Source organism: Spinacia oleracea, chromosome 6, assembly GCF_020520425.1.
Source record: "Spinacia oleracea cultivar Varoflay chromosome 6, BTI_SOV_V1, whole genome shotgun sequence".
NCBI lineage: Eukaryota > Viridiplantae > Streptophyta > Magnoliopsida > Caryophyllales > Amaranthaceae > Spinacia > Spinacia oleracea.
Window position 1 is genome coordinate 118581309 of NC_079492.1, and position 144179 is coordinate 118725487.

General features: G+C 36.7%; 6 protein-coding genes and 4 long non-coding RNA genes across 12 annotated transcripts; 6 read left to right on the top strand and 4 right to left on the bottom strand.

Moving 5' to 3' along the window:
* The first annotated feature begins 4509 nt into the window (after positions 1–4509).
* On the top strand, positions 4510–36674 carry LOC110804765 (exocyst complex component SEC3A). Its single transcript, XM_022010368.2, has 25 exons — positions 4510–4801; positions 9696–9766; positions 10104–10184; positions 10350–10417; positions 10518–10620; positions 12030–12181; positions 18278–18395; positions 19670–19774; positions 20519–20620; positions 20693–20830; positions 21527–21655; positions 21738–21818; positions 21895–21969; positions 28814–28987; positions 29070–29226; positions 29328–29392; positions 29506–29676; positions 29844–29923; positions 30641–30722; positions 31952–32049; positions 32134–32242; positions 32392–32460; positions 35984–36049; positions 36152–36241; positions 36357–36674. The coding sequence occupies exons 1-25, from the start codon at positions 4627–4629 to the stop codon at positions 36465–36467; spliced, it is 2670 nt and encodes an 889-aa protein (XP_021866060.1). The 5' UTR covers positions 4510–4626; the 3' UTR covers positions 36468–36674.
* Positions 36675–39775: 3101 nt separating this feature from the next.
* LOC130463446 (uncharacterized) lies at positions 39776–42429 on the top strand. 2 transcript variants are annotated; one of them, XR_008923810.1, is made up of 4 exons: positions 39777–40064; positions 40344–40455; positions 41112–41176; positions 42195–42429. It is a non-coding gene; the product is annotated as an uncharacterized lncRNA (long non-coding RNA). The 2 variants fall into 2 exon arrangements; XR_008923811.1 differs by having other exon boundaries at positions 39776–40455.
* Positions 42430–47293: 4864 nt separating this feature from the next.
* Positions 47294–49979, top strand: LOC130463801 (uncharacterized). Of its 2 annotated transcripts, none has more exons than XR_008923966.1 (4): positions 47294–47580; positions 47695–47971; positions 48628–48692; positions 49711–49979. It is a non-coding gene; the product is annotated as an uncharacterized lncRNA (long non-coding RNA). The 2 variants fall into 2 exon arrangements; XR_008923965.1 differs by having other exon boundaries at positions 47298–47580; positions 47860–47971; positions 49711–49967.
* Positions 49980–54654: 4675 nt separating this feature from the next.
* On the top strand, positions 54655–57489 carry LOC110804758 (uncharacterized). Its single transcript, XR_002537823.2, has 4 exons — positions 54655–55085; positions 55365–55476; positions 56133–56197; positions 57216–57489. It is a non-coding gene; the product is annotated as an uncharacterized lncRNA (long non-coding RNA).
* A 2572-nt stretch (positions 57490–60061) lies between these two features.
* On the top strand, positions 60062–61719 carry LOC110804757 (desmethylxanthohumol 6'-O-methyltransferase). Its single transcript, XM_022010362.2, has 2 exons — positions 60062–60975; positions 61274–61719. The coding sequence occupies exons 1-2, from the start codon at positions 60220–60222 to the stop codon at positions 61565–61567; spliced, it is 1050 nt and encodes a 349-aa protein (XP_021866054.1). The 5' UTR covers positions 60062–60219; the 3' UTR covers positions 61568–61719.
* An 83-nt stretch (positions 61720–61802) lies between these two features.
* Positions 61803–74613, bottom strand: LOC110804756 (replication factor C subunit 3). The gene is made up of 11 exons (XM_022010360.2): positions 74420–74613; positions 74192–74302; positions 73957–73989; positions 72191–72359; positions 69678–69859; positions 67347–67483; positions 67130–67228; positions 65575–65644; positions 65417–65491; positions 63460–63505; positions 61803–62214 (listed from the first exon to the last, which is right to left on the bottom strand). The coding sequence occupies exons 1-11, from the start codon at positions 74501–74503 to the stop codon at positions 62156–62158; spliced, it is 1065 nt and encodes a 354-aa protein (XP_021866052.1). The 5' UTR covers positions 74504–74613; the 3' UTR covers positions 61803–62155.
* Positions 74614–77579: 2966 nt separating this feature from the next.
* Positions 77580–83243, bottom strand: LOC130462452 (non-specific lipid-transfer protein-like). Its single transcript, XM_056830662.1, has 2 exons — positions 82777–83243; positions 77580–78565 (listed from the first exon to the last, which is right to left on the bottom strand). Exons 1-2 carry the CDS (start codon positions 83124–83126, stop codon positions 78556–78558), a joined length of 360 nt encoding a protein of 119 aa, XP_056686640.1. The 5' UTR covers positions 83127–83243; the 3' UTR covers positions 77580–78555.
* Positions 83244–94646: 11403 nt separating this feature from the next.
* LOC130462400 (uncharacterized) lies at positions 94647–107124 on the bottom strand. Its single transcript, XR_008922506.1, has 3 exons — positions 106989–107124; positions 106408–106467; positions 94647–94922 (listed from the first exon to the last, which is right to left on the bottom strand). It is a non-coding gene; the product is annotated as an uncharacterized lncRNA (long non-coding RNA).
* Positions 107125–108941: 1817 nt separating this feature from the next.
* On the top strand, positions 108942–113201 carry LOC110804760 (beta-glucuronosyltransferase GlcAT14A). Its single transcript, XM_022010364.2, has 4 exons — positions 108942–109907; positions 110023–110098; positions 110205–110320; positions 112512–113201. Exons 1-4 carry the CDS (start codon positions 109412–109414, stop codon positions 113027–113029), a joined length of 1206 nt encoding a protein of 401 aa, XP_021866056.1. The 5' UTR covers positions 108942–109411; the 3' UTR covers positions 113030–113201.
* Positions 113202–113876: 675 nt separating this feature from the next.
* Positions 113877–118525, bottom strand: LOC110804759 (multiple C2 domain and transmembrane region protein 14). The gene has a single exon (XM_022010363.2). It carries the CDS (start codon positions 117396–117398, stop codon positions 114135–114137), a length of 3264 nt encoding a protein of 1087 aa, XP_021866055.1. The 5' UTR covers positions 117399–118525; the 3' UTR covers positions 113877–114134.
* Positions 118526–144179: the final 25654 nt, after the last annotated feature.

Sequence of the window (144179 nt, forward strand, 5' to 3'; positions counted from 1 at the left end):
TAAGCCGTGCACACCCACGCAGAAGGTGCTACACTTGTTCGAGCACCTGAACGAGGCGTGATGAAGTACTCCAATGCAAAAAATAATAATGATATCCCAACACCTGGAGAAACGTTCTAATACATGCGGTTAGGCCACACAAGCCTACGTCGCACCATAAGTTCAACCATCCCACGGTACAAGTCTAAAAAAAAAAAAGAGTAAGGCATATTGCACTAATGCGGGCACGACCAAAGAGCATATGTAAAAGAGGCAAAGACTACTTATCGCTCAAATTCAAAATGTAAGCCACACGACTTCTACATCAAGGATTAAAGGTAGCAAAGTATTACCTACCACGAAAGGGATAGCTCGCACCTACACGAGCGGAACCCCAAGGCATCTTTCTCGAAAGAACCTACAAAAATCGTACGCCAAAAGGAAGCATCCCAACATGCATACTTGGGGGCTCCAAGCTACGAAACGACCCTAGCAAAATAAAAAATCTCGAAGTAAATGTTTGAACGATCGAAAGGGCACGATGCTTGAGCCCACTTCATGAACGGGCCTGAACCCTATCAAGCCTCTAAGAAAATTATTCAAAATCAGTCATTGCTTAAAAAAAAAATGATTCAAGCGAACTGATTAATGGACCGCACGCAACGGCCATCCTATGAACGCTCGTTCGCACATACATGTTGTTCTAAGTATCGAACATTCACGAAAAAAGAAAAAATATATACAAGAGCGATCAAAATATTACGCCTCAAGGTATGTTCCTCGGGCCATATAGACTCGCCCAACTATTGCAATAACTGCACGCCTTAAGAGTGACAGTCCCTTTAAATAATCGCCCAAAAACGACAAACACCGTAGTCCACCAATCGGCTACGGTTTCTCGAGAAATAATTGTTATTCACCAATCAACGGTGATCTCAAATGAACGGTTCGTTCCAAAAATAGAATCTCTAGAAGAAAAGAAAAAAAAAAGAAAACGAACGAACAAGAGGCCAACTGTGTCATCAAGAAACCTCGCCAGAAATCATTTTCAGCGCCCAGAGCTGGGCGCCGAAATCTTTAACGCCCAGGCGTGGGCGCCGAAAATGATCCCAGACCCAAAAAAAAGGCCCCTGACTTCTATAGGGCCCTGCCATATCCGTTCGACTCGAAAATTGCCGATTTCTGAAAGTCGCACCTCACGACTTTGTTAAGAGTAGCACACCACTACAAAGGTCGCTCGCACTTACGAGCACAATCCCAAACACGATCAAGGACATTACAGAATGCGTATCCCCAAGGAACCTCTTTGACAAGAAATGACCGTCAAGCACGAGTGCTTGGGGGCTCGAAAGAAAATATATATTATGCAAAGGTAAAACAATATTGCCAGACTACGCTGTACGAAGTCCCGTGTCTGGATGTCTCAAAAGATAAAACCGGTTTACGACCTCAAGACAAAGGTCGTCGTTGATACTTATACATGGTCCCCTAATCAAGGAACCAGGTAGTGGCAAAATTGAGCCGTAAAGACTAGCTCAAAACCATGAAAGATGATGACCACGAGACTATGGTCCGTCTAAGCACGTTGTCAACCCACATTCAGGTTGCAACTAAATCCGAGCATCTCTCGAAAGAATTCTCTCTTACAAGAATGAATAAAAAGAAAAAAAATCTCTAAAGAAATTACAAGAACAAATGAAATAGGGACTTGCCCACCTCAATCGGGCAAGATCGCACAACAAACCACGCGAGTCCCAAATCGAAAAAACGAATTCAGGTTCGCTCACCTCCAGCGAGCGGGGCGTCCACCCTTAGCGGAAAGGGCTCGCCCACCTTCAGCGGGCGGGGTCTGCGTCACTAGCCGCGCAGGTCCTCAGTTTTCGAAAAAAATCTTCAGAACAAAAAAACAGGCTCGCCATCTTCAGCCGGCGGGGTCTAGGTCACAAACCGCGTAGGTCCTTATTTTCAAAACAACACAAACAAATTTCGAAATAGATTCGTCCACTTCTATCGGACGGGGTGTCCACCCTCAGCGGACAGGCTCGCCATCTTTAGCCGGCGGGGTCTGCGCCACTAACCGCGCAGGTCCTTAGTCGCCGTAGCGATAACTTTTTTTCGGTTTTCCCTTTTTCCAAAAATTAAAGGATTGTTTTTCCAAAAAAGAACGATGTGCTGGATTTTTCTTCGTTTTACGTCCCATAAAAACAAGGGGGTTTTCTCGTTTAGCTAACCCTGAAAATGAGAATCTTTAAAAATATTTTTACCTCGTGATTGGGCTTGGCCAGGCCCAATTGCACTTCATAGCTTTGATTTCGAAAACATCTGTAGCTACTTCCAATGACAAAGTGAGGGAGTTTCTACACATCTTTAGATACTTCCAATGACAAAGTGAGGGAGTTTCTATACTACCAGTTGACAAATCCCAATGACACGTGAGAGATATGTCGACACTTCAAGTGATGACCCTTAAGTCAAATGTTATCACTCGGGGGCTCGTGAGACCCTCGCAAAACAAGTCACATACACTATGGCTTGTGTGACGCACTCCGTCCAGTACTTTGACCATCGTCTCATCCCAAGACTCAGTCAAAGTGGGGGCTAACTGTAGATACCTACTTTTGTCCCCATTCCCGAAAGGGAAGGTTCGATGATGAGAACATAAATTTCCACTTGGCAACGCATCTCCTATAAAAATAACGAATCTCAATCGCCCTTTTCATTTCACCCGAACCTGCTATTTATAGAAACATGCTAAAAATAGTAACTGCCGTAACGGGTAGTTGCTAAAAGTGGCAAGACATAAAAGATAGAAACCTGTCAGAATTAGGTGTTGCACTCCAACATAAATCCTAAAAGAGATATAATTTGCAAGAGGAATCCTGTTCCTAGTATAGCTCGAAAATAAAGAGTTACGTATATATTAATTAAAATCCTAACGAACCTAGAGTTCATAACGGGCCCAGACGCATTCCGTGATAAAGTTAATATGCACTAAAAGACTCGGATAAGTCTCAAAGACTCCGTATTCCAAGAATCCAAATCTGACAAGGAAATACGGCCCAGACCCTATTTTCAACGCCTGGCTCTGGGCGCTGAAATTACCTGGGTACGTGTTCTCTCCTAATTCTTCTTGGATTAGTGCTCTAAAATTCTATCTTTCCACGAACTCTTCTCTATAAATACAGCCCCAAATTCGACGTGAACACACAATTCATATTCTGAGTATTGACTCCAACCCCTAAGCCTAAGCCTCACGCTGCGAAATTGATCCCGCGTTCTGTCGCAATCGATCCAAAAATCGAACAGAACGTATCCCTTGTAGCTGAAGAAGTAAGCCCGGAAACTTTAGATTCGTTAAATAAAAGGAGAAATAGCAAAGCCAAAGTGGTTAGTTTTCTGAGAACCATGACGCACCTCTCAAGGGTGCGTCGTAATGTGTCCCTTCGCCTGATTTAATCGCTTTCATCACCCTTTTATAAAACTGTTAAACTATTAAATCTGATTGTTCTATCACGCCTAATAAAGATAATATCTTGGACAATTGAACTATCATGCTAGGTCCTCCAAATCAATCTAAACCAGATAATCACGATCGATCTAGTATTATGTGTTGCATATTGCTAAAATCAATTCAGATTAGTTTAATAGTTAACGCATGTCCCTTCAATTATTTATGCTGAACTAGTAAGGATATCCTGCCTCTGGAGTTATCGAAGAGCGAGTACTCCTCTCGGTAGTTACAGTCCCTCGAACCCTCAATCTCTACCCTGCGGGTGTACGTTGAGCGATCCCCACACCAGGGATCACAAGGGAACCTATGGCCGTCGTGGTCAAACATAATTGCACTCCCTTTATGTCACGACTATATTACTAGTCAATTGGGTGTAAACTCACAGGAAATCCAATTACACTTGATTTGACAAAAAGAAACGTCACGCCCACGAGGGACGAGGTCACGCATTAGCCTCGTGCTTTTTCGACCCCCTCACATTTATCTTATGTTTTTTTTACGCATAACACATTTGGTTCACCGCATCTTAGCTCCGACTACATCCGGATCCGACTCGGGTTACACACCTTGTTTATGGTGGGTGAGTCTTTCAACAAGAGTTTCTGCATATGGTGAATCTCAAACACGAGAATTCTCTTAAGTGACATCAAACTGCTTACCATTTGAGTCAACTCTACGCTGGACTATTTTTGCCTTATGAACTATTTGGTATTAATTTTTCGAATTGGTATGCGACTTTTAATTTTTTGTGTAACAAAATTACATTAACCTTTAGACCCCAATCTATAAATACTCGATCAAACACACCTATCTCTAAAATCAAAATAGGATTAGAATCAATTTCAACTCGTTGTATTTGCATACATCAAAATAGTCCGTTATTATAAAAAATGAAAATGGTAAACTTTTAAAAAGACAGTTATTACCGGTTACAAACTTACAATTACCTTGACAATGCTTGCACGTGTTGAAAAATCAAAGCTAGAAAAGCGTACATAAAAATTTGATGATTTTGATTCACACTCCACCGTGAAACTGTAAACATTGTTGGTAATTTCAAACGTGTTAAAACAAAAATAAACATCTGAGGAGAGAGAAAGTCTTTTGAGCTGGAAGGAACTTGAACAACATCAACAATGGCGAAATCCAGCGCCGACGATGGTGAGCTACGCCGAGCATGTGAATCCGCCATTGAAGGCACCAAGCAGAAGGTCATCATGTCGATCCGTGTCGCTAAGAGTCGTGGTGTTTGGGGCAAATCCGGCAAATTAGGCCGTCAAATGGCCAAACCTAGGGTTCTTGCCATTTCCAGTTAGGTTCTTCTTTCATTCTCAATTTCGCATTTGATCTCTGATTTACAATTCTACTATGTTATATTTTTTTAAAAATATTCTTAAATTATCATACTGCGTTGTGATGATCTTGTATAATTCGGGTTTATGTTCTTAGTAGTTGATTTGTAAGGAACAGGACTTGTAATTTGTGGTTGGTGAATGATTAGATTTCTATTTTTTCCCTATCCGATGCCACTCTCAAACTCCTGCAACTACTAATTCTGGGTATTCTAGATGGTTGAGAAATGGCTCAATTAGGAGGAACAAGTCTGATATAATGTACTTTGTGAGGATTACTGTTGGCGGATTGTGCTTCATTGTATTACTTATCTGGGCTGGTATTGCAATGCTGGGGCTTATAATAGTTGTGCTGTTAGATTATGAATTTTAAGTTGGTTTACACTTGAGCTAAGGAGTCAGGAGTGTAAGGATGTTCTATTTAAGTTTACGGTTGATTGGCTGGCCATCCATGTCAAGGTAGTGTGAGCAACGTTGGGTAAGGCCAAGCTCCGGATAAGACTGTTTTCAATTATTGTTGCTTATATGGTGAATAGGGACCGGGATGCTGAATGAATAAGTCTGACGAGAAAAGGTGCTTGGGGTATTTGGAATTGAATCAAGGATATGTCTTGTAGACCTGAACAAACTTAGTAGCTCTCTCTCAGAGAGGAAGGGATAATAACATCTTAGTGGTCAAGACTAGACCTACATCCAGCAATATTTTGCTTTTTTATCCTTTTTTATATTATTGATACTGAAGTAAGACCTTGGTAGTTGTAAGCGTTGAGGATTTAATCTGATGTACGGAGGGTAAACTTTCTGTTATAGACTTGTAGTCGATCAAATAATCTTGGAAAATTACATACTGGGCGTGAAGGATGGGAGGAAGAGTCTCATGTTTCAATCTATTGGGGCCAGTGCTTTTGAGATCCCGTGGAAAATGCTTTTTTATGCCTTGGGTATCTTCCAAAGCTCGCATTTATTCTTGGATTTTGCTTTTTAATATATGTTTTTTAAACATGAATTCTGCTTTCCTACTGTTGCAAATAGATGATTCTTAGCATTGGTATCCTAAGGTGAGGGTACTACATTTAGGGGATGCTTACTTCCATCTTTTTTACATTCTGAAGTTAATTGAAACCCTCTAATTGGGTAAACAACTAAGCCTTGGCCATCAAGTCAATGCTACTCATGAAAGATTACGTGAAACGAGAACTAGATTTCTTGAAATAACTGTGGGCTTAAGGAGGGTGGATTTTTTGGTGATGATTAATGGATGTCTCAATTGTTTTTAGAATTGTATATTTTAAAAGCATCTTCTCCTTGGACTTGTGTGTGTTAAGTTCTTTCTCCTTTTTTCAGAATTTTTATTTTCTTATCTGGGGGAAGTGTTTGGAAGATGGCTTAGTTGAGATCTACTAATCTACTATCGACCACTATAACAGATTTGTCTTCTTATTGTGTTGGATATACAGAGACTCAATATCTTGTAATTTAAGCGCGAAGAAGAAGAAGAGCCTAGTGTCGCTTAGAATCCAACGCTCGGACTTTAGGTAACAATACCCTCCAAAAACTAATCTTGAACCTTGGCGTGGGCAAGCCCTACCCCAAAAACCATTGCTTTCTTTCTTTCCAATTGCCCACTTAATTGCTACTGAATCTGTCTTCAACACTTCAGCAAGCCAACCTTTCGCCATCCTTCTTTTCTGTGCCACAAGACCATCTTTTAGGGAACAAAGTTTCACCCAATTCTTCCCAAACAAGGCTAGTGATATGATGCGTATTTGGATGATCCATCTTTAACTTTTTACAATTTTATCATGGTCTCATGTTATATGGGGACAAAATGTATAACTAATGGTCAAAGTCGTTCATTATTAGTTCCTTGTTTCTCTTGATATTTGTTTTACACTGTGTTCGTATCTTGCGAGGAATTCATCAAGCAAGCAGCTCAGTTTCATTAATGGGTTTTATTTGATTCTTTTGAGGGAATTCATGTGGGCTGTGCTACATTTTTGAAGATGTTTGGGTGATTTTTCCTTTGCTTAATTAACATCAGCGCACGCAACAGCTATAATGTGGATATTGATGTTGTCCTTGATGAGAAGGCGATCAGCAGCATCTCCAGCTGATACTTCTTCCGTTCCCACGTTGAATATATTTTGCGTGTGTTAGTTCATCAGTTGTTTGAATGAAGTCAGCAGCTTTTAGATAATTGCTAGCTGTTAGAACATTATTGTTGTTTGTTCAAACAAAATGAAATTGAACTGTTTCGGTGGCTTTAGAAGTTTGTGTGCTAATGGTTGTACCTGTAATAGATTAATAGGAATCATTACAGTCATGTAAGTTCTGTTTTGTTTAGGATTTGTTTTCTTGTAAGCTTAAGCTTACTCGGGATTTGTTGAGCATTCCTTGGGTTTTAGGTTTTACATGTAAGTTTAGGATTAGAAGTTTATTTTAGATTTTGATTTTAGTTAGAGGTAAATGGTGCAACTTATTTGTTTAGATCTGTTGTTTTGTTGACATTAGATTGTTGAAATCGAACACCAAGGTTCTAGATCGAAGCCACATCGGTCGAAGTTACTTATATATAGGCCTGGTTATCGGGCGGGGCGGGTCAGGGTCGGTGCGGGTCAAAAGAGGGTCGGGTATTGAAAGGGTCATTTTTAGAGGGTCGATAATGGGCGGGTCAAAAGCGAGTCGCGGGTCAATAGCGGGTCATTATTGGGCGGGTCAATAAACGAGCAATGAAAAATGAAAAACAAAAGAGCCATGTGCAAGTACAAGTAAATACGAAGCTATGCATGTAATTTTTTGTATCATTACTATTTTTATTTTCAAAATAATTGTAGTATAAGTTTGACCCTATAATGACCCTGTCCAATAAAGGCCCTGTCCAATAAGAGCCCTGCCCAATAAAAGCCCTATTAACTTGACCCTAACCCTATATCCATTGGACTACCCTGTCCAATAACCAGGTCTACTTATATATATTTAGATCTGATAGTGGATAGAAAAATAAGTGGATGAGAGGGGGACGAAGATTTATATATTGGAGGAGGAAAATACGAAAATGATGGCAGCCACCTTGAAGTTGATGGTGGTTGTGATAAAATCATCAACAAAGGAATGGAAATCCTTTCCCCTTAACCTACCAAACATTGGTAATGGAAGGGTTTCTCATTTCATTTCTTTTTTTTTCCTCTCCCTTTCTTACTTCCTCTCCTTTCCTTGTGATTGAATTCTCGGACACCAATAAATGCTATTGGGTGCTCGGAGATGGTCAAAGCAGTTGGATAAAAGAATCAGTATTACCTAATAATGTTACTTGTGCTTTTGCTATGCTAACTTAAATACCCTCACCACCGCTTAGACAGAGGTAGTTCCGGCGATTGGTTGCAACCACTTTTAGAGCTGGGAAGTCTGGCCCAGTTTCCTCTAGGACTGTCGCAGTATCACCAACCATCTGGGAACGAATGATGATGTTGGAAGCACCTTCTACCTTTTTTTGGCTGGATTTTTTGGGTTTCCTTCGTCAACCGATCCAGTTGTGTCATCTCTGATATGACTCCTCCACCTTGCTTGTTATCAGAATTTGCAATATGTAAGCTTAAGCTGCACACTTTCTTGATCCACTAAATTGCTAGCTGGAGATTTATTGAACTGGAAACTTATGTCATGCATTAAAGGGCACACCCTGGCTCTAGATGATAGGTGTCAGGCGCCTTTTTTTTTGGGGTCTATGTGAGGCGCTTTCAATGTGGTGCAAAAAGGATCCGTATCGCCTCAGGACCCACAGAGCGCCTTGAGACTTTTTATTCATTACGTATGATGCACAAGTACGCTCAGGATCCAGCGTTTGGGTGTTGCCAAAACATTTCACTGTGGGATTGTGTACAGAGCTGTTGGATGACTTAAATATGGAGTGTAGAGCAGTTGAGGTTACACAAGGTTTTATTTTGCTGTGGTGTGAAGTTAGTGCTGAATGCTGGTTGTGATTGGAAATATTGCGAATTGGTTTTGTGCCGATTTTGATTTTCCTTCGTGATGGTTGAAGCAAGCGGGCAGTTAGTCTTCTGCTCTATCTTTTCTCTGTTATCTGCCTCTCTGTCTGTCTATCTCTGTCTATCTTCGAAATCTCTGTTATGGGCAGGCAGCTAGTATCAGAAGAGAAAACGCTAAGAGTGAAGAGTATGTCTGTAAAAGAAAGATAAAGGCAGAGTGACTTATCTGGTTGGCACGTAGGCTGTGGCATGTGGTTACTCAGGTTAATGGGTTCTAATTTCTAAGTTAAGTGGGCGGTTTCAAGGAATTTTTTTCCTAGCCGTTCTTCAAATGATGTAAAGCTTGATTAGCATGGCCCTTTTCACCTCCAGTTTATTTCTTTTGGTGAACTCCTTGTTTGTTAATGTTGTATTCCTGTATTTTTCTCTCATTTTTCTTCTTTCGATTAATTTCCTTTACCCTTCAACATAGTCTATTGATGTTTCTGTCCTATCTTCTTGCATTCTTTTCACTAAGGAAATTTACATGGATGTGAGATCCAAATATATTCATCTTCTTACAAAGGTTTTGAATGGGTGTGAGGATACTCATGAAGTTTGATAGGAGTAATTTGTTAAGCATCACGCCATCACATTCTAATAAGTAGATACTTGGTGTCTTATTATATATTAATAAAGTTTGTAGTTCTGTGGTTGATGATGCAATTCTCAGCCATGCAATTCTTCATTGCTTAAGATAATGCATCAGTTGTTTCCATTGTTCTCATTCAATCACGGTGTTCCTTTCTCTCCTCGGGATCTGATTTTTTTTTTATAGATATATCTGCATGATGTAGCTTTAGTTTTGACGACTCACACTTAATGCAGTAAAACAGAAGGGCCAGCGGACGAAAGCTTTCCTGCGTGTCTTAAAATATTCTAATGGGGGTATTCTTGAGGTAATTTTTCCATTTCAATGCAACCTTTCTTGTAGTTGCCCTATTGTACAGTCACTCAAAAGGCATTTTATCAGGCATCTCGAGATTTGCCTGGACTGATGCAGAAATTTATTTAATCAGTGCTTGAACACTCAAAATTATGAGCAAAACCAGGACTCCTTAAGAATTTGAGAAATACTAACTACTCCTATTGAGAGTAATTTATCCAAATTAATGTAATTGATGTTTTCTAAGGTTTGAACGGTTCGCTTATGCTCTAGGATATTTTAAGCTTTTCAAATTGGTTTATCAGGTTTGTTCTGGACTAACTTGTTTTTATTGTTTCATTATTTTGAAGCCAGCAAAAATATACAAGTTAAAACACCTTTCAAAGGTGGAGGTTAACTCGAATGATCCCAGTGGATGTACTTTTACTTTGGTACGACCTACTCTCTCATTTAACTCATGGGGAAATTATCTGGTTTCGGGGTTTTGTGACTTCACTTGCTTTGTGTTAAGAAGAGAAAGAAGAAAAGAAAGGAAATTGATAATGTTCGTCTGGTCTATGCCTTGTTGACAATCTCTTGACTTTCTATTCTTGCAGGGGTTTGACAACCTGAGGAACCAAACAGTTGCTCCTCCACAGTGGACCATGCGGAATACCGATGATAGGTATCAGCTATGGATTACCATTTTCTATTATTGTTTTTAATTAAGAGTTAAAAACAGTACTCAGTACAATCCCATCTCATGCTTCTGTTTACTTTGTCAGGAATCGTCTTTTACTTTGTATATTAAATGTCTGCAAGGACATGCTTGGTCGTCTTCCAAAAGTTGTTGGAATAGATGTTGTTGAAATGGCTCTTTGGGCAAAGGTATGGATATATTTATAACTGTATTTATAGATATCACCCTTTTGGTACTAGCAGTGTTTTTCTCCCTACTGATTTTACGGAATATGGTTGCTTCTTGGTTAACATTCAGTATTTCTCTCGAAATATTCCCTTTCCAGTGGGTTAGTTTTTATTATGATTATTTGAGTTTGTTTTTGACATGTTTGGAATAATTCTTTGAATAAAGATGTGTAAAATGTAAAATCTGTGATATGATTTTTTGGGGGACTTTTCTTTCAAATCTTTAAAGTATTTGCATTCTCCCTTTGATTATCCTCCTTTGGATTAGTGGTAATGATATGCTAAAATAATTTTCCAAAAGAAAGAGAAACTTAATGGTGGTCAGAGAGTTATCCAATTATTTTAAGAACTTAAAAGACAAGTAGTTTCCATCGCACTAGATATTTTATAAAGATAATCCAAATATCCTGCGCAGAAAAATGATCTGCAAATAAGGCCAAGAAGACGGCTGTATTCCAGTGAGCCATTTGTTTTACAGTCCTACTTTAAAAAATGCGTCAGTTCCACTCTAAGTGTTAATACCCTTTGAACAGAAATTCGATAATGATAAATTTTTACGTTGGTTGCTTATGGCTGCATAACCTATTATAGGAAACTTGCAAATTTCAAGTGCTTTGAAGTTAAAGGAAGACAGACCCACTCCACCCCCTTGTTTCAAAAACCTTGGGCCAAAAGGTGATATAGCAAGCCGATGATACCACTTTAAGTAAGGCACTCATTGTGACAAAGAGCTTAATATGGACTTGAATGACCATATCTATTTCTTTAGACGATCTAATTCTCGAGCCATTGTGAAGGCAAGTCCTTGTCAGAATCAAGTTAGCATCACATTTGTCCTCCTGATACCCCATGCAAAACTATACTAAATGGATCTATTTGACCCCTCTTCACCCTTTGTTTGAAGTAGAAGCCATAAAGGGCAGAGAGAAGAGGTATAAGAGCATTGTGAACTTCTTTTGCTTAGTGAAGAGCTTGTTAGAGTTTTCGGCTTTAAGGTGGGATGGTTAGTTATCTGACCTAATAAAACATCTAATCAAGTAATCATAGCATTTGCTATGTAGCTTTTTATGTTGTTTTATAAAGTATGTGGAGTTCCTGAGGTTAGAGTTACAAACTATTTTATGGCAAATCTCATCATATATTTTTTTCCCACCGTTACTTGCCTGGTAGAGTTGGAGTAAGGGAAGGATGAAGAGAGAAAGGCTATCCCAGTATTTTGTTTCTCCTTTGATTTCCAGGCTTCTCAAAAACGTGAATCTATCCTCTTAATAGACATCCCAGCATCAGTTATTCTATCAAATTTCCCTTAATGTTTGATTTGATTGTAGGCGCTCCTTGATGTAGTTGTTTACATTTTCTTGCTGCTACAGGAAAACACTACCACCTCCACCACGTCCAATCAGGTGAATTCTGAAGACGGGCCTGTTCCTACTACAATGGCTGAAAAGGACTTGAAGGTTACTGTGGAGAAGGATCTTGTATCCCAGGCAGAAGAAGAGGATATGGAAGCTCTTCTCGGCACGTATGCATTCTTACGTTTGCTATTTTTGGATGCCTTTTCACATTTTGAATTTGTGTTTTTATGCGTTTGGACATTACTGTGCCCTTATTTAGGTCTTACTAGTTTAGTAAATCTTTCAACAATTATTATTGAAATACAAGAATATGAATGACCGAGAAAATGTAATGTTACATTACCTTCTCTAATGGAGGCTTTTGTTTATAGACCCATGTAATACAAAAAATGTCAAAGTCATGGTTAAGGTAAACATGAAGTAATGAACAATAGAAAATATGTTGAGATCACGGTAATGGATGCCATGGAAGCTGGATCTTGTTGGTTACAGTGGCTATCATGGTATGAATGGAGTAATCCATAAATTATCATGCTGTAGAACATTATATTATTTGAAAATTTGACATTATTAGTCCCAACTATTTGGCAGTCTTCTATAAAATGTCCCAACTTTTGATTTAACTCATGGCGGTCCCAACTTTTAGGGGTATCATCGGAAAACAGTCTTCACCCATAATTAATCTACTCAACCGGTTAATATAGCTACATGTTGGCGGGGAAGGTGAACGGAGAATGAAACAAGGGTGGCATGGCTGTGTTTTGGTGGCTGTGATACCGATTGTGAAATTTGATTATGCATGAGGACCGTTTTGAGATGATACCCCTAAAAGTTAGGACTGCCATGAGTTAATTAAACAAAAGTTGGACCTTTTAAAGCAAAACGCCTAGTTGGTGTCAGTTTTTTCTATTTATTTTTATTATACATGAAAGAATATGGTACTTTATCTTGCTAGTTGGTGAGAAAATAGAGGTTATAAAATCTAAATAGTTGTAGTGATTAAAATAACGGTTTTTTCATGAAATGCCCCTGAGGTTTCACAAAATGCACCAAATACACCCGCGCGTTTCAAAATACATAATATACCCCTATTTCTTAAAAAAATGCACCAAATGCCCTTGAATATCTTTAATGACTAACGGCCGTTAACTCCGTTAGTATTAACCTCTAATTGCCTCTAATTAACTCTAGCTAACAAATACAATTGAATTTGAAGCCCAAAATTGAAGAACAATAAATCTGAAAATTCAAGAACAAAACCCAAAAAATTGAAGAAGAGAATATGAAAATTTGAGAGTTTAATACCTAAAATCGAAAATCTAAACTACAAATTGGAATTCTAGTGGCTCTAATCTCTCTCTAATTTACCCAAATTCTGCCGTTTTTCGCCCTTTGTTGTTGTTGTTGCTGCTATTATATACTCACGAAGAACCCAGCTGCAAAATCTAAAATAGGAAAACCAACAAAAATCAAAATCTGAAAAACATAAAACAATTCCTGCTGCGCTATTCTCTATCTCCTCTAATCGCAGCTGCTCCCTCGAACCAAAAAGAAGAACATAAATGCTGAAGAACAAATTCTAAAACGAAGTTCTAATTTGTATTGGGCGAGGTAGAATAACAGCTAGGAAAGAGAATAGCGCAGGGTAGTTAGAATTAGATTAGAGAATCAGAAACAATTCGTAGATTAGAATGAATTTCGTCTTCAAATTTTAATTTCTTTTTCGATTTTGTTTTCTTATTTTCGTTCTTGGGGTTGAGTTCTTCTGCAGAAAGAGATATATAGCAGCAGTAGCAGCAAATAGGAGAGTAGAATAGCAGCGATTGGAATCGAGGGCAGCCAAATCAATGTCTGTCAACTTGACTTTCCATTCACGAGAGCAGCAAGCACAAATACAACCACCACCACCAATGGAGGTCCAATCACCCATCAACACCACCTCCGCTTTCAACACTGTCTCTCCTCTTCCGCCGCCCTCAAAGCCAGAAACCACCCCTCCGCCCTTAAAGCCTGAAACCACCCCTCAGCCGCCAGATCCTAAGAAATCCGCTCCTAAACCTCCCGATTTCGTCACCCTCCCAAGCTACTCAAGTAACCAACATATATCATGAAGTACATATCTACATGAGTTAGCAATTGATGTTTGGTGAAGATGGTTTGAAGAAGGATATATTGTGGTTGGGTTCACCATTTTGATACCCAGAAAAAGGCGTGAGATTGAGAGGATAGAGGAGAGTGAGAGGAGAGAGGGGAGTTAGAGTTAATTAAGGTTCATTAGGTGTTAATTAGGATTAATTAGACTAATCGGTATTTAATTATGGTTAAATTAGGATTAGTTAGATTAATTAAGAGTTAATGTTAACGGAGTTAGACTTCCGTTAATTCTAGGGGCATTTGGTGCAAATAAGTTTAAATAGGGGTATATTATGTATTTTGAAACGCGCGGGTGTATTTGATGCATTTTGTGAAACCTCAGGGGCATTTCATGAAAAAACCGTTAAAATAATGAGTTAAACTCCTCCTAAATAGTTAAATAGTTAATTTCAATGGTAGAATATGTGTAATGACTTTAATAATAGGTCACAATTGTTCAACCGCTTTAGGGGTAACATAATGGTCTATGACAGATGTCATGGTGTGATTTGAAAAGCTTGTTACAAAATGGCTAATCATTGAACACGAATTGAAATCCGTCTACAAAAAAACTTTGACGGGACCGAAGACCAAAGGGTCTAGATTCAATTCTATGTAGTGTAATATAAATGTGGAGCATGCATAAAATTGTCATTGAAGTATAAGAGGTTGTCATTATTGTTGAGAACCCATTTTCCAGTTGTATGACATATTTAATTTGAGGAGACTCTTCCGTCTTGGTTATATGATGTTGTGTCGTATTGCTTGTAACTTATAAGCCACATGGTAGCTTGAGAGCATTGTATTTTTGTCTTTTCCCCTTCTTTTCTACATGGAAGGCATTACTTTGATGTCATTTGATGTATATTTCCTTCATTGCATATAAGAACTACCTTGTCGAGGTATCAATTCAAATTGTATGAAAAATCTCCTATAGTAAGATCTAAGATGGCAAAGTCATACTCTTTTGCCTTGGAGGTTTGGATTTATGATACCAAGACTTTTTGGAAGTGTTAAAAACATTAGAATACTTGGTTATATATATCAGTTTGTGGATCGCGGAAGTATCTGCATCGATTAAGATTTTGGATATTTGCCTAGGTAAATTGAAAAGTCGGGGTTGTAGAACCTTGTAGGTGTAGACCTAGCAGGGTTACGAGGGGAAGGCTGTAACCGAAAAAGGCCTGGTTCCGCACACATAAGACAGGCAAAAGGTATGGGACACGACCTGTTCGCCAAGTTCTGGAAGGTCTACTTCAGATGACATACATGCCGTGAACGAATAATCGATTTGAACGAGAAGTACGAAGGATATTTGGTTATTGGAGGCCTCACCCGATCTCTGAGGTCGGATTTCAGTAGCATTGCAGGAAGACCAAGGTATCGATTCCTTTAACTCTGGTTTCTCAAGATGGTATGCCCAACGCTCGTGGCCGAGTCGAAGAATAGGCCCTCACTTCACTCCTCTGTCTAAGTATCAGTGCTATTCCTCAAGCGTTGTGGGAGGCGTTGTTAGCCTGTTTGAATTAAGACGAAGCAGTCTCCTAATCGCTGGAGATCGTGTGCTGAGCTATTTCCCGTCTGTCTATACCTGGCATATCTTGATAAAACCAAACAAAAACATCGATAAAAGGGTAGCACAATGTTTGATGTAATTTTTTTCAAGGAGATGAAGTAACTTATTAGAGATTTGGAGAAATGGAGTTGGATCGAAGAGAGAATTTCAAATACCCCGCTCTCCTACTCTTTAAAAGAGGAAAGAGAGCTGAGCACTAGAAAGAACTTGCTTTTTTTTTTATAGGGGCACGCTCCTAAGCCACCAAAGATGCTCTCTTCAAAGAAAAAGTGTAAGTTTTTTTAAGGGCGTATGAAGAAGCCTTTCTGGCATGAAATAAGAATATGGCACAAGAGTATTAATTATTCCTACTCTTAGACTCTCACACGAAATGTTACTTCCTCCGATCTTTTTTAGTTGACACATTTTTTTATCACGTTTGCCAATGCACAATTTCAACCATTTTAACGGTTTTTCATGAAATGCCCCTGAGGTTTTGCGTAATGCGCCAAATATCACTAAGTTTTCAAAATATACCAAATACCCTAATTTTTCAGAAATTCACCAAATGTCCTTAATGGCTAACGACGTCAACTCCGTTAGCCATTATCCACTATCCCTCTAATTGAAATAACAATTCTTAATTAAACCATTAATTTCCCATTAACCCTTCTCCTTCCTCCCATATCCCCTCTTCCACCGGTTCACCACCGGCCAACCACCACCTTTTAGCCATCACTGCCCAGACCACCCCTACGGGTCTCTGTTGCCGCCAACACCACTATCCAGCCCATCTCTCTCCTCCTCTCCTTTGCAACTTGCTTCTCTCTCTTTCTCGCCCAAACCACTCCCCCATAGCTGACGCTCAACCACCACAACAAGCCCATATTTTCGAGAACATTTTATTGAATTTGAGGGAAAATTCGAATGATATTGGTTCAAATTTGGTCATGAATTCGATAAGTTGTTATGTAATTCCAAACAAATTAAACTTGTTTGGAACTTTAGCATACAAAATCAAAATTCAAATTAAATTGGGTGATGATTTTTAGGGTTTATGTTCTTGATCGAAAAAAACAGGTGTTTGAATTAAGCATGAATCCGAGTATTTCATAATCGAATTTAGTCATTAATTTCACTAAAACAATAATCAGATCGGAGGGGAAAGTGAAACCAAATCGGGAGAAGAGAAAATTGAAAGAGGAGTGCTGGAGCAGATTGAGGGGGGAAAGGGGGGGGGGGGGGGGGGGGGGGAGACAGAGGGGTGGAGGTGGGCCGGCGGCAGATAAGGGTGCAGACGGTGCTTCGACGGTGGAGAGGGTAGAGTAGGTGGGTGGGTAGGTAGGTCGGCAGCGGGCTCAGGCGAGGTAGGTGATAATTTTTCATAAATGTAAGTCACAAAAGATAGTCAAAATAGAGTATGTGAATAGTGTCAATGTGTCATGACTTGGTTTGTACTTTGCTTGTGTTTGCTCCTTCTCGATTTTACTCTTTAGTATCTCCTTCATTCTTTGTGTGTCTTGTTGATGATAAGTTTGAGACTAGATTTTTATTCTCTTCAGAGGAATATATGATGCTATATTGGGGAAAGAACACCAATGGAGAATGCAGTATGAACGAGAGAAAAAGCTAGGGGAGGCTTGGAGTGAATGGGATTCGATACCCTATTTGTCTCTAGCCGTAAACGGTGGATATTAGACGCTATGCTGATTGACACTTGCAGTGTTGTAGCTAACACTTTGAGTGTTCTGTCTGGGAAGTTCGTTTAAGGAATCAACAGGGTCCTGCACAAGCGTTGGAGCATGTAATTTAAGTAAATACAAAGCAAAAAGAGGGGTTCTTGGCATGCTGGATGAATACTCTAGAATGAGAGGGGTTCTTTTTGGAATGTCGACACTGTGGGTGCATCTCTGTAGTCAGCTCGTGTTGTAAGGTATAGGAGTATGTAATAAGCGCAACCCTCGTGTTTAGTGTGAATGTTGAGTTTGGAATCCTGAACATACTGCTGGTAATAAGCCCTCAGCCTGTTATCCAACCAAGCCTTACTACTTACCAACACGACCCTTTTGGTAATTTGGTCCAGGACTTCCTCAGCACGAATGCTTCCATCCAATTTTTCTGGAATTGCTTCAATTCTCTTATATTTGCGATCTATAGTCATGTCATGTAATCCAATAAATAACTACTGCCTCGCTTCTTAAGTAAGCTGGACTTCGTTTCTTGGCCAATCCAGGTGCTAATTTAGGATTCAGTTAGAGTCGAGTCTTTCTTCCAGTGAAAGTTTTGCTTTCCCGATTTTCCTGTATTTGGCTTATATCAGTTTAGTATACCGGGATCTCTTGTTGCCCGGATGTCTATGTAAACTTAATTATCTGGATAGGCTGTTGAGAATAGATAGCTTCTGTAAATCTCTTTTAATTTTTCGGAGTAAGTTTTGTTTGATTTGCTTCTCAGTTGTTATGAGTTACGACAGTGTAGATTCTACCTATATGTTGCTGGAAATGTTGCTTGTTCAAGTTGCTTCTCTATGTATTCCGCTCACATAGTATGACCCTGATTGTTTTGTTAAATGCAGCTATGTCATGGGTATTGGAGAAGCAGAAGCTTTTTCCGAAAGGTTGAAGCGGGAACTTCAGGCTTTGGAAGCAGCAAATGTTCATGCTATATTGGAAACAGAACCCTTGGTGGAACAGGTAAACGGCTTTTAACATCGTTTATATCTCTAAAATTGTGTGCACTGTGTGCTACACCTTTGACAATAGAGTTGATTTTCCCTTCGATTTTATTGTGAGCCTCATTATTTTTTTTTCTCAATGTTCGAGCACTTGAACTTTTGATTCCACTCACTATATGCAACAAATGATAAGGTTATGCTCCCATACAGGTTGCAGTATGAAAAATCCTCCGGAACCGTTAGCTATTAAGAATGTGCAAATGTTTCCCGCTGAAAATGTTTATCCTAGTTTCTTCTTTGGAGTAGAGAAAGACTATATTAACTCGAGAGAATATAAGTGAGGACTTTGTATCTGACCTTTCAAATTCGCAACAGATGATGGAAAATTGTAAAGCTAGAAATACAGAACTTTGCAATGCTGCTGAATTCTCTACTGAGAATATATGGAGTAAATATTTATAGCTTCAGCCAAGCATTGATGAGGAACTCACTGTATTTCATATTAGGACAGCGCTTGTTTGATGTTAATTTTTAAGGACTTATCATTCTGTATGTCACATATTACAGTGCTTTTGTAAAGCCAGCCATGTTTGAGGATGAACTCAGCTTTGTCGTAACATCTCAAACTCTATAGATCAAAGTTGCTATAAAACAGTCAATGAAGAAAGTCATGCTCATCTCATAGAGGGCATCGTTCTTGAATACTGATAGTTTTTGTTTGTAAGAGTTGGGATAACAATAAGATTGAAAACTTTCACCTCAAGGAGAAATTTTGCGTTCCACATGACGGTGTAAAAGGAGTAGGATAGCAGTTTCAAAAGAAGACACACAAACCATTTAATAATAGTTCATATTGCTTTAATTGTCGGCATGTGGGTGCTATTGCGGGAGAGGAATGATAGGATTTTTCTTGGCTGGGAATTCTCTTTGGTTACTTTATGGGAGCAAGTGGTGTGTTTTTCTGTAACTTATCTCTGACGTAATGCGGTATTAGGGTTCTTGTTTTTGTTGGTGGACTTCTAGCTCCCCTATACTTTTTCCCTGTCAAATAAAATATGTTTTCTTACACTAAAATTATGGCTTTAAGGTGTCTGCCCCACTTTTTTGATGACAAATAAACATAATTGATGAGTAATATAGGACTCGGAAGATTTCGGATCTTGTTGGTGACAACTGATTGAACCATTGCTATTACAATTTTAGATGTTCCAGGAATTCGGCCCTTGATTAATATGATTAATTTGAAAGACCCTATCACTTACATTGCTAAGCTAGTAACGTGTTTAAATGCAGGTACTAAGGGGGCTTGATAATGCCTTGAACTGTGTGGACGATATGGATGAGTGGCTGGGGATATTCAATGTGAAATTGAGACACATGAGAGAAGACATCGAGTCGGTAAGTGGGGTTGACTTTTAAGGATTTTTCATTTCTGTATATTAGTTGATTCATCTAGCTGAATAGCGATTGCAATTACTTAGTATTTTCTACTTGTTTTCTGATGCATTCATTTTCGGAAAAAATGGCTTGTATTGATTTTTGGGAAAATTATTCGTAATAACTCTATGGCACTTTCAATTTGGTGACCTAGAAAAAATAAGAATTTTGTTGGTCACAAAAATAACCACCGACAATTGATTTATGATTATGTAACTTTTAAAGTGAAAAAAGTAAAATAAATTGAACATGTAATTTCAAAAATGAAAGAAAGGTATTTATCAAGTAAAGAAAGGTATTTATCAAGTAAAGAAAGGATCTTTTGTTTTTGAAAATTAAACCCCTTGTGAGTTGTAACCAGTCCACCACCAGACCATCTCCACCTTCATCCCTCTCACCTGAACTGATCACCCCATCAACCAGCCAACATGCCCAACACACTAACCACAGTAACCTAAACAGCATCGCTTCTATCCATAATTGGCTTTGAGAGACCTTCTTAATAATTGCAATAATAAGGCCGTGCTGATACGAACTGGGCAAGACATCTGTAATTTTTGTTAGGCCCGGGAAAGTTCTTGTGCTGTTGAATTTATGAAATACTACTATTGGTAAAATATAATGCATGCAGATCTGTCAGTGGTTCTAGCTGGTCACTTGTTTCCTTTTCTTCTCAAAACCTCTTCCCTTGTTTATTATTTTCAGATAGAAACCCGCAATAACAAGTTGGAGATGCAATCTGTAAACAACAAATCGTTGATTGAGGAACTTGACAAGCTTCTTGAGCGATTACGTGTTCCCTCTGAGGTATGCTACCCCCCTCTTATCTCTGCTTGCCTGATTCTTTTAAATCTAAATTGACGACTTTCCTGCATCTAGTATGCAACTTGTCTTGCAGGAGGTTCCTTTGATGAATCAAACATGATTAAAAACATAGAAGCATGTGAGTGGCTTAGTGGTGCTCTACGTGGCTTGGAAGTCCCAAATCTGGATACCACTTTTGGAAACATGCGAGCAGTATGTTCCAAAAATCTTGATTTCTTGTTTTTACTTTAAAGAAGCAGTTTTTTTTAATCTACTTCAAAGCAGTATATTGGACTCGCATTAAGTGGCTTGTGGGTACTTAAATAGTTAAATTTATGTGATTATTCTATAACAGCATATGCTGTGTCATCAAGGGTGAACGTTTTATTTAAGAGCCTAATGCATGCTTAGCAAGTAAATGAACTTACACATTTCGTATGTAAGTAAAGTAACAAGTTCAATTAGGTTATATTTTCAACTGAAAGTTTTTCAGACAACATAATAATTGTACAAATTGCAGAATTGTAGGATAAGTTACAAAAAGTGTGGTCAAAATGACATTGACTAAGCATTGACAATCAATAAAATTGTGATAAATTTTTCCCTTTTTGATCCCCTCCAACTCCGATCATCATAAATTTTCTGCTGTAGAGTTTGAGTGTAATTCTCCATAAACTTCAAATTTAGCTCTCTCTTCTGGTGTGATTTTGAGTAAAGTGATATTCTTGGTTCATTTTTAGCATCTGGCAGAAAATTCGCGAGGATCATCCGTTTTCAAATTTGCAGAGAGTCTGGTTTATATTATTAGAAAATTTCTCCTGAATTCTTATAGTTTTATGAGTCTTGCTTGTCCTTGTAAAATTGTATTTGATTACATCAATGTCTCTCTTTTTCTTAAAATATTTATAGGTTAGAGAGAAAAAAGCAGAAGTTGAAAAGCTCAAAAGTACATTTGTTCGTAGAGCATCTGAGTTTTTGAGGAACTACTTTGCAAGCTTGGTGGACTTCATGATAAGCGACAAGAGTTATTTTTCGCAGGTATCGGATCAACATTTTGCTGTACTCATTCGGAAGTATTATGACTCTGGTTGAGGTTTCATCATTGTGTGTCATTGAGCAGCGTGGACAGTTAAAACGACCAGATCATGCTGATCTTCGGTACAAATGCAGGACATATGCTCGCCTTCTGCAACATTTGAAGGTTTTAACACTGCAAACTGTTCCCATATATGCTTGTTTCACTTGTTTAATCTCATCCCTTTCTTTTGATGTTCCAGAGCCTTGATAAGAATTGCCTCGGTCCGTTGAGGAAAGCCTACTGTAGCTCTCTGAATTTGCTTCTACGTAGAGAGGTGAGAAGACTAGATAAACCTGAATTTTAGACCTACTGATTGCTAACTTCATAATTTACGGACAAATAAGTTAATGCCTTTAAATAAGGTACAATAACATGACTTTAGGAAAGGACTTTGGTATGTTCATACACTGTAAGATACTGAGACATTAACTGCTACACACACATTTCATGTATTCTCTAGGGGGGCTACAGAAGAATTGGGCTAATCTGTAAATTTAATAGAGTTTCTTTCTGAGGACACCTTGTCTTCTTTCTGTATTACCCTTTCTAAGTTTGATAGTTATTATACTCCCTCCGTTCCTAAATGTTCTTCCCGTTTCTATTTCGGACGTTCCTAAATGTTCTTCCCAGTTGGAATCTATACTATTTTTTGACATACTTTTTTTTCCTAAAATACCCTTATATCCCCTTCTATTTACCAAATTACCTAAAGATTCTACCCAAATTCCCACCTAAATTTCACAACCCCTATTATTTAATTCTTTTCCCTTCCCCATATACCCACTCTCTCACCTCCTTTATCACCCATCTTTATCACTCTTCTCTCTTCATTTCTCATTTATGAATTGTTTAATAAAATATCTACCTTATCTCTTATTTCTTTATTGTTTTTTCCCTCCTTCATTTATTCCAATCACTTACACCCAATCATTACTCTTACACCCAATCATTACACAAATACCCAAACAAACCAAGATTCTATTTTTCTTAATTCCCTCCCCGATTCCAACCGGGAAGAACTTAAAGGGACAGAGGGAGTACCTTTTAAGTTAGAATAATATATTTTCTTATAAAAAATTTATATAATATAATGTACCTCATTTGGAAACTTTTAATTTGGAAACTATAAAGTTTTTGAGACATATTCTGCTTACTGTTAGAATAATTGAGAAGTTCAGTTGATTGCTATTTTGCAATGTACCTGCGATTTCCACACAACCAGCAAAATAGCAAACCAAGAACACAGCAATTTTGGGAGAGAAAGATTGTTGCTTTAGGATTACTTGAAGACAGAAAGTTACAAGGGCAATAGCTTTAGGCTATTAATCTCTTAATTCGGTGACTTTAGGTCACAACTCTCATTCACTTACTACAATTCACAATCCTCTCTCTCTCTTTCTTTCTCCTATTTATGCTACTCAGAAATAGGCTGCAAGTACAAGCATTTAATTAAAAGTTGCTTTGTCAGGCCCCAACGGCTCCTGCCTCTCCTTTCCTTGTGGTGTTGTTGAAGTTGCTTGTCCCTCCCTTCCCGCGTCTGCTGTACACCAGAATAGATGTGTCAGGTGGTTTGGTGAGGTGGTCCATTACAACACCCCGCCCCAAAAGAACCACCTTGTCCTCAAGGTGGAAGGCTGGGAATCTATCTGAAATCAGCGCAGCCTCCTCCCAGGTGGCCTCAAACGGTGGCAGACCCTTCCACTTGATCAGAACTTCAGTCACACCCCCTGCTCCTTTGTTAGTACGCATGTCAAGCAGCTGCTTGGGCTCCCCAATGAGCTCCAGCTCTGAGTTCAGTTGTTCTGGGATCGTTGGTGAAGACGTTTGCAGACCAATTGCCTTCTTAAGTTGTGATACATGGAAGATCGGGTGCACCTTACAAGTTGGTGGAAGTTTTAGTTTGTAAGCTACTTCCCCAATTTTCTGTAGGATTGTATAAGGCCCATAGAAACGAGCGGCTAGCTTCTCAAACGGCCGTTTAGCTAAGGAACGCTGCCTGTAGGGTTGCAGTTTCAGGAATACTTTCTCACCTACTGTAAATGTCTCTTCTCTCCTTTTAGTATCCGCATACCTCTTCATTACTTGTTGTGCCTTCAAGAGATTTACCTTCAATTCATCGAGCACACAGTCCCTCTCTTGCAACATCTCTTCCAGACTATCTACGGGTGTCTGTCCCAACCCAACGTGTAGCAATTTGGGAGGGTCTCGCCCATAAATCACCTTGAATGGAGTCATACCAGTAGACATATGAGGTGAAGTGTTATATGAATATTCGGCCCATGGAAGCCACATGGCCCACGTCTTGGGTTTCTCCCCCACAAAGCACCTCAAATACGTCTCTAGGCCCTTGTTAACATTTTCAGATTGCCCATCCGTTTGGGGATGGTAGGATGTGCTTCGCTTTAGGTTCGTGCCGTGTAGCCTAAAAAGTTCCTTCCAAAAGATGCTAAGGAAGATGCGATCCCTATCCGAGACTATGGATGAGGGAAAACCATGTAGCCTGACAATCTCCTTAATGAACGCTGTGGCCACCGTTAAGGCAGTGAAAGAGTGTTTCAAGCCTATGAAATGCGCAAACTTGGATAAACGGTCCACCACCACTAAGATTGTGTCTACTCCTTTGGACAAGGGCAGCCCCTCTACGAAGTCCATAGAGATGTCCTCCCATATGGCCACGGGTATTGGCAATGGTTGGAGTAATCCCGAAGGGTGCTGCTGGGAATGCTTGTTACGTTGGCAAGTGGCACACTCTCTCACATAGCTGGCCACACTCTTACGCATCCCTTGCCAAAACCACTCCGCTGCAAGTCTCAAGTAGGTCTTTACTTCACCTGCATGCCCTCCCGTTGGCGAGTCATGATACTCCCTTAGGAGAACCGGAATAAAGGCGGATGACTTTGCCAGTACCAACCTCCCTTTATAGAGAAGTTTGCCTCCGTTTAAACTGAAGCCTGTTACTTTCTTGCCACCCTCTAACTCTTCCTTGAACCTCTGCAGTCCCTTATCCCTCCGTATCTCCTCCTCTAATTCACCCCACTCAATATTCTGTGAAGAAATCAGCGCCCCCAACTCTATCAATCCGAACTCACACTCGCCCACCTCCTTCCGAGATAATGCATCAGCAACTCGGTTTGCCGAACCGGGTTTGTATTGTATCTCAAAGTCGAACCCGATCAATTTACGTACCCACCTTTGATAGTCTGCCCCCACCTCTCGTTGTTGAGTTATGTGGCGCAAACTTTGCTGATCGGTACGCACTACAAACCTTCTCCCTAACAAGTAATGCCTCCATTTTTGCACGGCTAAACAGATTGCCATGAGTTCCTTCTCGTAAATGGACTTGTCCCTGGCTCTTGGCCCAAGAATACGACTATAGTAGGCGATGGGCCGACTATCCTACATCATCACTGCCCCTAGCCCATGGCCCGAGGCATCCGTCTCGATCACGAACATTTTCTGGAAGTTAGGCATTGCAAGAATAGGTGCTTCTGTCATAGCCCGTTTGAGTGCTTCAAAAGAGCGAGTTGCTTCCTCTGTCCACCCAAAGCAGTCCTTCCTGAGTTGGTCCGTGAGTGGCTGGGCAATGTGCGCATACCCCGCAATGAATTTTCGGTAGTAGCCCGTCAGCCCAAGAAACCCCCTCAACTCTCTCAAATTTCGCGGAAGGCTCCACTCTTTCATTGCTTTGATTTTATCCTGATCAACGGCTACACCAGAACTGGAAATTACATGGCCCAAATAAGCTATTTCCGTTCTCCCAAAGTCACATTTCTTGTAATTCGCAAACAATTGATTCTGCTCTAAAACAGTCAGTACAATCTTCATATGCTCCCAGTGCTCTTCTTCACATGAACTGTATACAAGTATGTCATCAAAGAAAACTAATACAAATTTGCGTAAATAGGAACGGAATACCTCATTCATGAGTGATTGAAAGGTGGCCGGGGCGTTTGTCAACCCAAACGGCATCACGAGAAATTCGTAATGGCCCTCATGGGTTCGGAAGGCAGTTTTGTGCGTGTCCTCCGGCCGAACAAGGATCTGGTGATAGCCTGCCTTAAGGTCAAGTTTCGAAAATATGCGTGCCCCATACAACTCATCCAGTAGCTCATCAATCACCGGTATTGGGTATTTATCCGGGACGGTTTCTTTGTTCAATGCCCTGTAATCAACACAAAATCTCCAACTCCCATCCTTCTTTTTCACCAATAATACAGGGCTCGAATAAGGGCTTGTGGATGGTCTGATGATTCCCGCCTCCATCATTTCCCCAATTAACTTCTCTATTTCGTCCTTCTGGATTTGGGGGTAGCGATAAGGTCTTACACTTACCGGATTACTATCTTCTTTCATGGTGATTGAATGTTCATGCCCTCTCGGAGGAGGCAACCCCTTTGGTGGCTCAAAAACTCCCCTGAACAGCCTTAACAATTTGCACAAGAAAGGGGGGCACACGGTGTCACTATTCTCTGCCTTGTTCTCCAAGTGGTTGAACTCCACCAAGATTCCTCCTCCTTCCCTCCGCAGTACCTTTATCATGGCCTTAAGTGAAATTCGGGAACGGGCCAAGGAAGGGTCTCCTTGTAGTGTTACTGTTTTCCCTTGCAATTGGTACCTCATGACCTGTGTTTTCCAATTAGTCACCACTGACCCAAGTTTTTCAAGCCACTAGACTCCTAGTATCATTGCCCAACTCCAGTGGAAGAAAGTCTTCCTCAATCTCTGCTCCCCCCTGGAGTTTCAACCTCACCCCTTGACACTCTCCGGTACCGCGCACCGCTTCTCCGTTACCCAACGATACTCCGAACCCCACTGATCCCGTTACTGGAATTTCGAGTTTCTTAACTGCTTGAAGGGAGATGAAGTTATGGGTTGCCCCGGGTCGACCATGACCACCACTTCCCCTCCTCCAATTTGCCCAATCAACTTGAGCGTTTTCGGGTTTGTAAGCCCGACAATCGAATTGATGGATAGTGTCGTGGGCATCTCTTCTCCTTCTTGAGACTCCAACACCAACAACTCGCCATTACCCTCCTCCTCCGTTGCGTCTTCTTCATCCACCAACAGGACACTAAGCTCCCTCTTCTTGCACTGATGGCCTACTCCCCAACGCTCATCGCACCGGAAACACAAGCCCTTGGCTCTCTTTTCCTGCAATTCCCGTTCTGTGAGTCTTTTTGTTTCTCCGGCGAACCTCGAGGTGGACATGGTGGATTTGGTAGGTGTTTGGCTGTTTGAGGCGTAAGAGGTGGTGGGTGTGGTGTTTTGCGATTTGTAGGAGTTACTTTTGGCTAAAGGGTTATAGTGATTTGGAGTCAAGGTAGGAACTTGGGTTGGGTTTGTTTGGTTACTGTAAGTGGTTTGGGTATGGGTATGGGTAGGTTGTATTGGGCTTTTACTGAAGTAGGAAAATCCCCCACTCCTACTTGGGCCGAATCCTCCTCTCTTCAGGCCTTGCACCCGATTTCTCTCTTCGATCCGTATTGCAAGATCCATGGTCCGATCCAGATCTTCCGGGTCTAAAAGTCTGATTTCTGCCTTAATTTCATCTTTTAGCCCATTTATGAATTGGCCCATCATGATACTTTCCGGCACATCGTCCAAGGGTGACGCCAAATCGATAAATAGTTTCTGGTACTCGGCCACAGTGGTGGTCTGGTGAACGGCGAGCCATTGCTCGTGGAGGGTACCGGAATTTGTCGGTCGGAATCGGGCCAACACCCTAGTTTTCAGTTCTGCCCAGGTACTCATGGGTCGACGCCGCAGCTCAAACGTGTACCACCTCAAAGCGTCGTTTTCCATGGCAACCACCGCTGCCTCCATCTTCTCTTTCTCTGATAAGCCATAGAAATCAAAATACTTCTCACTTCTCAAGATCCACCCATCTGGATCTTTCCCTTCAAATAACGGCATATCCAACTTCCTATATTTCCAATGTCCTCCGCCTCCTCCACCCTCGTCATACCTCCTACCCTGCGGCCGATATCGGTGGTTCTCCGAATAAGCTTCATCCTCCGGGTGGCGAACTGGGGAATTGGGTCTGTTGGCTAACAACTCCATTTCATTCTGGAAATCCTCCTGACTCTTTTTCATCAACTCCAGTTGCGAGACCTGCTCCTCCCGGAACCGATCTATCCTCCCCTCGAGACTGGCGGTTGCCGCACTAATGGCCTCCTGGTTTCGCTGAGTATCCTCGTCGCACTTGGTTTGGAAATTCTCGGCTATGGTTCGCTGAAAGGTAGCCATCCCCTCTGTCAACAGGCGTTGGATGTTACTTTCAAGCCCCTCTATCCTTCGCGTCACCTCAGTTAGCCCAGTTTCCATCCCATCCATCCTCTGCGAGTTAGACAACACCATGGCTGCTGCTTTTCCTTCCCGGACTCGTCTGCTCTGATACCAAGTGCAATGTACCTGCGATTTCCACACAACCAGCAAAATAGCAAACCAAGAACACAGCAATTTTGGGAGAGAAAGATTGTTGCTTTAGGATTACTTGAAGACAGAAAGTTACAAGGGCAATAGCTTTAGGCTATTAATCTCTTAATTCAGTGACTTTAGGTCACAACTCTCATTCACTTACTACAATTCACAATCCTCTCTCTCTCTTTCTTTCTCCTATTTATGCTACTCAGAAATAGGCTGCAAGTACAAGCATTTAATTAAAAGTTGCTTTGTCAGGCCCCAACGGCTCCTGCCTCTCCTTTCCTTGTGGTGTTGTTGAAGTTGCTTGTCCCTCCCTTCCTGCGTCTGCTGTACACCAGAATAGATGTGTCAGGTAGTTTGGTGAGGTGGTCCATTACATATTTACTTCTCCTAACCTTCGGCAGCAACTTGCCTTTTTGCCTGACCAATGGCTCACCTTTTCCCACTGTTAAAGTTGATTAACTTCCCTGGCTGTGGTATTTTGTTTTCATAGTTCCACTTTTAGCAGACATCCGTTTGAAAAAGAAAAAAAGGAACTGAAAAAGGGAGTATTGCTACACTAGATTCCTCGAGTTATTTGGACTAAGGTCTACTTACAGGAACAATTACTATATTTATTGACACAATGTGAGACTAAAAGTTCTTTTTTCTTCTATCTCATTTACTGTTTGTATGTTTCTGTTCTTTCTATGCAGGCTCGTGAGTTTGCAAATGAGCTTCGAGCCAGCACTAAAGCTTCAAGAAATCCAACTGTTTGGTTGGATGCTTCTGCTGGTGCTGGTCAAACTGTGAGCAATGCAGACACTTCAGCAGTTTCTGATGCTTACGCCAAAATGCTAACTATATTTGTTCCGCTCCTTGTTGACGAGGTTATGATCAGCAAATTTTAGCTCTAGGTTCTTTCTAGTATGTAACATGCTGTTGTCTTACTGGAACCCTTTTGAATCTCAGAGTTCCTTTTTTGCTCACTTCATGTGCTTTGAAGTTCCTGCTCTCAATCCACCGGGAAGTGTTCCCAATGGTAACAAATCTGCATCAACTGTGGATGATGCCGATGATGATGATGATCTTGGGATTATGGATATTGATGATAATGATGGGAAAACAGGTATATTTCATCTTTTAGTGCGACATATTCATCTTAATGTCTAATGCATTTGCCCCTAGCACGCGGATACTCAACTTATTGATATTATGTATTATGCCTAGGTAAAAATTCTGTTGAGTTGGCAGCATTAAATGAATGTCTTCAAGAGTTGCTTGACGGGATTCAGGTAAATTCTTTTCTATTATCTATCGTGAATGTCCTTTTGCAATGTCTAGATTATAAAATAATCCCTTATACATTCATCTGCGTCGATTGTTTTGTGTTGTGATTAAATCTCAGGAAGACTTCTATGCTGTTGTGGATTGGGCCTACAAGATTGACCCCTTGCGATGCATATCAATGCATGGGATTACAGAACGCTATCTTTCCGGACAGAAAGCTGATGCAGCTGGATTTGTGCGTCTCTTGCTTGGTGATCTTGAATCTAGGATCTCTATGCAGTTTAGCAGAGTAAGTTCCAGCCTTTAACCAGTACCAACTAATAGTAATTTGGACTGTTGGAGGTCAATTATGATTTTATTATGATACTGTTGTAATTTGTTGGTGAAGCTGACATGCACCAACCAGTATTATTTTGATTGTTGGATGTTAGATATGATATTATGTTTCTCTTGCAGTTTGTTGATGAAGCTTGTCACCAGATTGAGAGAAATGAGAGAAACGTCCGACAGATGGGTGTCCTGTCATACATCCCAAGGTAAGAATTACTTTTACATCTTATAAAACAGGAACCTCTCTTTAGTCTTTCGCCCCTTTAGAAGGCAAGGTATTTCTTGAGCAGGGCCTATGTTAGAGGAGGCAGCAGTCTTCAGGAATAGTTAGTTCATGATGTAGGCTTGCCTGGCTAGAAATTTCTCACTGAGCAAGTGAGCAAGTTAGCAACTGCTCGAATAATTTGTTTTATAAAAGGATAGTGGCGACCATGAAAAAAAAAGCATGTGAGAGATGATAGTTTGTTTAATTATTTGATTGAGGACTAGGGGCGACATAAAAAGGGAGAAAAAAACATAAAATATGGTAGTAACTTACCATAAAAGGAAGTGATGCATTTTATTAGGGGCGACATAAAGTAGCAAGTGATGTATATAAAAAGGGACGGAGGGAGTAGTATACAATATTAAAGGCTATGTTGACTAGAAGCAACTTCTATTTGTCGATGCATTGAGTTTGCAAGAATGCAACATGTATGATTTCCTTGCCTGCACCCCTTTTCTTTTCTTGATTTTGCTTGGATATACTCCGTACTTAATAAGTAATATTACCTTTCCTAATTAAGAGCAATAAAAGGTAAGAGTAAAAATGAAGGAAGCAAATAACAGTCACTGAAAGATCTGAAACAATTCAATGCAACTTTTTCTCTTGAAGATATTTGAATTATTCATGATGAAGTTATTTAAGTATGGTTTGTGCGTAGATTCGCTACACTTGCAACCCGTATGGAGCAGTATATTCAGGGACAATCCAGGGATTTAGTTGACCAGGCATACACAAAATTTGTGAGTATCCAGCTTATTATGCTTAAAGAAGTATTTGTCATACTGTAATATTGATTTGCATTTATATTATGTCCGCCGTAATTATTTTCAGCAATGGGATTTATCTGGCATTCTGAGTGCTAATGTATGTTTTGGTTTCAAAAAATATTATATGGATCCATGTTCTAAACTTCTTAAGTATTACTTACCTGTAATCATGATACAAACATTGTGATTTAACATAACTACCTTTGTTATCTTTACTGTCTGGTTCTAGCTTAACATACTAATTGTACCTGGTTCTACCTTTGATTATCTTTACTGACTGGTTCTAGCTTAAAGTACTAATTGTACAGTTGTACTGGGAATTGAGAATGTGGTGTTTGAGTGACCTCTCTGATTGATATTAACAGATGAAAAAGAATCACAGTAAAAGATGGACATGCTGTTCTCCAATCAACATCTAAATTACACGCTAACCCAATTTCTTTGAATCTCCCCAGTTGATTAACATAAGGTATTGTGTTCCATAACAAGTCAAGATAGGTTGTGAAAAGACATGGAAGTTTTGCTTCAACCGCACACACCGCATAATTTCCATTAAAACATTGTTCCACAATTTCTCCTTTTCCTTACCAAACACCATAATGTAAATCTGCAGCCATCCAAAATATGGAATGGGTAAACACAAGATACATCATGAAAGCAAACAAACTCCTCCAAAGGTAACTTGTCACCTTGCTATGAAGAAAAACATGTGAATACTCACTTTCAACTTGGAAGAGCATATACGTATCAGGATTCAGGAGAAATAACCCACCCGGCCTTTTATTTAGAGACATGTCACAAGTATAAATCCTACTGAAAACCAAGTTTTGCATGAAATCTCTCTCATTTAGAAGAATCTTTCAGTTACAAATAAAGTTCATTGTCGGAAAAGCTGGAAACTGACGTCAAGCAACAAAGAAATGTATTCCTAGAAAAAAGATGTGATACACTTTCCAATTTTTGATGTTAGTTATGTAAAAGTATGACTGCCACAGGACGTGGGACAAAAAGACTTCTGGCTTAAATTTTTTGGAAACGGGAAGGTCTTAACTTTACAATACCGCAAAAAAACATATAATTTCTGTTGTCAGAGTGATGCAATTAATGAGCGGGTCTACTTCTGGGTCCTCATCTTTCGAAGTTATGTTTCTTTTTTAAGATAATGTATACTAAAATATTTATGCTGCTTAATTTGTTGACAGGTTAGCATTATGTTTGTGACTTTGGAGAAAATTGCCCAGACAGACCCAAAATATGCGGATGTTTTTCTTTTGGAGAACTATGCTGCATTCCAGAATAGGTACTAATTTCAGCTTCGTAATTTCACCAACTTTCTGTTAGTATTTTTTATTCAACAACCTAATTTTTTGGCAATTAATTGCAGTTTATATGATCTTGCAAATGTTGTGCCAACTCTGGCAAAGTTCTACCATCAGGCAAGCGAAGCATATGAGCAAGCATGCACACGCCATATAAGCATGATCATATATTACGTGAGTAAAATAAATTGTCATGGAACTTTTTGTCTTAGTGTTTATAATTCATCTTTGTGCAGGACCTCATGTACGTGGTCCCTTGCTAGTAGTATTAGTGGTAGGTTTTACAAAGTTTAATCCAGAATTCTTTGGACATCTATTGGCAGCAATTTGAACGACTTTTCCAATTCGCTAGAAGGATTGAGGACCTCATGTTCACCATAACCCCAGAAGAAGTAAGTATCTGATGCATGCATAATTCATATCACTTGCAATTCTCAGCTACTTGGCATTTTTTAGTGGTGGCTTTGGAAGTTATGGTTTGAATGTGAATCTCAGTGTTATACACTATTTCTGTCGACCTCTACCATGAATTTCTGTTCTTTTTTTTTTTTTTTTGACTCATTAGCGAAAAGGAATTTATGTGAATTGAAGTGTTAGAAACTCATATCATGGTATATGCAAATAGGAAATAGTTATCGATTAAATAGTTCTAAAATCAAACAATTCTATCTTTATGGATTCTGTGTTTCCTGTCAAACAAATCTGAAATGGGTTTTTATTCCACAAAATATCAGTATTAGTTTTTTCATAGCCTCTCTCGAGTCTCTCATGTGTTCGCACATGGCAGGTTAGCTACGGAGAGGGGGTGGTCTATAATCTATATTTATGGAGCATAACCCTGAATTCCAACCTACTAGTTTGTCCTGTTGATTAGTGAGGCAGAGGTCGACTGCTGATTGCAAACAACTAAGTAGATCCAATTTTAGTAACACATTTGAATTAGTCTATTATAATTGAGAATTGATTAATCTAAGAATTTACAAGGAAGTTCATCCTTCTTAATGTTGTGCATTTAAGGAGCATATTTTATTTTATTTTTTTATAAGAAGAATAGTATTATTAAAATTAATTGCTTAAAGTGATACTAAAAATAGTGACTATTAAGGCAAATTTGTTAAAAAGGACCTTTTATAATCCAAATTTTGGGAGAAAGGACCTTATATAATTTTTTTTGTGAAATCACACCTTAATGTAAATTTTTTTGCGAGAAAGGACCTTATATAATTTTTTTTTGTGAAATCACACCTTAATGTAATTATTTTTTGCGAAAGACAACCACAAGTAAATTTTTGGCATTGACTGAGCTTTTTCGGCCATTGACTTGCACGTGACAAGCACGTGTGACTTTATTTTGCTAATCATACTCAATTTTCCTCCAAAATTCTAAGCTTTAAAACCTAAAGTTGAAAAAAAAATCGAAATAAAATCAAGTTTGAAAATTCAAGACTCGGGAAAATCAATGTCTTTAGCCAACGTAAGCCACACGTGCTGCTCACGTGCAAGTCAATGGTCGGAAAAGCTCAGTTAATGCTGGAAACTTCCCTTAGGTCCTTTCTCGCAAAAAAAATTACTTTAAGGTGTGTTTTCACAAAAAAAATTATATAAGGTCATTTCTCGCAAAATTTGAGTTATAAAAGGTCCTTTTTGGCAAATTTGCCGACTATTAATGTGCATTGATGGAGAATATAAAGATAATGACTATTATCGAGTGTAGTAGAGAGGCTTATGTTGAGATGAATGTGTGGGAACACCTTGAGAGACAAAATTAGGATTATAGATGTTCGAAGGAAAGTTGTCAGGGTTACGAATATTGAGGATAACGTAAGCCAGAATCGGCTACGGGCATTTGAGATGTCGATCATAGGTAGGAGTCTAACACTTTTATTGGGTTAGGTAAGGAAATTTCAAAGAGACGCAAGGAAAGCCTAAAAGCGCATTGAGACGCACCCAAGGCTCACAACACCCCTTTTTACACAACTTTTTATAAATATTTTTTATTGATGTCTCACTTCAATGTGGCGCTACTTATGCCTGCGCCTACTGGGCTCTGGGTTCCCTAACACCTAAATGTGCCTTGAGCTTTTTAAACATTGATCTAATCAACTTCTTATGCTTCACGGAGACTTGCTGGTCTGCTGCACCTGGTCCTGGACCATATGGTCCCACAAAGTCTGTCTCTTTTGAAATAAAATGATAATACTCTTCAAAAAAAAAGGAGAATAGTTTGAGAGGACCTATTGTCCTTCCATAAGAAACCCAAAGTAACTGCAGACCCGTTGAAGAAACCTTTCTTTTACCTTAACCTGCATGCGTGCATGGTTAAGATCAGAATTGTTCTTTGTCTAACCGCCATACAATTTCTTCTTGCTAGTCAAAAAAGGCACTGGGTTTAGTTGTTTCTTTGTTGCATCAGATTCTCAGCCCTCTTTTGTCTGAAAGCACAATCATTTGTCTTCTCTTTGCCAAAAGTTACTGTATCAAATTGAGCACCCTCTGATTCCTTGAGTCTAATTTTTCGAAAGAATCAACTCTGATTCTTGGAAAAGATGTTTACCTTGCAAGTAGCATGTTGGCTGTAGGATTTTTTAGGACATGAGACTCCAGCCCCGTAATTTTGCTTCATTGTGAGTCATTCTCAACTCTAAAGAATAAGTGAATGACCATGCTAGTTCTGTACATGCGCTTAGAGAGCATCATGAATTTTCGAGCATGAATCCACTTTTCTCTACGTGCATCAACGTGTTCCTTACATTACTTAAGGGGAAAAAGACCCTGTGTATTGAGGCCGTTTAGGGCTCTCTTTATTCACGAGGCATGAGAGGTCACTTCTAAGCAAATGGGCAGTTAAGCCAGTTCTTTGTGGCCTCCTTTAACCTCTCATTTATGGAGCTCTTAGTCCAATGGATCTCCTGCAGCACTGTTGTTAGGCTACCCAACCATTACCCAATTTACAAGGAATTAAAAAGTTGCAGCCAATGTACATCTCAGAGATGACTGTTACTCTAGGAAAGGCCTCTTGAAGCTAGATCTGACCACCTCCCAAGAGGCTTCCTTTTTTCTTGCTTTTTTTTCTCTTTCCTTCTCATTCTTAGATCTCTTCCATTGTTTGGGCGTATGAGATAAAAGTAAAACAAATTCCCATTCCCTGGATGGCGCTAGTGTAACCATGATGCAAAGGATTCTGATTTAGGCCTTCCCCTTGATGAACATAAAACCCTCATGTCAAAGTTCTTCGAAAATAGATAGAAAGATACGCCTTTGTTCTGTATCAATGCACTTTTAGAGGAATCCTAAATTTAAGAAATCTTCGAAGGAGGGGAAAGGAAGGCGGAGACAATATGTGAGAAAGACTAGTGACTCTTTTAGCACAGTTGAAAAGCAGACACAAGACAATTGACTAATGGAGAAAGGCCTCTTTAAAGTTGGGAGCCTACACTGTTTCTTTTCTTTCTCTGCTTGTCCATTTATTTTTGTATGTTATACAGTTGGTGCATTCGTCGCTGACTTGGTGGTTTTAAATAGCTATTCTGCAGAGAAAAACCACATCCATCTGAACTTCCCCGATCCTTTCACCCAAAAGCAAACCTCTTCCCCCCTAGTGGTGGTGTTGGTCTATAATTAAATTAGTATTTTGCATGGTTACTTCTTCAGATTTTGTAGATACTTTGTAATAGTAGTTTTCCTCTGATTCTCACAAAAATGCCCTATTTGTTTTGGAAATTCAAGTGTCCATTAGACTTTTTGGAGTACAGCATGATCCTTTTTCCCAGTTACTCTATTGCTGTTAATTTAAATAATTTGTATATCAACATTCAGAAACTACATTTTTGTGGCACTGTTGAAAGAAAAGAGAATGAAAGAAAATCGATGCAGAGAAGTTAATCCCTGATTTTGATATATCTGTCCACTTTTCAGATTCCGTTCCAGCTTGGTTTGTCAAAAATGGATCTCCGGAAAGTGTTGAAATCTAGCTTGTCTGGGGTAAGTCATAATAAGAAATTGTTGGTAGCTACAGTTACTCCTCTGAATATCCTGCATGACTGACTAATGACTATCATTCATTTTGGTTTTATTTCGCTTCAGGTTGACAAATCCATCCAAGCAATGTCCAAAAAATTGCAGAAAAACTTGACATCAGAGGAGTTATTACCCTCATTGTGGGATAAATGCAAGGTGAGCCAGTGATCTACTTCTTAGTTCTTATCTTCCATTTTTCTTTCATCGTCGACATTTTGTATATGGTACATACATGCAAAGAAAACTGATGGAAAGCGTTTACATTTGACAGAAAGAGTTTCTGGACAAGTATGAGAGCTTTGCACAACTTGTTGCCAAGGTTTACCCCAGTGAGAACATCCCCTCTGTAGCTGAAATGAGAGATCTTTTGGCATCCTTGTAAGAGAATCTTTGTTTTTTTTTTGTTAAGAGTAAGAGAATCTTTGTATAGAAACAAATAAATCTGCTTAGTATTTTTGTGTTATGTAGTAAATAGCTGCTGCCGTAAAATGATTTGTCGTAGTGTTATTCTTTGTAGTTTGTGAAATATTTCTGAGGGGACTGACAGAGAAATAAGATTTGCGATTTATTATAGCTTTTTTAAAAGATATTTATGTGATGTTGGTAAATAATAATGAAGTGTAATTGTGCCACGTAAGGAATTTTAAGTGATAAAAATATAACAATAAGTTTGGGATATAGTTTGATGTAACATTTTTCTAACATGATGGAAATATTTACGGAATATTCTTTCTAACAAAAATGAAAAAATTTACGGAATTGATTTTTCTAACATGAATGAAAATTTTATGGGATTAATTTTTCTAACATGATGGAAATATTTACGGAATATTCTTTCTAACAAAAATGAAAAAATTTACGGAATTGATTTTTCTAACATGAATGAAAATTTTATGGAATTAATTTTTCTAACAGACGTAGTAAATGGAAATGTTTATGGAATTGATTTTTCTAAGGATATATGTCTACGTCAAAGCAATTTTTGTGAGTAAACTATACTGGAGGTCCCTAAACTTTGGCAAAAGGAGCAGTTAAGTCCCTCAAGTTTCAAAAGGAGCATTTTATTCCCTCAAAATGGATGGAATCAGCTACTTTTGTTAACACCATTTCATTTTCTGTTAAGTTCAATAAAATAATAATAAAACCGCTTTAAAGAAAAGGAAAATTAATTTACACGTGTATAAATAAATGAAAACAGCTGATTTTAATTATGACTTAGCTTTTTCAACTTACTTAGTTTTTTCATATGGCTTTTTCTCCATTTACACGTTTCACCCTTTATATTCCCCTTTTCTAGGTTTTTCCACAACACTTCCTAATCAAATCGAATTTAGTGAGTAACCCAAGCAAATTTACTCCAAAATTTCAGCAATTATCGCCATAAACTTCAGCTAATTGTTGTTCTTCCACAACTCTAAAGTTTCAAATTCTCTTCTCCCAGATGTCTGCTACTACCACTAGTTCTTCTTCTACCTTTTTTCTCTCTCTTTCTCTCTCATCTTTTATTTTATTATGGATTCTCTTCAATCTGCTTCTCTTTCTTAATTTCTGGATTTCTCCAACAATTCCATTGTAATTTCACATTTGTCATTGCCCTCAATGCTTAAGCCTAAAAAACGGAGACAAGGCAAACCCACAATAGAAATAAATTTGCAAAATTAAACAGATTATATTGAAGGGTGTGATGCCAACACTCAGAGGCTCATTATCTTTTTCTCCTACCAATCTATGATACCAAATGTGATAGCAAGTATTAGCTCCTTATATACAGCCCATAAGGGTGTTGCATTATCCTAAAATTAAGTACGACATATTGACATGGTGGAGATGCAAATCCTTACGGCCTTACAAAGCTCCCAAAACACACCTTAGTTGTAAAGTATCACATTTTACACTAACTCTAAGACAAATTGACACTCATTAGACTGTAGAAAAACGGAAGTACCTAATATTGCCTCATTAGTCGTAGGCTCGTTAGATTTCATGTATGAGTTGCTGACTTGCTGATTAAACATGAGATTGAAGATGATGATGATGCATGGAGTTTATGGGTTTGAGCTCGGATGAATTTTACCGGAAATGTAAGTTACTTGGGTGTGCACACAAGGTGTTTGATAAATTGTCTCTGAGAAATGTTGTTGATTAACCTATGCTTGTTGGGTGTGTTAATTTGGGGGATTTGATTAGTAGGAAGCGTTGATCCTTTGTTTTATTTTATTAAGTGTTGAATAATTTGGGTACAAATGGCCTTGTTAAATACTTTGAACTGCTAGTTTTTTGTAAAAAGCTAACTTAAAAGGGTTTCCCTTTATTTAATTATTGTTAATATGTAAAAGTAACTGTTATTTTGTCCTTTTCTGCCCTTTATATTAATTTGCCTTTATTTTTAATTCATTTAACAGACGTTAGTAACAGAAGTCAAAAAGCAGCGGTTTCCATCCATTTTGAGGGACCTAAATGCTCCTTTTGAAACTTGAGGGACCTAACTGCTCCTTTTGGCAAAGTTTAGGGATCTCCAGACCTATTTACTCCAATTTTTGTTGATCCGCTGCCAAATTATTGTACTTACTGTATGTGACTTAAATTCAATCAGGTGACTCATGTCATTTAAATTCAATCATGTCTCTATCTTGTACAGAGTAATAACTCCCTTAGTACATCCCAAGCCACCAATTTAGATTTTTTGTATGATAAACAAATACTCCCTTCGGCCCGGAATACTCGCAACTGTTTGACTAGACATGCTTGCCATTGCACAACTTTGACCATCAATATCTTCAATTATATATTATAAAAACTTATAAAATATTAATATTTTAAAAATATATATTAAGATGAAGCCAACAATATATTATATGCCAACACTTATTTTCACATACTAAAAATAAAATAGGGTCAAAGTGAATTATATGAATAGTGCAAAAAGTCAAACCGTTGCGAGTATTCCAGGACGGAGGGAGTAAATAATAGACTTGTCATAAGGTTGGGTTAAACCTAGTTTATGAGGATATTGTTAATCTTTCCATGTCTTTCGATATATTTTCTATTTCTCATGTTAAGAGGGCAGGTAATACCTTAGCACACTGCACGCCAAGGTGAGCCTCTAGAGGTTGTGATGAATATGTATGTATTATTTCCCTCAAAGTCTAACAACTTTGGCGGAAATTGATGTATTTATATACACCTGCTCGTCTTTCCTCAAAAAAATTAAAAAAAGGTCGGGTTAAACTCCTGAAATCGAAATCGAACCTGAAAATCTAAAACACTGAACAGAAATACTGAAATACGGGTTATCGAACTGAAATAATAAGGTTGGAGTCAATTTTTTTGATATGTAAAAAACTCGAACTAAAAATGCGAGGAATCGAATTGAAATACAGGTAACAGAGCCGACCGATAATTTAACTGCCAGAGTAATTGAGTAATTTCGGGTTTAGAAATAATCATATTCTCAAGATGCATAGTATTTGAGATTTTGAGGGAGCAACATGTGTAATCCCCCGTAATTTTATACATTTCATTTATATATTTTAACGTATATTTAATATATTTAAATAAGAATTTACGAATTTTGGAAATAAATAATATAATTAACGTATATTTATTTATTACATTTTAATATTTTCAACGATTTACGAAATTGAATATGATTTTAGAATTTTAAGTTAAAACGAATTCAAATTACGAAATTCCGTTCGATTGAAATTAGGAAGCAATCCTAACCATTTTGGATTCAACAAACTAAATCTTAATCCTAGCCCAAGTAGTAAAGCCCAAGTTAAATAAACTACCAAGTAAACCCATAACCCTCTCCTTGTTTTTACTTCACGTAAAACTCAAATCCCAAACCCTCCTTATTCCTCCTCCTTCACGTGAAACCAACCTCCTCCCTCTCCTCCTTGCAGCCCCCTCTCCGCCTGCGTCAACCACCATCAACAGCCGCCGCCGCGACCACCCTTCCACCTGCACGCCGCCGTCGGTAACTCTCCTCTCCCCTCTGTTTCTTCTTCGATCTCCCTTTCCGTTTATCACTCCTCCTCTCCCCTTAATTGTGGCTTTCGTTTTTCGCACAACCACCACCGAGGACCACCAGCATTCGTCACTACGCCCAGCCACGCACCACCGTGTGCGGCTCTGCCACCAGCCGTCCTCCGTCGATACCTCTTCCTCTTCCCTTTCGTTTTCTTTTGTTCCCTTTCGTTCCCCTTTCCCTTGTTGTTTATTCATCCTCCTCACTCGTGTTATGTTGTTGCGGCAGCCACCACCGCGCGCACCACCGCCCCATTGCCGCGCGCACCACCGCCCCATTGCCGCCGCGCCGCCGCGCCGCTGAACCACCTCCGGCCAGCCTTCTTTCCTTCTCTCTTTTGGTTATTTCTTAAACCCTAAGTAATTAAATGTTTTAATTATATTTTATCAATTTAATTTATGTTTTGATTGAATAAATTTATGGTTTTTATGATTTAATTACTAATTTTTAGATTATATGTTGTCGAAATTAATTTAATTATTTTCAGATTTGTTAATTACGTTTAAATTAGGGTTTTAATGAAGTTTTATTAACTTAATTCATGTTTCGTGAATATAAATTATAAGTTTTTATGATTAAGTTAGATTTTCAGATTTTACATTATGCCTAATTGATAATTTAATTTTCAGATTACATAGTTGAATTGAAATAAGGAATTTAATTATTAAAGCATGGATTTTTAAGGTTTTAATGTTCTAAAATCATAATAGAATGATTATACATTATTAAAGCTATTATTTTTATGATCTTAAGAATGTTAATTATGTTTTGGAATAGTTGAAATTAGTTATGTTTCTGAAAATTTAAAGTACGATGTTTGCAAAGAGTTTTCAACGAATTTCAATCACTAATTTAATAATTATGATGATAGGAAATCAAAGGTTTAAGTTTTGATATTGGGAAATGTTCTAAATATGTTTAGGATGCATTTAGAATGCTTTGTTATGGTTTCCAATGATTAGGAATTGATTTAGGTACGTTTCTTGATTGTTTTAGGCGGAGAATTCTTTGTGGGCGACTTTTGAAAGTGTTAAAGTGGCCTATCAGTTTGTTTACACAAGGTACGTACATACCTGTGTGCTTGGAACGTGTGCTAATTGTTGAAACCATGTTGAATCTTGTTGTTGAACTTGGTTATGTTGATATTGTTGTTGAACTTGGTGATGTTGATATTATGGACGAACTGGGTTATATTGAATGTGCATGTTTAATACTGTTGGACAAACTTATTGAACTTATTTTGCACTATAAGAATTGTAACATGTTAGTATGCATGTTTGATACAAACATGTTGGTTGGGAACACTAGATTATTCTATATGATTGGGTTGGATCAATTGGTTGTTGTTCCCTTTCTATCTTTTCACTACTTTATAAGGGCGGAGGACCTTGTTTAGTAAGTTGAAACTTTATGCCCATATACAGGGTTGCTCATGGTTAAAGGAAAGGTTGGTTAAGTTGGAATGAGTCTTGATTGATGCTTTTATGATCACTTACTTAATTCCAAGATAAAAACAGTTGTGAACAAATGTGAATTGTCTGTCTTATGTAATGGTTGAGTCATAACGGAATCTCAATTTGTAAGTCATGTAAAGTGAAACTGAATAGCAATAGCTTTAGACTGTGCACGTCTGAAGTGACGGACAAACAGGAGTTGGGGTTCATGGTGGTAGCCCATGGCCTTTTCTGGGACCGGATTGATCACCGTGTCCTATTTTTATTTAAACGTTCCTCGATATCGCAGGTCACTGAGGTTACGGAGTCGCGCCCGTACCTCGTCTTCCTTAGTGAAGACTTCTGGATGGTCAACTCGGTCCATTATCTATTTCAACTAAAATAATATTATGGTTATTAAGCCTAGCTTAGTCTAGTCAAGTATAATCGTCAATTTATTATGTTTTGTCTGTCTTTCCTTATATTTATTAGTATCATGTTAGGGTTGTTGGTTTGATAGTATCATGCTAGGATTGTTGTTGTTTTAGTATGTAGTACTCAGCTTTGCTGATTACGTGCTTTGTTTGTGTGTGTTGATCATGGCTATGCCTTATTGATCCTGTGATGACCCATCTTTGGTGAGCAGTCTCTAAGGACCAATAAGCGTTGCCCATCTACAGGTTTGAAGATGATGCATCATTGGGATCGGGATTAGAGAGCTTGTAGTTCTATTCGTTTAATTAAGTGATTTAATTTGTTAACTTGGATTTGAAATTTGTCGTACTATTCGTATTTCCTTAATTCAGTTAATTGGTTTGGACCTAATATGTAATAGATTATTTATGAACCTAAAAGTTAGTTTTATGTTTTCCGCTGCAAAATTCTGAATAAGCCGTAACGTTTTCACACGGGCGATAATGCCTTGATAATTCTCTATGTTTTATATTAAAAGGTTATTTTAGAAAAGAGAGAATAGTCGGGGTGTTACAAAGTGGTATCAGAGCTAAGGTTTTATTTTAATAAATTTCTAGGCGCCTAACCATCTAGTTATTCAAAATAAATTTCTTAAAAATCGAGTTTCTACGGATTATAGTGTTCAAAAATTGGTACTTTTTTTTTTGGGGGGCCGATTTCCTTTTATCTTGTTTGAAAGTATACGATATTCCTTATTTACGTTCGAAATCAAATTATTTTTCCAAGTTAAAGTGATACTTTCGACATTTTTATTTTTCTTATTATTTATTATTCAAACAAATAAATAAAAATAATATGAATACAATTTTTTTTTTTTTAAAAAGGAGTTCAATTTTTTTTTTAGTTGGTTTAAAAGTTAGAATTCGTTAGTTAGGAAATATAAAATCTTTTTCGAATTAATAACTTTATTTTCGAATTTATTCGCTACGCATTTCCTTAATTCATTTTACTTTATTTATTTTATATTTTTATTTATGTTATTATTCTATGTTATAATTTTCTTATATTATCGTTCTTTTACTTCGTCATTTAAATTATTTCAATGATTTAGTTTATGAGAGATGGGTAGTATAAGAAGGGCATATAAGATAGAATTATATGTGCATTAGTAGCTAGTCAACGCTAGCATTAGAAATTGATTGTCATGTACGTGCGTGTGCTAATTGTTTAAGTGTTACATTTACATGTGCATAAAGAATTGTTTGATTCCACCAAACTTATTGATCATTGAACCTTGTTTATGTTTTGGCTGGAAAATCGTTAGTGAGACCTTGAATTGTCTATTTCAGGAATAAAATGTTTCTTTCCAAGTATACCAACATAGGATCCTTCGAGAAACTTGATATAGAAACCCCTGATATTTACGTGAAGAAAATTGTGTTTGGATGTGAATATTATGCTAAAGTTCATGGGCAACCTATCTTAATGAGAAAGGATATCATAGCAGCCACTATCATTAATTGCTTACCTAACAAATTTCCATACCTAGAACTCAAGGAAAAGTTTAAAGACATGCATTCTGATAATGGAACTCCAAACTTGACTAAGTATGGGACTTGGGATGGTAGATGGAAATATGATTCAGAAATTCTGACCACCATTATTGAGGCGGCAGAAAGTGGGTTTAGAGACGGTAAAATCGTAGGGAGTCATGTTGGAGATGCCGTTACAGAAGAACCTATGGGAATAAGTGTAAATAATGACCTAGAAGAAAATGATGTAGCTGTGGAGAATGAGAATGTAGGTGTTGAGGCAGAGAATCCTAACCTAGTGGCCCATGAGCCAACCATTGAATTTCTAGTGATTCAGATGCATAGCTCGAAAGTGAACAGGAGGTGGCAAGTGAGCCTAATCAAGATAAAGATATGGAAGAAGATGAAGACCCTGGAGAAGAGTTTGATGATTTTGAGATCTAAATTTCACTCCGCAAGTTTCAGGAGCAATGGATAGGCAAGAGGCCACAAATATTTTGAAGTGATAAATAGTTAATTAGCTCTTTTATGTTTTAAAGAATAAGTAGCGAAGCTACAACAGTTTAAAGTTAAAGTTTATTGAAGTTTGAAATGTTCTTTATTATTTTCAAGGATGTAATAAACCTTTATAGAGTTAGCAATAGAAGTTAAAGTATTCATTTCCAGTTTGAGAATTCCATTATTCGCCAACAATAGTTTATGTTTGTGTCATAGAACTTTTATGTTAATTTGAGGACAAGTGCGTTATTATGGTTTAGAAATTGTTATTAACATTCTTTTGAGGAATAGAGTTAGATTATTGATAATCCAAATGATCATGAGTTTATTTTGGGCACCCGAATGGGAATATTATTACTTATTTGTTGTGATTGAACTTCCATTCATTGGTTTTCAAATTGTATGTCCTTGATGGGGATATTTTCTTGAATGAGTGACGATGATTGCTCTATTATTGGTGTACATTCTTGAATAAGTGTTTGTTGATGCGATTTCTATGATCAAATCTAAATTTCTTTCGTAGAGGGGACATATGAGTTATTTTAGGTCGCACACTAGAATGTCAAGCAATAGTGAGTTAGTTGCTACTATTCGCCTTTTGGCGGGAAGACTGGCTGAAGAGAGAACTGAGCGTCCTGATTCTACTGGGGACATGTTTGAGAGACTAACCAAAGTTAAGCCACCATACTTTAAGAAGCAAGCTGATCCTACCTTTTTAGAGAACTGGGTTAGAGAGTTTGAGAAACTGTTTGGGGATGTGAACTGTCTTGAGAACAGGAGAGTGGGTCAAGTTGTACTGTACTTGGAAGATGAGGCTGATTTGTGGTGGAGAGAAAATGGGGTTAGACTTAGCGCTGTTGAGAGATTCAATTGGGCTTCGTTGTTACTGCCTTAAGGATACTCCTTTAATGAGAAAGCAAAAGGCACAATAATTGATAAACCTCGTGATGGGATTGGCTAAATTTGTACAAGGCTAAGATAGACGTACTGTGAAATTCAGAAAGTAAATTTAAGGAACCATATTGGAAGATTGACCTCGTATAGATGTTTTGAGAAGTCCAAAAACCTTTAGTTTTTTCTGTAATGCAAGTGAGGACTTGATGAATAAGGAGTGTGAACTATTTTTCTGCAGTGTGTTAGAAGTGGGTAAAGAAGTTGGAGTGGAAATCAAGGATGTTGCCATTGTGAGTGGATTCATTGATGTGTTTCCGAGTGAAATTGCAAGTATGTTACCTGTTGGAGCCTTTGAGTTCACTATAAACTTAGTTCCTGGAACGACACCTATAACTAAAGCACCATATAGAATGACACCTCTCAAAATGAGCAAATTAAGACACAATTGCAAGAGTTGTTTTGTTAAGGGGCATATTAGGCCTAGTGCATCACCGTGGGGAGATCCTGTGTTGTTTGTTAAGGAGAAAGATAAGAGTATGGAATTATGCATCGATTTTAGGGAGCTAAACACCATCAAGAACAAGTACCCTTTGCCTAGGATAGATGACATATTGGATCAATTGAATTAGGCGAGTGTGTTCTCGAAGACTGAGTTGTGTTTGAAGTATCACCAATTAAGGATAGCTGATAAGGGCCTAAGACCTCATTAGGACTCGTTATTGTCATTATGGGTTTAGAATAATGTCTTTTGGGTTAAGCAATGCACCTGCCATAATTATGGATTTGATGAATAAGATTTTCCACGAATTCCGAATTAAGTTCGTTATTATATTGATGATATCCTGATTTATCCAAGGAATGAGAAAGAGCATGACAAACACTTGAGGATTGTTTTGGAGACTCTTAGAAAGAATCTAGTGTTATGTGAATGAAGTATACAAATCTTGAAGTCACGTGTGTATAAGTGACACCGACGGAAAAGTGAAGACTAAATTGATTAAAAACTACGTTACTTAAGGGAATAAAATTAAGAGAAGATTCGAGTGGTCCAGGATCGTTAGAAATCATTTGTTGTCTTGAAAAGATGGGAAATATACGAATTGGTGAAAGAGCTAAGAGTTAATCCCAAGAGTTATACATCCATGAAAGACGTGATGAGGTTCGGTAAAAAAAAAAAAAAAAAAAAAAAGTGAGCAGAAAGCGTTTCTGTAGATCCTACTAAGATTCAAGTTGTGACTGAGTGACCTACTCCAAAGAACGTGTCCGATATTTGAAGTTCTCTAAGCCTAGACGACTATTATAGGAAGTTGTGAAAGACTTTTCGAAGAAAGCAAAACCAATGACCAACTTGTTGAAAAAAGAATTGAAATTCAAGTGAAGTGAGAAATGTGAAAAAGCTTTCTAGGTTTTAAAGGAGCGTGTAACCTTCGCACCTGTTGTCGCATCAATTGAAACCTTATAAGGCTAATTACCCTACCCATGACCTAAAGCTAACTGCTATTGTGTTATCTGTGAATATTTGGAGACATTACCTTTATAGGGAAACATGTAAGATCCTTGCCGAGCACAAAAGTTTGAAATTTTGGCAGTAAGGTCCAGTTGAATCTTGGGGACGACATTGAAAATGAGTATTGCTTTCCACCCTGCAACCGATGGTCAGCCTGAGAGGACTAAGCAAACCATGGAAGATATGTTGAGAGCCTGTGCTATTGACTTTAAAGGGCAGTTGCTAAACCATCTAGATTTGATTGAATTTTCGCGCAACAATAGTTACCATGCGAGAATTAAGATTACACCTTTTAAGGCGTTGTATGGAAAGAATTGTAGGAGTCCTACTTGCTGGAATGATTTTAGGGGAAATATTGTATTGGGGATAGAATTCCCTGAAATGAGTTACGGGGGCGTAACTCGTTTTCTTTAAGAGGGGTAGAATGCGATAGAAATTCGCGCTTTTTACCTATTTTTATAGCAATTTTATGCATTTTACGCTCATTTTTAGCAACTTATACATGTTGATGCAAAGTAAATAGATTCTCCGCATAAGAAAAAGGTGTTCATGAATAACACAAGCAACTTTAAGTTGGCAAAAGAGTGCACAAGAGTGGCACAAAGTACTTCTACAATAAGAATAAGTTGAAAAGTTTGGAAAGATATGTGAATTTTCGTGTCAAGTTTCGGGACGAAACTTCTTTTAAGAGGGGTAGATTGTAATCCCCCGTAATTTTATACATTTCATTTATATATTTTAACGTATATTTAATATATTTAAATAAGAATTTACGAATTTTGGAAATAAATAATATAATTAACGTATATTTATTTATTACATTTTAATATTTTCAACGATTTACGAAATTGAAAATGATTTTAGAATTTTAAGTTAAAACGAATTCGAATTATGAAATTCCGTTCGATTGAAATTAGGAAGCAATCCTAACCATTTTGGATTCAACAAACTAAATCTTAATCCTAGCCCAAGTAGTAAAGCCCAAGTTAAATAAACTACCAAGTAAACCCATAACCCTCTCCTTGTTTTTACTTCACGTAAAACTCAAATCCCAAACCCTCCTTATTCCTCCTCCTTCACGTGAAACCAACCTCCTCCCTCTCCTCCTTGCAGCCCCCTCTCCGCCTGCGTCAACCACCATCAACAGCCGCCGCCGCGACCACCCTTCCACCTGCACGCCGCCGTCGGTAACTCTCCTCTCCCCTCTGTTTCTTCTTCGATCTCCCTTTCCGTTTATCACTCCTCCTCTCCCCTTAATTGTGGCTTTCATTTTTCGCACAACCACCACCGAGGACCACCAGCATTCGTCACTACGCCCAGCCACGCACCACCGTGTGCGGCTCTGCCACCAGCCGTCCTCCGTCGATACCTCTTCCTCTTCCCTTTCGTTTTCTTTTGTTCCCTTTCGTTCCCCTTTCCCTTGTTGTTTATTCATCCTCCTCACTCGTGTTATGTTGTTGCGGCAGCCACCACCGCGCGCACCACCGCCCCATTGCCGCGCGCACCACCGCCCCATTGCCGCCGCGCCGCCGCGCCGCTGAACCACCTCCGGCCAGCCTTCTTTCCTTCTCTCTTTTGGTTATTTCTTAAACCCTAAGTAATTAAATGTTTTAATTATATTTTATCAATTTAATTTATGTTTTGATTGAATAAATTTATGGTTTTTATGATTTAATTACTAATTTTTAGATTATATGTTGTCGAAATTAATTTAATTATTTTCAGATTTGTTAATTACGTTTAAATTAGGGTTTTAATGAAGTTTTATTAACTTAATTCATGTTTCGTGAATATAAATTATAAGTTTTTATGATTAAGTTAGATTTTCAGATTTTACATTATGCTTAATTGATAATTTAATTTTCAGATTACATAGTTGAATTGAAATAAGGAATTTAATTATTAAAGCATGGATTTTTAAGGTTTTAATGTTCTAAAATCATAATAGAATGATTATACATTATTAAAGCTATTATTTTTATGATCTTAAGAATGTTAATTATGTTTTGGAATAGTTGAAATTAGTTATGTTTCTGAAAATTTAAAGTACGATGTTTGCAAAGAGTTTTCAACGAATTTCAATCACTAATTTAATAATTATGATGATAGGAAATCAAAGGTTTAAGTTTTGATATTGGGAAATGTTCTAAATATGTTTAGGATGCATTTAGAATGCTTTGTTATGGTTTCCAATGATTAGGAATTGATTTAGGTACGTTTCTTGATTGTTTTAGGCGGAGAATTCTTTGTGGGCGACTTTTGAAAGTGTTAAAGTGGCCTATCAGTTTGTTTACACAAGGTACGTACATACCTGTGTGCTTGGAACGTGTGCTAATTGTTGAAACCATGTTGAATGTTGTTGTTGAACTTGGTTATGTTGATATTGTTGTTGAACTTGGTGATGTTGATATTATGGACGAACTGGGTTATATTGAATGTGCATGTTTAATACTGTTGGACAAACTTATTGAACTTATTTTGCACTATAAGAACTGTAACATGTTAGTATGGATGTTTGATACAAACATGTTGGTTGGGAACACTAGATTATTCTATATGATTGGGTTGGATCAATTGGTTGTTGTTCCCTTTCTATCTTTTCACTACTTTATAAGGGCGGAGGACCTTGTTTAGTAAGTTGAAACTTTATGCCCATATACAGGGTTGCTCATGGTTAAAGGAAAGGTTGGTTAAGTTGGAATGAGTCTTGATTGATGCTTTTATGATCACTTACTTAATTCCAAGATAAAAACAGTTGTGAACAAATGTGAATTGTCTGTCTTATGTAATGGTTGAGTCATAACGGAATCTCAATTTGTAAGTCATGTAAAGTGAAACTGAATAGCAATAGCTTTAGACTGTGCACGTCTGAAGTGACGGACAAACAGGAGTTGGGGTTCATGGTGGTAGCCCATGGCCTTTTCTGGGACCGGATTGATCACCGTGTCCTATTTTTATTTAAACGTTCCTCGATATCGCAGGTCACTGAGGTTACGGAGTCGCGCCCGTACCTCGTCTTCCTTAGTGAAGACTTCTGGATGGTCAACTCGGTCCATTGTCTATTTCAACTAAAATAATATTATGGTTATTAAGCCTAGCTTAGTCTAGTCAAGTATAATCGTCAATTTATTATGTTTTGTCTGTCTTTCCTTATATTTATTAGTATCATGTTAGGGTTGTTGGTTTGATAGTATCATGCTAGGATTGTTGTTGTTTTAGTATGTAGTACTCAGCTTTGCTGATTACGTGCTTTGTTTGTGTGTGTTGATCATGGCTATGCCTTATTGATCCTGTGATGACCCATCTTTGGTGAGCAGTCTCTAAGGACCAATAAGCGTTGCCCATCTACAGGTTTGAAGATGATGCATCATTGGGATCGGGATTAGAGAGCTTGTAGTTCTATTCGTTTAATTAAGTGATTTAATTTGTTAACTTGGATTTGAAATTTGTCGTACTATTCGTATTTCCTTAATTCAGTTAATTGGTTTGGACCTAATATGTAATAGATTATTTATGAACCTAAAAGTTAGTTTTATGTTTTCCGCTGCAAAATTCTGAATAAGCCGTAACGTTTTCACACGGGCGATAATGCCTTGATAATTCTCTATGTTTTATATTAAAAGGTTATTTTAGAAAAGAGAGAATTGTCGGGGTGTTACAAAGTGGTATCAGAGCTAAGGTTTTATTTTAATAAATTTCTAGGCGCCTAACCATCTAGTTATTCAAAATAAATTTCTTAAAAATCGAGTTTCTACGGATTATAGTGTTCAAAAATTGGTACTTTTTTTTTTGGGGGGCCGATTTCCTTTTATCTTGTTTGAAAGTATACGATATTCCTTATTTACGTTCGAAATCAAATTATTTTTCCAAGTTAAAGTGATACTTTCGACATTTTTATTTTTCTTATTATTTATTATTCAAACAAATAAATAAAAATAATATGAATACAATTTTTTTTTTTTTTTAAAAGGAGTTCAATTTTTTTTTTTAGTTGGTTTAAAAGTTAGAATTCGTTAGTTAGGAAATATAAAATCTTTTTCGAATTAATAACTTTATTTTCGAATTTATTCGCTACGCATTTCCTTAATTCATTTTACTTTATTTATTTTATATTTTTATTTATGTTATTATTCTATGTTATAATTTTCTTATATTATCGTTCTTTTACTTCGTCATTTAAATTATTTCAATGATTTAGTTTATGAGAGATGGGTAGTATAAGAAGGGCATATAAGATAGAATTATATGTGCATAGTAGCTAGTCAACGCTAGCATTAGAAATTGATTGTCATGTACGTGCGTGTGCTAATTGTTTAAGTGTTACATTTACATGTGCATAAAGAATTGTTTGATTCCACCAAACTTATTGATCATTGAACCTTGTTTATGTTTTGGCTGGAAAATCGTTAGTGAGACCTTGAATTGTCTATTTCAGGAATAAAATGTTTCTTTCCAAGTATACCAACATAGGATCCTTCGAGAAACTTGATATAGAAACCCCTGATATTTACGTGAAGAAAATTGTGTTTGGATGTGAATATTATGCTAAAGTTCATGGGCAACCTATCTTAATGAGAAAGGATATCATAGCAGCCACTATCATTAATTGCTTACCTAACAAATTTCCATACCTAGAACTCAAGGAAAAGTTTAAAGACATGCATTCTGATAATGGAACTCCAAACTTGACTAAGTATGGGACTTGGGATGGTAGATGGAAATATGATTCAGAAATTCTGACCACCATTATTGAGGCGGCAGAAAGTGGGTTTAGAGACGGTAAAATCGTAGGGAGTCATGTTGGAGATGCCGTTACAGAAGAACCTATGGGAATAAGTGTAAATAATGACCTAGAAGAAAATGATGTAGCTGTGGAGAATGAGAATGTAGGTGTTGAGGCAGAGAATCCTAACCTAGTGGCCCATGAGCCAACCATTGAATTTCTAGTGATTCAGATTCATAGCTCGAAAGTGAACAGGAGGTGGCAAGTGAGCCTAATCAAGATAAAGATATGGAAGAAGATGAAGACCCTGGAGAAGAGTTTGATGATTTTGAGATCTAAATTTCACTCCGCAAGTTTCAGGAGCAATGGATAGGCAAGAGGCCACAAATATTTTGAAGTCATAAATAGTTAATTAGCTCTTTTATGTTTTAAAGAATAAGTAGCGAAGCTACAACAGTTTAAAGTTAAAGTTTATTGAAGTTTGAAATGTTCTTTATTATTTTCAAGGATGTAATAAACCTTTATAGAGTTAGCAATAGAAGTTAAAGTATTCATTTCCAGTTTGAGAATTCCATTATTCGCCAACAATAGTTTATGTTTGTGTCATAGAACTTTTATGTTAATTTGAGGACAAGTGCGTTATTATGGTTTAGAAATTGTTATTAACATTCTTTTGAGGAATAGAGTTAGATTATTGATAATCCAAATGATCATGAGTTTATTTTGGGCACCCGAATGGGAATATTATTACTTATTTGTTGTGATTGAACTTCCATTCATTGGTTTTCAAATTGTATGTCCTTGATGGAGATATTTTCTTGAATGAGTGACGATGATTGCTCTATTATTGGTGTACATTCTTGAATAAGTGTTTGTTGATGCGATTTCTATGATCAAATCTAAATTTCTTTCGTAGAGGGGACATATGAGTTATTTTAGGTCGCACACTAGAATGTCAAGCAATAGTGAGTTAGTTGCTACTATTCGCCTTTTGGCGGGAAGACTGGCTGAAGAGAGAACTGAGCGTCCTGATTCTACTGGGGACATGTTTGAGAGACTAACCAAAGTTAAGCCACCATACTTTAAGAAGCAAGCTGATCCTACCTTTTTAGAGAACTGGGTTAGAGAGTTTGAGAAACTGTTTGGGGATGTGAACTGTCTTGAGAACAGGAGAGTGGGTCAAGTTGTACTGTACTTGGAAGATGAGGCTGATTTGTGGTGGAGAGAAAATGGGGTTAGACTTAGCGCTATTGAGAGATTCAATTGGGCTTCGTTGTTACTGCCTTAAGGATACTCCTTTAATGAGAAAGCAAAAGGCACAATAATTGATAAACCTCGTGATGGGATTGGCTAAATTTGTACAAGGCTAAGATAGACGTACTGTGAAATTCAGAAAGTAAATTTAAGGAACCATATTGGAAGATTGACCTCGTATAGATGTTTTGAGAAGTCCAAAAACCTTTAGTTTTTTCTGTAATGCAAGTGAGGACTTGATGAATAAGGAGTGTGAACTATTTTTCTGCAGTGTGTTAGAAGTGGGTAAAGAAGTTGGAGTGGAAATCAAGGATGTTGCCATTGTGAGTGGATTCATTGATGTGTTTCCGAGTGAAATTGCAAGTATGTTACCTGTTGGAGCCTTTGAGTTCACTATAAACTTAGTTCCTGGAACGACACCTATAACTAAAGCACCATATAGAATGACACCTCTCAAAATGAGCAAATTAAGACAGAATTGCAAGAGTTGTTTTGTTAAGGGGCATATTAGGCCTAGTGCATCACCGTGGGGAGATCCTGTGTTGTTTGTTAAGGAGAAAGATAAGAGTATGGAATTATGCATCGATTTTAGGGAGCTAAACACCATCAAGAACAAGTACCCTTTGCCTAGGATAGATGACATATTGGATCAATTGAATTAGGCGAGTGTGTTCTCGAAGACTGAGTTGTGTTTGAAGTATCACCAATTAAGGATAGCTGTTAAGGGCCTAAGACCTCATTAGGACTCGTTATTGTCATTATGGGTTTAGAATAATGTCTTTTGGGTTAAGCAATGCACCTGCCATAATTATGGATTTGATGAATAAGATTTTCCACGAATTCCGAATTAAGTTCGTTATTATATTGATGATATCCTGATTTATCCAAGGAATGAGAAAGAGCATGACAAACACTTGAGGATTGTTTTGGAGACTCTTAGAAAGAATCTAGTGTTATGTGAATGAAGTATACAAATCTTGAAGTCACGTGTGTATAAGTGACACCGACGGAAAAGTGAAGACTAAATTGATTAAAAACTACGTTACTTAAGGGAATAAAATTAAGAGAAGATTCGAGTGGTCCAGGATCGTTAGAAATCATTTGTTGTCTTGAAAAGATGGGAAATATACGAATTGGTGAAAGAGCTAAGAGTTAATCCCAAGAGTTATACATCCATGAAAGACGTGATGAGGTTCGGTAAAAAAAAAAAGTGAGCAGAAAGCGTTTCTGTAGATCCTACTAAGATTCAAGTTGTGACTGAGTGACCTACTCCAAAGAACGTGTCCGATATTTGAAGTTCTCTAAGCCTAGACGACTATTATAGGAAGTTGTGAAAGACTTTTCGAAGAAAGCAAAACCAATGACCAACTTGTTGAAAAAAGAATCGAAATTCAAGTGAAGTGAGAAATGTGAAAAAGCTTTCTAGGTTTTAAAGGAGCGTGTAACCTTCGCACCTGTTGTCGCATCAATTGAAACCTTATAAGGCTAATTACCCTACCCATGACCTAAAGCTAACTGCTATTGTGTTATCTGTGAATATTTGGAGACATTACCTTTATAGGGAAACATGTAAGATCCTTGCCGAGCACAAAAGTTTGAAATTTTGGCAGTAAGGTCCAGTTGAATCTTGGGGACGACATTGAAAATGAGTATTGCTTTCCACCCTGCAATCGATGGTCAGCCTGAGAGGACTAACCAAACCATGGAAGATATGTTGAGAGCCTGTGCTATTGACTTTAAAGGGCAGTTGCTAAACCATCTAGATTTGATTGAATTTTCGCGCAACAATAGTTACCATGCGAGAATTAAGATTACACCTTTTAAGGCGTTGTATGGAAAGAATTGTAGGAGTCCTACTTGCTGGAATGATTTTAGGGGAAATATTGTATTGGGGATAGAATTCCCTGAAATGAGTTACGGGGGCGTAACTCGTTTTCTTTAAGAGGGGTAGAATGCGATAGAAATTCGCGCTTTTTACCTATTTTTATAGCAATTTTATGCATTTTACGCTCATTTTTAGCAACTTATACATGTTGATGCAAAGTAAATAGATTCTCCGCATAAGAAAAAGGTGTTCATGAATAACACAAGCAACTTTAAGTTGGCAAAAGAGTACACAAGAGTGGCACAAAGTACTTCTACAATAAGAATAAGTTGAAAAGTTTGGAAAGATATGTGAATTTTCGTGTCAAGTTTCGGGACGAAACTTCTTTTAAGAGGGGTAGATTGTAATCCCCCGTAATTTTATACATTTCATTTATATATTTTAACGTATATTTAATATATTTAAATAAGAATTTACGAATTTTGGAAATAAATAATATAATTAACGTATATTTATTTATTACATTTTAATATTTTCAACGATTTACGAAATTGAAAATGATTTTAGAATTTTAAGTTAAAACGAATTCGAATTACGAAATTCCGTTCGATTGAAATTAGGAAGCAATCCTAACCATTTTGGATTCAACAAACTAAATCTTAATCCTAGCCCAAGTAGTAAAGCCCAAGTTAAATAAACTACCAAGTAAACCCATAACCCTCTCCTTGTTTTTACTTCACGTAAAACTCAAATCCCAAACCCTCCTTATTCCTCCTCCTTCACGTGAAACCAACCTCCTCCCTCTCCTCCTTGCAGCCCCCTCTCCGCCTGCGTCAACCACCATCAACAGCCGCCGCCGCGACCACCCTTCCACCTGCACGCCGCCGTCGGTAACTCTCCTCTCCCCTCTGTTTCTTCTTCGATCTCCCTTTCCGTTTATCACTCCTCCTCTCCCCTTAATTGTGGCTTTCGTTTTTCGCACAACCACCACCGAGGACCACCAACATTCGTCACTACGCCCAGCCACGCACCATCGTGTGCGGCTCTGCCACCAGCCGTCCTCCGTCGATACCTCTTCCTCTTCCCTTTCGTTTTCTTTTGTTCCCTTTCGTTCCCCTTTCCCTTGTTGTTTATTCATCCTCCTCACTCGTGTTATGTTGTTGCGGCAGCCACCACCGCGCGCACCACCGCCCCATTGCCGCGCGCACCACCGCCCCATTGCCGCCGCGCCGCCGCGCCGCTGAACCACCTCCGGCCAGCCTTCTTTCCTTCTCTCTTTTGGTTATTTCTTAAACCCTAAGTAATTAAATGTTTTAATTATATTTTATCAATTTAATTTATGTTTTGATTGAATAAATTTATGGTTTTTATGATTTAATTACTAATTTTTAGATTATATGTTGTCGAAATTAATTTAATTATTTTCAGATTTGTTAATTACGTTTAAATTAGGGTTTTAATGAAGTTTTATTAACTTAATTCATGTTTCGTGAATATAAATTATAAGTTTTTATGATTAAGTTAGATTTTCAGATTTTACATTATGCTTAATTGATAATTTAATTTTCAGATTACATAGTTGAATTGAAATAAGGAATTTAATTATTAAAGCATGGATTTTTAAGGTTTTAATGTTCTAAAATCATAATAGAATGATTATACATTATTAAAGCTATTATTTTTATGATCTTAAGAATGTTAATTATGTTTTGGAATAGTTGAAATTAGTTATGTTTCTGAAAATTTAAAGTACGATGTTTGCAAAGAGTTTTCAACGAATTTCAATCACTAATTTAATAATTATGATGATAGGAAATCAAAGGTTTAAGTTTTGATATTGGGAAATGTTCTAAATATGTTTAGGATGCATTTAGAATGCTTTGTTATGGTTTCCAATGATTAGGAATTGATTTAGGTACGTTTCTTGATTGTTTTAGGCGGAGAATTCTTTGTGGGCGACTTTTGAAAGTGTTAAAGTGGCCTATCAGTTTGTTTACACAAGGTACGTACATACCTGTGTGCTTGGAACGTGTGCTAATTGTTGAAACCATGTTGAATCTTGTTGTTGAACTTGGTTATGTTGATATTGTTGTTGAACTTGGTGATGTTGATATTATGGACGAACTGGGTTATATTGAATGTGCATGTTTAATACTGTTGGACAAACTTATTGAACTTATTTTGCACTATAAGAACTGTAACATGTTAGTATGGATGTTTGATACAAACATGTTGGTTGGGAACACTAGATTATTCTATATGATTGGGTTGGATCAATTGGTTGTTGTTCCCTTTCTATCTTTTCACTACTTTATAAGGGCGGAGGACCTTGTTTAGTAAGTTGAAACTTTATGCCCATATACAGGGTTGCTCATGGTTAAAGGAAAGGTTGGTTAAGTTGGAATGAGTCTTGATTGATGCTTTTATGATCACTTACTTAATTCCAAGATAAAAACAGTTGTGAACAAATGTGAATTGTCTGTCTTATGTAATGGTTGAGTCATAACGGAATCTCAATTTGTAAGTCATGTAAAGTGAAACTGAATAGCAATAGCTTTAGATTGTGCACGTCTGAAGTGACGGACAAACAGGAGTTGGGGTTCATGGTGGTAGCCCATGGCCTTTTCTGGGACCGGATTGATCACCGTGTCCTATTTTTATTTAAACGTTCCTCGATATCGCAGGTCACTGAGGTTACGGAGTCGCGCCCGTACCTCGTCTTCCTTAGTGAAGACTTCTGGATGGTCAACTCGGTCCATTGTCTATTTCAACTAAAATAATATTATGGTTATTAAGCCTAGCTTAGTCTAGTCAAGTATAATCGTCAATTTATTATGTTTTGTCTGTCTTTCCTTATATTTATTAGTATCATGTTAGGGTTGTTGGTTTGATAGTATCATGCTAGGATTGTTGTTGTTTTAGTATGTAGTACTCAGCTTTGCTGATTACGTGCTTTGTTTGTGTGTGTTGATCATGGCTATGCCTTATTGATCCTGTGATGACCCATCTTTGGTGAGCAGTCTCTAAGGACCAATAAGCGTTGCCCATCTACAGGTTTGAAGATGATGCATCATTGGGATCGGGATTAGAGAGCTTGTAGTTCTATTCGTTTAATTAAGTGATTTAATTTGTTAACTTGGATTTGAAATTTGTCGTACTATTCGTATTTCCTTAATTCAGTTAATTGGTTTGGACCTAATATGTAATAGATTATTTATGAACCTAAAAGTTAGTTTTATGTTTTCCGCTGCAAAATTCTGAATAAGCCGTAACGTTTTCACACGGGCGATAATGCCTTGATAATTCTCTATGTTTTATATTAAAAGGTTATTTTAGAAAAGAGAGAATTGTCGGGGTGTTACAATATGAGCTGAAAATATGGTTTATATACTCGTGTGCACAATTGTTTTCAAATGAACATATCGCTCGTGCACAAAGAACAAATTGTAAATGTAAATGAACAAATAGTTCAAATTCCAAAGAACATATAATATAATGTTCCAATTGTACGTGTGCATTGAAATCCTTCTCCATATTCATTAGATCCTGAATAAATATTCACCGAGGTGCACGACAAGCACCGTGCACCCGGTATATAATCCAAATTGTCGCACAAAAGTCATAAAAACACCATCCGGTGTATTTAAGAATTTGTAATAAAAGTTTCATACCATATTTTTGTACTTAAGGGAAGGAGAAGGGTTGTGAGCCTTCGCGGTTTCTTGGTGCACATCTATATTATTAAAGTAAAGTGTTGGGTAATGAGAGCCTTCAAAACCCCAACTCTCAACCCATAACTATTCCACGTCATCACCATTAATTCCCTAAATTACGTTTATTCACATAGAAAACCTTTATACTATAAGTTTATTATACATGAAGTCAACTACACATAAAAAGAAAATAAAACTATTGACAAAAAAAGTAGTAAATTCTTTAGCCACTAAATGGGATAAAAATACAAATAAAATAATAATAAATAAATAAATAATAACTTGTGCTAATCAAAGGCAATTAAAATTTCTTTTCAATATTCAAAGCATGTTTCCATTTCGCATCCTATTAAGATCGAAATGTTGACATGATTCTAGATGAAAATACAAATGTTTATGACGTAATTCTAATATTCTTAATCGAAGTCATTAAATACAACATTATTGTTAATCTTGAGTTTCTTAGAATTAAACTGCAAGTTCGGTGTAACAAAAGAGGTACTCCGTATTATGGTTATCATTAAAGTCTAATAAAAACAATTATAATTGTGCTTTGTTTTGAAAAACAATCTACAAAAAAGTTTTTTTAAAAAAATATCAAATATTCAATACAATATTCCATTCACATGTATCACTAAGACCTAATTGGTGTTCAGTTTGAATTCTGGCCTTATCCAATCAAATATGTACTAAAAATCAATTAAAAACATTAAACATTTTCAATACTCATGGTCCTTTTGTGACTTTTTACTTTTCAGGCAGGATGGTGGGTGGGTGATTTCGTGGTGGATGGGAAATTTTAAAGAGTAGTTTTCATGGGCTTTTAAGGGGGGTGTTTCTTGGGTTGTGGTTGAGATTTGACAATTTTCATCCATGCTGGTGAGATTTTGATTGCATTTAGATTGGTTGATTGATTTTCGTCGGTGGTGGGGAAAATTTTTGGTAGTTGAGTGTGTCAGTGCAAGTGTTTAGGGATAGAGGATCATAAAGATATGTGTGTGGTTCTGCTGGCTAGGGTGGGTTTGTCGAGCGATGGTGCGTTAGTATAAAAGGTCAAGGTGTTGGTTATTGACGATTAAGGTGGCCTTGAAGTAGAGGGGGAAAAGGGAAAGTGGTTGGTGGTACAAGGTGCGAATGGCTATGGAAATTAAATTAATTGAATTGAAAAACCTATGGGGTGGAGAATCGTGTAGACAACTTTCAGGGAAAGAAGAGGTAAAAGGGAATGATAGATTTGAGTTAACAAAACAAAGAGGCCACGGGTGGGTCGATTCTCCTACCATTTCCTGAAGGCCTCAAACCGAATGCCCCCTTAGTATAAGTAATCAATCAAAATATAGTTATATTCACATCTTAAACAATAAAATGACACGTAAATATATGTAAATATATGGTCAATTAGTAATAAGAAAATATTTCTTTTTAAAAAATAAACTATCATCAATATAATCATCCCTATAAGTATATTTTTAAACTAGCTAAAATACAGTTAATCAATTTTGAAATGAAGAACCTAGTGAAGTCAATTACCAATGACCATATAATACGTTACTTTATTAGAATATGACATGTTGTCTTAGGTATCTACCAACGTTTTTAATTATCTAACACCGTTAAAAACTTTATTTATCATATCCGATTCACTCTTTTCTTAGCTTCCTAATTTTATAGAAATCCCGTGCACTAGCACGGGCACAAGCTAGTTTAACGTTAAAGCGAACTAGTCTGCATCTTCTTTCTCGCAATTTGTTATATTTGTGTGCAGCTTCCTCTTGTTGGTTGAGATTTGTAATTAATTGACCACTTTTTATTTTCTAACTAAAAAATTACGTTAATATCGATCAATAAGAGAAATTGACACACAAATGATACGTAAATAGATACGGAGTAAGATTTTAATCCAAAAAGAACCCTGAACAACAAAATAGAAAAGCTCTGCTTCTGTAATTAAAGTGTGATGCAACTTGCTAGCTAGTGGAGATCTGATTTGCTACCCCATTCTTAACAGTAATTAACAAGACAATGTTTCCCCTTTTTAAAAACACAAGTGATTGAAGTTTTGCTAGGTTTCCTGTCATCTATGTTATTCAGACTCTTCATTTCACCTTAAATACTTATGTCATGAGTAAAGTCACTCGAACGCTTCATTTTGGGACAAAACTATGAAATTTTGTCACATACAATTATATAAATATCTACTGTATGTTTGAAAAGTCCATTTCAATTTCCCCTATAAATAAATTCCTGCATACATGTTTATAATCAATCCAGAACAACTTAAAGTCCTAAACAAAGAATAACTACAAAAATAATGGGCAATGTTACTGAGAATGCTGAGCTCCTGCAAGGCCTATCTGAAGTATACAAACATGTATTTGCCTTCACAGAAAGCCTTGTTCTAAGATCTGCAGTTGAACTCCGAATTGCAGATATCATACACTCCAATGGCCAACCAATGAGCCTATCCCAAATCGCCTCGAAAATAGACTCATCTCCCTCCATTAATATCACAAACCTTGAACGTATCATGCGAATGCTAGTCCGAAAGAAAATCTTCAGTTCATCAGCCGAACCCACGGCCCTGTATGGTCTAACCAGTACCTCAAAGTGGCTTATACATGACCAGGAATTAAGCCTTGCTCCTGTTCTCCTCACCTTCACCCACCCTACAATGACAACTGCTTGGTACCAAATTAGCCCTTCGATAAAGGAGAATGGAACCGCTTTTGAGATGGCTCATGGTGAATCCTTTTGGGATATGGCATCTAGTAATCCTGAATTCAATAAATTGTTTAATGATGGCATGGCTTCTGGGACTAAACCTGTGCTAGATAGTATCATTGAAGGGTATAAGGATGGATTTAGTAAGTTGGAAGGTACTCTTGTTGATGTTGGGGGTGCCCTTGGTAAGGTAGTGTCCAAGATTGTTGAGGTTTACCCTCATATTAAGGGTATTAACTTTGATAAGCCTAATGCTTTTGCAAATGCTCCTCAATACCCTGGTGTCATCCATGTTGGTGGTGACATGTTTAAGGAGGTACCTTCTGCAGATAATGTTTTCATCAAGGTACTTTCTGCGTTTTATTTGTCAGGTCTTGCTTTTTTCACCTGATCTGGTCCGAATTTTTCTAATTTTTGTTGTCGTCTAGTCTGGTGTAGTCTGAGTCTAATCCGGTCTAGCCTGAGTCTGATCTGGTCCGATATAGTCTGGTATGATATGAATGTTTTCTGTGATTGCTTTTTATTTTTTCTGGTTTGGTCTAATCTAATAGGAAGTAAGCAATAAGGTGAAGAGAACAGTCAACATTTAATACTCTGTATGATATATGCTCTGCTAAATTTCTACTTAATCTTATGCAATGCAGTCTGTTCTAATTGATTGGCCGGATGAGGAATGCATAACGATCCTAAAGAAGTGTAGAAAAGCAGTTGCTGAGAAGAAAGGAAAGGTGATTATTGCTGAAATTATTCTTCATCCAGATCGATATGAGATGTTCGATGATGTAGCCATTTCACTTGATCTTTTGATGATGACAAATTTCAATGGTGGCAAAGCGAGGACTGAGAATGAATGGATGGAATTGTTGAAGAAAGTAGGCTTCACTGACATCAACATCATCCCACTTCCAAGTATAATGTCCATCATAGTCTGCGTCTAATCAGGATTTTACCAAGATTAGAAATTGTCTGTCACATTTTCGAGATTGAGCAACCAATTATGTAATAAAATAACAAATAAGAAATCCCTGATATACTGTTATGTACTCTACAATGCCGTCTTTGTTGGAATAAATCAAGTGTTTTTGTTGCATTTAGGCATGGATTCAATTTAGAGTTTTCTACAAACATAACATTTTTACAAGAATTCAGTGGTATTTAGATAATTTTCACATGTTTTTGGTAGCCGATGAATAAGCCTTCATTTAAACAGTGCCAATGCGTTTAACAAAGATATGAAATTTGCAAACGGCTGCCATGTTTCATATGATCCGCAGACCAAACTACCGCCAAAATATGCTACAAATATACATTATCATCTAATTTGTTGCATTAATAGGAGCACACTATTCTTTTTCCTTTTCTCACAAAACAGCCGCAATAACAGGGTGAGAAACAGGAAAATAGAAGGTTTACAGTCTTCATAGGAGGGCGATTTCAGACCAGTAGGCGGGCAAAAACTTCAGCTAGCTGTCGCAATTTGTTGCATACATAGGAGCACAGATAACCAGAGAAACCCAGTTTGGGCTTCACCCAAAAGTTGCAATAAGGAAACCCTTGTAAATGCTCATAAACTTGGCCACAAACGCTGCACATTTTCAAGAGGAAAATCAGATCAAAACTGTAATTCCAAGACATAAAAAGTTAATAGTTTTTACTACCTCCAGGTAACAACATATTCATATTTCAGGGAAGTTATTGTTGGAAGTTATTCATGGAGGAGAATTTCAGTAAAGTTCTGATAGCATACATAACTTCCACAGAACCTACAGCAAGGTCTTGTTTGGTTCACTTTTGGTATAGGGAATGAGTTGAAGATGACATCTTATATCATCAGTTTCATTTAAATTTACGAGACAACCAAAAGGACATGGTTTCATTCACGGTTAGTGCTGCTGATAATGGTTCTTGAAAGTCTTATTGTCACGGATCGGGGAATCGAGGTCATTGTAGTGTACAAGGACACAACAGAGAGGATACTTTTGAGGACAACGACACACTTCTTCCATTCTTTGCTGCCATCATAAAGAGAATGTGATATCTATATCGGGCTCATTGATAATCAATATTGGAGGGGGGATCCAGAAGTCTAGACCAGAACATTGGAAATTAAATATGACCAAAAGGGTTAAATCTTAGTTTCTACTGTGCGTGTGTCTTTGTTTGGGGGGCTTTGGTGAGTGAAGGATGCAATGGAGACATATAGTTAATGACCGTCAAGTAAGTTGCTCAGTAAAGAGGCAGGAGTCTGATTGTGAGAAGAGGGGGATCTGCAGCATTGATCAGGAAGGGGACATCATAGAGAAGAAGAGGCGCTTCCGCACTGATCAGGAGGGGTGAAAAAGCAGTTATTAGGGTGATAGGAAGTATGGGTTGTTTGATGGTCTACAAGGGAGGCATAAGACCATAAGCTCGTCCAGTAAGTTGAGTGGTGGTATTCGTAGTTCAGAGGAGGGACTCAAACTTGAAGTAACAGCTTCCATTTGTTTTCCTTTTTGCTTTTAAGTTTTAATTGCTGGAATGTGGAGTCGATATCAAACAGGAGGGAGAGTTATAGGACCAAATTTCATCCCGCATTTTTATATTACCAAACCAGAAATTCAACCAAACAGCCCACAAAAGTTACATAAACTCTTGGCAACATTCATGATTCCTTCACACTATCTCTCTTAGAGTCTTAGTGCCTTAACTCCCAAGCAAACAATAAGTGTAAAAATTAATGTGTAGTACTGTAGATAGTAAAGGGGTTTATTATTTTCTAGAAAGAAACAAAATTAAAGGAATGAATAGGTAACTAAAATCAAATATAGTGTCGATCTAAATTATACCATACCTTCAAGATGGAATATGGCTTTCTGCCCAAGACGCATCCGGTGCTCCTGCAGAAAAGGAAAATATGTGCTCTTCAGAACGATAAAAAAGAAAGAGGAACTCTTGAGGATGGAAAGTAAACAAGGTTAGAACACGGTTCTAAGTGTTCAAACCATGTTAAGACCTTGAGTCTCAAATTCATCCAGACTAACATCGTATCATGCATGTTCAACATAAAGTTTAACAAGTAGGAAATTACATGCAATAGCTCTCATCACATTTCTGGTGAACACCTAGGTTCTTGCCTAAGGTAGAAGAGATACAAGGAACAGGGCACTTAACAGAAACTTTTGACTCATTAGAGATGAAATAAGCACCACTCACATTTGATCAATGAGATCCGATCCACTTACAAACCGAACTTCCTCTTTCTCATTGATTCAGGTTTCATTAGCTTCATCAAGATACATCACATGCATGCCCAATACACAATCCAAATGCCTCACAACAATGTGCAACACAAGTATCGAAAATGAAAAAGGAAATCAACATTCAAAATATCAGAAGCATATCGTCAGCAAGGTTGCCTATTAAAATGGACTTCAGATTTTGAAGTTCATGGCCACAGAAAGTGCTTCCCCGCTTATAATTTAGTTTCATGTTGATTGTTAGTGGCTTCTGAATTTGATGACGCCAATGACCTATTCATCTAATTCTTTATTTCAGATAAGATGGAACTTTATTGGAAGTGACAAGTGAAGAAAATCAGCCAGAGGACAAGATGTCCTCAAAGTAGACACCTACCAAAGAAAAAACCAAATCATCACCTATATATAAAACCATTCTCAGACCATCGACTCATACTTAACAGTGACCTTCAAAATTTCTAAACCTCTATTCGAATTTATTTTCCCTAGAGTAACCTCGGGCTGCAGATCTTGACTTACTCCTCGTAGAAGGAACACAGCACAGATTCAAGTTCCAACATATTTGATGTCTTAAACATCAGTCCCTTTGCTTCCAAGTGATACACTGTTAAAACCAACCCAAGGGGAGAAGCTAAATATTTTAACCTTTGTGAGGCTGTTTACTGTTCTAAATAGACATGATTTTTCACTAAGATCACCTGCTTTTTGATCAACATCAAAGCCCACATCTGGCATTTGAATAGAACCTAGTCTATCCTCATTGGTTAATTAGACATCTAGCAATCAACCAGTTGGGACAGTCTAAGCTTCCCCAAGAGTAGGCCATCTTCATCAAAACACTCATACAGAGAGCAATCTTCCCTTTCATGGCTAGAATCAGACAGCAATTATCACTTCCATTACTGTAATCAGAACCTTGAGCATTCCAATCTTTATTATCAATAAAGACTTTCCTGAACTTCATACATGTCCAGACTTATGCAAACGACCCTTTCGCGTGCATTTCTTTTAAAGAACCAACACAGAATCGCAGCTTCCAGGCAAAGCATTCGATTTGAAGTTTTCCACTGACCACCCCACTATCCTCACCATTAATACAATTCCACTACGTTCACCTGAGTAACTGACTTGTTCAGGCCACATGTTTGATGAGATAAGTGAGGCACTATTATAAACAACTCAAGGGGACAGGGCACGTCAGATATTATAGGTTGTAAATCTGAGAGGATGGAGCTTTGTGATCTTGTGAACTCAAGAAAAAGGTCTTGGGAATGCTCAAATATTTTTGTCAATAACCATAGGACAGACGACACGACGTTTCACTTAAACATTGTGAATAATTAACATTTTGATGAGAGGTGTCATGCATAAAAGGGAATATACCTAAATAGTTTTGTTAATAACCATAGGCCTTGGGAATATGCCACGTGAAAAACAAAAATAAGTTGCCATATAAACAGGTATCTAAATGCAGATATCACATCAGAAAAATATTATACCAGGCAATTAACGGAAAAGACACAAATCAGTACATGAAGTGCCGAAACTTACATAATAGGCAGCCCAATGGCAAACTTCATGCTTCAATTCTGCATCTAGTTTCTTCAGTAACTCAGAAAGAAGCCTCTGAAATTCATTGAACGGGAGAAGGAAATGTCACGGTCAAGGGGAGGAAGGATAATAACAGTGAAGATTTCACAATCGCCTACCTTCAGTACAATTTCTGGAGGTATACAGTTAACGAGTAGCTCATAGAACTTCCCTCGAACTTGGAAGAGCCTGCAAGATAAAATAATAGAATAATGATTCACACAACATGATGTGTAATTCCAAACAAATTGCAGTAACATAATGGTTTAAGTACAGAAAGAAAGAAGCAAGACGGAATACAACAGATTCCTCACAGGCGGATCACTGAGTTGAGGAAAAATACATTAACCCCTGCACTGTTTCCAAAAAACAAAAACAAAAAACCCAAGTTTTCCCAGTCCAACAAAAGGGGTTGCAGATAATTCTAATGAGATTTATTTTTACTCATTCTGCCGGATTTCATGAACAAAGTATGTATTCAACCAGATAGATGTGTGTATTTCCGACAAGGCCACAAGATTCGGTATTTTCTGGTTTGAGATTGTTATGGTCTCGATCAAAATGGCTCATTGAAACGACCCAACGCTTCTTCCTTGTAATAAAGTACCTTAGAGTTGTTGCAATCTTATATCAATAATCAATTAGAAATAACCTATCTGCTATCATGGGGTAAGGCTGAATCACTGGTCTCCACTTACCCTGCATGGGTTAAAGCCTCTTTGCTATAGACATTGGGATAATGTTGGCATTGATAATTTAAGTTTACAGTATACTAAAGAAGAATTGATGGTACATCATATGAGCACAACAAAGAACACAATAGCCATTAACCAAAGACTATACACTGCTCCATACTAACCACTTTCCACTGCTCTACCCATGACGACGCAGCCCAGCCTGGGTAAAACACACGATATAGATTGAACCCAGGTAGAACAAAATGGACTGTATATTCTACTAAAATCCTGGCTCCACCATATGCATAGCTTACTTTCAGCCGCTCAATAAAGAACACACATTTAGCAGATACAAATGAGGACATAATCCAAAAAACTAATCCTTAAATTTCTTTTGTTATTCTTCCGCCTGATGATTTAGTATATTACAAGGGTAATTGGCCATGAATTTAAATAGAAGTCATCAATCACGTAACATCTGTTTCGTAACGAAATTTCAATTTACTGTCCCTCCCCGTCAAAAATCCATTCTGTAATATGTGTGTTAAATTCACAATAGGACATCATTCACTTATTCATTTGGAAATTCTCCTTAGTGAAGGACGCTTGTACTCCATTGCTCCAATAGTATTTTCTTCAGTTACATATTACTCTGTCCTATATAAGTGTACATGTGAGTGTGTTTTTGCGTGTATGGGTGTGTGTAAGACCGACGTCTTCACTTTTTACCAATCACAGATTTTAAAATTCAAAAAAATGAATAAGGTGGCTCAGCCATACTTACAAAACTACTACAATAGCCAATTATTCAGTATACGTTGCAATGTATACCAATATCTCATCCTTAGTAGTAAGTTAGTAACTACATTGATTTAAGCCAAACTCCAGCAGCAGGCCACATAGTTCTGTCACATAAAATTGATAAAGGGAGCTAATACCATGTTTACATGGAATATCTACAGAGCCAAAACATTAAATAGTGTTCTCGATGAATAACCTTTTAGGGCTCTGCTCCTTCATGATATCAGATGCTATCTCAGTGACATATTCCTCCCAGTCCATAGGGGGTATAGCCTGGGTATTCGTAAAGGGATACCTATAACCATATAAAAGAAATTAATTAGGGAAGAAAATAATATGGCAAGGAACTGATTTAATTACTCAAGTGAATTGCAGTGTGCCACCAAAAGTCCAAAAGTGTTGCGGTACTTAACTGTTGGACACGGCAAGCCTCAAATAGTAGTATTGCTCTTCTTAGGCTCCTATTGGATTTCACAGCCACACGAGCAGAAAACCCAGGAGGGAGTTGCAAGTTCTCTTTCTTCCCAATAAATTCCAGTACCTTGACAATCTGTACAAATATTTTGTCCAAATGTCAAAAGAAAACTAGATATGTGAAATCCAGTGTTACCTAATTCTCTAATCACCCCACGAACCCGCGAACCGAAAAGGCGAATTATAACATGAAAGTGGAACTTTGTTTCCCTAGCTTAGCAAACTATGAAGCAAATTGCGACCCCGTACCCAATTTCATACTAGCGAATCGGTAATTATGGTTAAATCACATGCATTGTTTCACATGTCAATATCTAAAACTTATCCTTCGTATAACTAATGTAATGTCAATAGCAATAAACTTCAGTTTGAAACGACAAAAAGCCAAGGATTGCATCCCTCTTTTCCCTATCAAATATACCCTTCTGGCTGAGCGAAACAAGTTTTTTCCATGAACACTTGATGCAATTGTGAGTATTTGTGAGCACAAAACAACATGACAATAAAAAATCAAAACAGTAAGAGTAATTTCACTTTCATAAGCAATGAGGATCCTCATTCTAAGCCACACTTGTATTTTAGGATAGATAGCATTTATCTCTTTCCAAATACCCTTTTTTCGTTTAATTCCTTTCTGTAAGGGTCTGAGTGTCTGACATCTAAGTGACAAAAGATTGTTGAAAGGATTGATCCTAATTTTAAGCTATACGTTCAAACTTAAAAGGCTTCTATATCTGCTATATCACAAGCAGAACAAATATGATAAAGTTACAACAGCTATCAAATGTGACTTTTGGATACATAAGATAAGATGAAAGGTAGGGTCAGTAAGACCCCCCCCCCCCCTCTCATCCCTGCCAATAAGCTGCTCCTTTAGTTAGATGGAGAGGTAGAAAACAACCTATTTATAAATAACAATTTTTTTTGTATATTAACAGCCAACAGAGAATACAAAGAAAGGAAAGGGTCTTCAGAACCCCAAACGTCCTTTTAATTTCCCCTACAGCATAACTGTTAAAGTCCCTGCTGCACTAGCTCAGAGATACTAAATAAGTAATTATATCCCACAATCAGTCACTAGTTAGAACGATTCCCGAAAAAATTGCATTTTATTCTACACACAAACACCACAGAATCTCCAAGCATTTTGCCACAAGAAGTAGAAAATGGTCAGTACCAGATAACACAACAATGTCTTCACGAGTTCACGGTCACGACATGAAGTGATCAACTTCTAGACGAGGATTAACAAGATTATTGGAATTCATAGAAATGGAAACCTTAAGACATTGCAATAAACAAGTGACAAATCCCCAAGGATTTAATACTAGAGTGTCCTATTGTCGACATAACAGGGAGACACTATGATTTGTACGCCCAAGCATCAAACAAACGCTTTCACAAATAATTAACTTGCCTTCCATTCTTGAGATTTTTTCTCCCCATTGTGGTTTTATACTTTGTCCCCATATTACGTCAGATTTTCCTTTTTGGGATGTTCCAAAAAACTTTAAAGCTTCTATTTTTAGCAAACTTTATAATAAAGGTGTTTTTCCTTTTCTCTATCCCAACACTTTCTGCTACATTCTTTCTTTCCCTCCAATCAGATTTTTTGATCAAGTTCAACAGCGTTTTTATAGTTTCCATGCCAAACCAGAGTGCAAAATTTGTTTAGGACTGGAGAGAGTAGATAGATACTTTAAAGAACAAAAAAATAATGTAAAAGTTTGGTCTACATGACACATCTCACATCCAAATTACTCATACGCTATCATTTTTAGAATTGGAGGAAAAAGATAAGTGGACAAGGTAGAGGGCAAAGATTCCTCTGAGAGAACAGAACATGGCTTATAAGTGCTTGCCACAGTCAAGTTAGATGAAGCACATGATACAATACTTTAAAATTACTACCAACAACCCGCCCTATAACAAGTCGCTTATACTCGTAATACATTACTCATATCCCACCAAGACACAAAAGAGAATTTGAGCTCACACATTTTGTCATTGGCCAACCACCCAAAAATGTCGCAAATCATTTCAAGGTGAAACTTATCCCATTGGAAATACCAAGATCAAATACGTAAAGTTGGTCTACATAGTCCTAGTGCAGTGACAACACAACCCACCCACCCTGAAATACATGTTTAAGGTGCAATGCATATGTCCTGATTATATATATTTGAAGCAGATAGCTTTCATTACTGATTAACAATTTTCCCCAACTAATGGAAAAAGGATAATATACATAAAGCAAAACAAAATGCTACCTCGTCGTTATTGGGTGCATTTACTCGCACATTGAGACAGCGAGATCGAACTGCTTCAGTAACCTTTGAAGAGCTGTTGCAGCACAGAATGAGCCGACAGGATGAGCTATACTTCTCCATAGTTCTTCGCAATGAATGCTGAGCTTCTTTGGAGAGTTTATCAACTTCATTAAGCACAAGGACTACAATTTCAAAAAAAAAAAAAAAAGATAAAGGAAGTGGTTCAAAAGCCATTCAGAGTTTCAAGGAAGATCCAACATCAGGTAACAACTAATCCTCAATTTGTTTTCAATATCAATGAAAACATGTTACCTCTGGGACAAAATCAAATAACACAAGAATGCAAAATACAAAGACAATCATAATGCTAACCAATGAGCCAAAAGTAAGACACATCTCCTTGTTTTTTGTGATGAGAAAAACAATAGAAATCAAGATCATAAAATGTTATCACATCAGAAAATATACATGGATCAACCAGCAGCCTAAACTTATTCATACCTTTCCCCGTTCCTGGGGAAGGGAAGGAATCAAAGTTTATAAAAGATAGAATGAGAAAATCACCCATTACCAATGCAACCGCAACAAACAAGGAAAAGAAATAATATCCCTTCTTCACTGAACAATGGTGTCCAATATATTGAAAGACATATCTAACAGTTGTATTCAATTATAAATCAAAATATTAGAAGACTTCAAATTTTATTCAATTTATCTATAAATTAATTAGTTTGCGAAATAAACACATATATTCACAATTCGGAATACAAAGAAACAATAATCTTCAAACCATGATCATAAACATAATTACGCTTAACATGTAACTAGTTAGACAAATTACAGATTTGTTGATGAAGGCACCACAAAAATGATTGTAAATAATAACAAAAACATTAAATATCTCTTAATAAAAATTCCCAAAATTCAAGTAGCTATATATATCACTGTTGAGTTAAGAGTTTAATAATGTTTTTTCGAGAAAAACATTTTCAGAGGAAAAGTGAAACCAGCAATATAAGCCATTTGAATAAAATAGTCCAGTACTTTTGCAACTTTACAAGGCACTCTCACATGCTCTTTAGAATTTGTTTGACTAAATAACTTTGAACTTTAATTTTTTCCTTGTTGAACAATTTTTGTAAATGAGATATCTCATAAAGTTTCACATTCTAATAAAAACTAACACTGTCAGATAATGTCTAAATCCAATGATTAAAAAAAGTTAAAAGATATCCGAAACAATACACTTAATTGTTAATCAGGGAACAATTGGATTTGTATCGAAATACTTAGATAATGCCAAAAGATTTTCTTTGGTGCCATGAAATTGTTTCGATGAAACAAGGCATTAAAAAACATTATTCTAACACAAAGGTTGATTACATATTAATCCAAGTTTACCAACTGGAAAAAAAAAATACAAAATCAAAAGTACGAAAGGAGATTGTGAATTACATAATTGTGTGTATAAGTTAAAATTCCCATAGAATAAGTATACAAATACAACAACAACAACAACAACAACAACAACAAAGCCTTGGTCCCAAAAGAATAAGTTACAAATAAAGATAAAAAATTCCCTACACAAGCTCTTTCATGTTCAAACCATGAATCTTAGAATTTTCACTTTCTTATTACTGAAAATTATAAAGCTCACTCACAATTACCTGAACCAACAGTGTACAAAAATCAATTTTTCCAACTAATAAAAACATAGTTCCTCTGTTTCCTTAAAATTGCAACGCTTCTAATTGGGATGTTTATAAATAATTGCAACACGTACCTAGTTGATAAACTTATTTGGGTGCAAGTAGATGAATAAAAAAAAGCAATGTGCTTGCTTGCTATATAATCACATGTGTCAATTCTCAACTTACAAGGTCCAAATTCCAAAATCTAACTTGAGTTTCTGCAGAATAAAATCCTAAACACAAGTATCACGCGCTGGATTGTTTTTGGTCCAAGTAGCAGTCAGATCAAGTTTCTACCAGAACTTAATAAACAAAAATGACTCGGATTGATTTGTCCGTGAGCACAGCAGTTCAGAGAGCTATGAGTAGCTGATGCGTGTTTAAGGGTCGTATGAGTCGTATCCCTTCAGTAATCATAATAAGTCAGCTACCAAGGATTTATTATCCTTATGATCAGAGCATAAGCTTACAGAAAGGAGACTGCAATCTACTGGCAAAATGGAGGAGGGGAGAGGGGGGCATGATCCAGATGACACGCTCAATCAAAAAATCCTTTGTCAAAGAAGTAATGTATGGAGAATACTCAGAAGCCTCAACTCAAGGCACAGGTTGGGAAGTGCACAGTACCCTATGAATAGCTATGGACAACTCAAACATAGAAACATTCCGTACTAGAATTTTTCTTCTCTTTACAGGAAACATTAGCACGAGATACGTCTTTTTCCATCAGAAATTCAGAACAATAAGCCAGCTTCAAGTGGTTGGTAAACACATACATATGGGCATACAATCAACAGAGAGAATAATAGGAAAGCTTCTCACCCTTGAAACCTCGCTTTCCTTTAGTATCGATTGGCCGATTCCTAGCCATCTCCTTAATTATCTCTTGAACAATATATCTATCCTGAAATCCTGCATCACTTGGATTCAGCTCCACGTGATGTGTGCTAGATAGGGTAGTCAGTTCGATTTCAATTGTTCTAGTCCCAGCCTGCATGATATAGATGAAAGAGTTAAAGATGAAATCAAAATAGACGTGATCCTTTGAAGTAAAAGACAACGCCTTCTGGCTACTGATTCTCTAGCTCAAAGTGGAAGAAGAATGGAGAGAGATACATAAAGGCCATTAAATATCCATTTGACGGCTCATATAATTCCAGTAAGAAATAAGACTAGTTACTATTATCTTCCAAACTTTTGCCCATAAAACAGATTTCACCACCATCAAAAACGGAGTGACTTATCCAAATAATGTTGGCTGGGTAAAAATAAATTGTCAGTGTTAATTTTTTTTGTTCTTTACAATTTTGAAATGGCACATGTTCTTTACAAATTTGAATACAGATATTCAAAATCATTCATCCACTGATAAGTTTACTTATAAAAACTAGCATTGGTAGGGAGTTAGGGACCTAAAAAGCTTGTTCCTAGCTCTGCGCTAACGTATTTCGTGCTAACTACTTGTCTGCTAAAAGAGTCAAAGGGCGGTCAAGCAAGATCCTTGATGCAGTCCACCATCATCATTATTCATCATTATCATTACCTCATTGCCTTAAAGAGGCTCCCGCAACTCCGCAAGAACCAGGGTAAGGGGGGGTCCAAGTGTCCAACGTACGCAACCTTACCCCTGCAATTGCAAAGAGGTTGTTTCCATCCAATTGACCCAAAAGCGAAGGGTTAAAAATGAGGCATAAAAACAATCTAAAGCATAGGAAAAAAAAAATGAGGCTGCGGTTATGTTCGTACTTCACCGTAACTGTAGCATATTTGCAATGTCACAAAGACATCATCTCACAGGTTTCATATCATACAGCGCAGCAATTGTGCCGTGAATTACCCAATTGAAAATTTTTCACACATCATCATAATTCAAGAAACTTAAGACATTTGTTTAGATTATAATTTTTAACCCTTCTCTAATTATTTCTGAAGGAGTCAGAGGTTTAAAACATTTATATTGGCTAGTGAAGTTCCTGTATATGTAAATTTGGATATCACTATATGCTAATGGCTTTAACAACGAATTATTACTGATGCAGTAACAAAACAGTCTATAAAGAGGTCACAATTTGATTATAGAGCCTACGCGATGAATAAATCCTTTACACAAGAACCTTGATCTCATTCAATATTCAGAAATCTTGTAAATATGGAAATATTTATTCAGCCTGAAGTCTATTGTTTCAGGAAAATGCCACCAACACCATACGCAAACTCAAATCCAAAATTGTAAAGCATAAATTTCCGTATGTTTTTTCCTTTACAATCAAAAGAAAAGCCATACCAGAAAAAACCAAAATGGAGATGGGCAGTGGGCAAGGTATTTTCGTCCCTAATCTTCCTCCCTTTCCTTCCATTACACTCCCCCTTCCCTCAAATTCAAATAATCATATACTTTGTATCAGTCACGTGCCAACACTGACCTGAACCAGAAAATATGGTTCTAATGATTGAGGTTTGTGAATTTTTATATAACAATCTACATTTTAATCAACAATATAGCTTCTAATACTAACGCAATGGCATCACAAAACATACAATATACTTCACATGAATTGAAACAGTGAGTGAAACATAGAAAAACTTACATCAACCTTCCATCCCTTGTTCTCCACCCTAACCTGGAAAAAAAACAAGGAAAATCTCAAAACAAAACCAAAATCCTCAGTTAAAGTTCATCATCCCCGTAAACAAGAAAAACTGAAATCATAAAACAGTCATGTCGGACACTTAGAGTCTATGTGACATAGTAACATAGATAGCAGCTAATTAACTCCGTGACAATTAAATGCACCAAAAAAACCAATGAAGAAAAAGAAATACCTTTTCAGCACTAGGTCCAAACATCTCCCTAAGAAGGGCCATAATTAGGGTTTTCTTGCCGGAACCAGGAGGTCCATAAAACAGCAAATGTGGACAATCTTGCTCAGTTACCTGAAAAATTAGCAAATTAAATTGACAAAATAACAGTAATTAAAGATCTTTTGCGATTAATGGGCTAAAATCGGACAGCAAAAACAAAGAAATTGGAAATAGGGAGTGAATAGTTACCAGTTTTTTAAGATTTTCGGCAATTTCTTCGTGAACTAAAACCTTGTCTAGGTTTTTGGGACGGTATTTGTCTACCCACAACATCGTGAAACCGATGAACACGAAGAAGATGGACGGCGGGAACAAGGAGAAGAGAGAGAGAATGGCGGGAAACGGGAAAGCAGTGGCGAGTCTGATAATAGACCAGAGTGACCAGGAGGATGGTTAAACACTTAAACGTTAAGAGGATTTGACCAATGGGCCACAACCCACGGGTCACTTTACTACCAACATAGAATACGTCGGTATTAATCCTAACACTTATAAAGCTTCATACTTTGATTATTATTCACCTAATAGTGCATTTACGTGCATGCCCCTCATTTCCTTCTTTGTTTTATTTTGTCTTATTCTTAACAATAGAGCATTTACGGTTTCACCCTTCCATTGCTATACAAAATGTATTGTTTTCTTTGGGTATAATTTCCTATATATTGTACTTTCGAACTATCAATTAAAACGCATATGGTTTCTATTTCCTGTTACATGTAAATCCAACATCTAACTTTAACATATCATTTCTAGCATTTACCATAAATTGTAAGTTCCTAGCTTTTAAGTAACATTTTTACAAAAATAATTTTGTATACCCTGGGTGATCGTGCGCGCTAGCGCACGATCCAACAACTAGTAAGACAAATGACTCGTGTTGTTACTATGTGCTCCCTTTGTGTATTTATTTAAGGGATACACTTGTCTTTTCCGGCCATATTTATTTAAGAGAGACACTTGTCATTTTTAGTAACTTATCAACCTCACCATCTAATTAAATAATCTATCAAATATATCATATGTCCCACCACCCTATTAAACAAATGATTTCATAACTACACACTATTTCCCAACCCCTAAAATGACATGGTCCCCACTTGTTTTACTTATTAAAATATATACTCAACCACATTTGTTTTATTACTTTATTTCATTCAATTCTTCTTCGTAATTAATACCCGTACCCGGCCAAGTGAATCTCTTAAATAAATACGGAGGGAGTAGCAATGTAATTCGTATTAGTATACCAATAATCACACATAGTCATCGTAACAATACCAAATTACTTGTAAAGGGCACCAATAAAAGTCATTTGTGTTCATTTTGACACAAGCCACTTGAGACTTGGAGTTCATCGAGTCACTAGACCAGATATTGCTCATGTAATCGTGTATTCCGTACTAGCTCGAGGTTTTTTCTTAATTTTGATGATTACTCCCTTCGTATCTTAAAACATTTTATGTTTCCTAATCGAGATTCAAAAAAAACTTTATCTATTTCTATTTTAAGCTATAAACTTTTTTCACTATTTGTGTTAAAAGAACAATAAAAATATGAAATGTGATAGCTTTTTCTTAAGCACACTTGCTTTTTCCCACCCATTATCCCCACATTTACTTATTTTGTACTTTTTCTTTAAAAAACTATTAAATATTATACATTTTCAATATAAGTACACAACAATTATTATTTTTCTTACACACATGTAATTCCTTAAACCATTTGTTTTTCATTAAATAAGAAACAGAGTAATATTTTTTAAATAAGCGGATTGTGATAATTTGAGTTGTAGCTTATTTACACCTGGCATAATTGAAAATAATTTGAGAAAGGGGAAATTAAAATCAATTACCATCAATTATGCCTTGTGATTTACTGATTTATAGTATTCACAAATTATAATTACTGATAAGAAAAAAGCCATAGTAATTATTGGTAGCAGCACCAGGGGTGTGCAAAAGCATTCGATCCGTTTAACCCGATCTGATTCGATCTGATATTTAGGATTAGATATCCGAAAAACATTAATGTAAAATGGAACAATTTTCGTACAAAACGGCTAAAACCAAAATTTATTCTCATGTTGTGAGTTTAAAAACTAAGTCCTGTGGTAACTTCCACTAAAGACCGAGTACAAACTTCATTTTCTTTTTAGTCTCAGTGGAGAACCGCTAACACCAATATAGGTTTTATATGTAGAACCGCTAACGGTAATACCAATATAGGTTTTATATGTAGAACCGCTAACGGTAATACCAATTTCGTTGAATTCTTATATGCGTGAATTAGAGAAAAAGGAGGGAGATTAGATGGTAGCTAATGGTGGGAATAGAAATCCACTTTAGTGTGGTGTAGAATAGGAGCGGGTATTGCAGGATAGAGTTTGGCCTTGCTACAAAGTCGAAGTTGACTTCTCTTGAACCATAATGCAATCAAATAGACATTTTAAACTCGTGTGTCGTGCCCCAAAACTTTGAATATGCACACAAAATACCCACGTAAAAATAAAAAAAGACGTGAGGATATTGAGAATTATAAATGAAAAGATAGAAGGTGGATAAAAGGAAGTTAAAAAGACAAGTCGAAACTAAACTAATTAAAATATAAATTTATTAAAATAAAGAAAATAAATAAGGAATAATTACTTTTAATAATCCAACCTTTAAGCGATTTTCCAAAATTAATCCAACCTTTCGATTATTATTTAATAATCCAACCTTTATACCCCATCTACTTTAGATGCACCCCTTTGACTTGGAACCGCCTTAAACGGTCATCCTTCACCAACTAATTTCAACAACCTACGTCTTCTTCATTTCATTCAATTTTCAACATTTTCATTGACGGCCCAATTCATTCTACAAGGTGGAATGAAATTGTTGATACTATATTGCACATTGAACATCCAGCTCAGTGTAAACTTATTAGGGGTAGTAGAAATAGGGTGTTTGGATTGGGGATATTTGCTTGTGTTTTTCTAGTAAATTTCAATGGAAGTAGTATTAGGATAAATGGGTTTTCTAGAAAAGTGACGATATTATGTGAATGGGGAATTTAATTTAGTGATGAGATTGATGATGATGATGAAAGCCGGTATTCTTTCTATTTTAATTGCTTTTTTTTAGAAGAGTCACCTGAAACCGCCCCATATGCCTCCTCCCAAAAACATAAAACATTGAAGACCATTTTGGCGGATCAGATTAGTGACAATTGAGTACAAATCATACGCTTAAAATTGGCAATCTCAAGTACCACCAACTTTAGGGTCACCCCACCACTCCGCCACCGCCGTTAACACCAATCCCAATTTACAGATTATAACAACGGATTTACAGACTGTTGGCGGGTGAGATTGGAGGAGAACTAAGTAGATTTCAGCTCAAAAATTTGATCGATTGATTTATTTGAGATTATGTTTAAGATTATAACAACAGATTTTTTTTAAAGAGGGTATATTTTTAATTTTTTGATGGCTGGATCTTTATTCAAAGATGAAGGCCAAAATTATAAGGAAAATTTGGCAGGTGTAAAAGGGTGGGTTTCGTGGTGGAGAAGAGGGGTTTGGAGGAGAGAGAGTGAGAGCGATAGTGGGTTAGGGAGGGATGAGGGCGACGGTGGTGGTGAGTAGGTGAGGTGAAGGAAGGTGGTGGAAAGATGGAGGAAGGCCGTGATTTGTAGTGGTATTGGTTGAGAGAGATAGTGGGGATGAGGGCTAAGTTTTTCATTAGTTCAGAGAACTAATTTACAAAGGCAGGAATGAAGGAGGACGAACAAGGAAGGAAGAGAAAAAAAACATATTTTTTAAAAATAAAATTATAGCCAATTGTTGTATAACACGTGTGCATGTTACCTGTTGTATGGGTTGATGACTGGTTGGGTGTAACGAAAGTTAATGGGATACAAAGGTTAGATTATTAAATAATAATCGAAAGGTTGGATTAATTTTGGAAAATCGCTTAAAGGTTGGATTATTAAAAGTAATTATTCCAATAAATAAATTACAAAACTAAGACCTAAAAAACTAACGAAACCACTAATATGCTAATTAAACTTAAAAATTAGGAGTGTAAAAGGAAGAAATAAAGGGAAAATTGATTAAAAAAATATATATAATAATAATATAAGAAAGTAATCTATAAAAGTACCTAAAAACTACCCCTAGAAATGACATAAATCTCACTCATCAATCGTTTTTCCTTTTCTCCTCTTTTATGTTTTGAAAACAATAAGAGTTTCAAAGTATGATTAATTTAATTGACTTTTTAGATTTACTAGCTGATTGACTGGGCCCACTTCTATTAGCTCCTTGCTACAACATTCGCGATTTACTGCATGCTGCGAAACAAAAACAATTCAAATAAATGTCAGTGCAATTTATTTATCCAGTAACGGTTCAATACCGGTGCATAAAACATGTTTTGATATACACCATCACACCAAACATGAAACATGTTAAGTTAGATATCCAATTTTATTTGAGTCAGATTTAGATGTTACATGTTCCTATTTAGTATTAGTTTGGATACATGTTCATAAAAGGCCTACCGTGACAAATATAAGTGTAAATTCCCCCCCTTACAAATATGGGGTTGTGAAGAAGGATACCATTATTCAGGATAAAATTTGTAAATTCTAGTTGTATTAGATTTTGTAACACGATTAGGTCTATTTCTTGTAACACCTACGTACTCCGTATATGATCGATTAACATAATACACTTCAATCTAGAGCTAGAGTTTATTGGAGTATATAACATAGTATAGAACATTAGCTTGTAATTAGTTTGTTACTTAGTATAAATACTCTAGATTTGTACTATCTCAATTAGTAACACAATTAATAAAAATGTAGTCTCTGGTTTCCTCTCTCAAAAGCCACGAGCTCTCAAGCTCAATAATGGCGTAGCACTTATCTCCTTCCTCTATTCTTCTTCTTTCCTCCTTCACTCACAAATTCAACATGGTATCAGAGCGGGAACGATCCCGGCTCTTCAATTCCGCATTAAACTTCTGTTCGAATCAAATTACCAATTCGTCAAAATTTCCCCAAATTTTCTGCTTCGAAATTTTTGCTCGAATTGGGTCAAAATTCAACGAATTAGGGTTTTAATTCGCCCTAATATCTTCTAAATTCGCACACAAATCTTCTCTAGAACCTTGAATTAAACAATTTTTTGATTCTTGAGTTTTCCCCAAATTCTAGGGTTCTTGAAATTTTTTGAAATATTTGCAAGAATCTGATATTGTTGGTAGATTCTTGAAGCAATTTGTGATTCTACGTTCTTCGGTGTTTTTAATCGCAAGATTGACCGGACTTTTTGATCGGAGGTTTGATCTGTGATCGATTTGGTTGCAATTTCTGACCGTGCTCTTCCGTCGTCGTCTTCTTCGACGCCTGCTTCTGATACTTCAAGTTTTGCTGTTCTTCAATTCCGAAACTCAAATTAATGACGGGGACTGTTCTTCTGTCGTCTGCCTGCTTCTTATTCTGCTACTTCAAGGTTTGATTTACCCAAATTATTCTCCGATTTATGAGTTTTCGATTTGTGAGTTGATAGCTTTGGGTTGACTTTTGGTCGTTTCTGATTGGTGTTGACTCGGATGATCTTGAGTCAGTGAATTTGGCTAGTTCTTGATAATCCTGTGCAATGTAGATAATATCACAGTGTCGTTAATGGAGTATTTTTCTTGCGTTTGTTTTGATTGCTGTGTGTGTTGACTGATTTCTGGGATTTTCGACCTGTTCTTGCTCTTACTCCTGTGATTGAGGACAATATTGTTCTGTATGATGATGTATGTGGGGGGTTTTTCGCTCTTGTCTGATTGCTTCTGGGAGATGGAGTATCTTAATTCTGTTAAGACTTATGGGACTTGGGCTACTGTTGCAAAGCGATTTGATGATCTTGCTGAGTTCTATTCTTGGTGTAAGGGTGTAGAGTTTGCTGCTACGCCTTCTGATGAGAGTATTAGTGAGATGTTTTAAGGGCAATGGAGGAGTTTGTCAAAGAAAAGGCGAATAAATTGAGGAGGGATAAGAAGAGTATTGTTGGATGATGCTGCAGGTTGCTTGTTAATGTAAACCCTGCTGAAGTTGGGGATATTGTTGTGCGAAGTCAGCTTGTGTACGAAGGTTTAGTTTCATAAACGAAGATGCTGCCGCAGTTATACTCAAGCTTATGCAGGAACAGAAGTTCTGCAAAGCATACTTTTGCTGTGTAGTGGGGTAAATAAAGGAGGAGGATACTTTTCTCCGAAATGGTTGTTCTTATGCAGGACTGATCCTGCAGATAATGAAGGTTGATTGTTGATTGTTGGCATGCTTTGTTGCCATTTTTTGGGTTTTCTTTTTCTTTTGAATGTTGGCACGATTCAACATTTTTTTTTTCCCAGCAACAGATCTGGAGAATCAGTACCTGTATAATCAGGTCAATTTTGTTAATTTTTCCCAGCAACAGATCTGGAGAATCAAAACCTGTAAAATCAGGTCAATTTTGAGACCCAAAGAGGTCAGTTTTGAGACCCAAAGAGGTCAGTTTTCATTGATCCATTGTGATCATTCTTTTGATGAGACCCATTGAGGCTCATTTTCTTCAAGGCAATATTGGACGTTGCAGTTTGATATAAGCTCATCAATGTATGTGTGATTGGTTGATGATCAATGGAGTATTTTGGACAGCAGGAAGCTGATTCATGGTGGTTGGTTCAACCACATCATTCTGATTGGTAGTTCCATTTGTATGAAGTATTCTGGTGGTGTTCTCATCAGTCAGTTGCTGGTCATGGTAAGGAAACAACCATGGATTCACATGACAATTTTCAGATGCTAAGTGTTGAAGAAACACAAAGGTTAGCAGTGTTCAGAACTTCAGGGAGCTCATTTCTTCAAAACAATATTGGACACTGCAGTTTGGTCTGAGTAGTTGGTACAACAGCAGTAGCCAACATCTATGCTTGTTCATGAGGACTTCTTGGTGCAAAGTTAATGAAAGAGTCTGTTTTGAAGCTTTCAAACTGAAGATGTTTACACCATCTCCAGTTTGAGGGGGGGTATTGGAGTATATAACATAGTATAGAACATTAGCTTGTAATTAGTTTGTTACTTAGTATAAATACTCTAGATTTGTACTATCTCAATTAGTAACACAATTAATAAAAATGTAGTCTCTGGTTTCCTCTCTCAAAAGCCACGAGCTCTCAAGCTCAATAATGGCGTAGCACTTATCTCCTTCCTCTATTCTTCTTCTTTCCTCCTTCACTCACAAATTCAACAGAGTTCACCCAATCTAGCACAACATGCATTCTAATCTACGGAGTTTACACAATCTAACACATTTATTTTCACACAACATTTTAAAATTATGAAGTTTGGTCTTTACAGGCAAATCTCTATTGTACTCCGTATAAGTTAACCGTACTCTTGATGACTGGATGTCCCCTTTTAAAAGTTTCAATCATACCCTTCTGTATCAAATTTGTTTAAATGTAAAAACAAAATTCACGAGACATGCAGATTAATTACAGCCTAACCCACTGGCCCAACCTGTTCCGAAAAATAGGTATTTGGGTAGCCTCAATTCAAGTATGTACTTTTAAACCAAAGCCCAAGCCCGACCCGAAAAAGTCATTTCGACCCAAAGTCCCGCACCAAAATTATGGATTTGGGATGAGTTTTTGTGTTAAAACGCAACCCGAATTTTAATCACCTCTAAAAATCACCCATCATTGGAAGTTTTTTACGAAAATGATAAAGGTCGCAATTTAAGCCGTGTCACAATGATGACATGGCATGCTTATGTGTGATGATTTGACATTGGAAAAAAATATTTAATTTATATAACTTATTATGCATGTTTCAAAAAAAAGGTAGAAAAGTCTTAATATTCTAATATGTTTCCTTCTTTGTATCGACTACCTTATTTACATATTTTCATATTAAAAATATTGGTTTTGGATCCTCTAGAGTTCTAAAATAATCTAGAAGGTAGAGTTTGAACAATATCATATTCCATCCGTCCTAGATTAATTTTTATACTTTTCTTTTTCGTCCGTCCCAGATTAGTTGTTACACTTCTAAATTAGGAATGACCCCGCAGTTATTATATTGTCTCTCTCCTCCCACTAATTTTTTTTGTCCCCACACCCTATCTCATTCAATTAAAAAAATACCCCACTAACTCCTACCACATCTACTTTTTCAATAAAATAATAATTGATAATCAAACAACCACTTATCACCTAAAACTTTGTGCAAAGGTAAGTGTAATAACTAATCTGGGACGGAGGGAGTAGTAAAAATATTATGATGACACATAGCCTACGTGGCGTCTATACGTACCAATTAAACCCAGACACGTAAGATTGCGACAACATTTACTTGCGGCCTTTGTCGTCACCCAAAATACATTCATTTATCTGGGAAGTTACCATCTTTTCATTTTTTCATACAAAATGTCACGCATGCATAAACACGTACAATTCCATAGTATGAAAATAAATAAAGAATTTAGGCGAAGTGATCGAACGAGGGAAAATAGATAAACAACATACGTGCTGCAGCTAAGGGCGAAGGGAATACTAACACCACACTTTCCAGGTAAAGAAAACGCCTTCCCATAATTAATCCCTGACAAAGACTTAGCAAGATCTACAATGCAGCTACACGCAGTTCTCCGATCAGCAAGTGGGGCGGCTCTAATGAACCTAACTCCGTTACAGCAGGCGGCTGCCGGGGCGGGGCCACCCTTAAGGAAGCTAATACAAGGGGTCAGTTTGCTTGTAACAACGCCGCAAGTTATGGCGGCCTCAGCTTGTTGTGGTGGTGTAGTTAGCACCATGCACAACAACAATAACGTGGTTGTGCAAGCTAACTTGATCACAACTGCAGCTGAGCTAGCCATAAATTGTTGTTATGTTAGTTAGTTTCTTAAATTTTGGGGTTGGAGAATTTATTAATGTTAGATTTTATTTTTTGCACTTTTTGGTTGATGGTTTTGGGGGGATTTTTGGGGTGAGTGTTATTTATAGAGGATTTTCCTGAATGTCAAAAGAAAAAAAAAGTTATTTATAGAGGATTTTAAGGAGGGGTGGAAGTTGAATTTGTGGCTCATGATTAATTGAATTGGATTTGGATGATTATTTAGTAGATATTTGTTGGAAAGTAGCACATCATGTAATTGTTAAAATGCGTAAATTTTGCCTTGTGATCTTATTATTGTTGGATTATAAGCAACTTTTAGTATATTTCCTTTTTATATGGGGATGTAAAAATGAAAAAGTTAAATAAATATCTTATTATTGTTGGATTATAAGTAACTTTTAGGATTTTTTAACTAGTTAAAAACACGTGTGTTGCACGTGTCGGCTAAGTAACTATAATTTTTAAATTAAACTCAATTGGTTAGAGCTTCCATCCCGGTTCCATGTCATCTTGGGATCGATTCTCATCCCTGCCCTTGTGGCTCATTCACACCCAAAAAAAATGGTAATTTAACATAAAATTGTTGTTTACATTGACAAAGAGTATTATTCCTATTTGCAAGTCAAATATGTACATGTTCTTGGCCAAATACACGGAAAAGTAGTGTTTGGACAAACATTTTGCTAAAAAGATAACACATTAGATGAAAAAGTTTACAAGAATTCCTCTAACAAATTAAATAGGAGTACGTACTCAACTCTTGATCATTTTAATATATGTTCACACCTGAAACACAATTCCAAAAAATAAAATTATGTAAAGTTGACCATCTTGTAAGAGCAAAACGTTGGGTTGATATTAACCAGTGTTGGGGTGTTAAAATGGGCTCACCATTTTAACTTAAAAGCCAATAAAACCCACTCAAGCCAAATATCACTTACAAGGCCTCAAAGGCCCAACAAGGCACTATATATACCCCTCAAAGGGCAAGGTAAAAGGGGTCATTCTCTAACCCTAGAGAAGCCACCCTACTCTCTCTCTCCCCTAAACACCTCATTTTATACATCAATTGTACTGACTTGAGCGTCGGAGGCTCCCCCTCGGGGACCCCCCCCTTGGCCCGGAGTTCATCTTGCAGGCACCGTACGTGACCGGAACTCAAGATATCAAGGACGCTCCTTCCATCGTTTCAACCCCGGAACAATTTGGCGCCGTCTGTGGGGACAGAATACAAAACCCACGAAGATCCACTCTTCCATGGCCACTGTGTTCAACCACACAAAAAAAATCCACTTCTCATAACCACCGAGTTCAACCACAAAAATGGCCGGAAATCTGAAATAACCGACCAAAAGCTACTGCCTGTGAACAGATCGGGTTATCAAATTAGATAGTGGTGGAAAGCTTATTTGGGGTTTACATAAACAAATAATAAGCAGCAAAAGAGCATCAATAAGCAGAGTAGATGCATGCGTGGGCTACCTATCACCTACCATTCTACTTGTGTTCTACAATTCAATAATCTTTGCAATTAGATGCAGAGGCAAGGCCCACAAAAATAGAATGAGCCATAACTCTTAATGCTAAGAGCTCATTAATTTGCTGGCCCGCAACAAATTCTCATCTTGGATTATTGTAAGGGAGCATTAAATCTTGAAGCAGGAACATCGAGTACTACTACAACTCAGAAACTCAAAAGCTGGGCAAAAGGAAAAAGTCACCAACTACGTTGAGACATACCTTCGAACCAGATCGAGTTCGTGAGAAAGAGCAGACTTCTCGTAGTTAAATTGACTACTCCAGCAACATCTCCAACCTCGGAGCCGAAGATACCAACTCCGAGCCAAAATCCGAGCATGGTGTCAAGCTGACTAAAGTTTCCCGAAGTTCAGTCATGACTCTCGAAGCTAAGTCTCCAAAGTCCAAGCTAAGTCTCTCCATAAATTAATGTGATATTTATGAAATCATCGTACTTTCTTTTATCATGACTAATTTAGTTTGATAGAAAACTGGTACATGTATATTATTTGTCATTGATACGCTGTTGTTTGGCAGACCTCATAGTTGAGTTCATAATAATCAACTTGGTCGTGAAAGCTACTACAAAATAAACTTCATGACTACAACTTTAGTTGACGCCCACAAGGTGTTTGACAAAATACCTCAAAGACTAGCCAAAGGTACCCCGAGGTGACCTCCCGAAGAGCTTCCCGAGGTCCAAACTCAGTACCGAGGTCAATGCCGAGCATAGCTTCCGAGGTTAACTCACACGAGGCAAGTACTCAGGGATCCGAAGTTGACCCGCCGAGGTTAACTCATCCGAAAGTGGAGCCACGGTCCGAGCCCTCGCCCCCGAGGCTAAACTCAGTACCTGAAAGTTACTGCCATGGTCAGCAGTGTTAGGTTATGATACATATGACATTACATAGATCATGCGGAAACAACCATTAACCCAGGACAACATATTATTTACACATAATCATATAGCATAATTTAGATGCATACTCTTTGTTGCGTGCCCTCCCTAGCTGCGCCCGAACCGAACAAGAACAAGTCTTTAGGACTCCAAGTGTCGTCCCTCCGTAGATAGTCCACAGCACGTCCGGATCCGCCTTAAGATTGACCAACTAGAATCGCCCTTAAGGTACTAGAAAATTTCGGCACTTTATGAGCAAGATGTGTGTTTTAATTTTCTCTCAAAAAACTCACTTTTGAATACTTTGAAACTCGTTATAAATTGTGAGCCCTAGCCTCATATTTATAGGGGTATGGAAAGGGAATCGAAATCCTATTCAGATACAAATTAATTAAACCTAGAATCCTACAAGAACTCTAATTTAATTAATTTATCAAATAGAATTAGGAATTTAATCATTAACCGAACTCTGCATGTTTTAGGAAACGTGCACGAACACAAACACTTGCACACACACGCACGGCTGCCACGATGGGCCCCATGCGTGCGCGCGAGCAGCAGCCCACGCAGCGCCCGCGCGCGCTGCGCGCTGCGCGTGCTGCGCGCGTTGTGCGCGCTGCGCAGCCTGCTGGGCCTGGCGTGGCTGTTTGTGCGGCGCGCTTGGCTTGCTGGGCGATGGCCTGGCTTCGTGCTGGGCCTCGTCCGGCAGGCCTCGTCCGATGCTTATTCGTACGATGCGCTTCCGATTAAATTTTCCGATTCCGGAATTCATTTCCGATACGAACAATATTTAATATTTCCGATTCCGGAATTAATTTCCGTTTCGAACAAATATTTAATATTTCCGTTTCCGGAATTATTTTCCGATTCCGGTAATATTTCCGATTCTGACAATATTTCCGTTTCCGGCAATATTTCCGATTCTGGCAATATTTCCATTTCCGATAATATTTTCCGATACGTACCATGTTTCCGTTTCCGGCAACATCTACGACTTGGATAATATTTATATTTCCGATACGATCCATATTTCCGTTTCCGGCAATATCATCGTTTCCGGAGTATTCATTTCTTGCCTGTGACGATCTTAGCTCCCACTGAAACCAAGATCCGTCGGTTCCGAATATTCATAGATGGAGTATTTAATGCCATTAAATACTTGATCCGTTTACGTACTATTTGTGTGACCCTACGGGTTCAGTCAAGAGTAAGCTGTGGATTAATATCATTAATTCCACTTGAACTGAAGCGGCCTCTAGCTAGGCATTCAGCTCACTTGATCTCACTGAATTATTAACTTGTTAATTAATACTGAACCGCATTTATTAGACTTAACATAGAATGCATACTTGGACCAAGGGCATTATTTCCTTCAAGCAGCTCCCTAGCTCAGCACCAAAACTCAGTTCAGACAGTTCCGAAGCTCATTTGCTAGGGATGACCGAGCAGCAAGCTAACTCAATATTTGTGGACAATATTGAAAAGAAACTCAGCTCACAAATGAGGAAATGATCATTACTGCAATCGAGAAACTCAAAATCAAGGCAAAGTCCCAAAGCCCAGAATCGAGTTTGCTGCCAAACTCAATGCCGGAGGGAAGTGCCGAGCACAACAGCTCCAAGCCGAGCTTTGTGCCGAAGCTCCGAGCCAAGTTCAGTGCTCAGAGATTCATGTCACCAACATCGGAGCCGAAAGCAGAGTTGCCGAAAGCAGGGTTATCTCCAACATCAGAGTTGAATGTGGTATCAAGCCATAGCTCGTCTCCCGAAGTTCGACCCGAGGACCTAACTAAGTAGCTCCCGAAGCTCATCGGTGGAGCTCAAGACCGAGCATAGCCACCTCCCAAGGTTCTTGCCGAAGAAGCTAGTGAAGAGCAGAGCCGAAGCTCATAGCTGAAACTCATGGCCGAAGCTCATAGCTGAAACAGCAACATCAATCATCTTTACCAAGCTTAGTAATATGAATTTGAGATTCTGAGTTGGATTCTCGTTCTTATGCCATATGAACTAAGTTGATTTCCCTTTATTTGAGAAACAAGTTGCTCTTTATTTGAGAGACAAGTTGGCTCCTCTTTGCTTTACTATGGTTGCGTGGGCCCGTAGAAAGAAGGGTCTCAAAACAAATTCGGCCAGAAGCTCATGGGTTGGCATACGACGTGTCCAAATGCTTTCACATGGCCACATTATCAAACACCTGCATCGGGTATACAAAATGGACCGAGCAGAGCACAAGCTCAACTAATTCCAGGACCCCGGATGCTTTGTCCTAGTCCTCGAAACTCAAACATCCAGTTAATATAACCCACCTTGCAGTCAGCCCAAAGCTAAGTCCTCCATTTATTTAAATTTTGTACTTCATATTTTGTCAGCATATATAATTTATTTGACTTGATAAATTTGGTAAAATGCTAATATTCTTGGAAACTTAATTTGACAGACATTGTCTAACAATAAGTCATTTTGCAAGAGCATACACCTCAAATTGTTCATCATGTTCAAAACGAATTATAAATTCATGTTTGACAAACATAAATACATCAAATAATGAAGATCAAAATTGTGTAGCAAGTCTCCGAACAAGTCTACGGATTTGAAAGAAGACTAAAAAGCCGCTCCGAGATTACAACTCGAACCGATGTTACAATCCGAGCCGATTTTAGAAGCACGTTCTTAAACAGATCTCCGGATTTGAAGAACGAGGTTAAAAATCGCTCCGAGATTACAACTCGAATCGATGTTACAATCCGAGCCGAGGCAAAAAGCCGCTCCGAGATTACAACTCGAACCGATGTTACAATCCGAGCCGAGGTAAAAAGCCGCTCCGAGATTACAACTCGAACCGATGTTACAATCCGAGCCGATTTTAGAAGCACGTTCTTAAACAGATCTCCGGATTTGAAGAACGAGGTTAAAAATCGCTCCGAGATTACAACTCGAATCGATGTTACAATCCGAGCCGAGGTAAAAGGCCGCTCCGAGATTACAACTCGAACCGATGTTACAATCCGAGCCGATTTTAGAAGCACGTTCTTAAACAGATCTCCGGATTTGAAGAACGAGGTTAAAAATCGCTCCGAGATTACAACTCGAATCGATGTTACAATCCGAGCCGAAGGTAAAATCCGAAGGATAAAACCGAGCCGAAGATAAAATCCGAAGGATAAAACCGAGCCGAAGGTAAAATCCGGAGGTAAAAATCCGAAGGATAAAACCGAGCCGAAGGTAAAAATCCGAAGGTAAAATCCGAGCCGAGATTACAACTCGAACCGATGTTACAATCCGAGCCGAGGTTAAGATTCCGAGCTGAAATTGACTTTTACTTGGAAGTGATCAAAATCAAAACCCAACCCATTTTTTAAATAGAATTGGGTCTGGGGGGCATTTGTTGGGGTGTTAAAATGGGCTCACCATTTTAACCCAAAAGCCAATAAAACCCACTCAAGCCCAATATCACTTACAAGGCCTCAAAGGCCCAACAAGGCACTATATATACCCCTCAAAGGGCAAGGTAAAAGGGGTCATTCTCTAACCCTAGAGAAGCCACCCTACTCTCTCTCTCCCAAAAACACCTCATTTTATACATCAATTGTACTGACTTGAGCGTCGGAGGCTCCGCCTCGGGGACCCCCCCTTGGCCCGGAGTTCATCTTGCAGGCACCGTACGTGACCGGAACTCAAGATATCAAGGACGCTCCTTCCATCGTTTCAACCCCGGAACAACCAGTAAAAACATGCGTACGTATAAATGAGTAATAATACTTATTTACATGGATTATAAACACTGCTACGATCTTGATACTCATCACTCTACGGGTAATTGAACAAAATATATATATGTATACGATACAAAATATCGATGCATGTACATTACAATTTTAATAATTTTAATCATAAAAGCAATTTTTTTTAATAAACCATGTATATTACGATTTTAGATCTATCGGATTCACATGGTTGATGGTTCAACTAACAACAAACTGCATCAGGTTTATTATCCCCCTATTGTCCTCTGGCTTAACCAAAAGAAGATTTGTGATCTCCTCTCTTTTTTTACTCACTAATAAAAAATAATGAATTTTTTTCCTAAAGTGATAGTACTACATGTTCAAAGCTATTGTAACATACTTTTATAACTCCAACAGAAGTTTCCAGCAGATCCCTATATGCATTATCATGCTTCTCAAGTTCTCATATTCGTTATTATTTGGTTGATTATGTAAATAATTTAGTGTAATCGTAGATATTTTTCTATGATATTCACAAAATAATATATACGATTATAGATTATTTACATAAGCTATCATTATTATCACTAATCGATCTACTTTTAGGTAATTAATCCAATTATTAATTCCTGTTTTCATACTTTCATTATTCAAATTGCAATTATAATTAGGCAAATTTGTCAAAAACTACCTTATAAAATATGATTTTTGCGAAAAACTACCTTATAAAAAAAATGTTGTAATAAACTACCTTATAAAAATGTTATGTTGTTAGATACTACCTTTGGCTAGATTATGAGCATTAATTCAAAATTACGACGTTAATTTTACTAGGTGCATATTACGCGACATCTAACGGGAAAGACGTAATTAAATGGCACGTGACATATATATGGTAAAGTCAATCCCGGAATTTCGATGAAACGTTCGTAATTCGGGAAAATGTAGTTTCTTACAACATAAATTTTTTATAAGGTAGTTAATTGCAACATTTTTTTTATAAGGTAGTTTTTTACAAATAATTAAATTTATAAGGTAGTTTTGGACAAATTTGCCTTATAATTACAATTACTAATATTTATTATCAACATGAACGTAACTTCTTTTACTCTCTTTTGCTTGTTGAATCATGTAATATGCCAGTTGCAGTGGCAAATAAGAATTACTGAACCTTCTTCATATCCAAAAAGTCAAGTGAAATTTAATAAAAAGAGAAGAGTCAAATAAATTAGTAAGACTATATATCTTGCTATAGTATTTCTCGATTCAATTAATCGCCCAAAAATTGATAGAATCTAACTATTCAATCAGAAAATGCACACTACGCCTACAATATTGATCAATACAATTAAATTGGAAAGAATCAGGAAAAATACAAGCATGCATGTATGTATTTATATGAACAAATTGAAGACCATTTATAATCTAATAATAGTATGGATCATCGAAAAAACCAGAGAATAGGAGTTAACAATAAACCCGACTTTTGGATTTTTGTAAAAGAAGCGTATAAATCGAAACCCGCAAATCAGACACCAAAGGAAGTAGGGAATAAACCTGCAAACATCATTTTCCATGTAAAATGAAACAAAATTACATAAGAATTCAATTGAATTGAGAAAAATGGAATAAAATAATAGAAAATTGTATTAAGTTGAATTGGGGAATTATGTGCGATTGGGATTTCATCAAGAGAAAAAAAAAAAACTGATATCTGAATTTGCAGCAATGAATCCTCTTTTTTTTTAAGGATAAACGAATTAGAGCCTGAGAAGGAAGAATGAAGTGGATAGTCTCAAGAAGCCCAACAGTCAATATTAAGGAAATCTGGCACGTGTCAAAGGACCATACATGCAAAATATAATAAAACAACAATATTGTTTTTGGCTTGTAAAAAGGAGCTACCGGCATGGTATAAAAGGAACAAAAATTACGCAAACATCAGGGATGAAGGGGCTTTTTTATACTTCATAGGATAGGATATGTTATTAATTACATTGATCAAATTAAATTGTTTTCATGCATAAAATTTAGATTTATTAAAAATAAGGTTTATGCATGTTTTAAGACCTGAAAATATAGGGTTTTAATAATTCATGCATGTTCTAACTTAGGGTTTTTGCATGGTTATTAATTAGGGGAAAATTAGAAAATTTCATATTTATTAAGGAGGTTATAAAGTTACAATAGTTGATGTAAAATTATGTTAAGCAAATTGTAATTATGTTTTACTATTTGCAATAGGAGGAAGCTTTGATTAAGTGACCTATTGGGTAAAGTGACACCTATGAGAACGTACTCAAGGTACGTACATGTTAGATAAGTGTTTATGTATATAGTATCATGCATAAAAAGTTACTTAATCTTGTAGTATCATGCCATAGGCTTGATGTGGTGATTACTTGATTTTAAGGAGAAGTATTGTGATTCATGTTTTAATATGTCACATCTAATAGTGCATGTTTGCATCATTTCATTATGCAAACACGTGGTTTGAATTACTTAATTTGTTAATTCATGATAAGTTAAAGAAGGATTTATTTACATGTAGTGTTATTTAATACTTAATGTAAAAAGAATAATTGACTCCTCATGTGATCTTCAGTTGAGATAGAAGTTGAATGCCAATAGGCATAAAGCTAGAAATAGTCAACTTGCTCATAATCAGGTTGTACTAACTAGGCAAGGAACTTAAGTGGCAACCTAGATCTTTTTCCACTAAGAAAAAGAGAAAGATTAAAAAGGAAAAATTTGTTGTATGCTTGTTATAAATTGAGTCATTAAGTTAAGTAAGAAATATAATAAGCAATAAAAATCATGGAACATATTAACATATATATATATATATATATATATATATATATATATATATATATATATATATATATATATCCTTACTTATATTAAAAAGCCGAAACACTACCATTTTCTTACATCGGCTTCTCCTTTGCGTAATTTTTTATAACCTACTTTACCCCTTATATTTGTTGTTTATTACGGTCATGCCAACGCACGTATCCTTTGCTAGTATATATATATATATATATATATATATATGTATATATTTTACTATTGGAATATAAATTCCTTGAATGGATTCAGCAATGAACGAGGTTTCTTGTCTACTGGTGTCCGTAGGGGAATAGTATGGGAGCTATCCAATTATGAGATATCTATGTCACGTATCCGTGACAGAATTAAGGCGTATTAGTAACTAGCTTGAATAAATGGTACAACGTCATGAAACACAACGGAAGACATGAGTTGCTATCATGTACTTCCCCCATATTTTCAATACTCTAGGTATATATATAAACGGGGTATATATACTCTAGCAATGAACGGGGTTTATTGTTTGTTTGGTCACGATATATTCCTTATTGACCGTATGACGACCCATATTTTACACTTTATAATTATCATGAGTAGTCAAAAAGTGTCATAAAGGAAGAAACATGCATTGCAGGTTGGCATTCACCATTTAGGTTGGGGTGATAGGTGTTAATTCAATGCTTCGAATTTCTTTTAATTCAACTTGAATTATTTAAATGGTTTTTAATAATTTGATTTGCATGTTTTTTTAGGCCTTAATGGTTCTAAATTGTAGGATTTTATTTAAAAGTTGACTTTTCAAAGTTAGTTATTATAGTTAGTTTCACTGCAAAATTATGATACAAGCCTTAATGATTATCATGGTGGCGGTAATACTTTAGTAATTCCCTTAATTTATTCAAGAAAATAGTTTTGTAAAAGTGAGAATTATTAGGGTGTTAAAATATGTTTTTCCTTAAGTATAAATCATCAAAGATAAAAGAAGTAGAGTATGCGAATAGAAAAAAAAAATGTTGCAAATATAAGGGAACAGAGGAAGTAGTTGGTCAATTTTACTAGGGAAAAAATTGGAAGGAAAGAGATAGGTGTGTCGTGTCAAAGGAAATCTGTCTCTTGTGTATGCACCCTGGGATTTTTAGTGAGGGGTTCAAAACAATCATTTGGTTTACACATATACCCAGTAACACCGCTACGTAAATTAGTTGTTTAAGATAACGATTTTAGTTTAATGCTACAAAAAGAATAAAATTACCTAATCCTATATATATGGACAATAGTTTTTCTTGGAAGTTAAGATTGATTATAATGTACAAATGTAAATTATTTTTGAAGAATTGTAGATTCATGATCGTTCACAAAAGAAAGAGATAAAAGGATAGACAACAATAGTAAATACCAAATGTGTTTAAGGGTGAGTTTTCGAGAAAATGTCTCATCCGTCAATATAATTGGGTCAGCAAGCCAAACAATTGAAGTGAGGTTCAATCTTGATTGAAAGGGTGGACGAGCGTAGCAGGAAGAATCGTAATCTATCTGATATTTTTTCGCACTGATTTGGAAAGGGTAAGCCTAATAAGATTTTTTTTTTCTAAACTTGAATTCCCCCTTTTAACGTAACACTGGTTTGGGCCCAATAAGCGAAGGGAATGAGCTCGATTGCTGAAGACATTCATCAAATTAGATCGAATTAATGAAGTATACCATCAGTAGCAACGTTAATTGTTCTCAAATCGTATGTGTATGGATATTTGGTGTATGAACACACCAAAAAAACATGTAAAATAGTACCATATAAGGAAATGAAATGATTAATCAACTTCCTAATAAAGAAAATGATGCAATAAAAAAAATGGAGGAAGTACATACTTATTTTCAACAACAAAAATGATCTTATATTAAAAAAAAACACGGTTGAAAAAATTAATTTACAGTAACAATTATTGTTTGTAATATTTAATATTTTTTATTAAACTTTTGTATAAAAAATATATTAAACAGGTAAGTGGATAGACGAATGGTTAACGAATATAGTGGAGTACTACCCGAATTTGATTTGATTCATCACCACTTCCTAGACATTTAATAGGAACTTTTGTCTATTTACAAATAGCGAATGAATCGGAGACATGGATATCAATTGTCCTCTTAGACTATGTTATTTTCACTTTATTCTAATTACTTATTCTTTTTAAAATTCAAACCAATCTAAACTAGACCAAATTAAATCAGATTATGCATTTTACTTAGGAAATTTTGTAAATATTAAGTAAACCCTTTTGGCCGTCCTCTTTTATTAAGTCGACATTTTGATTATTTTTTAACACGTCAACTTTGTAATAGTATTAATTTGTATTACGTTCTTTTACCGGTGACTGGGTAAGTCTGTAACACCCTAATAATTCCTTGAATTTTATAAAACCTTTTTCTAACTTAAAACAAAGGAATTACCAAGATATTACCGCCACCGTGATAACGGCTAAGGCTATTTACCAGAATTACGCAGCGGAATTAACTAACTTTCAAAACATATTAAATAGTGAATGATCATTTAACAAACTGGAACCATCAAGGCCCAAACCAAAGTAGTAAATAGTTCAAAATAGTGATAATAGTAGTAATAGTAGTCATGACTATAAATCAGAAATAGAGTTTATAAATGCGAAAGATGAAATAGTCTCTTATCACTATTCCCATGATAACTTCTCCCGCAAGTCATCTCTACCAACCTGCTTATTGAAATCTACTCCCCAACAATTCAAGTGCAATGATGGATCATCATAGGGTCATTAAGGCGAAGGCCATGACTGAAAGACATGAATCACAAAGTCAGCAAAAGCTGAGTACGAACAAGCTAGAATAACATTCTATCCTAACATGCTTCACTCAAACAACAAAGATAATCCACATGCAAAAGCCATTCAAGTAAACCAATTAACCAAAAAGACATATTCAAGAATTGACACGACTCTTAACTCATTGATTAATAAGAATTAGCTTCGAACGGTTAAAATATAATAACAAAACCCACTGAGGGAAACAAGACCACTGAGGGAAACTGAGGGTGTTGGGAGCCCACCAAACACCAAATAATATAGAGTCGGGCTTTCTACCGACAGTCGGACCATACCGACGGAATTCCTGCGTGTTTAATAAGCGAATAACCAAAAGAATGAAACAACGTCTTGTATCATTCAAGGAGTACGAGTTTCTCCGACACGACTCCCCCCCATTGTCCATACTCAAGGTATACACGTTCCAAGAGTTTTGAAGCTCATTCGGGTTGCACTTTACGTTATTTAGTATGTTATGTTCAAGACTCAACCCAAAGACATAACTCACAAGTAATTCAACAATTACACACATGAATACTTAAACAATGACACTTCATTTTAATCCTTTAGGACTTGTGACCAAACATAGGACTCAAGTGAATTTATGTTAGGTTATGATACATATGACATTTACATAAATCATGCGGAAACAACCATTAACCCAGGAAACATATTATTTACACATAATCATTTAGCATAGTTTAGATGCATACTCTTTGTTGCGTGCCTTCCCTAGCTGCGCCCGAACCGAACAAGAACAAGTCTTTTAGGACTCCAAGTGTCGTCCCTCCGTAGAAAGTCCACAGCACGTCCGGATCCGCCTTAAGATTGACCAACTAGAATCGCCCTTAAGGTACTAGAAAATTTCGGCACTTTTGAGCAAGATGTGTGTTTTAATTTTCTCTCAAAAAACTCACTTTTGAATACTTTGAAACTTGTATATAAATTATGACCCCTAGGCCTTTATTTATAGAGTTATGGAAAAGGAATCGTAATCCTAGTAGGATGCGAATTAATTGGAATTAGAATTCTACATGAATTCTACTTAATCAATTTATCCAATAGGAATAGACATTTAATCATACACTGACTCTTGCAGATTCAGGAATCTCGTATGAGCTCAAACTCACACACACACGGCAGCCACAAGGGCTGCCCACGCATGCGAGCAGCAACCCACGCAGCGCGGCCCACGCATGCGCGGCCTTGTGCGCGCTGGGCTGTGGCGTGCGTGCTTGCTGGGCGATGGCCTGGCTTCGTGCTGGGCCTTCGTCCGGCAGGCCTCGTCCGATGCTAATTCGTACGATACGCTTCCGATTAAATTTCCATTTCCGGAATCTATTTCCGATACGAACAATATTTAATATTTCCGATTCCGGAATTAATTTCCGTTTCGAACAAATATTTAATATTTCCGTTTCCGGAATTATTTTCCGATTCCGGCAATATTTCCGATTCTGACAATATTTCCGTTTCCGGCAATATTTCCGATTCTGGTAATATTTCCATTTCCAATAATATTTTCCGATACGTACCATGTTTCCGTTTCCGGCAACATCTACGACTTGGATAATATTCATATTTCCGATACGATCCATATTTCCGTTTCCGGCAATATCATCGTTTCCGGAGTATTCATTTCTTGCCTGTGACGATCTTAGCTCCCACTGAAACCAAGATCCGTCGGTTCCGAATATTCATAGATGGAGTATTTAATGCCATTAAATACTTGATCCGTTTACGTACTATTTGTGTGACCCTACGGGTTCAGTCAAGAGTAAGCTGTGGATTAATATCATTAATTCCACTTGAACTGAAGCGGCCTCTAGCTAGGCATTCAGCTCACTTGATCTCACTGAATTATTAACTTGTTAATTAATACTGAACCGCATTTATTAGACTTAACATAGAATGCATACTTGGACCAAGGGCATTATTTCCTTCAGTCTCCCACTTGTCCTTAGGGACAAGTGTGCATTTCCTAATTCCTTTGTCGCTCGATGCTTACTCTTGAACATAAGGTAAGAGTTGTCATCCTTATTATGTCCAGAGGTGTTCCTCGGTTTCAGAGTTCAACTGATCAAATAAACAGATAATCATAGCCTATGATTCATCCGAGCACGGCCATGCATTTCACAGTTTCTAGCTCTCCGAGTGGCCTTGTACAACTTTTAAGCATCTCATCCCGATTTATGGGAGGACAATCCCAATCTTGCGATCTTGAGATTAGACTTCGTTTGATAGGTGATTACCTGAGCGTTGCCTTTATAGCCTCCTTTTACGGTGCGACGGTTGGTCAACGTCAAAGCAACCAGTTCTCAAACAAGTAATCTCAAATCACTCAGGTATTGAGGATTTAGTGTCTAATAATTTAATGAAATTTACTTATGACAGACTTTCATCTCTTACAGTAAAGTTTCATAGGTCTTGTCCGATACTAGTCTTCCCAAAGTAAGTATCTATGCAAATGATTATGACATTGCCATGTCCACATAGTTCAAGAAACAGAACTACTAGTCATCTTGCATTCTAGTCGTCTAACGTTTTCTATGCGTCCAATTTTATAGAAAACTCCGACTAGGGACCATTTTCAACTTTTGACATTCAAGTTCACTTGATAGACATTTCTTAGTCACAGGACTGGTCCTGACAGTCTATCTTGAATATATTGTCAAATTGAAGGGACTCATCATTTAATACTAAACCAAGATTAAATGGAATATGAAAACACATTTCATATATGATAAATGTTCAACCCCAATGTTTTACAACCATGGGCCTCAAACCCATCTTCTAAAACAATTCATGGAATTCAAAGCTATGCTTGATTTTCAGTGCTACAACGTGAGTGTTGCTTCTCACTTGTTGCATAGGTTTAGTTATCATGCTTTGCCAATCTTAATATCCTTTTCATCGAATGTTCTTCGAGATATGATGATAAGATCTTTTCGAGTTTGTTTATTATGTGATCTAGTCTTTCTTACTTCGATGGTGGTTTTACTCATTTTGCAATGAAGAACCATCAAGTTAGCAGACGTTTTTCTTGCTTCAAGAGTGGTTCTACGCATTTTTCAATGAAGAATCATCAAGCCAGCAGATAGGTGATCTACCCAAGTTCAGTGAAGAACTTTAAACAACCCTGTTTTATTGCTTCTTAGGCAATAATTACTTTTACTTCAACTTTATAGGTTGCTAGTGATGCTTTGTTTGGAATTACTTATCCAAGCAGTTCACAGATATGTGGAATACTCTCAACTATATCTTAGAACATAGAAATCATTATTTTAATTTCCCACGCAACAACTCATGGTCTCCAACCCATGTTGCCATTTCAAAACACGATGCTCTATAGCTCGTCCTTGTCAATGGTTAACTCCAAAGGGTCTTGCTTGATCCTTTGCCAGTGTTTATGCGTGTAGCATCAATATTTAGCATATCTTTATTTCCTTGAATCAAGAACTATTCCTATGTACCTTTTTCAAGTACCATAAGTATTCTTGATCTCATTCTAGTTGATCTTCACTTAGATCAATAGAGACTGGTATATGTTCGTCATGCCTAAAGTCATACGATACGTTTTTGGCGATCCTCATATTATATCATACATGATAAATTCTTTTGCAGAATAATTCCCAATTGAATTCTATTCATGTAACTTTAGCTTATCTAGTTTCAGTAGATACTAAATTCAGCTAAATTCTTTGACATATAATATAGGTTAAGAATCTCATTTAGACTCTTTGATGTTTAACTTAGTAAATGCTTATACATAGTTAAAACATCCTTTACTTAGATTTATTCACATGGGTCGAACATCTCCAATGGAGACTTTCGTGTTTGATTTAGTAAATGCCATTACTTAATCCAAAACAATATCATAAGATCTTTGTAAATAGATCTTAATACCCAGTATGTACTAAGTTTCGCCATGGTCCATCATTGATGAATAATTTCAAATCTAAGTCATTAGCATTTGAATGTTATTTCACAATAGAGAGATATGTGTGTAATACACATAGGACCAATTAAGTTTTAAGTACTCCCACTAAACTTCTTATGTATCTATAAGAATCATGTATATTTTATGAAACTAAAATACTTATTAGCTTCACTAAAATACAGTTCTAATTCCCAATTGCTTGCTTAAATCTGGATTTAGATTTCATAAGCTAGCTTTCCTTTTCAAGCATTTATTTGGATCCACAAATCCTATGACATACCATGTACATAGTTTATTCCAACATTTGATTGAGGAATACGTTTTGTCATCCAATTGCCATATGTACCAATATGCAATCATTGCTTGAATTATAGACTTAAGCATTACGATTTTGCATGAGGTTTCAACACAATCCATGCCATGAATTTGCTTGTAACCTTTAGCAACTAATCTAGCTTTGTGTGTGAACACAATTCCATGTTTGATGGTTTTTATCCTTAAAACAACCTTGCAACCAATAGGTGTGAAACTATTCTTGCAAATCAACAAAATTTCAATTTTGTCATCAAAACATTGAGTATGTTTTATGGCCTCTAACCATTTAAAACATTTGAGTCTATATATGGCCTCTAACCATTTTAGGGAATCTGGGTTTCGTCATAGCTTTCTTACAAGTCACAAACTCATTAATCTACATGATAATAGTTTGACTGCAAGTTGTAGGTTTCTTCACTATTTTAATAGAAGAATCTCATAGTTTCATTGACCTGATCTCTATGTTTCTTTACTATTTAATATAAGAATCTCATAGTTTCAGTGACTTGAATTCTATGCCTACTTGGGTATAGAACATCAAACATTAGAATATCAATAGCCACTTAAAGTCCTTTGAATATTCTGTTCTCCTTGAAGCACTTGTAAAGTCTTCTAAGAGATGTCTATTCTTTAAAGCCACTTGTAAAGTCCTTACAGAATAAGTTCGGATTTTCTGAAGCACTTCGAAAAGCCTCCGGAATGTCCGTTTATGTTTGTTGTTCGCCTCGAAAACTTTCGAGGTCTATTTTCTCCCACTTGTCATTTTGGAAACGAATCTCCAAAAGGACATTATTTCGAGCAAACAAACATTATGTTCTCAAAAATTCGTGGTAGAAACAATACCCTTGTGTCTCATTTGAATAAATCACAATGAAACATATATCTAGACTTGGGCCTTAGTTTGTTGAATAACAAACACTAAGCTCCCACTGAGTTTAGCAACTCTTTAGATATATATATAATTGAAAAGATATCCTGAAATTACTTTTCAATAGCTTTGACGAATTTGGTTTAGTTTGGTGGTAGTTGAGCATTTTGTTTTAGAAATTATAGGAAAAGTCTTTATGATTCATCATTGATCGAATCAAGTACTAATTGACTTCGATCATTCCAACGTAGATATGCCATATCTTATGGAGCTAGATTGTGAAATTACAACACACAATCATTGATGATCATATTTGGTCTCAAGTAATCATCAACATGATCTAACCTAGATCTTTATGATTTCTTGCCGAGTGGATTTTATACTTCTGAATCTTTGAACTAGCCAAACAGATTCAACTTATATCACTTTTGAGTAAATAAACCTATATTCACTCAAATCCATGTGAAATAATAAAGTCATAAAACCTTTCTTTAGCTTTGAACTCTATCGTCTAGGCGTTCTAACAATAGTTCATATTCTTTGTTACTTTCAACAAGTAAGACTAGCTTGTCTTAAGTTGATCTAGAAATCAACCAACTTTCAAAAGTCCATCAAAATAGAGCTTATGAATGTTAACTTGTTGATATGGTCTAAGCAACAATGCCAAAGATTTGTGGAACTCAAATCAAGGGGTTGATTTGAACCTAGTAAAGTTCTTTAAAGAGTTGTTTGTTTTAATCAAGCATATTGACTCAACCAGTAATTGACCATTTCATTCAAATAAACAAACAAACAAGCATTGTTTTTGTTCTTCTGAATGTGAGTTTTTCTGTGTTTGAAGCAGAAATTTAGGTATGCTGATTATGGAACAAAATAGCCATTAAGTTCCAGCCTTTGAAAGGACTTAAAACAAACTAGATGACCCTACAACTAATGTAGCATTGCCATGCTTCATTTCCCACTTGTAGGTCATTAGTGTATCCTAGCTTCCATTGTTTGAGTTATTACCGAAGTAAGAACCTCAAGCGGTATATGATACCAAGGAAGTTTGATTGCTAGGTCACTTCTCTTTAAACATTAACTTTTAGGTAGAAACGGAATCGTAAATTCCTTTCATTTGTTCCTGGTTTTCCTATTTCTTGTACCCTTTCTTATAGTCTTAAGAATTGAATTCTTTAGTGTTGACTTTTATACTTTGTTAGACATGTCCAATGTCACCAACAAGGTTCTTTACATTTAATTTATGTTGAATATTAAGTTTCAACTAGATGATCTTACCAGAAGCTTCTAAAGTTCTCTAAGTATCGATCTATTCGAATGTCTAGGGACTAGACTCATTCGAGAATTAAATGGACAAAGATATTAGGTTGTTAACCATTGGTAAAGCTGAGCGTTTAAGCTCAATGCTTTATGATCTCAAAATTACGTTGTATTTTGAATTCACAAGCACCAATCGGTTTGCCATTCGACTTTGATACTCGAAAACAACCATAAAAGTCGATATAAGAAACGTACATTTTAAATTGCTCACTTTCTCTCATTTCCGTGAATCGTTCTTGGATTCACTACCAATCGAGGAAATTTACTGTTACCTTTCTAAAAGGATTTATTGCAGTGCAAGATATTTAATTATAAACAATAATTAAAACATACATTGAAGCATGCAAAGTCTAAACATTTATCATGAATAATAACTTGAAATTAAAGCAACCATGCAATTCAAACAAGTTATTAGCATTTTATTCGAATTATGTGTTCCGGCAGGTGTGAATAAAATGATTCCAAGATCCTAAAATCATTGAAGAACTAAGCACAGTTTGTCGACTTAATCCTAGAACATCTTAGGTAAGCAAAAGCCTTTTGCTAATAGTCTAGAAACTATTCTTGGTTGATAGGTACGTCTAAGAACTTATTAGGTAAACCTATCGAATTTGCCACGACATAAAAGGACTCCTTACTTATATCGTTGAGTTTCACCAAAACTAACATGTACTCACAATTATTTGTGTACCTTGCCCCTTTAGGACCAATAAGTAACACCTCGCTGAGCGAAAACTATTACTAGATTGATGTAAAGGATATCCAAGCAAGTGTATATTTTGGCATGGCACCTTTTAACTCAATTTTTAAGTTTGGAACTTAAGGCTCTTACTATGTTGGTTAGATTTTAAGTGAACTAAAATCCTTAATCATGCAACATAATCAAGCTTTTGATCTCATGCATTTTAAGACATATTTAAAGCAATAAATAACTTAAAACATGCATAAGATATTTGTGATCTAGTATGGCCCGACTTCATCTTGAAGCTTTGACTTCAAAGTCCGTCTTGAAAATCTCCGTGGGAGGCACCATTTTCTTCAAATAGGATAAGCTATAACTAATTACAACTATTTGATGGTTCGCAGACCATATTTGAATTGAAAAATAACTTTGGTACTTTAGACCAATTACATTCAAATTAATGGTACGCAGACCATATTTTCTATCCTATTTGGGCCATACTAGTCACTTCATAACCTGCAAAACAGTACATATACAATATATACCATTCACCCATTCATTATCATGAATGGCCCACATAGCTGGTTAGTAAAACACATTATGCATCACGTAAACATTTGCAGCAATTAATCAAGGTCACCAATAATCTACCAATTATTCAGTCCTTATTAATTCTAATCGAGTTGTTTTAACCTTAAGGATTTGTAGACCTAATCAAGAGTTTATGACTAAAAGCACTCCCACTCAAACCAATAAATTCATATGCTTTACTAATTTTAAACATAAAATTGTATTTCTAGTCTAACCGGAAACATACAAATTTAATTAAAATTTAAAGCTCATATAAATTTATAATTGAATCCAAAAATTTAATTTTAATTTCAGTCACATTTAAATTAATTTATGATTTTAATTTTAGTAAAATAATTAGAATAAATGCCATTTATTATAATTATAATATTCAAAATTAAAATCCAAGAAATTAATTCAAATTATTAATTTTAAAATCAATTAAAATTACGTGAACTGAAATTTTCAAATTAAACATTCAAAAACGATCTAATCGAAACGCAAACATCCTATGCGTTGCACGCCCATGGGCTGTACGCACACAGCCATTGCTGGCCATGTGCGCGCAGCCCATGCGCTCGTTGCATAGCTGCTGCTGTCCCATACGCAAGCCTCCGCACAGCGCCCACCGCACGCGAGCTATCGCTCGCAGCGCGCGCGCGTTACCGCGCTCGCTGGTGCGCGAGATCGCTCGCTGGTGCGCGCGAGCCATCGCTCGCTGGGGCGCTGCATCGCTCGCTGGTGCGCGCGAGCCATCGCTCGCTGGCGCGCGAGATCGCTCGCTGGTGCGCGACATCGCTCGCTGGGCGGGCGACGTCGCGCGCTGTGCGCGCGAGTGATGCTGTGCGCAGCGCTCGTGGCACGCGAGCTTGCGCTCGCTGCGCACGAGGTTGCGCGCTGTTGTGCGAGGCAGCGCGCGCTGTGGCGCAGCTCGCTTGCTGCCCACACGCGACTGCCTTGGCTTGCCCCTCGCCCATGCCCATCCGTTCATTGCTCGTGGCACACGACACAAGGCAGGGCTGCTGCCTTGTGCTCGTGCACTACGCCCTTGCTCATTGCATTCGTGCCGCACGGGCGACGAGCTCCCTTGCTCGTCGTCGCATGCCCGCATTATACAACACCCCTTAAGGGTAACACGAAGCGTCCATTGCTTCGTGCGTGCAAGTTATTTGAACGAATCGCATAAAAATTTAAAATTTATATTTAAAATTAATGACAAATTAATAAATATTATTAATTTCATAATTTTAGGGCGAAAAAATCGAAAATTTATTATCCAATTGATTTCCGATTGATATGGATTCAAGTCTAGGTCATAAAAATTTAAAATTTATCGTAAATTTACAATTTTTATGGTGGTTTTTAATCATAGGTTTCTAATTAAATTACAATTAATTATGAAAATCAAATTAATTCTAAATTATTCTAATTTTCAACAAATTAATCATAATTACAAATTAGATTGCATAATTAACAAGACTAGGCATTCAAACTTGTTAAACATATGCAGTAGGTCAATCAAAAATTCAAGATTTATCAACAGGAATCGCAAATATTTAATTTAACATCTTAAATTTACGAAATTTTGCATCCGAAAAACTAAAACCTTCGAAAAGTCATAGTTCGGCTTCGAATTTGAGAATTCTGGGTTCGGCAGAAAAATACTATTTTTGTCAAAATTTTAGAATGCCTTTTACATGCGGAATTGACACAAAAATCACTCAATTCGGATGAGTAATGAAGAAACTGCCGAAAAACTGCGTACATATATTTAAATAAACGCAATTTGCAATTAATTAACAATTACGAAAATTAATCACCCCTTTTAATTCTTGCAAATTTGTAATATTTAACCATGTTCATGCAATTTAGATTATGAAAATAATAAGGGGCTCGTGATACCACTGTTAGGTTATGATACATATGACATTTACATAAATCATGCGGAAACAACCATTAACCCAGGAAACATATTATTTACACATAATCATTTAGCATAGTTTAGATGCATACTCTTTGTTGCGTGCCTTCCCTAGCTGCGCCCGAACCGAACAAGAACAAGTCTTTTAGGACTCCAAGTGTCGTCCCTCCGTAGAAAGTCCACAGCACGTCCGGATCCGCCTTAAGATTGACCAACTAGAATCGCCCTTAAGGTACTAGAAAATTTCGGCACTTTTGAGCAAGATGTGTGTTTTAATTTTCTCTCAAAAAACTCACTTTTGAATACTTTGAAACTTGTATATAAATTATGACCCCTAGGCCTTTATTTATAGAGTTATGGAAAAGGAATCGTAATCCTAGTAGGATGCGAATTAATTGGAATTAGAATTCTACATGAATTCTACTTAATCAATTTATCCAATAGGAATAGACATTTAATCATACACTGACTCTTGCAGATTCAGGAATCTCGTATGAGCTCAAACTCACACACACACGGCAGCCACAAGGGCTGCCCACGCATGCGAGCAGCAACCCACGCAGCGCGGCCCACGCATGCGCGGCCTTGTGCGCGCTGGGCTGTGGCGTGCGTGCTTGCTGGGCGATGGCCTGGCTTCGTGCTGGGCCTTCGTCCGGCAGGCCTCGTCCGATGCTAATTCGTACGATACGCTTCCGATTAAATTTCCATTTCCGGAATCTATTTCCGATACGAACAATATTTAATATTTCCGATTCCGGAATTAATTTCCGTTTCGAACAAATATTTAATATTTCCGTTTCCGGAATTATTTTCCGATTCCGGCAATATTTCCGATTCTGACAATATTTCCGTTTCCGGCAATATTTCCGATTCTGGTAATATTTCCATTTCCAATAATATTTTCCGATACGTACCATGTTTCCGTTTCCGGCAACATCTACGACTTGGATAATATTCATATTTCCGATACGATCCATATTTCCGTTTCCGGCAATATCATCGTTTCCGGAGTATTCATTTCTTGCCTGTGACGATCTTAGCTCCCACTGAAACCAAGATCCGTCGGTTCCGAATATTCATAGATGGAGTATTTAATGCCATTAAATACTTGATCCGTTTACGTACTATTTGTGTGACCCTACGGGTTCAGTCAAGAGTAAGCTGTGGATTAATATCATTAATTCCACTTGAACTGAAGCGGCCTCTAGCTAGGCATTCAGCTCACTTGATCTCACTGAATTATTAACTTGTTAATTAATACTGAACCGCATTTATTAGACTTAACATAGAATGCATACTTGGACCAAGGGCATTATTTCCTTCAATTTATTCCATAGTTCCATATCAAAACACCGTTGAGACGACCCAGCATTGTCCTTTCTAACATGCGGGATGTGTCCTTAGCACGAATAGTCCTTAGATCAATTCACACAAACTCTTTAAATGTATTATACACTTGCGGTAGAATAAATGATGCACTGAGACAATATAATAAACAATGCACTGAGGCAATATTCAATAGGCTCATTGTATGATAGACATCCCGTACAATAGCATAGTCATAATAACTCGCATGCGAAACACTCATACATGCATACCAATTTGAACAACATGCTTGACATAATTCAATGATTATAAAAGTCCATAACATGATAGTTCAATAGAATCTATAAAGTATTAATCAACCCATAACATGCTCATTCACATAGATTCAACAATAATTCTCACATGCTTGTTCACACATCAAACATGAATTCACAACACTTAAGTTCACATGATTCACAATCAATATACTTCATAAAGTCCTCATGGGATGGGTGGTCACCCTAGTCTTGTACGTACCTGGAATACCTAAGTACGGGGGACACTGTGCGAATCACAACTCAAGCTAGAAATCAACTCCTATAAACACAAAGGAGAAACTTAATTATTATTCATGTTTACTAAATTTCCAGCAACTATTTAAGAATCTAAATCCCTTGGTTTGTTTAGAAATTAATCTTTATTCGTTAATTTAATAGTCTCAAATAGTCAACTCAAGTCCTAGCATAAAAACGTTGACTTTTGACCTTAAAAATCATTAAAAATCAACACTTTAAACTTTATAATAAATCTGAAAATTTAAGTTGATTCCCATAATTTAAATCGTCATTAAATCATGTGAATCAATCGCTTGAACAATCGGAAATAAAATCCTACTAATAGGTCATTAATAAAATCATGTTTTGACCTTAAAAATTGACACTTTAATTAACCCTTAAATCTGAAAATCATAATTCTTTTGAATTAAAATCAATCTCAACGATTCAAATACGAAATATTAAAACACGGTGTTTATAATCGTTCCCATCAATTTAAATAATCCAAACAATTAAATAATTAAAACAATTTAAAAACTGAAATTTGAAAAGTTAAAAGTATACAATTTGATTATCCACCGGTTACACACACGCAACAATTGGTGTGTTGTGTGTGGGGCAGCGACGTGGGCAACAACACAGCACGACACGCAGCGCGCGCGCGAAGCAAGGGCGAGGGCGCTACTGCTAGGCGCGAGGGTGAGCGAGCAGGTAGGGAGTGCACTGCTGTTGGGCTTGCGGGCAAGCGAGCGGCAGGGAGTGCGCGCGGCTGGGCACGACGAGCGAGCGACGAGGGAGTGAGGGCTTGCTGCGTGTGAGGCGCGGCCTGGCACACGAGCAAAGGCACGCTCGTGCCTTGGGGCTGAAGGAAAGGGGCAGACGAAAAGAAGGAGAGAGAGGGAGAGAGAGATTGCTGAAAAATTAAGTGGGGATTTAATGAAGAGAAGGGGGTATTTATAGTTTCTCATCCCTTCATGGGCTAGGTTTTAGGATTTAAGGTTGGGCTTGCTTACGGGCTTAATTAATATTAATTCCTTGCAAGCCTTGTTGGGTTTGATCATGAAATTTGACTGGGCTTAGATTAAATTAAATTCGTTTTCAAAACATGACCCAACAATTCACGATTAAATAAATTCGTTGAATTTATTTAATAAAATATGGTTTTCGCAAATAATTAATAATTTAATAAAATACATTTAATTCCTATTAAATGCAATTAAATTCGTAAAAATCCTTATAAATATAATAAAATTATATTTATAAATTATGAAAAATACGAGGTATTATAAAGCCCTTAAATTTTTTTTTAAAGTCTGGAAGGGAAGAGCCGAATTGGCATTTTAAACCAAAAAAAAAAAAAAGTTGAGAATTTGAATTAATTACCCGAACTCTCATTCAATTCCTATACTCTATCCCTTTACTTCTCCCATCTTTCTCCCACTTGTCTTCATCCGATCCTTTCTCTTTCTCCATTAATTCTTTGTGCAATAATCACCAAACACGCAATTGAACCCAAGAAAAGGTGGCATGCAAGGGAACCAATATCGGGTAATTAAAGTGTTTAATTGGGCAACATTTCAGGCTACTACACGTAAGGACCCATGTTAGTACTTGAAGTACTTGAAGACCCATACCCCTTTGCTTCCTTCCACTCTTCGAATTCGACAATACCAGATGAACAGAAAGAGGAAAAATGAGAAAGATTAAAAAAAGAGAGGAAGAAAGTGGAAAGAAGGTGGAAAGAAAGAGGAAGAATGAGGAAGAAGAAGGAAAGAAAGAGGATGAATGTGGATTAATAAATGAACAAAATAAATTTTAAAATAAATTAACCACCACCTAATAAGACACGTCAGCCATTAACCCGCTGAAGCAGGCTATTTATTTTTTAACGTAATAAAAATTAATACTATTACAAGATTGACATGTTCAAATAATCAAAAGGGTGACTTAAAAAAAGTAGACGACTAAAATGTCGGCTTAATATTTACAAACTTTCCTTTTCTTTATGTTGCTCATTGACATATGCCTAGTTGATTTAAGCCTTTAATATGTAGTTTTAATATGCAATAAGGATGCATTTTATCGGGAAATTCCGAGTTAATCTCAGTGATTGAAAAAAAAAAATTCCAATCAAATGACATTTTCGTAAATATTTTACTTGAAAATTGTAGGTGGTGTAATGTTGGTGTTGACTGTATATTTGTAATTATTACTTGGAGTTTGATTGTATACCACTTATCGTTGACAATATATTTTATGATTGCTGATAAATTTCTAAAATGCAATATTGGTAAGTTATTGACTGTATATTTATAGTTGTAGATTGTTTATTAGTAGAAGCTTATTGTATAGTACAAGCTGTTGACTGTATATTATATAGTTGTTGATGTATTATTTTTTTTGGTATTAATTGTTGATGTATTATGAAAATACAATAATGACCGTACATGTGGGCCATATTTGATGACATGTCACTGCACTTTAACCCACATTTAATGACATTTTCATAATAAAATCATCAATTATTTACGAAAATGCCATTTAATTAGAAAAATTTCTCAATGTTTAAGATTAACTCGAAACGGCTCCATTTTATCCACCTAAATTTCACATGCATTTTCTAAACTTATCTTTTTTAGACCACGGAGCCCAATAATCTACCCATCGTGAGTTATGAAACCACTCAGGCACTCACCCACCCGAACCTCTGCAACTAAAGGCAAACCATTTATTTTCAATTCAACAATGTTAATAATAATATGCCAACCATGTCTAAATTGACGGATGGAGGCCTTAACATCCAAGCAAAGAACCCCCCACCAAAAAAGTTCTTTTAATCCACACTCTTCCTCTTCCAAATTCAACATTTTTTTTCCACCAAAAATACAAAAGTTCCCCCAAATTCCAAGCACACCCTTTTACCTCTTTATTAACAGAAAAACCAGAATTCCATCTTCCTATGATATCCCCTGTTCTTCAAAAAACAAATGGGTACCAAAAAATTGATGCTAACTCTGATAATATTATCAATATTAATCTCCCTGATTTACATCTCAACCCTATTACTAACAAAACCCACAGTAATTAACACAAATAATCCCTTCAAATTAGTGAAAAAACCCAACATTACAAGAAATTATCCAGTCACATTTGCATACTTAATCTCAGCTTCAACAGGTGATGTTCCAAAGTTAAAGCGAACATTACTCGCACTTTACCACCCGGGTAACTACTACTTGATCCATTTCGATTACGGGGCCCCGAAATCACAGCATTTGGAAGTTGCAGAATTTGTATCAAAAAATGAAGTTTTTAGTCAAGTTGGGAATGTATGGATTGTGGGTAAACCCAATCTTGTTACGTATAGAGGTCCTACAATGCTTGCTGCTACTTTGCATTCGATTTCTATACTTCTAAGGACTTGTCAATGGGATTGGTTTATTAATCTCAGTGCCTCTGATTATCCTCTCGTTACTCAAGATGGTATGGTGAGTGACCTTTCATTTCCTCTGTTTTCCATTTCGCTTTCCAATAAAAGACTAATAATGTGACAACTAAATCCGGATTGTTAAAATTTTGGGTTGAAATTGTTGCGCAGATTTGATTTATGCGTTTTCTGACGTACCAAGAGATCTTAATTTTGTACAACATTCCAGTCGTCTGGGTTGGAAATTGTAAGTTTCTTTTTTTTCCTTTTTTTTTTTTTTGGGTATGTCTGTCGGTGGATAAAAGGTATTGTGGAATTTATTTACTGAATGGGGAAATTTAATTAATTTGCAGGAATAAAAGGGGAAAGCCGATAATAATTGATCCAGCACTATACAGTCTAAATAAATCTGAGATTTGGTGGGCTGTGAAACAAAGGGGTCTCCCTAATTCTTTCAAATTGTATACAGGTTTGTTTTAATTACCCTCTAATTAAATTCCTAATCTTTTTTACGCAATTAGTAATACTAACCCCACCCGTGTATTAAACCGCTTAATTCCTGTTTTGAAAGGCTCAACTCTAATCCGCTTATTTGTTTCTGGTTCGTGTCATGTTGTCGTGCACTAAACCGTAACACGTAATCTTTAAAATTTTTTGGGGTAAATATTTGTTTTAATTTAGGGCAGTTGTATGTGAAGATAAGAAGGAATTGACGCAAAGTGTAGGTGATTGAAGGGAATCATGTGCTAAATTCGATTAGATCTTCACATTAAAGCATTACAAGTGAAAGAGCTTTAATGGTACAATATTTAGAATTGATTCTATAACACCTTTACTATTTGAATTCTTTGCATTACTAGCTTAATTACTTGTTAGTTCTTACCCATCCCAAATCCGAGTATGTATCGACTGTCCTAAGGTCTCGAGTTCGATTCCTACCAACTACTGCGTACTTGACTTCTCATAGTCTCACTAACCTCCAACTAGTACAAGTTTATCAAGATCTACTTTCTAAAAAGTCTTTGATCTGTTATTGCATTAAAAATGGTACTCAGATCCGTACTTCAATTGATTTTATTTTAAAGATTATCATCTTTCTTGGCTTTAGAAATTGTTATTATTAATATAACAAAAATACGAAGTATTAATTAATGAGTTGTTGCTGAGATGCAAAGTGACAGTGACTTGCATGATTAATTATGTTAATGACTTTGTTTTTGGTGCTAATTATATTAATTTATATCAAGGGTGTGATGTTTCTTAGTAGATACTCATACTAAATTAGTCATAATCAACCACTTTTGATTTGAAGTCTAAACTAACCACTAATACACCACCCTTTGTACCAATCCTTTTGAATTTGCTTTAACTATTACGTACATTACAGTATTACACTTGTAATACTTGTATGTTATTGTGGCTTTGAATTGACCCTACTTATTTTAAAAAGTGCTTCACTTAATACACCAACTAGTACAATGACTAAGAGAGAAAAAAAACTCATCTACAAGGAATAAAATCCTAAGCATAATTAGGTTTTGTTCGTGGATTTTGGGTATGAGGTATGGGTTTAGATTGGGAAAAGTCCATTACTTGTGTAGTTGTGTTTGAGTTTCTAAACCCATACCTCAAACAAGAAAAATATTCATGATTCAAAATCCATAATATTATGCGAACCAAACGCCCCCTTAGTGATAGGTGGTAGTCCACGTACTTATCTAGTTATCTTATATGTTAGTCAATCTCCTCTAACAATTACTCCCTCCGTATTTATTTAAGAGATACACTCGGTCGGGCACGGGTATTAAGAAAAAGAATTGAATGAAATAAAGTAATAAAACAAGTGGGGTTGGGTAGATATTTTAATAAGTAAAACAAGTGGGGACCATGTCATTTTAGGGGATTGGGGGTGGGGATGGGGTGTAGATAGATTATTTAATTAGATGGTGGGGTTGATAAGTTATTAAAAATGGCAAGTGTATCTCTTAAATAAATACGGCCGGAAAAGGCAAGTGTATCCCTTAAATAAATACAGAGGGAGAGTACAAAGCAATGTGAAAGTAAATCCGTCAAGGAAAATAATTTTGGTTACTTTTTATTTGTTCAAACAAACTAGTACTTCAGGTCTCTTAATAGCGTTACGGAAGTGATAGATTGAAACAACGTTGTATCATTGAAGAACATGCATGGAATTTCTTAATATAACTCTAAACTCTGCATGGTTATGTTGTCATAGATTCTTATATGTTATAATTAAATGCCCCGAAAGAAATAAATTTTCATGAAAAGTATATATTCTGTCTGAAAATGTCTGTTTGTAATAAAATGTTATTAAGTTCTGTCACAATTCATCAAATTACTCCCTAATTTCTAAAAACAAGTAATTATGGCCCCAACAGATGCAGTTTGGGCTAGGTAATCTAGATGATGCACATGCCAACTCTGTATATTTAATCTCCATGCACATGTTTTCTGTATTGTAGATTTGTAACCAAATAGTACTTGAGTTCTGAATTATTATTGTTAATCTATTATAACTGTACTCGAAATGGTCGGTTTTGATATTAATATTCTTTGTAATTAACAAATGATTCTCTTAATCCTGTGTACGCTCTGCATCTAATATTTCTGTTATTGTACATTTTATTTCTATGTTACAGGGTCTGCTTGGACGGTTTTATCAAGGTCCTTTGCTGAGTATTGCATAGTAGGATGGGAAAATCTTCCAAGGACACTCCTCTTGTACTACACCAACTTCGTCTCCTCACCCGAGGGATACTTCCAAACAGTCATATGCAACTCTAAGGATTACAAGAACACGACTATTAACCATGATTTACACTACATCACTTGGGATAACCCTCCTAAGCAGCATCCGAGATCTCTAGGGATCAAGGATTACCGGAGAATGGTCTTTAGTAACCGACCATTTGCTAGGAAGTTCAAGAAAAATGACCGAGTGCTTGATAAGATTGATCGAGAAATTCTTAAGAAAAGTAAGTGGGCAGGTAGATTTAGCTATGGTGGGTGGTGTGGTGGGGGAAGCGATGGCGATTGTTTGGAGTTAAAGGCGGAGAATTATGGTGTGTTGGATCCTGGTGTGGGTTCAAGGAGACTTAAAACTTTGCTGACAAAATTGGTTTCTGCTAGGAATTCTAGTAAACGTTGGTGTCGATGAATGCCAACTACATACAATGATACAATGATTTGTTTTGTGAAATTTGATTGGTGATGTACAATAATAATTCTCATTTCTTTTGAATAGGAAATAAATAGTACTACAATGGTACAATTGTAGTAGTTTTGTGAAATATTAGTTCATCTTATTCAAGCCTGGTAAAATACTTTAACTGAGTATTCAGGACTCGGTAGAGCTCAAAGATGAATTTACAGTTCGAAAGAACATTTTCTATGTTGGACCGGCCTTGTACTCAAGCTTGAGCTAGTTATCCCAAGTTTAAGTTCGCAGACCTTATCTACTGCGTTGTTCAAAGTTCAGATCGAACTCAGAAGAGCAGGTTTCTCAACTCTCTTACTGTTAACGACCTTAAAGGTTTATTTTTTGTTCTTGAAGGGAGCTCTCTTACTGTGAAAATAAACAACTTATGCTCTCCGCCTAGAGTTATCCCTGTTACTTTGGACTTAATGTCTGTTCAGTCTGGTTCAGTTTAGTTCAATTCAGCCACATAAAACTCAGAAGAACAAGGTCTTAATAACTTCAATGTTGATAGAGTAATTTGCATGGTAACGTGACAACCAAATCCGGACTGTACTTTATCTTTATGTCTGATTTCATACTCCCTTCTTTAACTACAGCACTATAGAAGAATAATCATTCACCAGATGATTACTCCATAAGAGAAGATTTAAACACCTGCAGGGCTGCAATAACAAAAAGAACTGGCACATTCAATAAGTCACAGACTGCAAGTACATTATCATAGTCAGACCACTGTATTGTTTTCTGTTATTATTCAATTCAATGACAGTTGATCAACAAATTCTTAAACGGTAACATTTACACCTGCCGCCAAATTAAATTTCCTTAAATCTTTTCCCCATTTAATTTACAAATTAAATGCTGTGTATTTCAGTATTCAAAAAATAAAATAAAATAAAATAAAGGGTATGGAGTATACAGAAGTCTTGTTTAAAAGAATAAAAATAAAGTGGTACATCCTTCATTAAGATAACAAAAAGTATGAAGCAACATTATCTAATACACCAGGGAAGTGCACTACCCTTGACAGAATACCGTTCAACCCCCCGCCCCGGTACAATATTCAGATAATCTGGTCGGAAAGTGAGGGTAGACGCCGGAAAAAGTTGGCAGGAACCGATGGCATGTCATCCCTAAACTTTGGATGTCTTAAGTAGTAGAATGTTGTACCCAACACAAACGCCTTAAATGGTACCACATAGAATGCTAACGACGCGATCAAGCAAAATACCAAAAACAACCCTGTGGCTCTTGGATCCCTCCAGTTGTACAAGGCCTCCACTCTCTCCCATTGGGCTGCCATGTCTCCCAAAAATGATTGGGCCCTTCCTGCCAAGGCTCTTAGCCTATCGTATCGTATCCGGACTACATCGGTTGATCGTGTGGTAGGCAGCCCATCGAACTCCTCATCTAGCTCGTCGTTGCTGACTACATCCACGCAAGATATGCGAGGGTCCATGCTAAAAGGGACCTTCGCACGGTACCTAATCCGGAAAGCTAGGATTAGGAAAGCATACATGAAGAAAGTGGGTAGCACAAGGTGTGGGCATAAGACTATAGCTATGAGTACAATGTGGACTAGGATGGTTGTTGGTGGGTGCGCCCATGTTCGAATCCCATTAAGCCACCTAGCCAAAGTGGCTAATTTGGATAGCCCACTGACCACTCTAAACCAATTAACCTTGCTCTTTCTCATGCTCCAAATGTGTGTGTCTGAATCAAGCATGTATTGGACCACTTCAAGGCCCAAAGGTGGTTCAGATCGAGCTAGCCTAGCGGTCACGATCCTCATTGCTGTGTGGCGCAAGATGTCTTGTTGGGCTCTGCCTAATGGACATACATAATGCATTCTTGGCAGCATTGGACTTGAGTATGCTTGAAGAAGGCTGATCCAAGATGAACATGTGAACCTCACACTTATTTCTAGCTCACCCATTCTTCTTGCCCCGCCTGGGAGCAATACGGTAAGCGGGTATGTGTTCAAGTAAACCCGATTTGCATCAAGAGCTGATAAACGCAATCTTAGCTTCCCAATCCGGATATCCTTCCCGGGTTTACTAGCATCATCCTTATTGTATCGCCCATTGTCAAACACCCCAATGGTTAGAACTGTACATGGGTCATACACATCCCATGTATATTGCTCGTTCCAACGAGGGTTGAACCGGTCAAGTATGGTTCGAGTACGAACCCACTTTGGCCCGTATTTAGCTACCACGTAAGCATCCGTAGTACCACGGGTCCCGTCTTTGGTCTTGACGGGCAATAAATTGTTGGCTCCTCGTATACCAACCTCAAGAAACCCAATAGGAGGTTTGGCAAGTTGCTTCGCTGAGGCTCGGACATCGCTAGTCACGTGAGCTGCTTCGTCAAGCACGTGATACCCTCCTTCAATACAGGTGCGGAGGTGTATCCTCCCAGCGTAAGGCTTGCTCTTCTCATCCTCCCCAACCAAATTGAACCATCTTGACTTAGGCTGGGCACGATCATCCGTCCTCCGCTCTACACTTGCCACGTGTACCTTCGCGAACCCGACAGATTGTCCACTTGTAACATCATCAACCGTCACCACCAAGAAAGGATCAAACGGCTCCGCAGCCACAAACACCAAGTCTTCATTCCACGTAGGATTTGTGGACCCCAATGTCATCCGACCCGTTTTAAAAAGCTGACCACCAAGCTGAGCCTTTACATAGAGATCAGGCGTTCGACTTTTTGGTTCGGAAGATCCCGAACCTAACTGCAAATCTTGGGTTTGGATAACCGTTACACGCAAGTACCACAGCTTTGGAGACAAGTAAACTTTTGCTCGGGTTTCCGGAATCAACCCACCCGAATCCGACTGCCAAGCCTCCTGGAACGCCTCGTCGGCTTGGGTTCCGACCCAAACCGCCACCATGACATCAATACTCCCACCATCGGAACCTTCTAGAGTATACCATTGCGGCGCCAAAGGACTATCCGGGGGCACCCGTTTCGGTACCTCCTGCAAATCAAACGACACCGTTCCAACACGTTTCTCCTCAATTTTTGCACCCTCTGATTCTTCCTTTTTCTCTGCCCAAACTGACACTTCAAGTGAACTCGAATTCAACCCTTCCTTGTCAAACGCAAACACCTGATCCCAATCCTTCTCATTCTTCTCCGTCGTCGTTTTAATGCTGTGAGTACCAATCACCAACTTGGCAAAACTTGATGAATCCGCATCTGGTTTGGACCGTTTCGCTTTCACAACTCGAACATACAGAAACGGCATCCGGTCTACTAAATCATACCCGGTTCCATGCCTCCGGTCCGACCCGGAAATAGACCGCAGCTCCAAATCAGCTCCTCTAGTAGTAGTACTACCACTAATAAGAGTAGCATTTGTTACAGAAACTTCCTGATTCTTCCTCTCATTATTACCCTCCAGCTTTACATTTTCGGCAACCGGCGGATTAACAACTTCCACCGCCGTATCTGGCGGAGAAGGAGCCTCCTCTTTAACTTCCGGTGGTGGATTTTCCTCCGGTGGCTTCTCCTCCTCCTTAACCTCCACCTTCTTCTCCTTCTCCTCTACAGTTTTAGCCTCCTGGTCTTTTTTCTCCTCCTCCACCTCCGTTTTGTTCTCTTCCTCATCCACCTTCTCCTCCTTTTTATCCCCGTCTTCCGCCTTCTTCTCCTCCTCTACAGGCGGCGCCGGCGGATCCTCATACCAAACCTTAAGCCCAATCTCGCCTTTAATCTGCGAAAAAACACTCCGCTTCTCCAACGGATAATAAATTAAACTCTCCTCCCCTAATTTGGCGAATGCCGCACCACCAATCTTCACCTTTCCAAGAAAATTAGACCGTTTTGCAGCCTTCTTATCATTATAAACATTAATTTCCAGAACCTCGACATCCATGGCTTCCGCATTATGCACGGCGAAGTCGAGCTTCTCATCCCATTGAGGGTTAAGATCCCTCGAGATCGTCTTCGTTCGACGGCGCTGGCCATCAAAATCCACCATTACAAATGCACTAGCAGTCCCTTGGCCGTCTTTGGGCATCAAGTTCTTGGCATTGCACATTTCCACCACCAGCTTCCGACCGTTGGAGTCGTCCGCCATTTTTATTAATTTTCTTTCTAATAGTGGAAAGTTGTTAGAATTTGAGGAGAGAGACAAATGAAAAGTGGAAAGTTCTGGTTGCTTTTTTGGGGTGGAGTGGGAACAGTGTGAAGTGAGAGAAAGTGGAGGGAGGGAGGGAGGTGGATATTTATATTTGGAGCGGGTAACGGGAAAAAGAAATAAAGACACATAATCTAAATGGGGGCCCCGTGGAATATAGTATTGAAGCTCAGACATTTTGGTTTAGTATAAAGATACTAGAAAAATCGTCAGATTGTGGTTTTATCGGAATAGTTTACGATAATTCTAAAACTAAAAAAATCAAAAAAAAGTAATTAACGGGCACTGAATCTTGGTTAGAGAAAGGCAGAGGATGCAGATTTCTCTGGTACTCTTTCAGGAGGTTCTGTTGTGTTTGCCATCGTTGGTTTAACTTCTTATGAGGTTAACTCTTTTAAATATTGGTGGTTTAACTACTTTATTACATGTAAAAAGAAGACACCTAATTGTGTAATTAGTGAATTTTTTTAACAGTAAAGTACTGGAAGAAAATGTAGTTAGGTAAATAAGAGTGAGATTAAATTGTCAAGTTGGTACTTTAATTTGTATTAAGCAGAGAGATTTAGGAAATTGATGATAAGATTAACGGGAAGTGATGAATATTTTAGTAGGGAGACAAATTTGGTAAAGCAGCGTGCCTAGTGCTGATTCTCTTGAGGCAATAAAATTACAATGTGTTTTTCTTGGTTTTTCAGGTGACTACGAGTGTAATGAGAAATGGACTACTTCTCATTTAATGTTCGTTTTTGAGTGGTTTAATTTTGGGATTCTAGTCAGTACGGATTATGAGAGAGTACTAATTAAACAATCTGATGAACGGTACACTATTTCACGCGTATCAAGTCTGAAAAATTGAATTGAACTAAACAATATTTCAAAAATTAACCCAGAAAATAAAATAGAATTGGGAGATTAGGACTTTACCTGATTCCAGATTCAGGATTGAACAATTGCAGCATTCTAAATTAATTAATTAAGAACAAAGTTTACCTGGATTTGGGTGAGGGAAAACCCGTCATCTCCGGAGGTGGAGGAAGCCGGTGGTGGAGGCGCTGTGAAACGCGGGATACCTGGCTGTGGAATGTGGATAAGCTGTGACGGCGAGCACTGGCTGTGGATGAATTGCGGCAGCAGGTGGAGGAGACCGGTGAAGCGTTGAGATGCCGGTGGTTGTTGGTTACGCCGGCTATGCGTGAGGCTGGTGACTGGTTTCTTTCAATTTTGTTTGTTTGTTAGGACTTGGTGGTGGGTTCTTTTGGTCGGACGTATAGCAAAGGCCACAACGCGCGTATGGTGCAGGAGCGTGGACATAGATCACTATGCACCTGCACCAAAACGCAAAATATTAAAATAAAATGTAAAATACAAAATAACGTAAAAAATGAAAATAATGTAATAAATTAAATAGAAAGAACATAATAGAGTAAACGAAAAGAACATTAACCAAAACATGAAAGAACACTAATATTTAAAACCAAAGAAAATGTACAAAAATTAAAAGAACATATTTTCTCTCCTGATAAACTATAAAAAAAGAACATATTTTCTCTCCTGATAAACTAAAAAAAAGAACAACTATATTTCAAAAAGAACATCATGTGAAAGATGCAACAGAAAAATGGAAAAAAAAAAAATTCAAGTATCTGTTATAAAAATAGGGAGAAAGGGAGAGAGGGGAAGAGAGAAACTGACGGTTATTGATCTTATTCCCATTCAATATGATAAGTACACATACATATATTATATAGGATAAGGATGTCAGACTTATAATGGACATCCACAATACAATATGTTTATAACACTCCCCCTTGGATGTCCATTATCTAAAATAATACAATGACTCTAAAATGTACATGAGATGATGTTTCATTAAAAACCTTTCTAAGAAAACCCCGTGGGATAAAAACTTAGTTAAGGAAAAAAGAGTACAACACTCATCATAATACGCTTGGGATGTTGACTCGTTAAAAACCTTACCAGGAAAACCCAATGGGACAAAACCACGGTTAAGGGAAAAAGAGTGCAACGCGTATTTTCTCCCCCTGATGAATACATCACTTGAGATCTTCTAGTTCAATAAATCTAATACCGTTGATAACTTTCCAAATGTAGCAACATGAAGCTCCTTGGAAATTGATTCTCCACAATTTGAGTCGCATTTTCAAACGTTCACTTGTATGCACTAGGTGAGTATTTATATCACCGGACTTTTGACAATAATACCTGAAATAAATATATTTTCTTGTACATAATATTACAAAATGTATCCTTAAATATTGGACATATATAAACCTTCTTCCGGAGGTCATAAGTAGCAGTAATCATCAATGTTGATCAAAATTTCTCTAGTCATACTTTCATGACAATACATGATAAATAATAATATCACTGTCCAACTTAGAGTATAATGTAATTTATGGTTTTTCTGGACCATAAAATATAACTCAATATAAGGACATTACATACTCTTATCTTATAATTTTGAATCAACTCATATTTGTACAAGAATTCTTCCGTGAATAAACTAATATGTATATTTCATAATTCTCAAGTACTCAAACTACTGGTTGAGACGACATTTCAAAAACACTCTTCAAGAGTTTAGATAATATTTGATCAATGTTATGACATTCATATGCAAAACTTAAAGGGCTAGATGTTTAAGAACATCATGTATAAGTTCTTCGGGAACTTTTCTTATTTGCATGATTCATAACATGTTATTAAATCAACATTATATATATACTTCTTTCGCAACTATTCGCCCATTGGAGTAAGAAACTCCTCTTATCATATTCATAAAGTTGCAAATCCGTCTTACCGTTCTTTGGATGCATATTTATATACGACATCATAATAGTTTTGAAACATATATAACTGGATAAATGAAAATCAATCATGATAAAACACAAAACAAACTAAATGTATGATGAATGATGCATTTACATATTAACTACACATGTATATGAATGTAAGACTCAAAATGCAAAACATTGTACAACGTGGATATTTTAAATCCATAACTTGTTGGACTTCAGGTCCATGAGCTCATTTGATCATTATAATGATGTCTACATCGTAATAGACATAGATTTACGAGCCCTTATTCAAAATCCATTATTTCTCGCATATGCATTATATTTCGGTTCCATTATCTACCGGTATCATAAAATTCTTCAACATATACTTCCCATGATATTCATCAATGATATCTGAATACTTATTCAATAAGTATCATTCATCTTTTCTCATGTGCCATCTATTATAGTTCAGATATCTATACCACTTCAAGGGTATTTCATACACTATATATTAGTGTTTTCTTTATTTTCAATAATATCATCAACTGCATTATCTTGCCCTTTTCATATAAATAAATCTATAATTCATCATTATGTTGGAACCGTATATATAATCTACACTTCAGGTGCAAAGATTTAAATAAATATTGGCAAGATCATTATAGTAACATCGAGCACTATGACCATTATACACATTTATGCATCTGAACATGTAACATTTTAACATAATCAAGTCATAGATATTTATGTCCAAACATACTTTGAGGACATATAGTTGGCATTTACACTTACTCATATGGGGATCATATAGTTGCCCTTTTTCGCACTTTCTCTCTCCTCTTCATACTTTATGAATTCAAAAATATGAAACCCAGACGAATAAATACCCACAAAAGGAGCGAAAAGAACAGAACATCAAATAAAAACGCAAAAAACAGATCTGAATAGAGCACATGCTTCAATGTTCTTTTATTCAACGGAGAATGTTCTTTTGTGCCGGGGGTTTAATGAAAAATGTGTGCTTTGTGTTTAATGTTGGTCGTTTTAATCTCGGTGCACCTAGAGCACGGTGCACACGCCTTCACCATCAAATTTGTGCCTGCACCAGCTTAATTGTTTAAATCTTTTACCGATCGCAGAGAAGTCGTCAAATGTAATAAAGCGGCCAGTAAATTTTGTGACTTTTTTTTGAATTTGGTCGGGTTTTTACCGATTGCGTAACTGTCGGTAAATTTTGTGACTTGTTTTTAAATTTGGTCTGATTTTTATCGAATGCGTAACCGTCGTTATTGTTAAAAAAATGGATGTTAAAATAACGACTGTTAAATTGCGGTCGGCAATTTTAGTTTATACTGACCATGTTTTTTGCGGTTGGGTAAATGTGGCTGTCGATAAGATCAGTAAAAAATTACGCGTTTTCTTATAGTGTTATCTCTAGAATTTTGGATGTGGTGTATGTTAGGTTATGCACCTTATTCATATGTGCATATAAGAAATTTCTCAAATATGGATTGGAGGTATTATTATCCTTCTGGTTAAAACCATGATTTGACTAGCTATGTTTATGGATTTTTAGGGATGTTAATTATTCGAACTGAGCCAAACACTTGAATGTTCAAGTTAGGCGTGATATGAAATTTTCGAGCTCGAGCCGGGTTTATTCGAGCTTTTATTTTGCCTGTTCGAGCTTGACGCATTTAAATTTTTAATTGTTCGAGCTTAACTCACAAGCATCTCCAACCAAGCTAGATCAACATAATTGAGCCTTCAATAAACGGGTCTTGGTAAACTAGTAGATCAAATTTAAACCAACATACTATTCCCTCCGCCCCTTTTTATTCTTTACGCTTTCCGTTTCTAGTGTCCCATTTTAATTTTTACATTTAAATATTTTCTTTTATATTCTATCATAAAAGTCTGTAATATTCTGTTAAAGGTCGTGGAATTGATTATTTTAATTAATTAATTTCATTGGAACACTAAACCTTTTACATTTTTCACGTGAGATTAAATATCTCACACTTTTCCAATGTCCTATCATTAGAACAAAAAATCTAAAGTGCGGGCTTTTACATGTGCAACACATGGCGTGTCCGGACTTGATGTTTCTCAAGTGCTGCCAAAATACTGGATGCACTTGCCAATTTAGGAAAATGAGCTGCACTTGACAAATCTGGTGCTGCCAATTTTGAAAAATGAACCCGCATTTGACAAATTTGGTGCTACCAATTTTAAAAAAATGGGTCGCACTTGACATAGAAATGGGTAACACAAACATAAAAATGAGCAGCACACTTGATAGGGGTGAGCAGAAAGTTAGGGTACCCTGAATCGGAACCAAAACCTGTTGTGTAGGTTCCAGTTCCGGGTAACAAATTTGGGAACCTGTTGCAACAGTTCCGGTTCCGGTTCTCAATTTTTTGGAACGGCTACCCTGTTGGGTACCATATACACACTAATTCTAACATGGAGTACCCAAAATAAAGATCCGGGCCATATAAAATGCTTCATATGTTTAAAATATAAAACAATCCAAGTTATTTTTTGGAAAATATAAATATAGAATTACAACTTAAGCTCAAACTATTAAACAATCAAAGCTCAAACCATAAAGTAGATTATTTTTCAATAAAATATCAATAATTTATTTAAATTTTTAAATTGACAGGGTACCCTGAATCATAACCTGTTGCAACAGGTTCCGAATTTCATTTTCAAGAACATGTTGCAACAGGTTCCGGTACCCATTTTAAGGAACCTGTTGCAACAGGTTCTGGTTCGGGTTCCGATTCCTGGAATTTTAACAGGGTACCCTGTTGTGCTCACCCCTAACACTTGATATATAAATGAGCCGCACTTGGCCTAAAAATTAGCCGCATTTGGCCTAAAAAGGAACAACACTTGATCTAGAAATTTGTTATATAATCCATTTTCCTGCTACGTACATATATTATACAATTCAACCACGCCACTAGTTAACCTACATACATCGCATAAAAATATGCAATTATATAGATAATTAAAATTAAATAGTACTTGTATATAATTGTAAATCTAAAAGTCGATTATATTACAATCATTTGAAAAATTAGCATCCATAATCTAAGATTCATTACAAGAAAAAAAAAGTTCAAAATATCGAAGACAATCACTGGTAATGAAGTTTGCCAACTTTCTCGAACTTCATTTATCTCCTCAGTGGTGAACGGTTGCTCACTTGGATTGTTGAATACCTTAATAAGACCGGCCATCAAAAAAGAAAAATATACTTTAGTTATATTATAAATATTTTATCGTATAATAAAGTAAGACTTTGCTCCTAAAAATGAAGTAAGAACATTAATAATGAACCGTATAATTAATAATAAAAATGGTTTATTTTGCTCATAACTTTCAACTGATGAACTTAAATAAGTGTTTTAAACCTTTACATGTTTAATATGCTTAGTTTTATGTTTCAAACACTCATTCTCAACTACTTGTTGTTCACATTTAAGTCTCGTTTGATCACTATAGGTCACATTTTGACTAAAATGACTTATTTCGGGTCTCTACTATCAACTAATGAACCTAAATAAGTATCTTAAACTCTTTACATGTTTATTAGGATTACATTAATGTTGCTAAGACTCATTATCACCTACTTTGGTCAAGTTATGAACATTTAAGGCTAGTTTGTTCTTTATAGTTCATACTAAAATAGCTTATTTCGCTCCTAACTTTTAACTAATGAACTTAATAAGTATTTTAAAACCCTTTACATGTTTTATATATTTAGTTCTATGTTCCAAAGACTCATTCTCACTTATTTTGGTCAAGTTATGCACATTTAAGGCTCGTTTGATCATTATATGTTAAAATTGATTAAAATGGCTTATTTCGTACCCAATTTTAAATTAAGGAACCTAAATAAGTATTTTAAAGTCTTTATATGTTTAATATACTTAGTTTTATGTTTCAAAGAATTAGTTTCACCTACTTTTGTCAGGTTATGCACATTTAAGGCTCATTTGATCATTATAGGTCATATTTTGACTAAAATGGTTATTTCGCTTCCAACTTTCAACTAATGAACCTAATTAAGTATATTAAATCCTGTACATGTATAGTATTCTTAGTTGTATAATTCTAAGACTCATTCTACCTACTTTGGTCAAGTTATGCATATTTAAGGCTCCTTTGATCATTATAGGTCATTGACTAATATGACTTATTTCGCTCCCAACTTTCAACTAATGAACCTATATAAGTGTTTTAAACCCTTAACATGCTTAATATGCTTAGTTTTAATATTTCTAACACTTGTTCTCACCTACGTTGGTCAACTTATGCACATTTAAGGCTCGTTTGATCATTATAGGTTATATTTTGACTAAAATGGATCATTTCGCTCCCAACTTTCAACTCAATGTCACCTAGTTAGGTCTAGTTACGCATATTGGATAAATATAGGTGATTTTTTGCTTTTACCAAAGTATGTTTTGAGCTAACCCGTTTTTTCATTATTAAGTTGTAACAAAGTTGACTTAGGTGCACTAGAAAGTCAACCTAAGTCAACTTATGTCAAATGCACAGAAACAGAAAGCAGATCTGTACAGATGTACACATCAGACATAACATACCAAGCAGATCATTAAGCATCAGTACAAATTAGCAAGCATCAATGCATAATAGAAAAGCAGAATATGATCATATCAGAATGCAGAGCTGCAACCTGTAGAGCATCAGTACAGAAACACAGAACATGTGCAGATCAGAATGAAGCATGCAGATCAGAATGCAACACAAAAAACACGGTACATGTGAAGCGTAGTAGTTACACCATCAAAAACTCATTTTAGGTTTTAAAATGGTCTTAAAACTTTTTGCTAGTGATATTAATTTCAGATGCACAATCACATAAATCAGGAAATGAAAAACTAAAATACTAAATCTGAAAATAACTAAAAGAAAAAAGTAGATCGTAAGATGTTAAATGAAGAGACATGATCGGGACGACAAAACAGCAGCAGGCAATCACCAAGGCAGGAAACAACAACAACAACAACAACAACAACAACAACAACAACAACAACAACAACAACAACAACAACAACAATAGACCAGGTGCAGATCAGACCAGAACATCAGAGTAGACTACAACAAGCAGAACATAATTTAGCAAGAACTCAGACGAAATCAAAAATAAGAAACCCAGCAGAACATACTGCAACAACCCTAGGTCAACATCAATGTACTTTCACACACAACACAAAACAGGCCAGCAACTCAATTTTTGCGGCACAGATCAACATGCAAGTATCTTCACAATATTCAGTGTTGTTGAATGCTCTACATATAGACTTAAATACAATTTCTTCTTTTCTCTTCCTAGACAAAGACAAAAGAAGAAAGTAAATTTTACATAGAAAAAAGGCAGAATGAAAACAAAAAAACTCAAACAACCAACAACAAAATAAAATGGTGACAAGAATGAAGAATATATAATAAAGAAAGCTAGAATCCATAATCATCCATTCACATATTAGGCATAAACCAACAAAAAAAAGGGGAACATAAAAGTCTATTATCCTAATTAATTAAGTAATACTAATTCTAGTGCTTAAACTGCACATAGAAGGGAAGGTATTGCATGTGTCTTGTTTGCCCATGGCTCTCTTGAAGCGGAGTTACTTTGTATCCAAAATTCTCTAGTTTGGGCCAAGTATAAGAACTGGGTTTTTTGTACTATTGCTACTGACTTCTTAGTGTGGTTGTGACAAAAATAAACAACAGCTCTTCAATTAACTATTGCAAATGCAACAACTATAAATGACAGATTATGTGATACTGTCCAGAATTAAAGAACCGGTAACGAAGAAAGAGATCAACATGTTTCATTTCTACTATGGTAGATAACAGTGAGCTGAAGCTTGATAACAGGCACACACTGAACAATTAAATCATTGAGCATAAATGAGGCGAGTCTAACAAACCTTGGCATATGACAGGGTGTTCACCCTGATAGAGTATAAAACTAATCTTGGGGCTTCAACCATTAGCTTAAATTAAGGCATTTCAAAGTGGAATATTTCGCGCTGGGTATGAGGAGGCCTATGCTGCATCCACACTTCAAGCCCAAAGGGCTTTCATTTGAGGAGGCGTGATAGAGTATAAAACTTATCTTGGGGCTTCAACCATCAGCTTAACCCAAGATTAGTTTTATACTCTATCACACCCATTCTCTAATAACCGACCCAAAGAGTGAAATGGAAGTTGATTCTACAACTCTATATAGTGCAGTAAGAAGCAACAAGTTTGGCCAGATATTAATCATGTGCAAAGCCACATAGAATCCCCACATTCTGCAGATAAAGTTAACCCAAAATGAAGATTAAGCAAGGCTTCAAGAAAATAATAAGACCACACTAGCACGCACCACGCAACACCTACATGCAAATCAAAGCATAACTTCAAGCATATACTAAGACTACACTGAGGAAAGGGTCCCCAGAGGACACATTTTTGTGGCAACGTTCCACAAATGATGTACTTTACCAAAATAACCAAGAAAAAAAATAAAACAGTGAAGATGAAACCTTAAGGTTCCAGGTTTCAAACTGATGCTTAATCAGTTTCTTATTGCAGGTCACACGTAGTTTGATCCTGTCACTAAAATACCACTTAATGTTTCAGGATTGTGATTCTAGACCTGAGGTAAGTTCAATCATACTTCAATGCCAAAACACTCCATTGACTTCAAGGTAAAATGAATTATTGGCATTCAGCAGAACATCAAAACTCATAAAACTAAAGTTTCAATCAGATTCAGTGGACTTTCAGGTTCGGCGGACCCTAACTCCTGAAAAAAGGTATAGTAAGAGAAGAAAAAGATCGACAGCTTGTAGCACACAGGATAAATTTGTAGGAACGATGAGTAATAACAACAATAATAAGAACAAGCTTATTTGTAACAATGTCGTGGCGCGACACCAATCACTTCCCTAAAGTCTAATTTGCCCCGCTAAGTACACGCGGACTTATAGCAACCGACCCCGAGGGATATAAGACTCCAACCCTTTGGTGTACGACGAAGAATCAGATTGAGAACACCCTTAAGAAATTCCCAGAACAATGGTGGTTTTGTGTTTTCATTTTGTAGGAGATGAAGAGATTAATTTTCTGTGTATCTTTTCTGGAAGGGAAGGTGGAGTTTTATAGCCAAAAAACGGTCAAGCCAAAAAAAAGGAAACACAATCAATTAGTCTTTGATTGATTCCGTAACTGAAGCAACAAATCGGGAAAATATCTTTAACGGAAATCAAATCGTCAAAGAAATCAATTAACCGTTGCGCACATGATTGCAAGACCAAAAATAATAACGGTTAGTAAAAAGGAGCCCCGCACACACCCGTGAACGTGCCACTCGCCCTCGCCCTCGCCCTCGCCCTCGTTACTAGACCCACCTCTCTAGTCTTCTAACAAATAACTAAAGGGTAGTGGTAAATTTAAAAAAGGTAAAAAGTGAGTTTTTTTTTTTTATCAATGTGGGACAAAGGAAATTTCCTTCTTTTGAAGCATCATATTGGAGGAATAAAAACACCAACATTCCCCCACATGATTCAAAAGAATAACGGCTTGATTATGAGAGATATTCTGGGCAAGGATACTAATTTTTACAAGTATCAATGTAATAGCCTCGTTTTTAAGCCACTTCGAATTAAACAATAATGATATTTTATTAGCTTAATTACCTTTATAAAACTATATTTGTGAAATTATGGATTATGATTGACTATTATTTGTTATTGTTAATAAGTAGAAGAAAATCATATTTTTGGGATAATTGAAATTACTATATTGCCCTCAATAAGAAACTCATTTTTTTTCTTCCTCATCCTCCCTATGTGTCATTCGAAGAGGCATCCCAACTCTTTGATTTGTTGTCATCTCCTTCATTATCCATATTTAGTGAGGAAAATTCTTAATTTGTGAACCCAATTAGAAGACCTAAAAACCCATCTCATCTTCTTCCTCCTCTAGCTGGCATTTCTCAAAGGTCGGTTCTGTTTGATCAAATTCGTCCATCATACGCTCATTTTAAGCCAATATCTTGTTCATGAAAGTGGTAGCCCTTGAAAAATCAATCAGTTTAGGCTCAAGAATCACTCAATTTGGAGCAATATTCCAAGAGATAATCCCTTCTGAAACTGACTGTTGCTGCTGTTGTTGTGATGCCAGCACCAGAATCTGTTTCTTATTATTTAGACAATCTTCTGATCATTTGAGCTTCTGTTCTCTGTAAAGGAACTGCAGATCTCTTCAATCTGATGAATTTAGGCTCAAGAATTACTATAAAATCGGAACCCTAAGCTAAGAGATACGGTCTTCCGAAGCTGACAGTTGATGCTGCCAACGTGTTGTTGTTGTTGCCCCTCTTCCTTGTTACTTCTCATTTCCCCAACTTCTTAGTTGTGTTGTTGGCTTCTAAAGGGCAAGGTATCATTATTGTCCTATACTTTATTTTGTTAGTTGGGTATAAAAAGCCTTGAAATTCAGTTTTAGTTGGGAATTAAAATAGTATTTGACTATGAGTTTCTTATTCGATTTTTGTGAGTCAAGTTATTGATTTCGTGTTATTGGTTGTGAGGTAGAGTGTTGGTGATTAATTTATGAAGTTCAATATAAAATTGGAAGTCAAGATTATGAGTCATCTTTGGAGATTAAAGTATAGGATGTGTTCTGGAAGATTGAATTCGGATTTAAGCGATCGATGGTAATCGAAAAATGAGATTCTTGGAGGTTGGGTGTGAAGATTGAAGGTACACATTGTCCATCCATTTTGCTAAAAGTTGGCTTGTGTTTCCTGGATTTTAAGAATTATATGATTTACATTTAAGAATAAATTTTGATTTATGTTCAAGTACTATGTTGCTGTGATTTGGAATTTGAGATTTCGGAAATAAAGTATGAAATGTACATTTATTTTAACATTTCAAAGAACTTCCTATTTTGTTTTCAAATGTGAAATATATGATTGATATGAATGTGTGAATTGTGAAAGCTTGACTGTGAGATTTGTGAAAAGTAACGTGTGTCTTGGTATATGATCGGTGCCAGATTTTGTTGAAAATAGTTATGCCTATATAAGAATGATATGGGTTGTGAAATTATTAGTCATTTGCATTACGAAAAGCTATGGGCAAGCCTATGCTAGTGTAATTATGTTGGTATGTTTGATAAATAGTGTTGAGCATCTTTCTAAGTATTCGAGTTATGGTGTGACAAATTTTGAAATAACCTACGGAGTACATGATTAGAAAATTTTGAGTACGTGACTCATATATATTGACCTATTTAAGGGATCAATAAGGTTTATCAAGAACTACCAGTTGACCCATACGTGAGAGATAGATTTCTTTTGTACTCTTTGTTTTCTTGAACAATTATTTGAGCCATAAAATTTTATAACAAGATCTACAAATTATTTTTATGAGACTATTATTTTCTTTATTTATGTTATGATTAAAGTTATCGCTAAATGATAATTTCACCAATATACCAGTTATTGTATGATTTTAGTTCGAATATGACGAAAATGATTGGTTACAACGAAAAACACTTTTTGAACTAAGTTTTATGATTTGAGTAATCATAGGAAGTAAACTAATTGATCTTCTAGAATCTAGTTTTTGAACTACTCAATATATTATGTATTTTAATTAATTACTTGATTTTCCGAATTATGAAGTATGGCCTATATTTAGCAAGTTATCCTTTATCGAGTTGGGAAGCTCAACATTTTATTAAATTATTTCGTTTGAGATCTTTATATGGTTTGCTGTAAATAGTATGTTTGAATTTGAAAGACCAAGATTATTCTTTGAATAAGATGAAATAATATATTTATATTAACACGATTAAATTGTGGATTTATATATCCGTTTTATACTTTAACCCTAATGAGAATTAGTTATAAGATCTATGTGATAGAGTTTTGTACGTAACCATGTGCGATTGAGCATGAAGTTAAGTTTGACTAGTATGGATTGAGCTATTAAGCTTGTTTGGGTATAGTATTTTATTGAGAACTCAGATTCATTTAGGATGACTTATAAGTGATCAGACTTTATGAAAATTACGCATTAAAAGGGTTTGAGATTATTATGCTTTGTGATTATAAGCTAATGGTTTGGAGGTGTGATCTTTGTGTTACAAGCCAAATTGAATGTGCAATTGTGTAATTGAGATTAAGGTTTTCGATGGATTAAAAGTGAGTTGAAAATTTGAGCTGGGGAGTATGATTTGTGATAAGTTTAAGAAATATGATTTACCTTGAAATATAATTTATATTCGAGGGTTGTAAAGAATATTGGACTTTATATATATACCATGTTCAAAATTGTTTTTCAAGAATTACGTATACGAAATTTGTGGAAAGTTTTTGAGTAATTCATTATGATATTTAAGCGAATGTTTTGGACAAATTTATCACTTTGTATAAGTATGGTTTGTGCCAAGATTTTCAATTGTGTTTAAGATTTCAGATGAGGTTTTGTTGTGATACCAGACTTTGAGTAAGTGTGAGAATATATATTTTCTCAATTTATTGGATAAGTTTTCAAATGTGTTTTTAGTGGGGAAGAAGCCGTTAACAACGGTCATGAGCAACACTTGTGTATTTGTGTATGATTTGTGTAAATGCACAACTGTGCATCTGTGTATATGTACATCTGTACATCTGTGTGGGGACATGTCCTAAAGTCTTGCAAGCATGTGTGAAAATGTGGGTGATGACCCCTAAAAGTTTGGAGACTATGGTTATTCAACCCGTCTCTATTCGTGTTCTCTTCCCCCGATTAATATATATGTTTGAAAAAATATAATGTGTCTAATTTTGCTAGAAGTAGCAATTGTGAAGCTTGTCAATGTGTGTGTGATTTGAAATGTAAATAATTTTCTAGAAAAAGCAGATATCTCTTAAATCATTGATTTTGTGCAAGCTTTGAATTCTAAAGGATTTCTAAGAAATACATGTTGATATTATTATTTGATATTATTTCCAAAATAAATTATCGAGAGCAATCCGTATTGGAGTTCATTGTGTTCAAAAGGAATATATATGTGCAAGCCTCAACATGAGATTTTGTTCATGTTGTATTAGGGAATGGAGAATTAGTCTTAGTTCAGTTGTGTTAGTTGCTTAAGCTCGGGTAGACTCTGAGATACAAGTTTGAGAATATGTGATGCATTCATTCTCAAAACAGATGAGATTAGTTATGCTAAAAAAAATGGATTTGAAGACTTCTGAAAATATAAACCGTGCGATCTTTGGAAAAGCACCTCGTGACTGAGTGCAAATCTTTTCTTGATTTATTTATCAATTATAAACACCAAGGTTATGTTCAATGTTTCATGTGCTTTAAATTATTGCAATTTGATTACTGAGCTTAATTTGAATATGATTTGATTCGTATTGAATCGGTTTTATCTTTGAAATAAATAAATGACGATATCATGTTTTAAGCCACCAAAATGAGTTTCAGGTAGGACAGTGTGTACCGAGTTTCCCTGACTTTGTTCTTTAAATCTGTCCTGGTGGGGGCAGATTCCTATTCGTGATTTTGCAGGATTAGTTAATGCTCGAAGTTGAATAAGGGACCGCGAAAGCGAAAAAGGATATGCTAGCTGAATTACATATATAAGGTGGTAATAGTTTTTGTAAGATTATTCTTTAGTTAAAAATGAAGAGTTATTGAAGATTACGGAATAATTCCTTGTGGGTTAAGAGCTAAGTTTGATCAATGCTAATAAGTAATTCTAGTTAACAGCTCGTGAAGAATGGGCTGTTACAATCAATGTCTTGCGGACTTGAATTAATACCTAGTGTATACTTTTATGTCATTCAACCATATAAGGTGGATTTATCCTTGAACCTTGCATGAGGATTGTAATAACACAACATCGCAATAAACTTTTCTCAAAACAAGTAGTGTTCTCGCGAACTTAATAGTCAGTGCCCCACAAATTTCTGGTCTTTCATGAACGCTCTAGAGGTCCTAAGACAAGGAACCTGACTAGCGATTTTCGTGTCGTTATACGAATATCACCTAATCAAACAAGATTTATAAGAACTCCTAGCTAACCAACTAGATTGATTATAGTGGCAAGTTCGGGATCGTCCAAAGAGAATGGATATATTTGACTTTTCAAACTAATTGCATTCAAAATCTAGTCCAAACGAAAATGTAAGTATGTATCTATGTATTTATTGAAATCAAAATGTAAATGAATAATCTAGGGAATTGGGGATTGGCTTGGGTTCATTAGAAAAGGACAAAGTTCAATCAACCAACATTGCAAGGAAATGACAATTGGGGGGAAAACCACGAGTATAGCATTCGCCACCTCTCGGATAGAACGCATTGGTTTCCTAATCCCGATGGAGAGCTCTCGCATGACCTCTAGATTAGGAAAACTCACAATTAAGACTAGTTCATCCCATATGCCTATACTAATCCGCAATCTCTTGACAAATTAGCATAAAACATTCCAATCAACCAATTAGAATAAGCATTTGCAACTACTAATCTAACTAGACATGGATATCCTAATTACCAAATCAAAGTTTAATCACAAAATCATCATGAATTCCCTTCAAAAATCTCTAATTAATCCCAAGCTTCACCCCTATTCTCAAAATTATGACTATTCAAATATCATGATTAAAACTATGATTAACTAAAACAAATCCTAATCATGAAACTAATTAAGCAAATCGAACTAATTCAATCAACTAAATCAAACATGAGAATTCAAAGCCAAAATCCAACAAAACTCAGTAAAAAATATTCAAAATTCAAATTACCAAAACCAAGCATAAACTAATTAAACAATGAGAACAAAAACAATTATAGAAAGTAAGAAAAAGAAGAGTGAAATATACCATAAGTTGACTGAAATTGAAGCTAAAAAAGAAGAACAAAATTCTAAAAATGAAGAACAAAAACCCAAACTAAAAAGAAAAGGAAAGTAATCTGAAATTTTGTGTTTGTAATTCATAAAATTGAGAATCTATACTACAAAATCAAAATGTTATCTTCTCTAATCTACTCAAAACTGTTGCTCGTTGCTATATTGCTCAAACCAAAGATGAAACCAACCTGCAGAAACTAAGAACTCAATTGCGAAGAACAAAATCAGAATCCCGAAAACGAAATTCAAATTCCAGGCTACGAATCTAATTTCTAATTGATCTAATTTATTGCTATTCTCTATCCTAAATCTATCCTCCTTTGTAGCTGCTCGACGCAACTCTTTAAAACCTAAATCGAAAACTAAAACCAACTACTACCTCCTCAAATCGTTGTTTGTTGTTGCTTATATATGAATTGCAGTGCGGGCGCGGCGACCGGAAGTGCGGGCGCACGCACCGGCCGGGAAGTCCAAATTCTGAGTCCAAGGCAGGAACTTTTTGAGTGCGAGTTTGGTGAGGCTGCGGGCGCGGTGGCCTTTGGTATGGGCGCACCACCTGTGCGCTGCTGCTGCGGGTGCGGCAGTGTATGTGTGGGAGCATAGCCTACCAAGGCTTCCAAGATTGCTGCTAGCTTGTGTGTTCGTAGCATGCCCATGGGGCTGTCGGTGCATCGTATAGCATTCGTTGCTGCCCATCGTCAAGCATCGTATAGCACACAATGATATCGTCGCTACACACAATAAAGCATCGTATAGCTCATTAGAAAATCGCCTAGCACATTATAAAATCGTATAGCACAACGACAATTCGGAAAGCACGTTATTAATTCGGAAAACACATTATTAATGCGTATCACATTTTTACAAATCGTAAATCATTTCAATCGTCATCTAAGCTTAAGTTCACATTATTTAACACGTTAATACTCCAAAGGACCATACGCTTGTCAAAATGAGCATAAAAGGCACATTCAGAGAAAAAACGATTAAAATATACGCAAAACGAGATAATGTTACGATTAATGAAAAAACGCAATAAACGAACTAAAAATGATAAAAGTAAGTAAAATTAATAATAAAATCCTAATAAAATGAAATGGAATCCTAGGCTAAGAGCGACATAAATGTCGCTCATCAGAACCTCATAGGGGGTTGGGCGTAGCCCTTACATTCACATAGGTAAGATCATCAGGTTTATACTGTCATAAACCACCTCAATAGGATATGAACTTATTAAGAGCTTTGGCTCATCCTTACACATTTGATAGTGAAACAAAATACTAAATCACTTTATTAATAGGAATGGCAGTAGTATACAAAACGCAAGTTCTTTTGTGACTTAGTTTGACCCATTGAACTTAGATTTCTCCAAGATGGGTATCCATCACAATTCACTCCTCAATAGGCTTTAAACCCATTACTTGTGCTGACTCATGCACCATTTTCCTATAAAGGCCTTTGGTGAGAGGATCTGCAATATTCCTCTCTGATTTTACATACTAAAGTGATATCAAATTATTTCTGATCAGATCTCTAACAATTGCATCACTAGTGGAAAAAGGCTTATTTGCATCCCCGCATTTGCCACGCCATTCTGAACATGCGAAGCAAATAACAAATTTTAGCATAAAATTTAGTGATTTGCATCGCAGATTTGTTAAACTGCGAGGCAAATGACTCTAGAATGCCCCCCAGAGTCATTTGCCACGCAGAATTATAAATCTGCGATGCAAATTACTCAATCAATTGCATCGCAGATTTATAATTCTGCGTTGCAAATGACTTTATGGTGCCCCTAGAGTCATTTACCACGCAGAATTATAAATCTGCGATGCACAAGCTTTTGATTTTTTTTTTTCAAATTCCCGCTCACACTTAATTGCAAAACGAATTAATATTCTCGACAAACAACACTGCTTCACCGACGAAACCACCACAAATTGTGAGCAATAACCTAGGTTTTGCTCGACAAACAACACTGCTTCACACCCAAACTCAACTCACGACAACACTGCTTCACCGGCGGCTTCATTGTCGTCGTTCCTGTTCCGGCCCCTGCGTCGTTCTTCTGTTCGTCCTGATAGCGCATCCCACTCAATTAGCCCATGCCGTCATTCTCCAGACGACGCAGCGCACAACAAGGCCCCTGTTCCAGCCCCTGCCGTCATTCTCCAGACGACGCAGCGCTGGTCCCTGTTAACGCCGCCGGCCACGCCGCCGCACACTCCGCCGGCGCCCCTTCTCAGTCACGTCGTCTCTCCTCTTTTAATAATTAGGTACATTTTAAATTGTTTTTAAATATTTATACTTTCAATATATAATTGGGTTTAAATTTAGTGTGTGGAATTTATTTAGTTGAATAAAAAAGTTGTTACATTTAAGATTGAATTTAAATTTTAATGTTAAGATTGAAAGTTTGTGGATATTATTTAGTTAAATTTTAATTGAATTTTAATTGTGCATTTTGATTTGAATTGTGGATATTATGATTGAATTTTAGTTGTACATTTGAATTGAAATTTAAGATTGAATTTTAATTGTGGATATTATTTAGTTGAATAATTGGGTACATTTTAGGATTTAGGTTTTGTTGAATTTTAATTGTAGTTTTTGATGAATTGGAATAGGTTATTATAATAGTTGGTTTTGTTGAATTCTAATTGTTTATTACATTTAGGTTTTGTTGAATTAAAAGTTATGAAATGAAGTTTTGGGTTTGTGTAGGTTTATGAGATGGTTTGTGTAGGTTATGAAATGAATTTAGGTTATGAAATGAATTTAGGTGATCGATATATGAAATCATGTTTTGGGTTTGCTACAAAATTTGGGTTTGTGAATTTGTGATGTGAAATGAATTGTACTATGGGAACTTGTTATTAGTTATGGTAGGTTTTGTTGGAAGCCATGGATTTATAATGATATGAATAGCCTAGTTTATATTCTAACATCTTGACAAAATTTGGTCATATTGTTTTATCTTTAGTGGTTGAAAATGGATCGGAGTTGGATGTATGGTAGTAAACGATTTTCTACAAGGTTCTTACAAGGGATTCACGAGTTCATTAAGGTTGCCTTGAAACATCAATCAGAACATGAATCAAGTTTAATTCTGTGTCCTTGTTGTGATTGCAATAATTCAAGGGGGTATCGGGATATTGATGATATTGTTGATCACATAGTTCGTCGCGGTTTTAAGGGTAACTACACGACGTGGACATGGCATGGTGAGAGCATAGATCATGGGGCAAGTTCTAGTATGCCGAGCTCGAGTCAGCATAATAATTGTGATAATGGTGATGATAATGAAATTGAGGATGATATTGGTGTTGAAAGTGAGGAAGAAGAGGAGAAAGATAGGATAGATGATATGATGCATGATGTGGAAGACCATCATTTCGTTGAGCGTCCCCGTATGTATGATAGTATAATCAAAGCTCCCGCAACACCGTTATATCCTGGTTCTACACAAACTGTACTTGGTGCCGTCATCGAATATTTCAACTTAAAGGTGGAAAACGGTTGGACCAACAAGAGTTTTTCACAGTTTTTGGAGGCCACGTCCGGTAATCTTCCTGAAGGAAACAAACTTCCAAGGTCTAACTATGAGGCCCAGAAGCTTATGTGTCCTTTGGGTATGGATTACGAGAAGATACACGCGTGTCCAAATGATTGCGTATTGTATCGAAAGAAGTATGCAAATCTGCATGAGTGTCCAAGATGCGGATTGTCCCGTTACAAGATCGCGGAGAATGATGCAACATCAACAAAGAAGAAACCTTCTCCGGCTAAGGTGCTTTGGTATCTTCCTATTATACCAAGATTTAAGCGCCTTTTCTCAGAAGAGAAAACTGCAAAACTTTTGAGGTGGCATGCCGGAGGGAGGAAGAAATATGGGTTAATGAGGCATCCTGCTGATTCTCCACAATGGAGGAACATTGATCGAAAGTACAAGGTCTTTAGGGAAGAAGTTCGGAATCTCAGGCTTGGTCTTTGCACGGATGGAATGAACCCATTTGGGACACTTAGTACCCAATATAGCACTTGGCCGGTTCTTCTCACCATATACAATTTGCCTCCTTGGTTATGCATGAAGCGTAGATACATCATGTTGTCGCTCTTAATCTATGGCCTAAACAACCCGGAAATGACATAGATGTGTATCTAGAGCCACTCATTGAAGATTTGAAATTGTTGTGGGATGAAGGGGTGTTGATGTTTGATGCATACACCAAAACCAATTTCACTTTACGTGCCATGATTTTTTGTACGATAAATGATTTCCCGGCTTATGGAAATTTGTCAGGGTATTCTGTAAAGGGAAAGAAGGCATGTCCAGTTTGTCATGATGATTTGGTCTCGAGGCGCCTAAAATTTTGTGGGAAAGATGTGTACATGGATTACCGGATGTATCTTCCTGAAGATCACCCATTTCGAAAAGAGAAGGAAGCTTTTAATGGAGAATTGGAGATGAGAGAAGCTCCTGCCCCCTTATGTGCGTGTGAGGTTTATGAACGGGTTAAAGACATTGAGACAGAGTTTGGTAAGCCTTATAAAGGTCAGCCAAGTGGTGGTTACAAGAAGAGGTCTATCTTTTGGGATCTCCCATATTGGAGAGATTTGGAAGTTAGGCATTGTTTGGATGTAATGCATATTGAGAAAAATGTTTGTGATGCCATTGTTGGGACATTGTTGAATATGCAAGGGAAAACGAAGGATGGGCCTAAAGTTAGACAAGATATGGCTGCTATGGGTCGCTCCGAGTTGGCACCTCAAGAAAGGGGAAAACGCTGGTACCTTCCCCCAGCTTGTTTCACCTTGTCCAAAAAGGAGAAAGCTAGCTTTTGTGAGTCTTTGCATGGCTTAAAGGTCCCTGCTGGTTACTCTTCAAATTTTCGTAGACTTGTGTCCATGTCTGACTTGAAATTAGTTGGAATGAAATCTCATGATTGTCACGTGTTGATGCAACAATTGCTGCCGGTTGCAATTCGAGGGATATTGCCGCCACAAGTGAGTTATACCATTACAAGATTGTGTTTCTTTTTCAACACAATTTGTAGCAAGGTGATCAATCCAACAATACTGGATGATTTGCAGGCCGATGTACTTGAGACCATGTGTCGGTTTGAAAAGTATTTTCCGCCATCATTCTTTGACATGATGCCTCATTTGATTATTCATCTTGTTCGTGAAATTAAGCTTTGTGGGCCAGTTTGTATGAGGTACATGTATCCCTTTGAACGGGAAATGGGTACCTTGAAAGATAGAGTGATGAATCCGGCCAAACCTGAAGCTAGTATTGTCCAACGAACTGTCGCGGAGGAAGTTGCTGCATGGGTTTCTCAATATATGGCACGTTTGAAAGAAGTCGGAGTACCAAAGTCTAGACAGAAGAAGAGAAATTTGATGATTAAGGAGCCACTAAACAAGTAAGTAAAGTATGCATATGAAAATGCCATTTTTGCCTAAATTTTTGCCTAAAAATGTCCTAGAACGACCAAATTACCCTTACATGTGAAATAATAGATTGTAAAGAGCCTTAGAAAGTTGTAAATATGCATATTAAAGGTGTAATAAGTTTGAAAACATTCCTTAGGTTCTTTAGTTCAAAGTTGGGTTCGAAAACGTCATATTTGCCTAAAAATGTCCTAGAACGACCCAATTAGCCTTAAATGTGAAATAATAGATTGTAAAGAGCCTTAGAAATTTATAACTATGCATATTAAACGTGTAATAAGTTTGAAAACATTCCTTAGGTTCTTTAGTTCAAAGTTGGGTTCGAAAACGTCATTTTTGCCTAAAAATGTCCTAGAACGACCCAATTAGCCTTAAATGTGAAATAATATATTGTAAAGAGCCTTAGAAATTTATAACTATGCATATTAAACGAGTAATAAGTTTGAAAACATTCCTCAGGTTCTTTAGTTCAAAGTTGGGTTCGAAAACGTCATTTTTGCCTAAAAATGTCCTAGAACGACCCAATTACCCTTAAATGTGAAATAATAGATTGTAAAGAGCCTTAGAAAGTTGTAAATATGCATATTAAACGTGTAATAAGTTTGAAAACATTCCTTAGGTTCTTTAGTTCAAAGTTGGGTTCGAAAACGTCATATTTGCCTAAAAATGTCCTAGAACGACCCAATTAGCCTTAAATGTGAAATAATAGATTGTAAATAGCCTTAGAAATTTATAACTATGCATATGAGACATGTAATAAGTTTGAAAACATTCCTTAGGTTCTTTAGTTCAAAGTTGGGTTCGAAAACGTCATATTTGCCTAAAAATGTCCTAGAACGACCCAATTACCCTTAAATGTGAAATAATAGATTGTAAAGAGCCTTAGAAAGTTGTAAATATGCATATTAAAGGTGTAATAAGTTTGAAAACATTCCTTAGGTTCTTTAGTTCAAAGTTGGGTTCGAAAACGTCATATTTGCCTAAAAATGTCCTAGAACGACCAAATTACCCTTAAATGTGAAATACTAGATTGTAAAGAGCCTTAGAAAGTTGTAAATATGCATATTAAACGCGTAATAAGTTTGAAAACATTCCTTAGGTTCTTTAGTTCAAAGTTGGGTTCGAAAACGTCATTTTTGCCTAAAAATGTCCTAGAACGACCCAATTACCCTTAAATGTGAAATAATAGATTGTAAAGAGCCTTAGAAAGTTGTAAATATGCATATTAAAGGTGTAATAAGTTTGAAAACATTCCTTAGGTTCTTTAGTTCAAAGTTGGGTTCGAAAACGTCATATTTGCCTAAAAATGTCCTAGAACGACCCAATTAGCCTTAAATGTGAAATAATAGATTGTAAATAGCCTTAGAAATTTATAACTATGCATATGAGACATGTAATAAGTTTGAAAACATTCCTTAGGTTCTTTAGTTCAAAGTTGGGTTCGAAAACGTCATATTTGCCTAAATATGACCCAAGGAAACAAGTAAAGTAGTGATTTATAATTGCACTTACATGTAAAATTTTCTTTGCATTTACATGTGTACGTAAACAAAGTATATATAATTGCATATTTTATCGAATGTGTAGTGCTTTTCGGAGTTACAAGAGATTAAGTGGACAATCTATGGGAACTAAATTAACATGGTTTCCAGCACATGTATAATTAGTTTATTATTTATCTAAGAATCAAGTTTTTCAAAATTATAACATACAATGTGATAGAAATTTTACTTGTGTTATTTATTTTAATGCATGTAGTGTGCTCAACAACACGGATCACTAGAATGTGGCTACCACGTCATGCGTTTTATGTACGACATAGTAATGAATCATGGTAATAGTCAAGATCTTACTAAGGTATGTTCTCATAAACTACGTACTTTATATAATAAATTGAAGTACACAAAAATATTATGTTGATCATCGATCGTTGATAAATTGAATTATTTACACTTTTGTAGGATTTTTCAAGAACATTGCCTTATTCACCGGAGGAGATTAATGAGGTGAAAGATTTTTGGGCAGATTACTTCATGAACAATGTCGACTTTTAGCTTAATTTGTAATATGAACTCGATCTCTAGCTAGATACCTTTGTTGTAGTAATTTTATGTTTGTTTTGTAACATATATGTTGGTTGATCTATGACGAATTTAATTGCCTTTTATTGGGAACGTTAATTACGTTGTAAACTATTGTGACAGGTATTATTTATATATGTATTCCCGGTATTGGAAGCGTCTACTTTCAAAGACGATCATGTCGGAATTTCCAATAAAATATTAAAAAACCTATTTAAAAAAAACAAAAAAAAAGTCATTTGCCACGCACGTTAGCTTAATGTGCGAGGCAAATGACTTAAATTTTTGGCGCCCAAATTGTCATTTGCGTCGCACATTAAGCTATTGTGCGTGGCAAATGACTTTTTTTTCTAGCGCCTGAAAGTCATTTGCTATGCACTTTAAGCTAATGTGCGTGGCAAATGACTTTTCAACATGGTGCCTGAAAAGTCATTTGCCACGCACATTTGCTTAATGTGCGACGCAAATAAGGGTCATTTGCATCGAGATCTTTTGCCACGCACAATGTGCGATGCAAATGAGCTTAAAAGTGCGATGCAAATGACCCTTTTTCCACTAGTGCATGCCTCACGCGAATGTGCCTCTTTTTTTCCATTATAGGATTGATTATTCGCTACCACAATTGCAGCTTGTGAGTCACAATGCATGGACACTGATGGAGTTGGCTTCCCCCATGATGGAATATCAGCTAGCAGACTCCCTAGCCACTCGGCTTCTTGACCTGCCAATTCTAAAGCAATAAACTCAAATTCCATTGTAGATTTAGCAATACAAGTTTATTTAGATGATTTCCATGAAATAGCACCACTAGCAAGAGTAAAAACATCGCCACTAGTAGAATGAATCTCATCATTATCTGACACCCAATTAGCATCGCAATATCCTTCTAAAACACAAGGTGTCCTATGATAGTGCAGACCCCAATTGATAGTGCCTTTTAAGTACCTCAACAGTCATATTACAGCATTCCAATGATCACGATTAGGACTATGAGTATACCTGCTCAATCTACTAACGGCATATGCAATATCTGGTCTAGTGTAATTCATTAAAAATATCACACTTTCATTGATCTTGGCATATTGTTCTTGAGAAACACTATCACCTTTATTTTTCTTCAAAGTAATATTAGAATCATATGGGGTTTTCGCAGGTGTACAATCAAATTGATTAAATTTCTTTAAAATTTTCTCAACATAACGAGGTTAGTTTAAAGACAACCCATATGAAGTTATAATAATTTTTATGCCAAGAATCACATTCGCCTCTCCCAAATCCTTCATTTCAAAACAAGAATTTAAGAAGGCCTTAGTTGCATTAACAACATCTATATTGGTACCAAAAATTAGCATGTCATCCACATATAGACATATGATAACACAACCAAGCTTTCCAAGTTTAGAATACACAAAACCATCAGAATCATTAACACAAAACCATTAGAAATAATAGTTTGATGAAACTTGACATACCATTGCTTAGGTGCTTGTTTTAGACCATATAGTGATCTAATGAGCTTACTAATTACCTTGTTTTCATGTCCAGGAGCAATACATCCCTCTGGTTGCTTAATTTATATCTCCTCTTTAAAATCACCATTCAAAAAAGCAGTTTTTACATCCATTTGATGCACAATAAGATCATGAATAGATGAAAGTAAAATTAAAGTTCTAATGGTAGCAACCTTTGTCAGAGGAGAATAGGTATCAAATAAATATAGACCTTTCTTTTGATCATGACTACCAACTACTAATTTAGCTCTAAACTTGATCAAATTTCCATTGGTATCCTCTTTCTTAGTAAAAATCCACTTACTTCCTAAAGCTTTACAACCCTTAGGAAGATCTATCAAAACCCAAGTATTGTTACTCATAATGGAATCTATCTTACTATTTATGGCCTCTAACCAAAAACTAGAGTCAACAGACCTCATAGCCTCCCCATAGGTCTTAGGGTTTTCTTCTAAGACAAAAGAATCTATCTCATGCTCATTAAGAAACTCATTCTCAATAAGAAATGCAGTAATGAAATCAGGTCCAAAACTAGACTCAGTTCTAGCTCTCTTACGTACTCCTTCTAGGTTCTAGGCTAGATGATGCAATGTCATGATGCACAACTGAATAAGAAGGACATGAAAGAGGCTTGCTTGTACATTCGATTTCATAGGAAAAATATGCTCAAAAAATTCAACATCCCTTGACTCGCGAATTGGACCAAAACCAGATGCATCCTTAAGAATGAACCTATATGCAGCACTGTTAGAAGCATAACCAATAAAAATCCCATCAACAGTCTTAGGCCCAATCTTACTCCTTTGGAAATCAGGAAGTCCTATTTTTCCTAAACACCCCCGCACTTTAAGGTAACTCAAGTTTGGTTTGAAACCTCTCCATAACTCAAATGTGGTTTTATCTAGATATTTATGAGGAACACGATTACGCACATAGCAAGAAGAAAGAATGTCCTCACCATGTTAGTATGCATACCCGAACTTATAAGCATATCATTCATTATATCCTTAAGGGTTCTTTTTTTCCGCTCAGTTGTTCCATTTTGATCAGGGGTATAAGGAGCTGTAACCTCATGAATAATACTATTAGTTTCACAAAATTTATTAAGGGGATTGCCATCATACTCTCCACCTCTATCTAATTAATCTCACCCTTTTAATTTTAAGGTCTAATTGATTTTCAACTTCAGCCTTATAGACAATAAACTTTTCCTCAGCCTCATCTTTGGTACTTAACAAATAAACCTTAGTAAAACGGGAAAAATCATCAACAAAAGTAATGTAGTAACTCTTTTCTCCACTACTCGTAGAATTGTTAAAATCACCTAAGTCACTATGAATCAAGTAAAGAAGAGGTACGAGTCACACTTTTGTTAAATGTTTTCTTTGGGTGTTTATCCTCCACACATACGTCACACTTATCAAAGGAAGTATTGCTAAAGTCAGGAACTAAACTAAGTTGTTTAAGCCGTTTAACAGATGCAACATTCACATGACCTAGTCTAGAATGCCATAAAGAAACAGACTCAACAATATAAACAGAAGCATTAGGAGTTTTATTATCAGAAACAACATCAAGCACAAACAACCCTCCATTACAAAATCCCTTTCCCACAAAATCCCCATTTCTAGTGAGTACAAGTTTATCAGATTCAAAAGTTAATTTAATGCAAACTTTGTTCAATAGTGCACCAGAAATGAGGTTTCTGCGAATATCGGGTACATGCAAAATATTTTGCAAAGCAATGGTTTTTCCGGAAGTTAATTTCAGAAAAACCTTTCCTTTGCCAATAACACTCACAATGCTTGAGTTTCCCATGAAGACACATTCTCCTTCAAAAAATCTTTCGTACTCCTTGAACATCTCTTTGCTAGAACAAATGTGACGAGTGGCACCAGTATCTAGCACCCATTCTGTCACGTTTCTTACCAAGTTCACTTCCGACACCACTACAACAATAATTTCATCTTCAACAAGGTTGACTTGTTCTTTGTTCTCCTTTGCTTTGTTGTTCAGTCCATGCCCTTGTCTGTAGTGTTTTGCAATATGCCCGAACTTACCACAAGTGAAGCAGTTTCCCTTGAATTCCCTATTTCCTTTGAAGTTACTGTTGGCTTGTCTTGTCCCATGAAGTTGATTAGAACCTTTGCCTTTCGA

Excerpts from the sequence above, each read along its gene's own strand:
- LOC110804765 (XM_022010368.2), top strand. The coding sequence starts at position 4,627 with ATGGCGAAATCCAGCGCCGACGATGGTGAGCTACGCCGAGCATGTGAA. Across the intron at positions 21,970-28,813 it reads ATTTGCTTCTACGTAGAGAG|GCTCGTGAGTTTGCAAATGA; the intron begins GTGAGAAGACTA and ends CTTTCTATGCAG. Across the intron at positions 29,393-29,505 it reads AGTTGCTTGACGGGATTCAG|GAAGACTTCTATGCTGTTGT; the intron begins GTAAATTCTTTT and ends ATTAAATCTCAG.
- LOC110804757 (XM_022010362.2), top strand. The coding sequence starts at position 60,220 with ATGGGCAATGTTACTGAGAATGCTGAGCTCCTGCAAGGCCTATCTGAA. Across the intron at positions 60,976-61,273 it reads CAGATAATGTTTTCATCAAG|TCTGTTCTAATTGATTGGCC; the intron begins GTACTTTCTGCG and ends TATGCAATGCAG.
- LOC110804756 (XM_022010360.2), bottom strand. The coding sequence starts at position 74,503 with ATGTTGTGGGTAGACAAATACCGTCCCAAAAACCTAGACAAGGTTTTA. Across the intron at positions 74,303-74,419 it reads CCGAAAATCTTAAAAAACTG|GTAACTGAGCAAGATTGTCC; the intron begins GTAACTATTCAC and ends CTAATTTTTCAG. Across the intron at positions 67,484-69,677 it reads ATGCACCCAATAACGACGAG|ATTGTCAAGGTACTGGAATT; the intron begins GTAGCATTTTGT and ends ATATTTGTACAG.
- LOC130462452 (XM_056830662.1), bottom strand. The coding sequence starts at position 83,126 with ATGGCTAGCTCAGCTGCAGTTGTGATCAAGTTAGCTTGCACAACCACG.
- LOC110804760 (XM_022010364.2), top strand. The coding sequence starts at position 109,412 with ATGGGTACCAAAAAATTGATGCTAACTCTGATAATATTATCAATATTA. Across the intron at positions 109,908-110,022 it reads TCCTCTCGTTACTCAAGATG|ATTTGATTTATGCGTTTTCT; the intron begins GTATGGTGAGTG and ends ATTGTTGCGCAG. Across the intron at positions 110,321-112,511 it reads TTCTTTCAAATTGTATACAG|GGTCTGCTTGGACGGTTTTA; the intron begins GTTTGTTTTAAT and ends TCTATGTTACAG.
- LOC110804759 (XM_022010363.2), bottom strand. The coding sequence starts at position 117,398 with ATGTCTGAGCTTCAATACTATATTCCACGGGGCCCCCATTTAGATTAT.